Source organism: Petaurus breviceps, unplaced genomic scaffold, assembly GCF_028583685.1.
Source record: "Petaurus breviceps papuanus isolate PSGF00001 unplaced genomic scaffold, PetGlider_PUasm1.0 90895, whole genome shotgun sequence".
NCBI classification, from domain to species: Eukaryota; Metazoa; Chordata; class Mammalia; order Diprotodontia; family Petauridae; genus Petaurus; species Petaurus breviceps.
The window spans coordinates 22448966-22587079 of NW_027187372.1; the positions used below are offsets into that span (position 1 = coordinate 22448966).

General features: G+C 37.2%; 1 protein-coding gene and 1 long non-coding RNA gene across 5 annotated transcripts in view; one reads left to right on the forward strand and one right to left on the reverse strand.

The window, feature by feature from the left end:
- Positions 1-30982: 30982 nt before the first annotated feature.
- Positions 30983-90477, reverse strand: LOC138150909 (uncharacterized). Its single transcript, XR_011165679.1, has 3 exons — positions 90220-90477; positions 86548-86733; positions 30983-32397 (listed from the first exon to the last, which is right to left on the reverse strand). It is a non-coding gene; the product is annotated as an uncharacterized lncRNA (long non-coding RNA).
- A 10669-nt stretch (positions 90478-101146) lies between these two features.
- NEK7 (NIMA related kinase 7) overlaps positions 101147-138114 on the forward strand; it is a 233458-nt gene continuing 196490 nt past the window's right edge. For 2 of the 4 annotated variants that reach the window (XM_069074497.1, XM_069074496.1), the window contains exon 1: positions 101150-101465. The gene's annotated coding sequence lies outside the window, so the exon portion shown is untranslated. Of the gene's footprint in view, positions 101466-138114 lie in introns of all 4 variants that reach the window. The other 2 variants (XM_069074499.1, XM_069074498.1) reach the window with 2 other exon arrangements.

Below are 138114 nucleotides of genomic sequence, written 5' to 3' on the forward strand. Positions count from 1 at the left end.
CTTCTTCTTCTTCTTCTTCTTCTTCTTCTTCTTCTTCTTCTTCTTCTACTTCTCCTCCTCCTCTTCTCCTTCTTCTTCTCCTTCTCTATCTCTGTCTCCTCCTCCTCCTCCTCTTCTTTGTAGTCATCATCGTCATTGTCTCTTCATCTCCTCCTCCTCTTCTTCCTCCTCCTTCTCCTTTTCTTCCCTTTCCTCTTCCTCTGCCATTTAAAAAACAGTAATATTATAATCAGAAGTCTAAAGTGTTAGAAGTAGCCTCCAAACAACTCTACAACTACTTTAGGAACAAAAAACAGAATGAAGCACAGTCCTTTGGAAGACATCATTCATCTTCAATCTTTATAATGTGACTTTTTTGTGATTTGTGTGTAACTGATGTTAATTATACATCAAGTTTAGAAGAATACTTTTTTTTGTTGAACGATGTAAATGTCAGTCTCATTAGCTATGATTATTACCTGTCACTAAGGAGAAGCTTTCAAGGAATACTAATCTTTCTTCCTCTTTCTGCAGATGCATACAAATGTGCCAGAGATGACTTCAGTTCATTTCCACCTCAGTTCATGTGACCTTCTCTCTCTTTACAAGAATGGAAATATACTTAGATACCTTTATAGATTTTTAGAAGTTCTACCTCCACTAGTGCAACAACTGACATTTGTAAAGCACTTAATGGTCTGCAAAATGCTTTACATGCATTATTTGACTGGAAGCTAATAATGATCCTATCAGTTGGGTATTTCTGGTATAATTATCCCAATTATACAGATGAGAAAATGGGGTATCAGAAAAGTCAAATGACTTAACTGTGGTCAGGAATACTTGGACCAGATATTTTCTCCAAAATCACGCTAAATATATGGGGCAAATGGGGGCTAGATCTTTGATTTCATTGGTATAGGGAACTCCTAGTGCAGGGGAAAGTCTTCCTGCCAATGCAGGTTTGACCTTCCCTACAACTGATTGTCTTAGAGAATTATCTAGAGTACTTAGGGTTAAATGACTTACCCAGGGTTACACAGTCAATATGTGTCAAAGGCAGAATTTGAATTCAGGCCATCCTGACTCCAGGGCTGACTCTCTGTTCACTATGCTACAATCCCTCTCAAATGTATGGGACAAATTAAAATAAATGTAAAAAAAAATCATGAGATATTTCCAAAAAGGTTGAAATTCACAAACTTTTATAATTGCTTCAGAATCAGAAATAGTAGTGCTCACTGGAAGATTTACTGGGAAAAAAAGGATATGTTCTTATGTTAGAGTTTGGCTACTTACAGATAGGTACACTGAAAGAAATAATGACTAAGGAATCCAGAGAAACATGAGAAGACTTATATGAATTTATTCAGAGTGAAGTAAGTAGAACTAGGAGAAAAGAGACATAATGATTACAATAATGTAAAAACAATGATGAAACAAAATTTTAAAAACTGAATAAATTCAGTGATGAGTATCAAATCCAAATCATGTGACTATGGATGCTGAAAGTGACAGACGTGGGAACAAATAGTTATAATGATTGGTTTTACTTATCAATTCTTCTATTGAAAAGAAAAATTGGGAGCTGAAATAGAAGAGGGCAGAGGAAAGAATATATAGGGAAAGAAATGTGGTGTAAAAAAATGAAGACTGAAGAAAATGCAGATTACTACACACTATCTCTTTTGTGGGATGCTGGTTTTCTCTTGAGCTTTTAGCAAGAGGATGGGGAGGGGGAGAGGGAGGCAGCATAGTTGGCAATGAAAGTGCCATTAATGGATAACACTGCAATGCTGTCTTGTCTGTTAATCCTCACTCTCACTACATGACCAGTCCACTTCCTTTTCTGGTCATTCATGTCTGTGATGAAGTCCTTTATTCTATTTTTTTCTTGCTAAGTATTTCCTTATTAATTATAAACTTAAAAAAATAGACTTCTTATGAATGAATAAAGACTTCTTAAGAATGAATAAAGGACCTCTATGTTTCAGACATTTTCATGACATTATTATCCTTTTAGTCTTTTTGTTTTATACACTAGAAAGATTTTTTTAAAAAGATCAATTTATTAAACACTATTGTAGCCATACCCCAATTGCTATGGGACCAATCCCAGGTGGAAAATAGAAAAAAACAAGTTTAATCCATGGTTTTGTGTGTGTGTGTGTACATATATACATATATATTTATATACACATATGTGTGTGCATACACAAATACAGTTTCAGCCTGACCAAATCCACAGCTCCCTCTCCCTCTTTCCTTATCTTGTACCAACAGAATTAATCCTGGTTTAGCCTTAGTTTATACCTAATGGTATATTATTTTGGTTTATTATTTTTGGTTTATTATTACACAAATTCGTGAAGATTCTGAGATTTTGTCATTTTGGGAGCTACCAATGAAATAAGACTGGAAATCAAGTAAGAATCAGATTGTGGAAGATCTTACTTAAATGCCAGACTATGTCACGGCTTCTTCTTCTTCTTTTTTTTTTTTGGAGGGGAGAAGGGTGGATTGTGTTTTACTGGTGACCACTGAATTTCCTTAAATAAATTTTTATATCCAGGAGCCTGCATTTCCCAGAAAATCATGGAACAGTCTTTTTGAAATAAAGAACCAATAAAGCTGAATCAGGGTCATAGAAAAATCAACTTTGACTAAAGAAAATAAATCAGACCAAGTTTTATGGAATATTAAATACAGAGTAAACTCCTTCAGGGCTAATTCCTGAGCAGAAGGTTAGTGGGCTTCCCCTCCTGCCCCCTCCCCCTTTTTTAATATACTATACAATCCTGTATAATATCCTTTTTTTAAAGGGGAAAAAAAAAACCTGCAGTCACAAAATTCCTTTCTCCCAAACAATGCATAGAATCTTGTAACAAAGAAGGAGTTGTGTGTTGATAAATGGTTGCACCTGGATTCTAAATGAAGTTGGGGGGGGGGGGGAGGAACCCAAATAAGAATGAGAAAAAATGCCAAAATGTCATTTTACACATGAAATTAACTTAGATGTCACATTTTGTTGTTTTATAAAAGTGAAAAATGGAGAGGCAGTTTGGTTTAATAGATAAGATCATGAATTCAGTCAAGAAGACCTGAGTTCCTATCTCACCTTTGATACTGAATAGAGCTGTATGAGTCTTTGAAAATCACATAACCTCTCTGAGCATTAGGCAACTCTCAGTAGAGTCACAAACTTTGCCTTTTCTTTTTTTTTTTTTTTTTGCTTTTTGGAGAGCAATTGGGGTTAAGTAACTTGCCCAAGGTCACACAGCTAGTTTGTGTGTGTGTGTGTGTGTGTGTGTGTGTTAAGTGTCTGAGGCTGGATCCGAACTCAGGTCCTCCTGACTCCAGGGCCCAAACTCTACTCACTGCGCCACCTAGCCGCCCCCAGACTTGGCCTTCTTAATGGGTAGGGGCAGAAATGGAGGAAAGGAGAGAATGTCGGACTAAAAAGAAAAATAAATTTTAAATTAAAAAACGAGTTTACATACTGTTATAAATAAAGTATAGTCTACTTACAGAGGATTTTCCTACACCCCTAAAATTCCAAATCCTTTGATCAGAAATGGTAAGTAAGCAGATAAGATCAATGTACAAGAAGTTGTGGCAATAGAAGTTGTAGACTAACTCTGCTTAGCATAAGCCGAGGATGACTTCACAACTCTAAATTTTATTAAAATTTTTTCTTATGTGACACAAAACACTTTGGTACACATAGCTAAAAGCCAGGGATAGTGTTGTTTATTGATACTAGTTATCTAGTAACATACATAATAATAAATAACAAGACACCTTAAATTGTAATTCCAGATTTGTAACATACCTTATCATGATAATCTTACCTGGGACAGAGTACAAGTATCATTATCTCCATTTTATTTGTGTATTACTTGTTATCCATCCCCATTTTAAAGATTATGGAACTGTGGTTTAAAGAGATTTAACAATGTGCCCAAGATCATATAGCTCATCATTGTCTTGTCTAGGACTCAAATGAAAGTTTCCTAACTCCAAGCAGAGGAAGCAATCTTTCCTCTGCTATTCTACTACCTATAAATATAACATTCTCAAAATACTTTATTCAAACAAATCAGTGGTCCCATTGATTTGTCTTCCCCCCCCCAACAATGCAGAATTTATGCCTATCTTACGTGTCACTTTAAAGACTGTTTTCTTTTTATATATATAGATGGGATTTTATTTAGTCTCATTGCTTATAAAGACAAATTTTAACATTTTCTTTTTTACATTTTTGTTTAAAGTTTTGAGTTCCAAATTCTCTCTCTCCTTCCCTCCTTCCCCTCTTCCATCCTTGGGATGGTAAGCAATCAGATATAGGTTATACATGTGCTATTATGTAAAACATTTCCATATTAGTCATTTTGTATAAGAAGACTCGAATAAAAGAAAAAAAATTAAGAAAGTGAAAAAAGGTATGCTTCAGTCTATATTCAGTCAATATCAGTTCTTTCTCTGGAGGCAGATAGTATGCTTCATCATTTGTCCTTTGAAATTGTCTTGGATCATGGTATTTCTGAGAAGAGCTTCATTTCATTTCTGAGAATGACTTCATTCACAGTTCTTCATCAAACAAAATTACTGTTACTGGGTACAATATTTTCCTGGTTCTCTTCACTTCACTATGTATCAGTTCATGTAAGTTTTTCCAGATTTTTCTGAAGTCATCCTGCTTATCATTTCTTATAGTACAATAATATTCTATTACAATCATATACCACAGCTTGTTTAACCATTCCCCAATTGATGGGTATCCCTTTGATGTCCAATTCTTAGATAACACAAAAAGTGCTGCTATAAATATTTTTGTAGATATAGGTCCTTTTCCCTTTTGGGGAAAGGATGCCTTTGGGAGATAGACCTACCAGTCATAAATACTAATTTTTCACAAGATTTTGAGGTCCAAAGTTTTCTCCCTCCCTTCTTCCTCACTTACCTTCATATATCAAAAATTTGAAAGATATAACAATAAAGATAACTGTATTCAGTGATTTTGATTATTGAGTTGCCTAAAGCTCAGAGAAGTTATTATTTTCAAAAACTTAAACAGCTCTACTCAGTATCAAAGTTGAGATAGAAACTGAGGTCTTCTTGATTCTAAATCCATGATCCTATCTACCAAACCAATCTGTCCCTCCATTTTTCACTTTTATAAAATAACAAAATGTGACATTTGGGTTAATTTTATGGGTAAAATGACATTTTGGCATTTTTCTAATTTTTATTTGGATTCCCCCCCCCCCCCAACTTCAGTTAGAATCCAGAATTCAACACCTGTTTCTTTTGGCAGATCAAAACATACTATTTTAACTTTAACTTTGTCCAGTTTTTCCCTTTTGTTCTATTTATTTCTTCTCAACATGACTAATATAGAAACATGTTTTACATGATTGCACATATGTAACCTATGTCAAACTGCTTACTGTCTTAGGAGGGAGGGAAAGAAATTTGGAACTCAAATCTTATAAAAAAAGATGAATGTTAAAAATTGTATTTATATATAACTGGAAAAAATAAAATACCATTTAAAAAATCTGTGTGACCCTGACCTCACTTAACCCTGTTTGCCTCAGTTATCTCATCTGTCAAATAAGCTGGAGAAGGAAATGGCAAACTACCCCAGTATCTTCATCTGTTTCTTATCACTATGCAGTCATTTCCAGTTTCTTCCAAAAGGGGCACTGTGATAAGTGTTAGGGACACGAAGAAAAGCAATAGACAGTCACTGCTCTCAAAGAACCCAGAGTCTAGTTGGTGAGACAACAAGTAAATGACTATGAACAAGCAAGTTCCATGCAGGCTAAGTTGGAGATAATCTCAGAAAGAAGGTACGGGTGAAAGATGACAAATGGATGATATTTTCATGTTAGAAGAAAAATAAGGTCTCCAGCAAGTTATCTTTTGCTTTCCTTTGGATCTGTGGCGCTTATCACAGTGCTTGACACATAGTAGGCACCTAATTAAGGCTCGTTGACTGCCTGATTAAAGGTTGGTAAACCAGCCTTCACCACATGATCAGCTAGCCCAACTTCCTCTTTTTACTCACATATTTCCTTCATGACATCTTTTACTCCAGTTCTCATTTCATGTCCCTCATTTGTTTTATGTTGGAATCTTCCCACACCCGCCAAGCACTTTTCCATTGCTCTCTGCATGATGTTAATTTTCATTTGTTCTGAGGCTTGTATTTCATGTCTTTGATATTATAAAGATGGGCCGTGGTTTGGGGAAAAGTTTGGGGTTATTAAAAGTTTTGCAATTTCCTGAAGGCAATCTGGCTTGGTCTTTTCCTCCTGTTTAATTATAGGCCCAACTTAAGTACCATTTTAAATAGTTTTAATGATGCTTCTTGGAGGGTAGATACTTCCTGCTTGATGTTGCCTCCTGTTTCACTTTGCCATCCAAGGGCTGTCTAATTTTAGAAATTTCTTCTTTTAACTGTTTGTTGCACTCATCTGCTGCAAAGTGGTCTTTGAAGTCTTCCATATTTGTTTCAGTGTCATGAATAATTTCTTCTGTCATATTGACAGCTTCTATACATTCTTTTTCCAGTCTTCCTTGGCATACTTCTCTGCATTCTTCATCACATTCTCAATATCATCTTTGCTTAACGCACTAGGACATAATAATCTGTTGCTCACATCCTGTGCCTTTATCCTTTGCAGAAACATGTATGATCCCATTAGTATCAATATCAAATTCAATCCGTGAGACTCTTCATGGAGCTGATGGAACTCCAATCCAAGTAAACTGTCCAAGAAGTTTGTTGTCTTCAATCATCTCCCTCTTTTCCTGGCATAGTTTAACAATCAGCTCTCTGAAGGTGAAGAGATGGGGAATGTTCTCAGGACATACTTTTAAGTTTAATCTTCATTGTTAAGAAAGCAATGGAGAAAATATTAAGTCTAGACAATCAAAGAAGAATAAATCAAGTCCTGATTTACACCAAGGTGTAAATGCTCATACTGAAAATTTAGAGCTGGCTCTAACAAACCTGTGCCTCACCATTGCAACACCACCATGACCCTGATGTTGCCATTCAACATCTATGTTTCTTACTGCTATGTTGGTAGACTCCTAGGAATGGGTTTCAGATGCATAGTTACAGAAGCCTCGTTAAATACATTTGCTCATCTCTTATTGATAAATTTCTCCTTTCTACAATTTACTTCCAGCTCATTCTCTGTCTGCCCCACCCCCACCTCCCTACCAACTATGGAGCCTTTCTGTGGGTACCCTTCTTTCCCCTTACCCTTTCCTGCTACCTTTTATGTTTTGTCTTCCCCTATAAGAATGAGAGTTCTTTGAGAGTAGGGTCCATTTCACTTTCTTGTTTTTGTATTTCCTGTGCTGAGCACAGTGCCAGACATACAGTAAGCACTTAATTAATTATCCATCTATCCATCCATCCATCTATTTATCATCTATCTATCTATCTATCTATCTATCTATCTATCTATCTATCTATCTATTTACCTATCTATCTATGATCTATCTATCTATCCATCTATCTGTCCATCCGTCTGTCTGTCTGTCTATTCATCTATATCAATCTATCCATTCATCTATCTATCTTTTTTGTTTGGTTAGTAAGTCTGTGATTTCAGTAGCAGGAGCTGGCTAGTGACAAGGTCAGTATCTCCTTGAATGATTTTGCTTACGGCAGCAGCAGGATCTCTTATACGAAGCAGAGAATTGTCATTGAAAGAAGTCATTGGACAGATCATATTGAGCTGTTTAATATGGACACTGCCTAGGGCAGAGGTAAAATGTGAAATGATTAAATAAACTCATAGGAACTGTTTAATGTCCCAATGAGGCTTGAGTATTGACCTCTCAGCTTATTGTTCTAATCATTCCATAATGCGTGCTATAATTTTCTTCTACTTGTCATTGCTTTCTTCGAGTAGGAATAAATCACCTGTATTGTACTTGATTCCTGCTTGTATAATGAGTACTTTTATTTTCCTTCTTTGTAGGGAAACACTACACATGAGCCTAAAATAGAATTGTCCTCAGAGTAGCCAGTTATTAATAGCTAGCATTTATATGCCTCTTTAAAGCATGGAAAGCACTTTACATATATTATCTCATTTGATCCTCACAACAACCCTGTGCAGTAGGTATTATTATCATCCCCATTTTTTGATGAAGAAAGTGAGGCACAGAGAAGGTTAATTGACTTGCCCAGGGTCACACAGCTAATAAGTATCTGAAGCAGGTTTTGAACTTAGATCTTTCTAAGTATTCTTAGAATAGATCTAAGTATTATAATACTTATACTATATTATATATTATATATATTATATATTATATTATATATACTACATTATATTATAATACTTATAATAATCTAAGTATTATATATACGTATGTATATCTACTTAGGTTATTAGATAGATATATCTACTTAGAATTAGATCTAAGTATCCTATGCACTGTGCTACCTACCTGCCCAAAATGGTAACAAACACCTGAGAAGAAGTCAGGCTCCCCTAGAAACAAATCTAATAAATAACTATCTGACCAGCCCTAGAGTGTCAGTTATTTCTCTACTCTCTTCATGAACAATAATATCAAGACCCACATTGTTCAGTGCCATCATTAGCATGTAGAATCCTTGGTCATTGGAGAAGGATCTCACACTGAAGAATATCAACATTCCAATTCCAGTTTTTAGATGATCCAATGGCTGCTTTTACTCTATTCTTACACTATTATCCTATTTAAATGAATTTTTAAAACAATAGAATAGTTTTGGTTTCTCTATTGTTAGACTATCTTTCTAAGTTTTAAATCAAGTTTAGCCTTGAGAAGAGACAAGTTGGGTGAAGATGTGATTCTGCCTAATACCTTGAAGAGGTTTTTTGTGGAGGAGGAATTATCAGACTTAACCCACGTACCTTATTTTAGAGGGCAAAACACGGTTCAGTGCATGGGAGTTATAAGGCAGTTCCTTTCAGTTTAATATAAGAATTTTCAAATAGTCAGTGGTGCTTCCTGAATATGGAATGGGCAACCTCAGGAGGTAATAAGTTCCCTTTTACTGGAGGTATTCAAACAGAGGTCAGAGAACTGTTGGAGAAATTGTAGATGGGATTCAGGCTTTGAGCAGCAGGTTAGACAAGGTCACTTCTATGGCTCTGGGTTTATTTTCCTTTCAGGAATGTTTTCCTATATCATACAGGATGCATGATGTACCTAAAGTAATAGAATAACTTTGAAACATGGCAATTTAAAATTTTTATAGACTAAGAATTCTAAGAGGAACATTTGTACACATTATTTGGAGTATTTAATCATTAAACCATTCAATAAATATTTATAGAATGCCTACTATGTGTTCAACACTGTTACTAGGAAGCTATGGGGGATACAAAAGCATGAGACATGAACCTTGCCCCAAAAGGTGCTTGAGGGATCTTGCCATCTCTTTGGGGTACTGACATGAATTCATGAAACATGATGAAAGTTGCATTTTAGAAAGAATAACTTGGCTGGCAACAGTGTGCACAGTAAATCAGAGATGGGAGTGATTGGAGAAAGGGGAGACCAGTCAGGAGACTATAGCAATAATCTAGGTGTGAAGTGACAGGCACTCAGGGGGTGGGGGTTGCAGATATTGGCAAAGAGAAGTGAAAAGAATTAATAGACATGAGAAACACTTTAGAAAAAAGAATGGTCAGGACTTGAATACTGATTGGATATAGGAATATAAAGAGGGATAAGTCAAAGATAAAGAATGAAATGATATCATGTTCAGTTAGCAATGTCATTCAACAGATGGGATCATTGGATAGATTTGAAATGCTTGTGTTTCATCTTACTGTTTGTGTGTAGTTAAAATGACTTTCATTAGGGGAAAGAGGCATGAGTAATGGGAAGAATATGCAGGAATAACAGAATGCTGTTTATGATTTGCTGTGAATAAGTTACTTAGGGTAAAGACTGTGAAATGGACTGCTGCCTCAAGATTTTTGCTTCAGAAAAAATATCAGATACCTCTCATTGGATACTTTCATGGTTAATATATACGTTTTCCATTCAGTGTATTTGTCATGGGATAAATTTTTTTTTAAAAAAACGTGCTTTGGAAAGTATAAGGAGAAATTATGAAGAAAATTATAAAATTTTGTAAAATTATAAAATATACAGATTCATGGTGGTAATATTATCATCATATTGATTTGTGAAAAACCCAGTTGGAAACCAAAAAGAAACACTAGATCCAAAATGTCCTTTTCCCTCTGCCAGCCCCAAGAATTTTTACTCACCTGAGGTCTTATGACAATAAACAGAACTAGATCTGAAATTTGCCTTTTTTTGTATCACTAACACTTAGCATACAAACACATAGTACTTGGCACTGTGCTTAACAACAACACCAACAATACTATAAATGCTTCTTAACTATTAACTGAGTGAACTCATTCATTTGTTCATTCAATATATCTATAGAGGGTCTACTATGTTAATGATAATAATAGTTAACATTTGCACAGTACTTACTGTAAATCAAGCACTGTGCTAAGTATTTTGTGATTATTAACTCATTTGAAACTCACAACAACCTACAAGGTAGGTACTGTTATTATCCCCACTTCACAGATGAGGAAATTGAGACAAACAAAAGTTAGGTGACTTGCCCAGGGTCATGAAGTTAGTGAGTGTTTGAGGCTCCAGTCTCTCTGACTCCAGGTCAAGTGCTCTATCAGATGCACTAACAAGCTGCCCCCAAGGAGCTATGAGAAATCCAAAACTGAATAGAAAATAGATGAATATATAAAGAGGCAGTATGATCAAGGGAAAACAAGCACGGGATTTTGAAGTTAATATAAAGTCTTATGCTTGAGCCCAAACAATCAGCCTCACCAGTATGGATAGGGAGAGTGTGTCTAAAAAGGTAGTCCCTGGAAACCATCTAGATGTTTTAATGGACTGCCATCTCAATGACACAACAATGTGATAGAGTGAAAATGCCAATGTAATCATAGAGTATATGGAAAGAGGAATAATGTCTTAGACTAGGGAGGTGATACCCTTCTATATTATTTTGATCACTACGGTATGAAGTTCAGTTTAGAGCATCACATTTTAGGAGGGAGAAGGTTTAGAGGAAGACAAAAACTTTGTGCCACATAAGGTTCATTTGAAAAAAATGGGAATGTTTAGTCCTGAAGATGCTAAGATTTAGGCTAGAGTCTAGAGTCTCAAGGCCTTGAGGCTGCAGATTCCCCACCACCTGGGCTAGATGTAATGCTAGAAATGATGGTGTAATAGCAATGGAATTTGAAGATCCCCTTGTACTGGCAAGCTAACAGGTACTTAGAACTTAGTTTCAAGTTAATTATATCAAGCCTCTGTTAAGAAACAGAAGGTATGAGCCCCTGTTGCTTATGTAACAGGAAGGGGCTGAACAGGAAGGAGCCAATACCATTTATGAGGAAAAACACTAGCTGGAGAGTAAGAACTTCTCAGAGCAGGCAGCAGGGATGAGGAGGAGGGGCCCAGGCTGGAGAAAGCTTATTGTCATGGGCTGCTGAGTGTTCAGCACTAAGCATGGTCGGAGATGTGAATAAGAAATGACCAGACTATGTGGGTAGCTCAAGGAAGAACCATGAACTCCATTTAATGATTCTTTGAACAAGGCTTTTAAAGATCAAGTAGACAAAGATTCAAGTACTCTTATCAATAGCTTAGTCTGTCATATCCTGAAGTATTCTTATCATTATCTTAGTCTGTCATAGCTCATAATTGGATAAGGCCATGTTATCTATGCACCAAAAAGTCTTAGGAAAGGACAGTTAACTCCTATCTTATGCATTCACATAACAAAGGATGCTCTCAAGAACAGACTTCAAAGCCAGAAGCCAAAGCTACATCATCAAGGTCATCTATATAGGAATTGACCCCCAAGAATCAAATACTTTGGCTTTCTACAGCTTATGGTAGCAGAGCTTCTTCCAGAACTAGCCAGAACTTTGAGGAGAAAGTGATTTTGAGAAGGGCACTTATGGTGGTGGAGCTTTTTGAGAGTCAGCCAAAATTTCTTCTGAGAGCTTCAGAGAACCAGCGGAGATGCTGAGGACTTCTGAGGGCCAGCCAGAGCTGCCAGAGGAAGCATGACTGTGGTGTCGGTACTTTGTCTGTCTGTTTCGGGTCTATGCTGATTTCACAGGCAGAAAGGGATTTTGATGAGGGTGTGTGAATGTTATTGTGGCTTTGTTAAGCTTTGTCTTCCCAGGATCAGAAACTGTGAAGGACTTGAGGTAGATTAGACACTGTGAGCTTTGATATGGAGCAGGAAATGCATAGAGAGCTAGACAAGGAATTGGGAGCTGTCTGCCTTTGAACTCAGGTGGCAGTTGGGTAGATTCGGGCAAGAGCTGGGGCCATGGAAGAGGAACCGTGGAAGCTAAAAGCCTGCCTTGAGTCAAGATGAAAAGATCTCTCCTTGGGTATTTAATGCTGACAGATGATATTGTAACTTACTTGTGACCTAGGGGTGGATGGCCTTTGTACTTTCCACTACCCATTAAGAGGGTACTAGTAGTGACTGATGATATTGTAACTTGATTGCATCCCATGGGTGGAGGACTTTGACCTTTGTACTTTGTGTTAATTAAGGAAGTTTTAATGGTGATTGAATTAAGGATTTACTAGATGAAGGACTTACTAAATGAATGTTATCTTTTAAAACTATGTGACCACTTTGGTGAAAACTATGTGGCCATTTTAGTGATAAATTGTGAAGTTATAACATGAATGCTGTACTTTGTTTTCTGTGAATGTTTTGCTTTAATTTGTTACTGAATAAGTAGAGAGTTCATTGTACCATGTAATCAGAACCTTGCAGCTGTTCACAGCAGCAGTCCTATGGAAAGCTGCTTGCACTTGGCTTTACAGCAAGTACAGCATTCACAATGTTATAACACAGCAACCTATCACCAAAGTGGTCACATAGTTTTCACCAAAGTAGCCACATAGTTTTAAGCAAAAGATATCATTCAGTAAGAGTTTAACTTAATCATCTTGCCTCCTTAAGGGACACAAAGTTCAAAGGTCAAAGTTCGCTACCCCTAGGTCACAGTAAATCATAATCTTCTCAGTTGGCATTAGGTACCCCAAAAGAGGTCTTTTCATCTTGACTCGAGGCTGGCTCTCAGATTCCATGGTTCCTCTTCCATGGGTCCAGCTCCTGCCTGAATCTATCCAACTGTCACCTGTATTCAAAGGCAGGCAGCTCTCAGTTCCTTGTCCAGCTCCTCGTCCAGTTCCCATACCACACTGAATCTCACAGTGTCTGGTCCACCTCAAGTCCTTCTCAGTTCTTGTTTCTGGGAAGAGAAAGCTTGACAGAGCCACAATGATATTTATGCACATTGCCAGCACCATCATCAATTCACTATCTGCCTGTGAAATCAACTCAGACCCACCAACAAGGTCTGAGAACTCAACACAAATCATCAACATGGACCCACAAACAAGGTCCAAGAGGTCAGCACAAATCATCAGTAAAGTCCCAGGACCTCCAACACCCTCTTCCAGAACTTTGGTAAACATACAACCAGAAAATCCTTTTTCAGGGCTTCCATTAAGAAATGCTTTCCCAGGGCTTTTGTACAAAGTATCACAAACAAACATCAACACAGACAGAAAAGACAAACAGAGTGCCGGGATACCACAAGCTTTCTCCTTCTCTACTGTAAGAGCTCCCTTCTCAGTTCTGCTCTCTCCAGCCTGGGCCTCTCCTTGTATGTAGTCATTAGCTCCTCCCATTCCTGTTGCATCAGCAATAGGAGTTCACAAGTTCTAGGGTTCACAAATTGTGGGGTTCACAAGTTATGATTCTTAATAAAGACTTGATACAATCACGGGCAAGAACTGAAACAAGGTGTCAACTAAATAGCTGAAACAAAGTGTTAACTACTTCTTTGCTTGCCATTACAGTTAGGGGGATGAGGAAAGACTTCTATGGTCAATCAACTAAGTTTTAAGAGAAACTAAAAATTCTAAAAGGCAGAAGTGAGAAGGGAGTGCCCAAAAGCATGAAGGATAGAGAAACAGAGATGGGAAAGGTAAATCTTTAATTTGCTGAAGACAAATAGGGCTCTGCCACAAAGCATTGATATACTAGGTAGGGGAAATGCATGACCTCCCCAGGAACGTGGGTCCCCTGATTCCTTCTTGCAATGATTACTGTCCCCTAGCTTCACCTCAAGGTCGTCCAGAGATGTGAGGCACAATCACCCACCATGCACTCTCTTTAGAACAGGCCTCATAGATTGTACCTCATGGTGGAACTGTTCTTTGTTCTGCCATACCTGCCCTCTTCCCTTCCTTCTCCCCCATCTTTTTTATGGCAGCAAGTTTCCATATTCTTCTACCCCTTTCCTCACAATCAAATTTACCCAAGGTGCAGTTATTGCTCTAAGGAGATTGAATACTAAATTTGGGGAATAGTAAGTAAACTATTTGACTGCCATATAGAGTATATGTGAAGGGGAGTAACGTGAAATAAGTATGGAAAGGGAGGATATAGACAGATTGTTTAAAGGTTGTGGAAAAAAGAATTTATATTTTATCCTAGAGGCAATAGGGAACCAATAAAGGGTTGTGAGGGAATGACACGCCAGACTTGTGAATCAGGAAGATTCTTTTATCAGTGCTATGAAGGGCAGAATGGATAGTGAAGGCACTGGAAGCTGAGAGTCTGCTTTGAATCTACAATAGTTATTCCAGTCTTGATTGTTGTGCTACAGCAATACTTGGGAAGGCTTTTTACTGGACATTCAGAGCTAAAGTAACTACAACTACCCCTTCTACACTGTGGAGATTAGGCATCTCTGTGATCTGGAAAATCTACATAAAAATTTTTGACCCTTCCTTCCTACTGGAGAAGTCTGAATTATTATGGTATTAAAAGATAAAATATGTTGATATTATACAATGCAATACATTTATTGTATGCATTTCTGAACTTTTTCTAGGCCACCTTCTGGTCTTCACATGTCATCTGCAGCTTCTACAACGCTCCCCCCCCCCCCCCGACAATTCCCATTTAAATTCTTATGCCCAACCCATGATATATCAAAACCGTGATGGGGAAAGTCATGATGTGGAAGAAGTAAGTGTAGCTGATTACTGCATGTTACTTAATACATAATGTTCCTTTGCCTCCAAAAAGCAAAAAAGCAAAAGAATTAAGGAGAACATATAAAAATCCCTTCTAAACTATGAGAAAAATTCAAGAGAAGTAGGAATGAGTGTTATTTTCCCTAAATGGGTATCATTGAGAATTTTAAGATTCAGTTGATTTTTAATATGGATCTATTTCCCCCATATTTTTGGCTACACTATATGCACTTACTTAAAAATAATAAGAGGGCTGTTTTCTGAATTGATCCATAATTTATAAGAACATCATTATAATTACAAATATAGTATCAGTATTCTGCATTCATCATGTATGAATGGTAGTTTAATGCCTAGGATAATTTCTTTCTTATTCCTCCACAACTGATTTATCACTTGCCTGACCCAACTTTCCTGTACTCCATTGTTATGCTCTCTACATACCACCCACTTCACAAAGGTATGTTAATAATTGAATACTGGATTCACTTTTTCATTACCCTGCTTCTGGGTTGCCATCCTCTGTAATTAATCACCATCACTAATCTTGTCATGTTACTGCCTTGTATATATACTCTCACTGGGTCACTAAACTGATAAAATAGCTTATTCTAATCACTTGCGAATGGTAGCCAGAATTAACCAGGCGCTTAGCAATATGTATAAGGTATACATAGATGCTTAATATATTTGATAATATGTTGAAAATGAAAAAAAATATCAAAGAATGTGTTGATAGAGTCAGGAAGACATGAGCTCAAATCTCCAACTGTTTGAATCTGGTCAAGCTATTTTGCATCTCTTAATCTCAGTTTTGTCACCTGTAAAATGGGGGTAATAATATCAACTACAGGATCAAGAGCTTTGAAAACTTAATAATATAAACAAGAGCTTTTTTTTAATGTTAAGTAAACAGCTTAAGAGGATTGGCTAATGGAGGGCCCAGTTCTGAGTTTGTAAGATAATCCTCTGCCTAGTGCTAGTTCACGTAGGGGACTTGGTGACCCTACTCCCATGGATATTTTGAAGTGGAGGGAGGACCTTCCATTACATGGCAGATCTCCTATATATAAATCTTGTTATGTTCTTTGCTTTTGGAATATGTAGAAATATTTTAATGGCTCTCTGATCATATATCAGGGAGTGGCTAAATGGCTCAGTGGATAGAGTACCAGGACTGGAGTTAGGAAGACTCATCTTCCTGAATTCAAATCTGACCTCAGATACGTACCAGCTGGGTGACCCTGCACAAGTCATTTTACTTCAGTTTCTTCATCTGTAAAATAAGCTAGAGAAGGAAATGGGGACACAAAGAGTTGCATACGACTGAAAAACATTTGAACAAATGATCATATACCCATGTGAGTATTCCTGACATAGATATAGATCTCAGTTCATCTACACCTTCTCATCCAGTGCAGTTTTTATTCATGTTAAATCCATAAGCTTTTTAGAGGGGATGCACCCAATATATTGAAGGCTTTCCTCTCCATATCCTTACATTTCAAATGGAACCCTTGGGCTGCCCATCTGTTCTCCTTCTATCATACCACATGACCAACCCACTTCCTTTTCTCATCTTACATTTCTTTTTCTTCAATAGTTTCCCTTAAGCTCCTTTTGTTTTTTCTTTACAGGAAGTTTTTAGCTTTTAATGAACTGATAAACAAAAAGATCTCATTTTAAAATAAAACAAATCCCCTGGTCATAAAGTGTTGACAAGTGATTGTGTTTATCAAAGTAACTTACACAGATGTTAACTGAATTTCTGTGACAAATATGCTGTTTTTCTTTCTTTTCTTATACCAAGTATATGAGAGAGTTAATGCAGAGTCCTAAAGACAATGTAGTAGTCTTTTTCCTTAAGTAGTAAATTTTCCTTAAGTCTTCCCTTTAGGATATAGAGTTTAGATACTGCTATTTCTAGCATAGGAAGTAGGCAGGGTCTTTCAGCACATGCTGAAAAACCAGAATCTTTGTTCCTTCTTGTTATCTGGCTTGCGTGTCCAAGACACCATTTTAAGAATGTTTTAAGTTTATGACTTTGGAATGCCAAAGAACTAAGATGAGCCAAACCAAGTCCAGGACTGTTGTGGCATTGATTGTGATCTAGAGCTGAAGACTGTTCATTCTGTTTTTCTGAAATGAGATTTTTAAGTGATACAGTTTATAATACAAGACAGCAAAAATGAGCACATGCACAAACCCTCCACCATGTGTTTGCCAACCATTTAGTGAACTTTTCCACTTGGAAACGAAATGCAATAGCAAATTAGTCAAGTTTCTGTAGCTCAGTTAATATTAACAATTACTCTGGTTATAAGTCACGATGGAGCACCACCAAGGCTGACCAGATACATTTAATCCTGAAATGAAGTTTGTCATACCAAATAAATGGTTATATATGATAACTGACAAGGGTACATAAGAATGGAGATCTCTAAACTGGGGGAGTAAGGAGTCTTACTCCGGTGAATTATTTTCTTTGTTTCATATGTCTCTTTTTATAATTTTGTCAGTTTGCTTGCCTGTAGGAGTATGGGCCTGTAGATCCTGACCACTGGAAGACATTGCCTACTGGGCCTCTTTTAGCCATAACATTGTCCAATCAAATATATAGTCAGATTGATGGTTCTGATTGCTGGAAATAACATGGAATAATTGACTCAGATATACACAATCTGATGTTTCTTCAAAACAAAGACCATGACAATTGTTTAGATGCATGGCAAATTCTTCCGGAAGCCCCTTACATTTCAACAGGAGTGGGTGTCTTTTCACTATTCTTGTACTAGTTTTGCTTCTTGATTTTGGCCTTGAGTCCTTACCAGGGCAGGATAAGACTCCTCAACACATATACTAGGGATTCCATATTTTCATGATAAGCTTAATGCAGTAGGTGGTACAGTGGATAGAGCACTGGGTTTGCACTTAAAAAGAACTGAGTTCCAATCTGGCCTCAGATACTAACTTAGCTGTGTGACCCTGGGCAAGTCATTTAACCTCTGTTTGCCTCAGTTTCCTCAACTGTAAAATGGGGATAATAATAGCACCTATCTCCCAGAGTTGTTGTGAGGATCAAATAAGATAATATTTATAAAGCATTTGATGCAGTGTCTGGCACAGACTAGGAGCTATATAAATGCTAGTTATATCATTCTTCTTTTTTTTTTTAAGCAATCGGGGTTAAGTAACTTGCTCAAGGTTACACGGCCAGGTGTTTCGGGGTGGGTGCTAAGTGTCTGAGCCCAGATTCGATCCCCAGGTCATTCCGACACTGGAGCCGGTGCTCTTACTCGCTGTGCTACCTGGCCGCCCCTGTCTTTATTATTCTTAATTCTCCTTCAAGCCAATGTGTTCATTGATGCTGGTATATATTAAGGAGAACTTCTCTATGTGGCATATCTTATCTTGTTTTGTTGTCTTTGTACTTCTGGACCAAACCAAAGTCAATAATGAACTCATTACAATACTGTTGAATATTCATTAGGAAGTCATCTGGTTTAAGGTCTCTATATAAAAAATTCTTTACATGCTCAATTCTCCTGACCTTCAGTCTCATATCTCCAACTGCCTATAGCATTTTTTTTTTGAATTGGGCATCTCATAGACATCTTAAGCTCAAAACAGAATTTGCTATCTTTCCCCTAACCCCTCCCATCTTCCCAACATCCCTGTGAGTGTTGAGGGTACCATAATCTTCCCAATCTTCCAACCTAGGTATTATCCTTCACTCTTCATTCTCTCCCCCACCCCCATATCCCATCTGTTGCCAAGTTTTGTCATTTCCACCTTCTCAACATTTCTGGTGTATGCCCTCTGATCACCTCATGCATAGACCATTACAATAGCCTGCCGCTTGGTCTCCTTGTCTCTTGTCTCCATTCAGCTGTCAAACAGATCTTCCTAAAGTACAGATCTGCCTATATCACCCTACTTGCTCAATGAACTTCAGTGGCTCCTCCTTACTTCCAGGATCAAATATAAAATCCTATGGTTGGCTTTTAAGGCTCTTCATAACTTGACCCCTTCCTGTTTTTCTGGTCTTCTTATACCTTACTCCCCTCCATGTACTCTAGGATCTAGTGATCTAGCCTCCAGGTTATTCCTCACAGAAGACAACTTTTGGCTCTGGGTATTTTCACTGGCTGTCCCCATAGCTGGAGTGCTCTCCCTCCTTATCTCTTGGTTTTCCTGGATTCCTTCATCTCAGTTAAACTCTCACCTTGTGCATGAAGCCTTTCCCAGTTCTTATTCATAGTGTTTTAAATTATTTTTTTGTTTTTTTTCCTGATCATATCACCTTATATGGGAATTACTAAGTGTACTTTGTAGATTCTTATTGAGTTTTCTCAGATGTCCAGCCTTCTCTTGACAAGTAGTGTGGTATAATGGATAGAGTGTTGGTAAGACCTTGATTACCTCTGATACTTAGTACTTGTATGACTTTAGGCAAGTCACTAATGTCTCTAAGACTCAAGTTCCTTATCTGCATAATGAGGGAACTGGAATTTAATGGTTTCTAAAAGGCCCTTTCTGGCTCTAAAATCCATAATTCTGAGATTCTAGCTTTACTGTCCCTTCTTTACTGATGCTAAAGTTGATCCCTAGGTAAATATGTATAAGGAGTTAGACTGGTCTATGCGCCTTTGCATTCCCTTCCAACAATAAAGCAGGGCTTTGAGCCCCGGATACTAGCCATCCTGGAAGTGGGGGGAGGGCAGTGCTGGGACCACAGGAGAAAGATTGGTCATTGTCCCCCAGGTAATTAATGACAAAAAATTTAAATGAAAAAAAACGTTTTAGAGAGGCTCCCCCAGGTAACAGGGCACAGAAGAGTCCATGATGAGCCTCAGCACTACAGCCCTGAATTCTGATTGCTTAGACCCAGACCTCAGTCTCTGCAGTGGGTGGTTCCAAGCAGGGCAGTTTCTCCTAGGTCTTCCCCTAGACACCCTTACTGACACCACTGGAAAAAGGTGACATCCCAGGTTGGAAGTGACTCAGCATGTGGGTGGCAGCTGCCAGGACCATACTCACTTTATCCGCATTGCCCACGGGCCAGTGGCACCCTGATGCTCTGGAAATAATCTCTAGCTTAGTTGTGCTCATCAGACACTTCCTTTGAGTCCTCTGGAACCTTATTGCCTCAGAAATTATGGTGTCTTAAGTTTCGCCAAGATCCGTTATAAGTCAAAAAACATCTATTTTGAAAAGATGAGTTTTTGCTTTTTAAAAATATAATGGGGGCGGCTAGGTGGCACAGTGAATAGAGCGTGGCCCCTGGAGTCAGGCAGATCTGAGTTCAAATCCCACCTCAGACACTTAACACAAAAAAACTAGCTGTGTGACCTTGGGCAAGTCACTTAACCCCAATTGCCCTCCAAAAAGCAGAAAAATATATACGTATAATGGAAGCAATTTAAAATATTCACTTTAATCCTCCATTTCCACATATTTAGCTCTATGGCTTCATCTCTTATGTAAAAGCTGAAGAACTAGGTGAAGATATTTTACTACTAGTCCTTAAAAATATGTGTACATATATATGAAAACATGACCTACATATGCACCATATATTGTATATATTATATATAGTATGTGTGTATGTATACATATATATATATAATACATATTTCAATTAGCAAAAATATGCCTTTTTACCCTTTCACTCCAAACCTACCCCCCTAATTTAAGAACTAAAGAAAAACAAACTCTGTTACAAACATGTATAGACAATTAAAACAAATTTCTACATTGGACATATCTAAAAATGTTTTGTCTTATTCTGCATGCTGAGATTTTCACTTCTCTTTCAGGGGGTGGGTAACATGTTTCATCATCAGTCTTCAGGAACTGTAGTTGGTCATTATGCTGATAAGAATTCAACACAATAGTATTCTATTGCACACACATATATAGTATAACTTGTTTTTGTATTCCTCAGTTTATGGGCACCCTTCAGATTCCTATTCTTTGCCACCTCAAAATACTTAAAATTTTTTTGTATAACCTTGGAGTTTGTTTTACCTAGGACTACTCCCTTTCTTAATCTACCTTCCCTCTAATTCCCCCTGTCCCTTTTTCCTCTTTCCCTCCTATTTCTCTGTTGGAAGAAATATATATTTCTACACCCAACTGTGTACATGTATGTGTTTGTATATACTTCCTTCCTTTAACTATTTCAGGTGAGAGTGAAGAGGAAGAATCAGCCGTTCCCCCAATGCCTTCCTCCTTATACATGTAGATGTCTATTTGTTCATCTTAATTATGTGAGATAATTTCCCCCCTAACCTTATCTTTCTTCCCTCACCCCTACACTTACCACCTTTTTACCCTCTCATTTGAGTCTTCTCTTAAGATCATCAAGATATAGAATCAATTCTAGGCCTTGTTTAATTAGATTCTCTCCATGAACACTGACCACTAGATAGCTCAGTGGATAGAGTACTGGGCCTGGAGTCAAGAAGACCTGAGTTCAAATATGGCTTCAGACACTTACTAGCTATGTGACCTAGGGCACATCACTTCACCTCTGTTTACCTTAAACCATTGGAGAAGGAAATGGCAAACCACTCTAGTATCTTTGCCAAGAAAACCACACGGATGGTATGGTTCAAGGGGTCATGAAGAGTTAGACATGTCAGACCAACAACTATGACACCTAATGATGATAGGGCTTAGAAGGGATACATATATCATCATCTCATATTAGAATGTAAGCTGTTTATCCTTGTTTCGTCAATTATCTTTATTAATTCATGTTTCTCTTCTTATATTTCTCTTAACTCCTGTGTTTGAACTTCAAAGTTCCTACACAGCTATGTTCTTTACATCAGGAATGATTGTAAGTCGGCTATTTAATTAAAGGCTCATTTCCCTCCATAGTATTAGACTCAGTTTTGCTGAGCAAGTTATTTTTGGCTATAAATCCCTATCCTTTGTCATCTGGAGTATCATATTCCAAGTTCTCCACTCTTTTGGAATGGTGGATGCTAGATTGTGTGTGTTACTAACTTTGGTACTTTAATTCTTTCTGACTACTGACAGTATTTATTCTTTGACCTGGAAGCTCTGGATTTTGGCTATGATATTCTTGGGAATGTTCATTTAGGGGCTACTTTCAGGAAGTGACCAGTGGATTCTTTCTATTTCCATGTTGCTCTCTGTTTTTAAAAGATCCGGACAGTTTTTTTTTTAAATTTTTTGAAATATGATGTCTAGGATCTTTTTTTTTCTTCTTTTGGTCATGGCATTCCAATAATTTGGTAATTCTGAATTTCCCCCATCTGTTTTCCAGGTTGTTTGTTTTTGTTTTGACATGCTTTATATTTTCTTCCAATTTTTTTCAGTCTTTTGACTTTGTTTTAATATTTTTGTTGCCTCATGTAGTCATTGTCTTATATTTAGTCCATTCAAATTTTCCAGGAGTTTGTCATTTGGACAAGGTTTTGAACCTTTTGTGCCAACTTCTTTTTTTGTCTTTTTTTTTTTGAAGGGGGGAAGGCAGGGCAATTCAGATTAAGTAACTTGCCCAATGTCACATAGCTAGTAAGTATTAAGAGTCTGAGTCCAGATCTGAACTCAGGTCCTTCTGACTTCAGGTGCTCTATTCACTGTGCCACCTAGCTGCCCCTTGCACCAACTTCTTAATTTCCTTTCCCATTCTTTCTTCCATAGTCCATACTTCTTTACCAAATTTTTCCCCAAGGAATCTTATTTCATTTATAAAACATCTTCAAGTCTTACATGAGCTCTTGCCTCGTCTCTTTTAGGAATTCTAGCTGAGTTTGCGCTCAAGTTGTGTTTTAAGGTTTTACTAATAGCTATTCTGAAGTCATTCTCTTCTGCATTTGTGTCTTGAAGCACCCTGCCACCAGAGTAGCTCATTTTGGTTGGCTTATTTTTTTGTTTGCTCATTCTTCCAGCCTACTTCCTGACTTTAGGCTTAATATTAGGGCTGGATTCAGCCATACTTCTGGAGGGAAGGTCTGGGTTAGTCCTTTGCTACTTTCTTAGGGTATTGACTGTTATGTTATTCGAGGATCTCAGGGATCAGGTAGGTATCTGCAAACTTTCCATGTTCCAAAAAGCATTTGATAGACCATCCAGGGCAAAAGTCTATTGTTACTCCACTGATTTGAGCTCTGCAAATTCCTGACCTAGGTGTCATTCAAAGTAATAATAGAACAGTGCTGGACTCAGCCCCTATCAGCTAGCTCAGAAGTTCTGCTGGTTCAGAGTGACAGAACTGGGATAGCTGGGTGACCCAATATGGCATTGGTGCTAGGGTCAGGAGGACCTGCATTCAAATCCTGGCCTCAGACACTTGACATTTAGCTGTTTGACCCTAGGCAAGTCACTTAACCCTGATTGCCTCCAAAAAAAAAACCCAAAATATAAAACAGAACAGAGTGACAGAAGTGTGGGTTTCCCTTTGCTCTGGGATTCCTGCCCTGGTTATTCCTCTGCAGGCTGGGTTAGAGGATGGAAATGAGATGCTATCTTACTCCTGGAGTCTGAGACCAAAAGCTATCATTTGCTTTTGAACTGTCTCCTCCCTTAATACATTGTGGAGGGTCTCCCTAGGAGGGAACATCACCCCCATGCTCAGGTCTCCTCCCTTGAATCGGTGACCCAGTACTGACTAGTGGGTGAGAAAGCTGTCCTTTGGCATCTTTCCCCAACACAGTACAGCGCCTTGACATGGTTCCAGGGGTGCCATATACAGGTCCGTAATATCCTCTTGCCTGGTGTACAATCTTGCCCTGGGCACTGCCCTAACCTGGTCCCTAGCGCCAGCATACCTCACTATCTGTCTCTGTATGTTGATCAAAGCTGGGCAAAGGACTTGCTTTTCTGCATTTCCCTATCACGATTTGTTCTGGTACATTTTCTAGATCTGTTTAGAGGATTTTATGGATGAGCACTGAGTTCAGCTCTGCTACTCTGCCATCTTCCAATAGTCCTTTAAATGAGTCATAGGATTCTGGCAACTCAGTGGCCGTACTTTAATGGCATCTCTACTATAACATTCCCAGTAAATTGCATCCACCCTCTGCTTCTAATGAGTGAACCTACCACTTTCTGTGGCAGTTTTTGGGAGAAATTTCACTGTTAAGAAATTTTCCCTGACATGAAGCTGGCATTTGCCTCTGTAATTTGCAAGGCTAACTTCTCTTCCAGGTGGGATGGTAAATGAAGTGTCTTCCTTTAGGATTCAGCTCAGGCACCACCTTCTGTAGGACACCTTTCCTGATCCCCCTTAACTACTGATGCCCATCCTAATTGCCTTGTATATATTATCTTTATATTTGTTCTGTGTATTCTCATGTATGGACCTGTTGTCTTCTTGAGAACAGGGATTATTTCATTCTTTTTTATTGGTATTCCCAATGCCTTACACATATTAGGTGCTTGATAAGTGTTCCATATTGTTTACAATCACTGTCAGGTGTTTCAAGGTTTGGACTAGGTGGGATCTCTAAAAGATGTCTATAAAAGAATATTTTGACCACTGAACTATATTTTTCTGTATATTCTCATTATAAAAATGAAAATGGCTTTTAGGACCTTGGCTTTTATATAGCAGAATTTGAAGGAATAATGTCTTGGGAGTGAGATTGAGAGTAGGTTCCACTTGCCAGGTGTCATGGGCTAGAGTAAATTGCAGAAGAGGAATTATTCTATGTTTGTTATAGTCAAGGAGGAGTGTAAAATCAAGAATGTCAATACCAAGCCATTAAGCAAAGAGGGAGAGTCAGGAACCCAGGTAAGGTAATCACTCTGGAATAAGAAACTTGGAGATCAGGGTGTAGTGTAAAGTAGAGAAATTAAACAGGGAGTAAGGTCAGGAACACATAGGATCTCTGAGTCATCTTGCCAAGCAAAGGTAAAAAAATGCAGGAAGTCTGACCCAAATTACTGAGAGAAAGTTAGGATATGGTATAACCAAAGCAGAGGGAGTTAGGGAGGTACCACAGGTCAAACTTGAACTGAAGAAGATAAGGCAGATAACCAACAAGGAGGAGAGTTACTGGGTACCTTAAATACTTGGCTGTACCGGGTGGTTCATCCTCCTTCCCCTGACCCTGAATTACCCCTGGAATGCCCAGCTATTTCCCAACAGGGTCTGACAGAAATATAGAGGGCTCTTCCATGAGGCTCACTTAACATAACTAATTGAGCTTGTTGAGTCAGATTGCAGTGACGGCAACAGAAACATGCTCAGTCCCTCCCTCATAACAATAATACACAGAATTTTGCCATTATGCAAATGATTCTATCTCTTACTTGACACGTGATTCAAAACTCCTTACATTATAAATGAGTTTCATTATCTATCTAATTATATATATACAATTATTCAATTGTATAATATTGAAATTCTATTTATGCTTTATAATGTGGGACATCTAGACGCCCATAAATAACTTCTGATGTGAATCTCATAGTTCTTTTTGAAGAATTTGGCTAAATTTCAGTGTTCTAGATAACATTTTCCTTTTCCTTTCCTCTAAATAAATACTATAGCCATGCTAAAGTAAATATATTAGAGTCTGGGGCAATTAGGTGGGGCAGGGAAAAGAGAGTTTGGAAGAGAGTCTGGAAGACTTGAGTTCAAATTTAGCCTCAGATACTTGTCTGACCCTGAGCAAGTCACTTAACCCCATTTGTCTTGGTTTTGTCATCTATAAAATGACTTGGAAAAGGAAATGGCAAACTACTCTAGTGTCTTTGCCAAGAAAATCCCAAATAGGTAGCCAAAGTTGGACACAATTGAAACAACTGAACAACAGCTGGAGTCTAGGCAAATCTAGGTCTTTAGTAAAAGCAGCTACTACTTATTAGCCAGTGTGGTCTACTAGAAAACACACAAAGGGAACAGAGAAGAAGGGTGGAGAGTGGAGAATGAAAGTACTCCTATAGGGGCATCATGTTAAAATCCAGAAAGTCAGAAACACAGGTGGCCAAGAAACAAAGTTTGGATGGCCTTGGCCCCTTTCCAAAATGGAAGGCTCTGGAGGGCCTCATCAATGCCAGAAGAGTTCTAGTTTGGTAGATGGATATTTCAGGGTGAGGAAGTCCTAGGTACAAAACAACAGTCTAAAATGAGAATGCAGCAAAAGCATGGTGTTGAATTCTAGAAAGTCAGAATCACAGAAGAGTGTGGAATGAATATTGACCAGCCTGAACCCCTCTCTAAAATGGAGGAACTCACCCTTGGGAGAAGGACATTGGCAAAATGTTAATGATGTTTCAGGGTGAAGAGGCTACAGGTGCTGAAGAAGGTTTGCAGTATAAGAATTAAAGGAATTGAACTCAAATCACAAACTCTGTTACTCCCTGTGTGACCTTAGACAAATTCCTTTACTTCTCTGGCCTTTGTTTTCTCTATTTTAACTTCTACCAGCCTAGTACAGATCTCATTACAACTTATCTGGACTACTCTAATATCCTTAAAAAAGATCTTCCACTCTCCCCCTCTGATTTGTCCTTCATACCACCACCATATTAATATTTCTAATGCAAAGACATGGTCATGTCAAGACAATGATTACCCTCATGTTCATTTTGGATTTTTTTCCTTGTAGTGGTTTTCTTGTGCAGTGACCTGTAAATACATTAATTCTATTTCTAGATATATATGGTTGGAAGACTCTCTAGAATGTATAAGGCACCTAGTTAATGGTCATCCCCTTTATATAATGTTCCATTGGTACCTTTATATAGTAATTTGTCAAGGAACATTTACAAATTTCTTCCCATGATAAATAGTGGGGTAATACTTGAACCCATCATTTGAAGTTATAATTCAAAGTTAAGGGTATGAAAATGATAAAAAGAAGGGATTTCCCTTTTGATGTTCTGTACTGCTTCCTATTTCAACTAATAAAACCCAAACTAGGGTTAATGCCCAGAACACTAATAGTACTTTCAGTTCAATGCACTGAGATGACCTCTTCCCCTGCCCCCCTCTCTTACCCTATGTCACACTCCCAGCCCCCAGAATGGCCTCCCTAGCAATGGCCTCCACCTAGATTTCTAGGGTCTCTGTCTCCCTGCCACCAAGTAATATTTGGCCCCTCCTCTTCTCCCTGTCCTCCTAAGACCCCATTCAACCAAGGACACAAAAACTTCTCATTCAGCTCTATGTGAGAAGTGAATTGGATTTAATTACAAGGAGGATATCTCTTAACTGGGAGTCAATTATGTCTCAGTGTGGAAGCTTCTACTCACCACTTGAGTAGTGATTTCAGAGTCCTGGGTAGATGTAGCATTAGAGGATCCTTCCCTCTCATCTTCTCTTACAGCTAGACCATCACTCACATTGCTCTTACTCCATTACCCTAATCCTGGGAATCTTTTGGGTGTCATGGACCCCTGGGTGGTCTGGTGAAGCCTGTGGACCCCTTCTCAAAATGAGGCTTTTGAATAGATACATGAGATGTTCCATAAGTCTTAGTGCGGTTTTAGGTTTTAATAACAAAGAATTTGGGGACTATAATTATCTCTTTCTCTTTTTTTTTTTTTTAAAGCAATTGGGGTTAAGTAACTTGCTCAAGGTTACATGGCCAGGTGTTTCTGGTGGGTGTGTTGTGTCTGAGCCATTCAACCCCCAGGTCATCCTGACACTGGAGCCAGTGCTCTTATTCGCTGTGCTACCTGGCCACCCCTAATTATCTCTCTCTTTATATAATCTACGACTATTGCTGTGATTCACTTGTGTCCAACTCTTTATGACCCCATATGGGTTTTTCTTGGAAAAGATACCAGAATGGTTTGCCATTTCCTTCTCCAGTGAATCAAGGCCAACAGAGGTGACTCACCCAGGGTCTCACACTAGTGAGTGTCTGAGATCAAATTTGAACTCAGGTCTTCCTGACTCCAGGCCCAACACTCTAACTGTTAGCTGAACCACCTGAGTAGCTTCCCTCTATAGCTATACATATATGAATGGTTTAAATTTTAATTAGAATTTAGTGAAAATAAAGATGTAATTTTTTTGTCACATCCAAATTCATGGGCCTCCTGATTTCTATTCATGGACCCCAGGTTAAAAACCCCAGCCCTAAATCCTAGTTTCTTTGAATTAATCACCTCCCTTTCATGGGAAACAGCTGGAGGAAGTAGGACTCAGGGAATTATGGCCTAAGGTAACAAACTGACAGTAGCCTCTAAAGGCTCCTTCCTAAAAAGGATAAAAACTAACATTTATATTGCTAATTCCTTTAGATACATGATCTCATTTGAATCTCACAATGACCTAGTGACATAGGTACTAAAGCCATTATTATCCCCATTTTGCTGATGAGGACACTATAGTTTAGAAAAGTTAAGTGGCCACAGAGTTGATAAAGATCAGAGACAATATTTGAACCTGTTTCTTCTCAACTCTGAGTCCAGTGCTTAATAAAGAGAGACTGGGGCCACTCACCAGTATATAAGGATCCTAGTTGGCTACATATTGACCTAGAAAATCACATTATGTTCTATAGTATTTTTTATTATGTTAAATATTTCCTAATTGCTTTTTAATCTGGTTCTGTCCGCTAGTGCTACAGGCCTCATTGGTTCACAAGCTGCCTCTATTCTCAATGGTGTTACCTCTCAATAGAAAATTGAATCAGAATCAGAATTCAATAGTCAGTAATATATACTTTCCCCTCATATTTTACTGATAGGGAGAATGAAAGGAAAAAGGTGGATTGTGAGAAGTGTCTGTCCTAATGCTATTTTTGTTGAGTTGACCCACACTTGTTGAAAATTGCTGTTCTGGGTTGAAATATATATTTATGTCAGCCATGCACCAGTTTGCTCAAGTAGGATTGAAACCCAACTACTCTTTGTTCATGGGAGGAAACAAGCATTTATTAAGCACCTATTATGACTGAGGCAGTATACTAGGTACTTTATAAATATTGTCTCATTTAATACAACAATCCTGTGAGGTAAGTGCTATTATGATCCCCATTTTACAGGTGAGGAAATTGAGGCAGACAGAGGTTAAATAACTTGCCCAGGATCATATAATTAATGTGTCTGAGGTCACATTTGAATTCAGGTCTTCCTGATTCCAAGTCAGTGCCTATCATGCGTCTGAATTTGTTTAGAAAGTGGCATTCCAAAGTGTGACATCCATGTCTTTTTGAAAGGTTCCTAGTTATAAGAAATCACTTTTGTAACTTTTTCAGAACTTTTTTGGGGGTGTGATATGTGGTCTTTATCTAATTCTGCTCTAAAAGCTTATTTGTTTGCAAACTGAAGATCCAGCTCCATGGATAAAAGGTAAGAATGGGTCTGTGGTCTTAGGATCAGCAGATTCTTCTGTGACAGGATGTATCTTAATTTTTGTGAAGGGTCTTTGGTGATAAATATGTCTTCAGAGTTTCTATAAAAGATAAAAAGTTCACAATATGCTAAATGATGCATAAAATAGCCAGGCTGACAGAGGTTGACTGGACTTACTTTCTGGTTACCCCTCATCTTGCTACTTATATTTGAATTCAGTTCATCCTGACTCCAAATCCTGTACTCTATCCACTGTTCCACCTAGTTTCCCCTCCCTTTTTGATTAGGGAGAAATAATAATTAAAAAGGTCTGATCATAGTACATTCCTCTGCCCAAAATTTTTGGGCATTTAGGTGGCAGGATATACTAAATACTGGGACTGGAGTTAAGACTTGAGTTCAAATATGATCTCATATATTTACTAGTTGTGTGTCCTTAGGCAAGTTAATTAACCTCTGTTTGCTCGGGTTCCCTCAACCATAAAATGGGAATAATAATAGCACCTACCTCCCAAGGTTGATGTGAAAATCAAATGAGGTAATATTTGTAAAGCATTTGGCACAGTGCCTGGCACATAGTAGGTACAATATAAATGCTATTATTAAATTAATGCACAGATCCCTACTGTCTATTAGGTAAAAGGCAAACTCTTTTCCCCTGGCATTCAAGGTCTTTCACACAACCTGATGTCACTCTACTTTTCAAAATTTATAAAATTTCCTTCCATGCATTCTATATTCTAGCCAAGCTAGATTCCTCTTTGTTCCCAAAGCTGCCCTGCACCTTCCCTCATCTGTGTCTTTCCTCAGAGTTTCCTGTTCTTGAAATGTCCCAATCTTTCTCTGTCACATCACTTAAAAGACCAACTCAAATGCCACCTTGTAGCAGGAGCCATATCTTTCACAACCTTCTCATATTAATCTAATCTTTCCTTAAAAAGATACTGAGACATTTTCCCAGCTTTGGTTGACTAAAGAGACCAAGGACTTAGTTTGTTGACAATACTTCCTTGTTGCTTGAATACAAAATAACCCTGAGAATTTGGGGAAGGAGGGAAGTGTTTTCAGAGGTTTGACTGGTAGGTCACCAGTTGTCCTCAATGTCTGTCTCTGTTGCATAGCCTGTCCTGGTAGATCTAAGTAAATCTTCTTTTGTTAACTATTGAATGATTTATGAGTTTCTCATTTTGTCCCAATGTTGAAGCCTAAACAACCAGGGATTGGACTGAGTTAGACCAAGTCTGAGTATGCCTCCTTCACGAAGCCTCTTTTTATCCCACCTTTTGTAATGACTTTCCCTCCTGGACCTCACATGGACCTTTCTCTTGCAGTTCTCTAATGCACAGATCATATAACATTGTACACTATAGCTATCTGTGCTTGTCTAAATCTTGTATCTCCCCAAGACTTACCACAATGTTCTTCATATAGTCAGCATTTAATAAATGCTTAATTCTCAAACAAATGATAGAGAGGATCATAGACAACAATTTTGATTGTAAAAAATTTATTAAAAGTTTTTACACAAAACCAATGCAGCTAAAATTAGAATCCAGAAACTGTTAAAAAAAATCTTTGCAGTAAGTTTCTCTGATAAAGATCTCATTTCCAATATGGATAGGAAACAAATTCAAATTTATGAAAATAAGAGCCATTTCCCAATTGATAAATGATAAAAAGATTGGAACAAGCAGTTTTCAGAGAAAGAAATTCAAGCTATCAATATGTGAAAAAAGTTCCAAATCACTATTATTAGAGGAATAACAATGAAAGAATTGTGAAGTTCCACCTTATACCTGTCACATTGGCAAATCTGGCAAAAAAAGAAAGTGACAAATATTGGAGGGGCCCTGGGAAAACAAATTGATGTAGCTGTGAACTGGTCCAGCTATTCTGGAAAGTAATTTGGAACTCTGCTCCAAAAAATTATTAAACTCGGTCAGCCAATAACATTTATTAAACACCTACTATGTGCCAAGCAAAGAAGCAAAAGACAGACCCTGCCCTCAAGGAGTTTACAATCTGCTGGGGGAGAAAATAAATATGCAAACAAACATATAATAATTTAAAGAGGTACTAGAATTAATAGTTATTAGAAAAAGCTTCCTTTTCCAATTGGTTTTTGGAACATTTTAGAACATTAGATTTTGACTGGAACTTGAAAGAAATTGTTTCCTTTCTCTGTAAAATGAGGGAGATGGTATTTAAGTTTCCTTTAAATTCTAAATCTATGACTGTACTTCCTTTAGTCTATGACTACCTATAATGTACTCACTGACTTCTTTAAACCTCCCCATCCCCGACCAAAAAAAGTAGTTTTAGGGACCATTTACATGTGGGAAATGTGACAACTTAATTGGTAAGTTTCAGAGCCCAAGTAAGAAGCCTAGAGTGACCTAGGTTGATCAGTGAGTACTTAAGTATGCTTAGGTTATATGTGGTGTTCAAGGAGGATTAGCACCTCTGGTGTGAGCCCCTTTCAGTGCTGCTCATTCACCTTTGGTCTCTACCTGGCACTCAAGTCTTACCTACGATCCAAGAAGCTGTAGCATGTATGGTGTTCATACCCCAGTAAACCATCTTTGCAGATGGGCTAAGCAAGGTTGAGGGTAGCCAACAGGTCTCAGAACTGTCAGTGAGTTAGTGGAATGTCTACCCCAAGCATGTGAAGATTTTCCCTGGTGGCAGAATGGGCAGATGAGAACAATTTGTTTCAACCAAAATGAAGTCTACTGAAGCTGGAGTGTGGAGTGCTTACAGTTTGGTCAGACACCAAAAACACCAAGGTTTTGTGAAGGCATCCTGGGCTTTCACCTGTCATCTTGACTTTTGTCTTGCCACTGGACTTTGATGACTCTGGAAGAGAGAGTGAGGCTGATGGCTTTGCGCAAAGCTGCTTCACTTAAATCCTGTTCAAGCTGGAGTCAAGATATCATCCTGTGATGTCTTTAGTCCTCTTTGAAACTGAAAGACAAATAATAACAAGCAACAAATGTTTTTAAGTTTAAGCATTATATTTATTGACAAAACAATCAAGTTCTTTCACAAATTATTACCCCAGTGGAGGAGGGGGCAGAACTATAGTATAAAGTTTTAGGTTCTAGCCATTGATATAATAAACATTGGAGCTCCCACCAGAAAATCTTCACATGCTTGGGGTAGACATTCCACTAACTCACTGACAGTTTTGAGACCTGTTGGCTATCCTCAACCTGGCTTAGCTCATCAGCTAAGATGGTTTACCGGAGTATGGCCACCACGCATGCTATAGTTTCTTGGATCCATAGGTGAGACTTGAGTGCCAAGTAGAAACCAAAGGAATCTGATTGAATGGGTACTCTTGACAAGATTCAATACTTTGAATTAAACTGTTTTGATGAACTTTGTAAATCACCAAATTACTGCCTCAAACTTTTTATCTTATTACTGTTATTTTTAAATTTTATTTATTTGTTTATTTATTTGTTTGTTTTTTACTGTGGGCTATTGTTTAAGAGGTAGCTAGGTGGTGTGGTGGAGAGAATGCCCTGCCTGGGGTCAGAAAGACTCATTTTCCTGACTTCAAATCTGTTCTCAGATACTATGACCCCTGGGCAAGTCACTTAATCCTGTTTGCCTCAGTTCCTCATCTGTAAAATGAGCTAGAGAAGGAAATGGCAAACCACTCCAGTATCTTTGCCAAGAAAACCCCAAATAGGGTCATGGAGAGTCGGACACAACTGAAACAACTGAAAAACAAAAAGGAAGAGATTAGACTTGATGGTCTCTAAAGAGGCACCTAGGTAGTGCGGTGGATAGAGCCCTGGGCCTGGAGTCAGGAAGATCTGAGTTCAAATCCAGCTTCAGACTCTTACTAGCTATGCGACCCTGGGGAAATCTCTTCACTTCTGTTTATCTTAATTCACTGGAGAAGGAAATGACAAACTACTCCAGTATCTTTACCTAGAAACTTACATGGACAATATTGGCATACTATGGTCTATAGTCCTGAAGAGTCAGGACTGAACACCATCAACAGCAACAATAAGTTCTCTTCCAGCTTTAAATCTATGATTCACTTCAATAAGTGACCATCGTGTGCTAAGCTAAAGTGACATCAAAACCAAAAATAGTAACTGTTCTCAAGGAATTTGTACTATCCTGAGGGACAACCACATGGACAAGTAGATGACCTATGCTAAAGGCAAAGAGAACATTAACAACTGGTGTAGAAACTGAACCAGGAACTTTTGGCCTTGGGTAAGTGACAGAAAGTGGGGGATGGAAAATGAGCAGGAAGGAGCTGGGAAAAAGACAAAGCCCAAGTGACTCCTCCCTAGTTACAACACCACACTGGGGAACTAAAGAAAGGGAATGTTTTAATTAGAAGATAATAACTGAATCTATCATTGAAGGATGAGGCAAAAGCGAAGAAAAAGTAAAGTATATTCAAAGCATGCATGGTCTCTGATTAAGAGATGGAATGTTAAATTTGGAAACTAGTTATTCATCTAGCTTAACTGGTACATTTAGTGCATGAAGGAAAGTAATGGGGAATAAAGCTGAAAAAATAAGATGGAGATAGATTGTGGAGGGCCTTAACTACCAAGCTGAAGAATTTTCATTTCATTCTAGGGGAAATTGGGAGCCATTGAATGTTTTTGGACAAGGGCATGACATGGTGAAATCTGTGTCTGAAGATTGTTTTTGAAACTGTATGGAGGGTAGGTATATTTGAATGGAGAGACTGGAAGCTGAAAAACCAATTAGGAAATTATTATAAACAGTCTAGTAAGAGGTGATAAGTGCATGAACTAAGGTGGTAACTACATGAGTGGAGAGAAAGGGACAGATATGAAAGATGCTGAAATATCATGAATGGAGGCATGGTATTTGATCATATATGGTGGGGGGAGAGTGAAAAGGGATGCGAGGAAAGGGTCTGAGGGGTGGCTAGGTGGCACAGTGAATAGAGCAACGGCCCTGGAGTCAGGAAGACCTGAGTTCAAATCCGACCTCAGATACTTTAACACAAAAACTAGCCATGTGACCTTGGGCAAGTCACTTAACCCTAATTACCCTACCTTCCCCCCTCCAAAAAGCAAAAAAATGAAAAAAGAATGACTCTGAGACCATAAAGTAATATGCCTGGGAGGATGGCTATACCCTCAAGTGAGAACATCAAGGAATAACCAAATTAACTTTTAAAAACGATACCATATTGATCTAATAGAGTTAAAGCATCTTGGAAAATACTCTACTCCCAGGGAGCTTCTTATATACCTTAAATATTATCTTATTTATTTTTATAAATGACCCTCCCTTCCCCATGAGAGAGGAAAGCACTATTATGTTAGGTTCTGTGTTAAACACTGGAGGTGTAAAGAAGGTAGAAGACAATCCTTGTCTTCAAGGAGCTTGTTGTCTAATGAGTTGGAAGCAACAGTATACTAACAAGCAATATGCAGGATAAATTGGAGATAATCAAAATCAAAAGAGGGAGACAGGAGTATTAAGGTGGAACAAGAAAGTCTTTTGGCAGCAGGTGGGATTTTAGCTGAGACTTGAAGAAAGGTTAAAAAAAAGCCAGGAGGCAGAGATAAGAAGGGAGAGAATTCCAAGCATAGAAATTAGCCAGAGTAAATGTCCAGAGTTAGAAGATGAAGTGTCTTGTGTGAGGAGCAGCAGGGAGGCAGTGTCACTGGCTCACAGAGCATGTGGGAGTAAAGTATAAAGACTGAAAAGATTAGAGGGGGCCAGATGATGAAGGACTCTAAAAACCAAACCAGAGGTAATAGAGAACCACTGGTATTTATCTAGTAGGACAGTGAGCCGTGCTTTAGGGAGATTGCTTTGAGAACTGAGTGAGGACAGACTGTAGTGAGGAAAGAGCCTTGGGGCAGGGTGACTAAATCAGCAGACTATTGCAATAGTCCAGGCTTCAACTAAAAACTGGCTGTGTTTTAGCTGATGAATGATTTCAAGAACCAAGACAACTTTGAGGAAAATTTCTCATATTTATCTAAAAAGAAATGCCAGAATTTGAGACATAGATATTTAAGCCCTTGAAAATAGCTTAACGGGGTGACCAGGTGACTGACTCAATGAATAAGAGCACTGGCTCCAGTGTCAGGATGACCTGGGGATCAAATCTGGGCTCGGATACTTAGCACCACACCCAGAAATGGCTGGCCCTGTAACCTTGAGCAAGTTACTTAACCCCAATTGCTTTAAAAAAAAAAAAAGAAAATAACTATGCTGATTTATTTTATCAACCATTATGACAGAAAGACTAAGCATCCTTCTCCCTTCCTTTTTTTTTTTTTAAGGAATATTGGTAAAGCCTTTTCTCAATATCCTAGTACAAAGCATTTGAACTAATTTGAATGAGAGACCTTATCAGTTTATCAGTTCTGAAGCAATGCCCTACTCTAGAACCATTTTACATTATTCTTATCAGAAACCTAACCAGTTTCTAACTAACCAGTGCTTTTTTCTACTGATTAGCCTAGTAAGGACCAGGAAGGACTTCTCTCTGAAATGATCAGGGTAATGATCAGACAAAGAAAAAAAGGATGTCTTTGATGACTTTAGTTGATAAAAGTATCTCTTGAATTCATTGAATTCTTGAAAGGAATGGTCAAAGAGGAAATTAATGAATGAATAGTTTTAGGAAAATGATTTTCTGGAATGTTCCAAAAGTTAAGTAACTGTTGTTTAGTTTGATGAAACTAACTGAACTGTTACCTGAGCTCTGAACCCTTACTCAGTCTTAACTAATACATTTATTATTTAAAGATATTATAAATCAAAACTCCAAAATGCAGGGAGAGAAAAGGGAGATAGAAACAGAGAGAGGGAGAGACAGAGTTAGAGAGAGACAAAGACACAGAAGCAGAACCACATGGAGACAGAGAAAGAGGGAGATTTTAATAGGCATCAGATAACTGTCCATCTTTGCACCTTTCTCTCTCTAAGAAGAAAAATGCTTAGATTAGAATAATCTAAATTTAATAAAAATTGTTTCTGGCAGGCCTGTGCCTAAAATGTAGAATTTTCTTCCATAGCTCTTAGAATCATCCTACTTCCCTGTACGAATATATCTACTCTATTTCTTTACATTTTACATTGGGTGGCTGTGACTGTATACACATATATGAATGTATACATTTTCAGGTCCCATCCTAAATGGAAAGCCTTAATATGTGTAGCTATTATTATAATTCTTGGCCTTGGCATCCCTGGCTGTATTTAATAATTCATCATCACATGCATCACTAATATTTAACATTCATATCACTCCATGCTGGTGGCACCATGATTTTCAGCAATTCAGAGTTTCAGTGCAGTTGTGGAAGTCTTTTGGAATGAGTTTTCAGACTTGGGGAAAAAATAATTGATTAATGTCAGATTCTTGCTAAATGTCAGGAAAACAAAGCAAATGCTTTCTGGCACTAAATCCAAATGACTAGCAACCCTAGAGGAATGCCTAATCAGCACAGTAAGTGGCATTGTGTTGGCACTATCTATGGTTTTTATCTTTGAGTTATTGAGAATGAATCCCTACCCTCTACTGACCATGCAAATTATATCACCCAGGTGGAAAAGTGAACATCTACAGGTACGGATGGGCAGACCTAATATATTGGTCCAGAATTTAGTGTATGTTAGAGGCTTGCATTATCTCTTCTTCCAAATAAAATCATATTAGCTTGTGGTAATTTATGATGATTTGTTTTGCTAGCAAAAGGCAAAAGAGAATTATTACTCATTACATAGAAGGTCTAAATGGCTTTCTCTTAAATTCCTCAGGTTGAAATTATCAAATTTATTTAAATGATCAAAGGATCTTTATAACAACATTATTATTTAACATCATCATTATTATTACAACCACAATAAAAAGTAAAACCAGTTGTCATTTACCAAACTTAGTTTTAGTAGACATTTTACAGAACTAGCATCTACTGTCCTTTGGAGGCAATTTAGAAAGCAATAATTCTAGTCATTTATCATATCACTAGGACATTATTCTTACAACATCTGACAATCATAATGCTTTTATTTATCCAGTAGGAGATATAAAATGATAATTAGCATCAGGTAAGAGAGGCAGTGTCTTGTAGTATTTAAGGAACTAGCCTTGGAGTCAGGAGGAACCACGTTCAAGTCTGGCCTCTGACACTGAATCGGGCGAGTGACCCTGTGCAAGTCAATTAAACATTCAGGCCTCCAGGCAATTTGAAAGCTTGAAATTGTAAAGCCAGTGCTATTCTGCATTGATAGAAGTTTTCTCACACAGAAGTCCCCTGTGACAATGAAATCATAGATCCCTGCAAAATTTTTTTTAAGTGAGATCAGATTCATTCAATCAATAGTAATAACCAATAGTCCACATATCTAGAGTGAAAATATGCAATAATCTGAAATATCTTTGAACCTAGAAGTGAAAGGGGGATAGAATAGCTCTCCTAAAGCTTATTATTACTCTAACTCACAGATAGAACACTTAGGACCAAGGAAGAAAGATATGTTTGGAATTTAAAGGTCTGGGGTGGATGTTCTCTTCCCTGCCATTCTATTCCCTCTATAAACACCTCCCAAACTGTGGTATTAGAGTCCAGATGTAGTGGTTCCATTGCCTTGAGAATGAAAAGTTTGTTATTATTATCCTTGTAGAATATTCCCATTTTTCTTCTATTTACTGCCTTCCTTCCATCAGGGATAAGTTCCCTCAGTACAGGATCACAGATTTAGAGCTGGAAGGGACTTCATCTAACCTCCTAATTTTATATATGAGGAAACTGAGGCTCAGAGTGGTTAAATCCAGAGGTTATGAGATTTGGACATTTTCAAGCAGCTTATAAATATTAAAGGCAGAATTTATACCCATCTTCCTCACTCCAACATTCTATTCATTATGCTATCTGCTTCAACTGTCTTTTCTTGTCTATTTAAATTAAATTAAATTATTCTTTTGTAGTATTCTTTTGGTGTTTACTAAATCCAGCATCTACCAATTCCTTTTTTTTTTCTTTGAAAATGTTCATGATATAAAGGTATCAGGTTTTCATATAGTCTGTAAATTTGGGGATTTTCTTATTTCTTCTTCCTGGACCATAATTTCTCTCATATTTCTCACTATGTATATATGTGTACATACATCATATATGATTAATTTCTTATTATGATACTAAGATTATATAGGAAATAGAGTTCATATCTTTAACTCATTGATTAATTTAGCAAGCACTTATTAAGTGCCTATGTGTGCCAAGACCTCTGATAGGCACTGGGGATACAAAGTTAAAAACAAAATATAGTCTCTGCCCTCAAGGAGTTTACATTCTACTGTAAATATAATAAAAAAACTTATTTTGTTATTAATTGGTCCTTTCTTTATTAGCAGAGATTTTTCTAAAGACGATATAAGAGGGGCAGCCAGGTAGCACAGCAAGTAAGAGCACCAGCTCCAGTGTTGAGAAGACCTGGAGATCGAATCCCGGGCTCGGACACTTAGCACCCACCCAGAAACACCTGGCCGTGTAACCTTGAGCAAGTTACTTAACCCCAATTGCTTAGGGGCGGCCAGGTGGCTCAGCGAGTAAGAGCACCAGCTCCAGTGTTGGGATTCGACCTGGAGATCGAGTCCTGGGCTCAGACACTCAGCACCACACCCAGAAATAACTGGCCGTGTAACCTTGAGCAAGTTACTTAACCCCGATTGCTTAAAAAAAAAAAGACGATATAAGACCAAGCAAACTTATTTTTTTTTTAATAATTCTATTTCAACATTGAAGTTTGGTTAAAGATAAATTGCAAGTCATAGCATGACCTTCCTGATGTCATGATCCACTTTGAGAAAGAAGGACAAATGACAGCAGCAATGAAAAAAAATTTAAAAGATAGAGGAATAAGGAGGTGTAGCTAAACAATAGTTCTTCTAAAAACATCTGGGGGTTTTGTTGGACAGTAAACTCATTATGAATTAGCAGTGTGATATAACAATCAAAAACTATCGAGGTGTCTATTCTGCTTTATTCTCTGCTAGTGAGGGTACATGTATGGTATTGTATCTAGTTATGAGTATGATAATTTTAGAAAGTCTATTAATAATAGATGTCTGTTGATAAGGTAGAAGATTGCCAGGTGGTTAAAGGCCTTGCAATCATATCCTTTAAGTGTTGGTCGAAGGTATTGGAGATTTTTGACCTAGAGAAAAGAAGTCTTAAGGAGGACATGAAATATTTCTGCTATTATTGGAGGGTTGCCACATAGAAGAGAGATTAGATTTGTCCTGCTTGCCTTCAGAAGGCAAAATTAGTAGTGGTGGGTGGAAATTATGAAGAATAAGTTAAGCTGGTTTAAGGAAAAACTTCCTAACAATTAAAAATATTCTAAAGTAGAATGGGCTGCCGGTGGACGCTCTGGATTATCTCCTCACTGGAGATCTTCAAGGAAAGTATGGATAGATGACCACCTGTCAGGCATATTTTGGGGGATGTTTTTGTTCAGATATGGGTTGAACTAAGTAGCCTCTAAGGTATTGTTCAGCTCTGGGGTTCATATTTTCCAAGGTGTTTCCCAAGTAAAACATGCTCAGAAATTCTCCCAGAGACACTCATGAAAGTAAAATATAGAATAGGGGGCAAAGATAGATTATATCAGTTGACTAATGCTAATTGGATCTAAGTCTATTTTTAGCTGCTTCACCTCAGTTCTTTAAAGCTATAGGCACATGTTTCAATACTTATTTTTATGGCTATAATTATGGTTAATTCATCAGTGGGATAAGGGACACCAAGGATTATAGGTTTCTATTATACATAACCATTTTAAGAACCTAAAAGAAACTAAATACCAGTTCTATGTAGCATAAATTAATGTTTGGCAAATCTTCAATGAATTTGTTATGTGTAGATCACCAGTATGGGTGATTAAGACTCTCATTCCTATTTAATACTCAGTTTCCCAAGTGGTCCCTAATGTCTAGAATCCCTTCCTTCCTTACCCCTTTCAAGCAGAATCTCTAGCTTTCCTCCAAGCACAGTTCAGACACCACTTCCTACACAAAACAGTCCCTTTGTATTTCCAGCACCTAACACGGTGCCTTATATGTACCTTATCCATGGGCTTAATGTTTGTTTAATTGAGTTGTTGAATCTAAGAAAAAAAATAAAAGATTATTACTAGGTAGTAATACACTAGAAAATTTCTTTCCCAGCCAAGAAAATAATGACTACACATTGTTGTTGCCTAATCAGTACAACAAAGCTGAAGAAATCCTCTCCCCAAATGACCAATTTGGAAATTATACCATCTACTAACTCAAGGTTCTAGTAATACAATAAGGGATATTCACAGTTATAACAGAAACCTCCAAAAACCCAACAAAATCCTTAGATATACAATTAATATTCACCTAAGCAAAACCTTGTAAAATGGCCCACAGTCCCACTTTTGGAAGAACACTTAATTTTTCATCTAATGAAGAGTAAAGGAACCTACTCTGAACATTTTGCTAAGTGGTCCCAAATTCCTAGCAATGACACTATAGGGATTTATCTAAAACCTCCAAAGAAATGGTTATTACTCAGGGCTTTGCTACCTCTAAGTAAACTTAAATACTATAGAATCAAAGTAAATAGCAAGTGTTCAGTCATGTCCAACTCTTTGTGACCACATCTGGGGTTTTCTTGCCAAAGATACTATAATGGTTTGCTACTTCCTTCTCCAACTGAGGAAACTAAGGCAAACAGGGTTAAGTAACTTGCCCAGGTTCACACAGATAGTAAGTTTCTGGGGTAAGTTTTTGAACCCAGGTCTTCCTGACTCAGGCTCAGCACTCTAGCTTTGCCAAATAGCATGTAGGATTCTGTAATGTGAGAAGGGAGACATCCTGAGAAGCCCAGAAATACTTTTAAAAGAAACACAAGACAATAAGTAACACAACAGGTAGTAAATATATGGAAACCATTACACTAAAAGAGGTTCAGAACTGAAAATGTTCAGGCCAAAAGAGTTTAGATAAATCTTTCAATAATGCATGTATAACATTCTAGTTGCAAGATTTTAAGGATATTTGTGACATGTGTCTGTTTAGGTTAGGAACCACTAGACCAATAGTGACAAGAGAGATCACAAAACTGATCCAGTATGTAATCTCTTAGATTCATAAACCTAGATATCATGCATACTAATGGAAGTGGTTTAATTCTATACCAAATATAGCATAAAATTCGCATTGCCATCTCCCCCATCATCTAATTTAGAAACCTCAGAATTGTTATTGCTTCTATCTTCTCCCTTACCATGTACATCCCATCAGTCAATACTTCTTAATATTTCTACCTCTCTAGTCCCACAACCACCACTTGTTTGGTATTCATGGGGAACTGTAGTAATCACTGAAATGGTAATAATTCTTGACACATGGAATGCTTTAATATTTTATATACATTATTTCATTTGATCTTCAAAAAAGTCCTGTAATAGAGATAGAACAAATATGATCTCCACTTTATGTATAGCATCCAGGGTCCCTCCCCACTCACATGTGAGCCCCACTAAATACAGCTCCTGTTTCCAGACATACTGTGGGTATGGGCCAGCATTCATCAAAATCATAACTCATAACCTTCCAGAAATGTATTTCTTTTACCAGATCACTAGAGGATATGTTAGTTCAAAGCAAAAGACATTTAATTAAACAGCATAGCAAGATGAGTGATAAGAAAAACTCCATTTCTACACACAAAGCATACTTTCCCATGTTACCATACCATGAATGGAGCAGAAGACAAGACAGGCAACATATGGGCCCAAGAAGCTTATATGTCTAAAACATACACATGGGGAGCACATGTGTGAATGGTTCATCCCACACCTCTGACACTTCAGAGATGCCAATGTCATTTTTTGATGTCATCATACTACTCTCTTCTCACCATAAGGGCCATCCATGTTTTCTGGTGGGTGTCTCCACTGGTTTCATGGTTAGTGAACTACTCTCTGCTTCCATCTGCTGGTCTTTTCCTTTTCTTGGCCATCTGCTGCTCTCTGCCACCATCTATTGGGGTTTGGCAGCTAAGTTTCTCCCTGATGAGAAAGAGCTAAAACCTTTCCACCACAATGAGTCAGGCAACCAAGAAAAGCCAACAGAAAGCCTCAGGCTAAGATTGAATCTATTTTATTTCACCTGATTCCTACCCACAGTCCTTAGTTCCATTCAACTCTCTGGTTTAGAATTAGAAAATTTAATTTTAACTCTTTTGAAATTGCTTATTGTTAATTTACATTTCCCAAACCCATTTTAGGGACTCCATCAAAGAAAACATAGCTATGTTGGTGGTAAGTCTTCTCTCATCTCGCATAATGTTTCCTTACTGGAGGGCCAATAAATTTAGGAACAAGAAGTAAATGTCTAGGACAATCAAACTACTGGTCAACCAACAAGCATTTATTAATCACCTACTATGTGCCCAACACTGATAACCATTGGAATTACAAAGACAAAATGCAATTGTATCTTCCCTCCAGCAACTTACATTCTATTAGAGGAACTGACTCAGACATAAAATAAGTGTATATAAAAAGCATACAAAAAAACCCAAGGTAAAATGGAGGGGGAGGGGAATGGTCCTAGTAGTGGGAGAGATCATGAAAATCTTCACAAAGGAAGGAAGCACTTTAGCAAGCCATCCTAAAAGGCAGAGGTGAGGTGGGAGGACATTCCAGACAATGGGGAAGCTAGTACAAAGGTATGGAGATGAGAGATGGAACAATAAAGTAGGTGAAGATATTAGGGCTACACACCTTAACCTTTATTCTGTGTTCCTGTTTTTATTGAGCTTACCTGTAACAAAATCTCTGGTTGTTTAGTCTTCTGTCCAGAACAAAAGTTCTTTCTCAAAGGATTGTAACCTAGATCTACGAACTTCTAAAAAAATTTTTGATAACAATATTATGATATAATTGGTTTCCTTTGTAATTCTAATCATTTTTTCATTCATTTAAAAACATTATTCTGAGGAGTCCATAGTTTTCATCAGAATTTCAAAGAGGTTCATGACACATAAAAGGCTAAGAACCACAGCTCTATATATTGATAAGGAAATTGATGTTGGCAGAGGTAATGTGACTCACCCAAGGTCATACAGCCAGTATGTAGCAAGTAAAGCCAGGATTTGAAGGCAGGCCCTCTGACTCCAAACTCAGTACATTTTCCACCATATTGCTTTCTTGAGTTTCAACTAAGGTAACTCATTGGTCATAATGATATGCACCCTTCTGTCTGATTTACTGGCACCTCTGTCATGTGAACAGAAAAGTGAGCAGACATACTACACTGTTATCCACATTTTCTAAACTGTCTCAAGTATAATTAACTTTACAATGAACTTTAAGTCTTTCTGTTATGTTTAGCAATGCCAGGAAGTAGGGATGGTTTAACATAGTGAATGTGTCAGGGAAGCAGTTATGAAAAAACAAACAAACAAACCCAAGCATAAACAGGAACCTTATAATTGAGTATATCTAACTCAGGAAATCAAATAAATTCTCTGGAAAGGTAAAAATTTAGTCTAGCTCCAGAAACCAAGGTATTCTAATCATTAGGTAGTGGATAACTAGGAAGGAAGGAGGGAACCAAAAGAAGGAAGGGAGGGAGAGAAGAAAAAGAAGGAAGGGAAGGAGGGTAAGAAAGGAGGGAGAGAAGGAAGGGAAGGAAGGAGGCAAGGAAAGGTTAAAGGGAAAGAGGTGGGAGGAAAGGAAGGAAAAGGAAAGGAAAGGAAAGAATGATACAGTTATTAAGTGCCTACAATGTACAAGATACTGTACTAAGCATTTTTCAAATATCTCATTTGATCCTCAATAACCCTGGGAGATAGGTGCTATCAGAAATGTAAGCCAACAGATGTTAAGTGATCCTCCCAACATAACACAGTAAGTTTCTGAAGCTAGATTAGAAATCAGGTATTCTTGACTCCAGGCCCAGTGAGTCATCTGACTCAGTATTAGATGTGTTGGAAGTATTATTGGATGGTATGATTGGCAATATTTTAGCAGTGTGACTCCAGAAAAGTCACTTAGCTTCTCTTAGTCTCAATTTCCTGAAAGTTAGATTCAGAACTGGTCAAATAACTTGACCCAAAGTTCTAGTCTCCATATTCTTTCCAGGCTAGACTGCATTCTACTTTGGCCACCATATTTAGAAAGGACATTGACAAGTTGGAACATGTCAAAAGGATGTGATGAAGATGGTAAGGGACACAAAACCATGGCTTAAGAGAATTAGGTGAAGGATCTAGTCACATTTAATATGGAGAAGAAAAGACATAGTGGGGACATTGTCATCCTTTTCAAGCATTTGAAAAGTTGTCATATTGAAGAAGGATGAGGTTTATCCATTTGACCCCAAGACCAGAAATCAAAATAATGATCTTGTCTTACTGGGAGGCATTTTCAGCTTAAGCTCTTCAAAAGTAGAATGGGCAGCCTCTGAAGAGTATCAGTGAAAGTATTCAAGTAGAAATGCTTATTGGGGGTGTTGTAGCATGGATTCTTTTTCAGACACAGGTTAAATTAGATAACTTTTGAAGTTTCAAGACAGAAATTCTATAATTTTATTACTTGCAATTTTTATAGACCTTAGAAGTTATCAACATTGGAATCTGTGACACCTTCTCATTGTCACATCTCAAGAGTAAGGAACAGGGATACTGGAGGGAGGAGTATAGGATTCAGTCAATGTTGAGATTGGTGAGGAAAAGGCTATATTCTTCATGGATATGAGTAGGCCAGCAAATGGTTGGTTAGTTTCTTGGTTATGCTTGGGAACAGGTGGTCGAGGTTTAGATGGATCTAGTAACTTACAAGTTACATAGGCTCCCTCCAGTGGTCCTCTGGTAAATGTTTAACAAATGTTTAACAACCAAAGAAAATGTATACATGATATGTTTTAAATTTAATCTGCATTGTTAACATTTTTGCCATCATTTTCTTAAGTCTAGACAATCAACAAAACAATAAATCATGCCCTGATTCATAGCATTTGCTAATTTCTGAGGTACAAAAGTTCACCTTGAAAATTTAACAATTGGCTTTTTCAAGCTGGTTTGAACTGACTTCAGCCCACTACTGGAGCCCTCCCATCAAATACTGTGTTTCTTGTGGATAGGCAAAGTAGATACTGGAGGGACTATAATAGCTTTAAATGGAATTGATGTCAAGACTGAATGTAGATGTCCATTTTCAGATGAGTATAGCGAGTTCAATGGTTAATTCCAGCTATTCTAAAGCATAACTTTTGACAAAAAAATGGAAAAAGGGAAATTTTACCTTAATTAAAAAAAAAAGCATATAGAGGGGCAGCCAGGTAGCACAGTGAGTAAGAGCACCGGCCCCAGAGTTGGGATGACCTGGGATCGAATCTGGGCTCAGATACTTAGCACCACATGCAGAAATAACTGGCTGTGTAACCTTGAGCAAGTTACTTAACCCCAATTGCTTAAAAAAAAAAGTATATAGAACCTGTAAACTATATAGCTAGGGCAGGTAGGTGGTACAGTGCATAGAGCACCAGGCCTAGAATCAGGAAGATTCATTTTCCTGAGTTCAAATCTAGCCTTATACACTAACTAGCTATATGACTCTGGACAAGTCACTTAACCCTGTTTGCCTTAGTTTTCTCACCTGTAAAATGAGCTGGAGAAGTCAATGGCAAACCACTCCAGTGTCTTTGCCAAGAAAACCCCAAATGGGTTGATGAAGAGTTGTACATGACTGAAAATGACTGTGCAACAATAAAATTATATATCAATGAGGTTGCTTTAAATTCCTAAATTCTAGAACATATTATTAAAGAGATGCTTATTAATAGCTAGAAAATGAAACAGTGAGAACAAAGAGTAAGCATAACTTCACTATGAACCTCTTTTGCCACAGTAACCTTGTTTCACTTTTTGAAAAGATAATTAGACTGGCATATCAGGAAAATGTAGATACAGTTTCCTTAGATTTTTAGCTAACCATTTGACAGACTCTCATAATTTTCCTGTGGGGGGGAAAAAAAGGAGAAAACACAAAAAGTAGCCATGTGATCTTGGGCAAGTCACTTAACCTCAATTGCCCTCCAAAAAGCAAAAAAAAAAAGAAAAAGAAAAAAATGGAGAAAAAGGAAGTATGTGGGAATGCAATTAGACCTATTCAGAAGTGATTGAATAGTTGAATGTGAATAGAAATAACTAATGGTTGATGTCAACTTGGATGGAGGTCTACAGAGAAGTGCCTAAGGAATCTGTGTTGGCCTTGTGATTTTTAACATTTTGATCAGTGATTTACATAAAAACATAGATGACATGATTATCAAATTTTCAGATGACCTAAAGGGGAAAGGAATAGCTAATACACTAGATAGCAAAGTAAAAAAGATACTGATAGTCTAGAACTAGTTTCAATTAGGGATAAAAATTGTACACTTGAATTAAAGATATCAACTTTATTATACAAGATGGCTAGTTTTCAGTTGAAATAAAAAAAAAAAACTTGATGTTTTAGTGGACTGACTGACAGAACATTTATAAAGGAAATGCAAATAAAAGCAAAAAGAACCTTCTCCAGAGGAGCTTATATTTTAATGAAGGAAGATAGCCCATAAAAGAAATCTAGAAAGAAGGTGGGAAAAGGTCATTGAAAAATTTTGTCACTCATACATTGAGCTAGGTTTCCAGTGAGTAGCTAATGGTATGGGTACTTCCTCCAATGGAGGTAATGAAGACAAATTTAGCAATGGGGGGGAGGGGGGTGGAGAAGGGGGAGGAGAGAAGATAAGTGTTTGTACAATTGATTTCTAAAGTACCTTTCAGCTCTAACATTCTATGACCTGTGACTCTCTATAGCATTTTCAAGCAGCAGACATTTCTTATTCCAAACTCCCAGGTGGAATCTGCTAGTCTGTAGGGTTGAGAACCATGGTTCCCACACTTTAATGTGTGTGTTGGGGGTGGGGGGGGGTATAGGGATGTGAGTAAAAACCATAACAAACTCTTCCAGCCTCCTGCTGCTGAGGTAGTGGGAAGATAGAAGTGGACAGGCAGTGTCTTTAATGTTTTCTTTTCTAAGTTGAAGTTTGGAGACCACAAGGTTGTGGTCCTCCTGGCCTGTAGGGGTTCCCAAGAATATGTCATGGCTGCATGCTCTGTGTGAGGCCATGTAAACAGTCAGTCTGCTAGATCCAAGAAAAACTTGAAAATGGGTGACACATGACAGAACCATACAATTTGCCTTTTGCCATTTTCCATGATGAAAATGCTGTGAATATATGTTGAAAGTGGCCATAAAATAGTGTCCTTACTTTGGCCTTTTAATTAAGTAGTAATAGTAGGGCTGCACTGTTTTACAAGGCAATATTCTAGTTCCTGAGTGGATAAGAGGCATAGCTGTTTGCCAAGAGCTGTAATTTATTCTGACAGCCCCCCCCCAAAAAAAGCTTGATGAGAGAAGCAGGTCAAGGAGTCTCCTAAAAATGTTTAAAGCAAAGGGATTTAAGGTTACAGAGAGAGGGGGGGAAAAAAAGGAATAGCAGGGAGGCAGTGACAAACACAAAGTCATATTCAAAACATGTCTTCGTTGTAGTCAATTTGAGGATGTAAAGAGGATTTGGAAGTTAGAAAATGAAGGTTTTTCTTAACCTTTTCTTCTCAGAGCTCAGAGAAAAGACCAAGTAGAATTATTCCAATCCTCTGTCTTTCAGACATTAAAAGGGTAAATGGTAGGTGCACCTTCTCACACACATAAAGTTCAAATGTGTTTCCATTTTTTCCTACATAAAAAATAATTTTAAAGTATGGTTCCCAGGCAGTTTTAAGAGCTGAAAGGCACTGGAAAAAAAAAGCCAGTCAGGGTAGTTGTACAAAATGTGCAAAAAATTATCTTACCTTAGGTGACTTTAAGGAATTGGATATTTGATATCAACATCTTAGATCAATAGTTTAATTTAAAATAATAAATCTTTGTATTCTGCACAGCTTCAAGATGCAAATAAATTATAGAACAAGATTATTTTGGAAGGTGCTTGTTTCCAAAAGATATCCTTGGAGAGACCAAATTTGAAGGAAACCTTACTTTAGAAGAACTGCTCCGGGCAATTAATTCCACACAACCTAACAAAGCCCAGGGGGCGTAGCTTGCCTTCTGGCATGCTATTAGAAAACATTTTCTCAGGAACTTGCTCCACTCTTATTCCATTCTTGCAAATTATTTTTCTTCAGATTGAAATATTTCTTATGTGAAACAAGTGCAAATAAACACTTTTAAATGGGTAGAAAGTGATACAGCAGAAAAGAGATCCATTGTCCCAAGGCACCTTTGGTAGTTCTGCTGAGGGAAAGGGGCCACAAAAAGAAAGTGATTGGTTGAATCAACTCACTGACCCTTCATAACTCTTGTAAAAAATGTGCATATTGGGGTGTTCCTTCTCTTTCTCCCAACAAAAAACATTTGATTACATAAGCTCTTTCCATCTTGATATACCCAAAGGCCATACGATTTTCACAAGATATGAAAATATGTTGGGATTGGCATAGTTGTTTCTTTAATGATTCCTTCAGTTACTTTGGAATATTTAATTACCAGAGGATTTGCTCAACTCTACTCTCTACTCAAGGAGAGCCCCAAGGTGTTTTATAAGATTTCTTACCTATTCCATGAGAAGCAGCCTATGTAATGGATAGGGAGCAGGCCTCCAAGCAAGGAAAACTTGGGTTCATATCCCATCTCTGACATATAACGGCTATGTGACTTCGGGAAAGTCACTTACATTTCAGTGCTCTGGAAGCTCTAGAAGACTATTACAATGACTAATAAACTCCAGAGAAATTCCCAATCTTCATTAGTTGAGGAATTTTCCTTACCTAGAAGTTCCCCATACTGATGAAAGCACAGGTTCAGTCCCTGACTTTATTCCTATAATTACTCATATAAATAGTGATAGTGAAATGGAAATAATGTTGATTCTGGAGTCAGAAGACCTGGGTTTGAATTCTGACTCAGAGCCAGAGTTTTGAATAAAGGCTTCTGACTTTGGGCAAGTTGTTCCCTATCACCCAGCTAGGCTCAGTCACTTCATCCATAAAATGAGGGGATTAGATTTAATTAATGGCCTCTAAGGTCTCTTCTAGCTTTCAGTCTATGCTCCCCTGAGCCTTCCTTCCTGACATTTTGGATGAAACCTTTCAGAGGAAAGCTTATATACTGTGGATTCCCCAACACTGATTTCATGGCCAAAATAACCAGGAAGACAATCTGGAGTATAAATAAAATTATACATATGAATGAAGTCCAAGTCCTTTTTTTTTCTACAGCTAAAATATAATAATTTCCATTGAATTTCAAGAAAAAAAATTATCTTTAGGTAATTAAAATTGCATTCCTGCTATTGTACAAATACATGTAAATAAACACTAGCATATTTGAAAGCATTAACATTTTTTAGAAGTAACATTCTTGTATGATCTGAATCATAGTAGAAGTAGTAGTGACAATTACATGACCCTTTGTTTGCAAAGCACTTTACAAATGTATCTTGGATACTGGCAAAAACCCCTATGAGGTAGGTGATGTTATTACCACCCCCATGTTAAAATTGAGGAAATTGAGTCTAAGTGACTTACCTGGGGTCTTATTGCTAACAAGTTTCTGAGTCTGGATATGAACTCAGGTCTTTCTGACTCCAAAAGTACCAGAACTCTATTCACTACATTAATACTTCCTACCTATCAGTGCTGTTCTGAAGTCTGCCTATAAAGTTTACCTGATGCACCACCATTTTGTAGAGACAGTCATTGCAGTCTAACCAGGTAAAGACATTTCTCTGAGTGACAGTTCTAGAGAACCAATGATAAACTTCTATAATGAACAAAATAAATGCTGTTTACTTACTTTTTTAGTCATACAAATAAATAGCTTCCTATTTCTCATATTCTACTCCAATAAATCTATCAAACCTACTCCTATTTTTCAATGAAATAAGGATCCATAAAAGTGAAACATTGATACTTAAATATAAAAAAAAGAAAACTAATGAGTAGAATAGGACCAATTCATGGAATTTTATCCAGTTCTCAGTAGGTGACCTGGCACTGATATTCTGGCTGATACCTGACAGTATCCAAGCATGAACGAAAACAAAAGCTATACGTAGACTTCTAAGTAAATCATGTATCTCCTAAAAAGTGACAAAAATGATTTTATAGTATTCCAGTAAGCTTAAATTATTTTTAAAAAGATTTGAGATAGTAATAATGCATTTTTTGCCTGGCAAACTAGTGAGTGACAATGTTCTGTATTTAACCACCCAGCTGCTGTTAACCCCAAGACCCTCTCCTTCTGCTATATTTGAAATTTCTTTTTTGGAGAGTCTGTTATATTTTACAATTGAGCTCTATGCAGGCATATTTATAGTGACCATTGGTGCTGTGAATATTGCATTGGCACTACAGGCCCTTAGGTAGCACAGTGGACAGAGTGATGGATATGGAGGCAGGACAATCTGAGAACAAAGATAGCCTTGATACTTACCATCTTTGTTTGCCCCAGCTTAGTCATCATAAAATTGGGATAATAATAACACCAACTTCCCAGCATTGTTTTGAGGATCAAATGATATATTTGTAAAGCCCTTAGCATGATGCCTGACATATAGTAAACACAATATGTGGTAGCTATTTGTTATTATTATTAGGCAATGAGGTGGAGCAGTAAATAGAATACTAGGCCTGAAGTCAGAAAGACCTGAGTTCTAATCTGACTTCACACACTTACTAGCTGGGTGACCCTGGACAAGTCACTTAACTCTATTTGCCTCACTTTCCTCATCTGTAAAATGAGCTGGAGAAGAAAATACCAAACCACTCCTGTATCTTTGCCAAGAAAACTCCAAAGGGGTCAAAAAGAGTTGGATATGATTGAAATGACTGGACAATACCATTATTATTGTTTTTATTATTATCATCTTACTTAAATGAAGTTCTAGTTACATTTCTAGAGGCACTGAAAGGGAAGGAGATGCCCTCTTGCTAGCAAGGCAGTCAAAGTGTAGCCTTGAAGGATTATAAAGCACAATGCATGAGGCAGTAACTGACAGGACAAAAGGGACAATTTATTTTCCTAATCAATTCCCATAGGTCACTGACTTTGGAGTGAGGAAGACCTGTACACAGTGCCTGGTACACAATGAGAGCTTAATAAATGCTTCCTGCCTAACTGTTGACCTGAGTTCAAAATCTTCCTTAGACAGGAAAGGATTTTATGACCTTAAGCAAGTTACTTCTTTGTCTCTCAGTTTCTTCATTGCAAAATAACAGTACTGGACTTGATGATCCCTATGGTTCCTTCTAGCTCTGCATCTACAATCCTATGATCTTTCAAATTATAAGATTATAATTATTGGACACGTGGCTCTTGGATGTTTTAACTTTCTAAATTCTTGTATAGGGCAGAATGTGACCAGCTTGAACTTAGGCCAGGGTTGGCCCCATGTATAGGTAGATGATCTTATATCTAGCTTCACAAAAGACTTTGATATCACAAAATCTCTTCCTTGTTTAGTTTGCAATATTAGCAGAGGGATGGAAAGGAATGATGGGATATGAGGATAGGGATGTTTTGATAAGAGAGTATAGAAGAAGTCTAGAGGTATTATATTCCTCCTGGGAGGGTAGGCTCAAGGTGTAGGAAAGGAGCAGGTCCAACTGGCAATTAGAGACATAGAAACATGTTAGAGACATGGGAGGAGGTGAAGGGTATCAATAATAAACCAACTATCTCTTCAGAATTTTGACTAAAACTAATCCTGCCCCACCCAAGTCTCCTTTTAGCCATAAGAGACCTCTTATTTCTAGCTTATAGGAGTTACTTTTTGGTCATGGTTTCAGTTTCTGACTTCATGCTCATCCATGTGTCCTTGACTTGGGGGTCAAGAAAGAGCCCTGAAATCCCCTATCCTAGTTTGGAGGCAGCTCTCAAGTTCATGTTTGACCCATAAAATCTATTTACTTTTTCTATACTAATTCAAGATAGAGGGGAATTCAATCCCTTTAACACTTCCAAGTGTTTGATATTTTTCAAATAGTTTAGCGTCCCTGTATAGAAAACATTGTATTCTCTGAAGGATCATTTTTCTCTAAATAATATATTTTATTTTGTTAGCCTAGAAATAGCAAATAAATATAAATTGTAAGCAGATTTAAGCATAGCACTATGTCACAGTATACAAATGGATTCTAATAAATTGGCAAGTATCAAGAGGAAGGCAGTTGGGTAGGTGAAGGGACCTTAGGATCATATCATCAAAGGATTAGTTGAAGGAACTGGGGAGGTCTAGTCTAGAGAAGAGAAGGTTTTGGAAGTGGGGCATGATAGGTGTCTTCAAACAGGATCGTAAGATCATAGATTTAGAGCAGAAAGAGACCATAGGGGTCATCAAGGATGACCCTTCATTTGACAGATTAAGAAACCAAAGCCTAGAGAGCTCTGTTCAGTGACTTGCTCTCAGTCACAGAGGTAAGAACTGAGATTCCTACCCAGTTATTCTAAATCTAACATTCTTTGCAAAGCATCTTGCTGAAGGACTATCATGGAAAAATATTAAAATTGTTCTGTTTGGTCTCAGAGGACAGAACCAGGAGCAAAAGTTGGAAGTTGCAAACATGCAAACTTGTTCTTGATGTAAGGAAACCAAGGGCAGCTAGATGGTGCGGTGCATAGAATTCCAGGCCTGAAGTCAGGAAGATTCATCTTCTTGAGCTCAAAACCAGCCTCAGCATTTACTAGCTGTATGACCCTGAGCAAGTCACTTAATCCCATTTGCCTCAGTTTTCTCATCTGTAAAATGAGTTGGAGAAAGACGTAGCAAACCACTCCAGTATCTTTGCCAAGAAAACCCCAAATGCAGTCATGTAGAGTCAGACACAAAATAAATGAACAATAACAAAGGAAAACCTTCCTATCAAAAGGTAGAAATAGGCTGCCTCAGAAAGTGGTGGGCACCCCCTCAATGGTGGCCTTCAAGCAAAGGCTTGATGATCTATCATCAATAATATTTTGGTGGGCATTCTTGGTCAGGTTGGAATGGATGACCTATGAAGTCCCTTCCAACTCCAAGATTCTTGAAATTCTAACTTTTTAAGACCTAGCATTCGAAAATAATGTAGTATGTACATTTGACATGCCATATATAAATGATCAATTTGTCCAATCACTAAGCACCTACTATGTGCTGGACCCTGTGCTAAGTGCTGGGAATATAAATCTAAGTAATAAAACAATCCTACTCTCAAGAATCATGTAAAAAAGGATCAATAGAGTCTTTAGGATTTGTGATGATTAAGGATGAAGAAAAGGTAAATATATCATGTTTATTGATAACCAATAGAAATCAATGTCTGTTTACCCCAAAATATTTAAGTATTGGAAGGATACAACATATTTGCCTATTGATCTTTTTTGCTTTTTGGAGGGCAATTAGGGTTAAGTGACTTGCCCAAGGTCACACAGCTAGTTTTTGGGTTAAGTGTCTGAGGCCGGATTTGAACTCAGGTTCTCCTGACTCCAGGGCTGGTGCTCTATTCACTTGCCTATTGATCTTATTTTTGTGGAGATGTATATATGAAAGCATCTGGTACTTAGTACTTTAAGGATATAGTTAACATTTTTATTTAAAGAGTGGTTTCTTAGATGAAACTGGAGGTACTGTAATAATATTGATCCTATGTTGATCACTGTATTCAAATCAACAAGCATTTATTAGGTGCCTACTTACTGGAGGGGAGACCTACCTTACCCATCACCAGCAGCAACAACTGCTGACCAATTGCTACTGGCAGGCAAGGAGACTCAGGAGCCCTAAGAGTGTCAGCAACTCTCAGACCTCTAATCCTGCTTCTAGTCCAGGCTTTACAGCCATTTTCTGGAGAAGCAGCTTTAGTGAATAAGGGGCAAGCCATTCCCACCAACTGCCAACCAACTGCCAGCCACAGGTCAGGGAAGCCATTTCAATGAAACAGCAAAGTACCCTGAGGGAGAGAAAGGAGAGCATGGTCAAACAACCACAACCACTTTGACCATTATCCTCCCACAGACCTTGAGGGAGACAGTTTTCAGGATCTTGAATCCAAGAGCCTTTGGAATAATAATGTTCCCATCTCACTCCCCACAGCCCTCATCCTGGGAAGCAACCCCTGTGGAGATGCAGCCTGGCCACAGCTCTTGCAGGTACCACAACCACATCTATTCGAAAACGGAAAAAAGAAAGTTCTTGTCACCAAAGTCCTTGGCACTGGCAGATAGTTCAACCTAAGAAACTGATATGATTTTATCAGTGGAAATAACATTTTAGAAGACGCGTTACTATCTGCTTTACCACGGCACCCTAAGGATCATGGGAATCTTTCAAACTGACTAGCAGCTTACTCTTTCTTTGTGTTGTCTCTCCCATTAGAATATCAGTTCCTTGAAAATAAGGACTATTTTATTTTTCTCCTTGTGTCCCCAGTGCTTTGCACATGGTAAGTGCTAATAAATGCATTTTTCATTCATTAATTCACTCATTCATTCATACATTCCCTTCATGTACTAGGCATTGTATCTTTTTACCATTTTAATCATTTAACTTTTCTTCATTGCAAAAGTTAGCACTGAAATATACCTGTTTTAGGAATAAACAAAAACCTCAGACAAAACCATAAAAGATAACCTCTTTCTAGAAGTTTTATGTTTGGAATGATTTATTTGGGCAGTGGAATGTGTGGCATTGTAAGGTCTGGGGAGTTGAGGTCTAGAGCTTGCAGATTAGAGATATCACAATAAACTAGCAGTTAAAAAAAAGGAACTGCTAGGGTAAATTATATTTCAGACATCAGACAAGAAGCACATATTTCTTTTAAACACAGAACAAAGAATATGAATGTGTCTACTCTCTTTATCTGAGCCATAAAGTTTACTCCTTAGAAGTTTTGCTACTAAGTCATTTTTCTAATTCTATTCCATAGTCAACTGCCTCTTCAATTTTAGGACATATTCCTCAACAAAATAAATAATTAAACTATAGATGAACTGTCAAAAGGGAACATTCATATTTTAATGCAACATTAACATTTTGGTAATTAACATGGAAGTTAATGCTTTTAACAGATGTAACAACATTAGACTTGTAAATTTTAATTAAAGTTAATGGTACACGATAGCTGTAGGGGTCAGACATCCTCTCTAGATACTGAAAACATGTCTAATGTGATTAGAAATACTAATTGTAGAAAAAAAGATGGTAAGAGCAATGACTTCACTTTTCTGTTGCTTATTAAATCAAGTTGAAAACATTTTTAAAAAGAGGAAATTGGTAGAAAGACAAATACATCCCTTGTAATCAATAAGGAGGTCATTAGAACAGAAGGGGAAAAAACATTAATTTGTACAACTCTTTCCTTCTTCAACCACCAGAGATAAGAATCCCAAGAAACAATGTGTAGTTATTTGGTTGTATTTCACATCCCATTTGGATTTAATTAGGAACTAATGTGTTAGCTTTAATTCCCTCAGAGACTATGAATTCAGGCAGTAGACTCCAAAGCAGTATTGAGATCTATGAGGTAGAAGGAATGTTCTAAGTTTTCCTTTAAAAAGAAAGACAGTGAGTTGGCTATTTGTCGAATTAATAAAGCAATATGAGTTTGATATAGTGGATAATCAGATAGGCCTGGGCCCAATACATGTTTCTAACACACATGAACTGTGTTACCATGGGCAGGTGAGCAAGTCACTTAAACTCTCAATGCTCTAGGCAGTAAAGACTATATATTACAGATAAATTGCTATTCTACATTGGTAAAGGGAGTTTCCACATAGGGAGATCCCTTCATTGATGAGATTGTAGGTCCAGAGCACCTCCCTTCAAAAGCAAGCAAACAATGAATAAGAAACCAATATATTAAAAAAAAAAAAAAGATTTCTGGAAAGATGGTTGACAAACACTTGTTAAGCATCTAGAAAGTATTATGAAATATTAAAACCTAATAGTCATAGTTTTACGTACAGCTATTGGAAGTATGTCCATTTTAATTCTACTGACCAAGTTTCCTTTCACAACTTCTCTTACAGGATTCCAACCTGGGCATATAATCCACACCAAATTTACTTAAAAATTTAAGTTGCTTCCAGCAATCAGATATTTTTTGTCCATAAATCAAATGCTCCAAAATACTATAAACTAGGTGCAGCCTTCATCAGCCCTGTTCCCCAATTCATTCACAATACATATTCTTCCCACATCAATCCAGATGGGTCAATACGAAAAACTCAAGTATGAGGAAGTTTAAAAAGTGAACTTCGGATGTTGGCATACTACCAAAGAGAAAAATTCATGGTCTCTAGATAAGAAAGAGATTTCGGAGCAGTTCTTCATAGTCAGTTTTCTGAAAATGTAAATTAATTTCCTGCTCCCAAAGCACTGAGCTGATCATCACTAAGCCTCTTCTCATTCTTTCCTCATGAGATTTCCAGAGTCAGAGCTGCAGGAACTATGGGTTGAATAGAGACCTGCAATTTATTTTAACTTCTCCTTTTTATGCTTGATTTCTGGGTCTGGTTTCCAACCTTGGTTGTAGACAGGCTAATTTGCAGGGCTAGTGAAAAGTGGTAGAGCTGAGGTTTATGGTGCATTATAAACCTAATGGAATGTTGGGAATTAAATCCTGCTTTCCAATTGGTTACTTTACCACTCTTTAAACCACTAAAGGAAGACAAGCACAGCAAACAGACCTGCATTTGTTGGCAAAGTACCATTTTACTTTTCACATTTCAACACATAAAACGATGATTATGTAATATTTTCTTTATGAATTTCAAACAGTTTTTAATAATAACAATGACCCTCAGGTCAGGCATTTTCTGGTAATTAATAACTAACCTGGTTAAGGATCCAAATCTTATAAAATATCATTAATGTGATTCTATGTTTATATAATTAAAAAAGGTTAACCACTGGAAATATATAGTTTTCTATTTTTTCCATTGGCAACTATGAGCATATAGAATTTCACCTGCTATCTATCGTTGTCATCTTAAAAAACAAAAACAAATGCATAACGTTGTCAGAAGCAGACTATCCATGTAAGCCACATAACTTAGAAAGCCTGAAAAAATAGGAAAGTGGACAAGAAATTAGGCAGTACACAAAAATTTTAATTCAAAATATGAGCCACTGCCTAGTTAGACACTGACATAGCACATTTTTAGACCATACACATCTAAATCTACCCCTACTATAAAAACAGTAACTATGAAAATGAAACCAATAAAAATTTTTCAGGTTGGTAAAAATGTTAACAGGCTGATAGATTTTTAAAAACAGCATCTTTTTTTAAAAATATAAGACTTAATTTGCCCATCTTTAAAATAGTTTTTTTTTTGTTTAATGCAAAATGTCATTTTGAAAAACAAAAAAGGCTATAGATATATTATGTACATTTGTAACTATAGTCAGAATCCATGCTCCAGTTTCTGATGATATTAATTTACTTCTGTCTTGGGGCTGAACCATCATGATTAGTGACTGAGTGACTACAAACTTGCTTATACTATATCTAGCTGATCTCCCAGTAGATCTGCCAATGGTTCACCTCTAAACCAGCCCTCTACCTAAATGGTCAGATTAACAGCTACTTTCCTCAACCCCCACCCTTCCCATATCTCTTCCTCTGGGTTCAATAATGTAATATCACTTTGGGGTGTACAAAGTGCTTTATAAATGTTAATTCATTTTATCCTAGCAACAACACCAAGAGGTAGATTTTATTATTATCATTCCCATTTTACAGACAAGCAAACTGAAGCAGACAGATAAGTGATTTACCAAGGGTCATACAACTAAGTATCTGAGATAGGATCTGAACTCAGTTGTTTTTGACTCCAGGAAGTTCAGTGCTCTGTCCACTGGGACACCTAGCTAGATATCTCTAATAGAATCAAAACTACCATTGCTTTTGGCAAAATTGTCAGTTGACTACCCTTTTGATAAAATGACCATTCCTATTACTGTCTCAATATATTAACTCAGATTAGGTATAGTTTCACTTCCATATTTGTATTATAAGTGTTTGGCATAACAAATGCTTTTTCATTCATTCATTCATTAATATACATTGGAAACCTTTAGCTTAATCTTTAGGTGAAAAAATCTGGGAAATCCTCACCCAGAAAGTCAATACAATTGTCCACTTTACAACAGAATTTTTCTCCAATTGTTCCTAAATTAATTCATGTCAAACTAATCATGGGATCTTGGTTTTAGGGTTAGAAGAAATCTTTGAAAGCATTTGTTCAGGTACTTAATTTCATAAATGAAGAAACTGAGGCCTGGTTAAGTGCCTTGCCCAAAGTCACAAAAGTGATGAAGACAGTATTCAAACATAGGTCCACTGCCTCCAAAGTCAACATTTTTTTCCCATTGTGCCATACCCTTGTAGCTGGTCACATGAACTCTCTGTGCCTCAGTTTCCTCATCTTCAAAAGAAGGGGATTCAGTAATTTAAGAATTATTTATTTGAGCATCTACAATATGGGAGGCTGTAGAATACTTGCTTAACTCTAATATTATGTCTATACATAAAGTTTTCTAAATGGTCACAGGGTAGAAAGCAATGTAGCAGCTGAAGTTGTATAGGCCACTCATGGATGAAGAAATTCCCTCTACCAATACAGGTTGGTATTTTCTCTTCAACTCATAGTCTTAAGGGTTTCCAAGAGCAGGGGCAGCTAGGTGGCTCAGTGAATAGAACTCCGGCCCTGGAGTCAGGAGGACTTGAGTTCAAATCCGGCCTCAGACACCTGACACAAAAAACTGTGTGACTTTGGGCAAGTCACTTAACCCCAATTGCTCTCCCCAAAACATGAAAAAAAAACGCAAAGAAAAAAAAAGCTTACTTATTGGGGTGGCCAGGTGGCTTAGTGAGTAACAGCACTGGCCCCAGTGTCGGGATGACCTGGGGATCGAATCCGGGATCAGATACTTAGCACCACACCCAGAAATAACTGGCCGTGTAACCTTGAGCAAGTTACTTAACCCCAATTGCTTAAAAAAAAAAAGAGTTTCTAAGAGCAGACAGGTTAAGTCACTTGTCCAAGGTCACACAGCCAGTATGCATCTTAGTGTTCTAGACTTTAAGATCAACCCTGGGGTGGGGGTGGAGAATGGGAAGGTAGGGGAGTCCTCTCACATTGTCTTGTGAGAATGTATTGAACAGATAGAGATCACACTAATTAGTGGGGTGAGTCTATGGCTAGGGTTGTGTGGGCCAAAACAGCAACGAAAAAAATCAAGCAAACATTCTTTCTGCCCTTCTTAAAATTCTGTACCCTGAAGGGGTAGATAGTAGGTTAGTCATCATCATCATCATCATTCTCTCTTTTCTTTTCAAAACCCAAGCAATGATCTGAGAACCATTCAACCATCAAGAGGCCCATTGTAACTGTAGATTCATTGATGTTTGTTGTTGGCCTAATTCAACAATTCAATTCAACACACGTTTATTAAGTATTTACTATCTGCTATATGTTGGAGTTAAAATGAAAAGTCTCTGCCCTCTAATTTTATCCAAACACCTCTTTTCAAAAGAATTATGTGCAGGGGTGGCTAGGTGGCACAGTGAGTAAAGTGCTGGCGCTGGAGTCAGGAGGATCCGAGTTCTGTTCTGGCCTCAGACACTTAACACCCATACAAAAAAACTAGCCGGGTAACCTTGGGCAAGTTACTTAACCCCAATTGCCCTCCAAAAGGCAAAACAAAAAAAAAAAGGAATCATATACAAGTTGATAAAAGTTTAGATCTATTTATCCATCTACCTATTACTACTAGTATTAGTAATAATAGCTAACATTTAAATAGCACCTACTGTGTTCTGTGGTAAACACTTTACAATTATCTCATTTTATCTTTACAACAATATTGGAAGATAAATGCTATTATCATCCCAATTTTATAGATGAGGAAACTGAAACAGAGGTTAAGTGACTTGTCCAGGGTTACACAGCTAGTAAATGTCTGAGGTCACATTTGGATTCAGGTCTTCCTGACTCTAGGTCCAATACTATATCCACTGACCTACCTAGCTGTGCTATCTATGTATGTATCTGTGTATCTATCTTTCTATCTATCCATCCATCCATCCATCCATCCATCCATTCATCCATCCATCTATCTACCTACCAACAAAACACATAAATAGCTATATCTAGATGTAGCTATCTCTATGTATAGAGATAGATGGATAGAGATATAACTCTGTGTGTGTGTGTACATGCGCATAGTAAACTCCTGTCACCCTCAGTAACTTGCCTCTGTTTCTTGGAGCACTTCTTGGGGCACTGAGAATTAAAGAGTCTCATATTGTTGACTACATTCACATAGTCAATATATGACAAAGGTACAATTTAAACACAGATCTTCCTGCTTCCACGTTTGGCTCTCCATCCACTATTGTCTCACTGCCTCTTAATGATATTAGATGACATTTATATAGCAGATTAAAGTTTGCAAAGAACTTGAGGTAAATCAGGTTCTTGGCCATCTTCATTTTATAAATTAGGAAACTGAGACCCAAATTGATAGAGATTTTCCCATGAGCAGTAGACTAGGGATCAGAACCCAATTATTCTGAATCCTACTCTAGTTCTCTTTCTCCTACACTAGGCTGCTTCCCTGGTTGGACTCCTGGCATTACTACATCAGGAATTTTAGGAGGCCAAAGGGACCTTATAAAGAACATGAAAGAAATACAAATTCTAGTGAATAAAATGGATTTTGTCAACACATATACACATTGGTCTTGATGAATTCTTTATATATACACACATATATGTACGTACACACATGTATACATACATGTATACACACATAATGTTCCCCAAAAGTCTTAATGGAGTTTTAAGCTTTAAAATGTACTAAGATTTTTGGGGTACCCTGTGTGAATGTATACTACACTACACTACACCACACCACACCACACATCCAGACCAAAAAGGATGGGCATTCCATCTATGCCTCAGTAGATTCCTGGGGAGCTTCCTGAAGTACACAAAGGTTTAATTAGTTGCCCAGGTAAGTGCCCAAGTTGGGATGTGAGTGTATCTTCCTGACTCTCTTCCTTATACCATGCTGCCTCTATAGATATGAGATCCCCAAATGTACTTCCAAAGATGTTTTTCCTCTTGTGATACATGACTGAAATTCAACTCATGACTCTAGAACTTCCTTCCTTACTAGAGCTACGTCCTTTGAATGATAATAGCTGCTACTCCTTGAAGACTCTGTTGAAATTGGCAGACCTATCTCTTACCAGGAGATTCAGAATGATGTATGTAATGAGATGGATGTAATTCCAAGCTTTGATTTCAAAACTGTAGCATTTCAGATTGTTCTGAATGACTTCTTGAAGCATTTCTCTTATCCCTGTGCAAGTTACTTTGCAACAAGGAGTGTATATTGGCTGACCTGCAGGAGGAACAAGGAAGCCACATTACTCTTCAGTGTGTCCTACTAGTCAGATTAATGAGCTGTATTACCACCTGCCTCAGGGGAGATGGTGTGATCAATGCCCCCAGACTTGATGATGCTGTCTTAATGATGAATGGCATAGTGGAAAGATTTGGGAAAAGAAACCTAGCTCTACAATAAATGAGCATGCCTGATACTAACAAGGAGGAAAATTAATATTAACATACACGAACCCTTTGGGGCAATTATAGTATATGAAAATATTAAAAATAAAATGTTAACATGCTGACTTGTTCAGCTTGTTTACTGTCTTGCCTAATGAATGATTCAGACTTTGAGCTATGGTTTCAGGCTGCCAGTCACATGTAGAAGTTCCTTGGTCAGAAAGACTATGTACTGAGGAAAATTATCTTGTAGAGTACCTGCCATTAATCAGCTGGAGAAAATTATCACAAATTTCCTGGGAATTAGACAATTTGACTCATGACTTAAATTATGATATTGCATTAAGGACTTCAAACTCAGACAGAAACAGAAGAGTAATATGTTTTATTGGAGAATTTCCATGAGGATCTTAATAATTTTCTTAATGTGGCTTTTAACAACTTCAGGGTTTGGGCCTCTTTTATATTTTTGCTGATCATGAAATTCAGACTCTGTTATTTATGCTATTTTTATTGAGAGAGAGGGCAGAGACAAAATAGGAAAAGGGACACTGGCATGCCTTCCTTTTGAAGAATTTCACAAAGTCATTGGCAAATAGCAACAAAAAAAATCTAATTTATATATATATATACAGATACATACCCCCATATATATGTGTGTGTGTGCATATATATATACATACATATACCAGCATATATTATACAAAGATAAATTAAGAGGAAAACTTGAAAATAAATAAACATGACTCCCTGAGAAGTTTAACTTGATATGTTTAAAAGCTGGTTGATGCCAACTCTAGTGACCAAACTTTACGGTAAATTTGGCATCCCAAGTTAAATATTATATTTGTACAATTAGAAAAGGAAATATCATGCTACTAAATTTTTTGAAGTTTAGTGTGCTAAACTCCTGTGCTCTAGCTAAGTCCCACAAAGTCAAGCTTGACAGAGTAGTAAAGAAATAGTCTGGCAAATAGTCTTTTGTTCACTTGCCCAAGGCGAGCAATAATTTGTGCCACTCCAATCTTAAAGAATGTTTATTTCATTAAATTAAACATATTGCCTTTCTAACTCCTAAGGGGAGGATAGGTTAGCAAAAAGTTAATGAACTGTTAAAATGTTTAGCAATTATGGTCAACTCTGAATTATCTACACTTATGGAGAATAGAATTTCAGTGAATATTTTTAAGTAGTTGATTCTTTCACATATAGCAGGTACAGAGGAAACCAGTCCTGGGACAAGTCTGATCATGACAGCAGAGGTTCATTTCCATCAGCATGTTTCAGGAAATGCTTTGGGTGTGATGAGCAAGAGAAGAAAGCTAGGCGGCAAAGTAGTGTATGATGAACAGAGAGGGACAAGTGCTTTTATATTCATATATTTATTGTATTTAGAAGGCTCACTTAGGTATTGGTGATCCAATAGGTGGCAGTCTTTCTTTTAAATTGTTAGTGAATCTATCTCTGGCCAAGTGAGGAAGACTTACACCAAAAAAAGAGATTTCCAAACATACCTCCCTGCCCCCTCAGTGGGAGGAGGGGAAGAACATGTGGCCCTTTTCAGTCATGGTGTGTATTTTAGACGTGAGCAATTTTTCTCAATCCAAGTTCACAGTGAAATTTTAACTCAGCTAATTAGGATAAATTCTGCTTACCGCAGTTCTCATACAGTTTTCATGATTATAGGGATCATAAATTTAGAGTAGGAAGGAACCTTAGGGATATCTGGTTCAATACCCTCATTTTATGGAGGAGGAAACTTTTTTCCTCTTAAGAAATAAAGGTAGGTGACCTCTGGGCAGAGAATAGTCAAAGCAGCTAAAGAGGAAACATCAATTTTCAATAATTCCTACCCTACCACTCCCCATTCTTCAAATCTCCTCCTTCCTTCCTTACCTTCCTCAAATTACCACACATGCATAATGAGACTCTAGTTCTATTTTACTGGAGAAACATTTCCAAAGGGGAGCTTTGATTTTTGTGAAATCTAATTTAATGCTATAGTGGAAAATATTTCTCTTCAATTTCATTTTAAACCCCTGAGACTGGGGCTCATCAATGGGACTCATCTAGCTTTATTATATGACAACAAGAATCTGTGCTATTAGTATTTGCTTCTATCATCATTGCTGTTCAAACCAAAAAACTCAGTGATACCACTTTAATAAGTAAAATAGCATGGATGGAAATCATGATGGTGTTTGGTTTTTTTAAAAAAAGCCTAGATTAAAATCCTTTCTCTGATACCTGTTAGTTGTATATTCATTGGCAAATTAACCTCTTTGAGCCATTGTTTTTTTATGTGTAAAATGGGGTTAATAATCCCTGTACTTACTGACTACCTCACAGGGTTATTCTGAAGCTCCAAAGAGGTATTAAGTATAATCATATGAGTTATAAAGTCTCATATAAATGCAAGTTATTATTATGTTAGTTTAGTGTGGAAGGGTGGCAATGGAATCTGAGTACTTGAGATGAGAATTGGGGATGAGAATTACAAACAAGAGGTGGATTTGGGCAATTCATTTTGCATACTTAAAAAGGAGAGATGGACTTGATCTATAGTATTCAGATATTTGGAATTGGACAATAGGGGAGAAATGATGGAAATAATATCCATAGAAAAGGAAAAAGTTGATGCTGTTAAAAAAAAGAAAAATTGGATATGGACAATCTTTACAAGTAAGAAAATTAGGGAAAGACTCATTGACAGCCAAATGAAGAAAGAGAAATGCAGAAAAATAAGAAACTTGGAGAAAAAAGAGGAAATGTGAACTGGAAATACATAGGAAATGCAAGGAGAGGTGATAATAAATGGAAGATCCATTAGAAAGTTATAAGAATTGTTAGGGCATGATGGTATGTACCTATACTTCCTGCTGCTGGGGAGGCTATTGGCCAGAGAGTTTTGAATAGGGAAGAGAGAGAGGAAGAGAGAGGGAGTGAGAGAAGAAGGAAAGAAAGAAGGTAGGGGTAAAGGAAGAAAGGAAAGAAGAGAGGAAGGAAAGAAGGAAGGTGGAAGTGAAGAAAGGGAGGGAAGGAAGAAGGGAAAAAAAGGAGGAAAAGGAGGGAAGGAGAAAGAAAATGAGGGAAGGAACAAGGAAGGAAGGAACATGGGAAGAAGGAAGGAAAGAAGCATTAAGAATTGCATTTTTTCCTCTTTCTCTATAGGTTTGTCTAGATTTACTGCTTTTTGCCCTGAATTTAGGTGAATCGTAATTAATAGTAATTTATTTAAGAATGGAAAGCCAGTAATAGAAATTATTCCTCCACCCCCTCCCCAAGGCTTCTGATATCATTCCAAAAAAACCCAAAACAAACAGTAAAATGACACTAGAGATGAAGCTTCCTTTGGGTTTTATGGAATCTTCAGAGCTGGATGTTAGGCACAAATTCAGTAGAATTCCATTTTGAGTGTATAGAAGATAGCACTGGAAGACTGATTTGTTTCTTGGGTAGGAGGGTAGCTATCACTACTGAGGCAAAGTGCTACTTTAAGTAAGGGGGAGACTCAATTTCTTTCTTATTTCCTTTACTCTTGTACTTCCTAGGAAGATTGAAAAGGTCACTAGCAACAAGCATGATGGTAGCAGGCACTAGTGAACCCCATGGGCAATGTAACTGAGTATCAATAGTCCTGAAGACCCTCTTTAATCACTATGCCCACAGTTTTAGAAGAGGGTAGCTTGAGCTTTTGCTTTCATTTCCATGAGTATCCCTCATACAAAATGCCACTCATTAAGTACCATTAATGATAACTGCAATCAAAGATAATTGACCAAAGACTAACTGAGAATTCAATATCAGTTTGGAAAGAGGTCTCCAATGGAGTGTCCCAAGAACTTGTGCTTGGCCCTATGATGTTTAATATTTTTATCACTGACTTGAATGAAAACATATATGGGATCCTTATCAAATTTGAAGATGAAATAATGCTAGGAGAGACAGTAAATATACTGTGTAATATTCAGGATTCCATAAAATCCTGATAAGCTAAAACACTAAGCTGAATTTAATAAGTTGAAATTCAACAAGGATAAATGGAAAATCTTATGCTAGGTTCGATCAACCTACTTTACAAGTGAAAAATGGGAAGTGTGGTTAGAGAGCAGGGTTTTTTTTTTTTTTTTCTGGAAATGATCACAGAATCTAAAGTACAAGGAGGTGAAAACCCCACTGGACCCAGCACTTATCAAACCACATCTGGAGTATTGTGCTGAATTCTTGGTACCACATTTTAGGGAGAACATTGATAGATTAGAGAGAATCCATAGGAAGGCAGCCAGAATGCTGAAGCATTTTGAGTTCATGTCAGCTGACCACTTGTCAAGTATGGCATAGTAGAGGTTCTTTTTATGTATAGGTTGAAATGGATAACAGGTGAGGTCTTTTCCAACTTTCAAATTCTATGATTCTGCAATTCTATATCTGGTATAAGGTCCAATTGGAAGAGGGATACCCTATGGGTATTGAGGTCTTCCAGTTGTTTCTATTTATGGATGATATGCTGATTACAACAAGTCTCAGACTAATAATAATTGTCATTTATGTCACACTTTAAAATTTATGAAATGCTCTTTCTACATGTCTTTTTCTATCTTTGTCTTCTAATCTTTCTCTGTTTTTGCCATTCTCTTTGTTTCTTTGTTTCCATATCTATCTCTTTCTCTCTGTCTCACTCTTGGTTTTTTTTTTATCTCTGTTTCTCTCTTTCTCTACCATTACTTCTAAAAATAAACCCTTTTCCCCAAGAGTTTTAATCCTTGGAAAGTTACTTTTGATTGTTCAAATTAGATTATTTCAGAAATTAAAGTGTTTCCTTCCTTGTTTCCAGTATATCCACTGGAATCTTTCTCAAGGGGGAACTGAAATAGGAGAGGAAAGCAAAGGAAAACTTAATGGAGAAAGGTGCTAAAAAAGAATGTTACTTAAATCAAGAAGTTGGTGGTGAAAAAACAGAAATCTTTGGACACATATTTAGGTGGGCAGGGAAAACAATAGATTAAACATGTAGAAACTGGTAATTTAATAATTTAATCATCAGATGAATAAGTAAAGAGAAATGTTAGAAATAAGTAATGAGAACAATTTCAGTAATTCAAGGAACTAGGTATGAGGAAGGTAAATTGGAGTAGGAGGTGGTTAGCAAGAAGCCTGTAGGAATAGACAACCCTCAAAGTAGTTTAACCAACACTAACTACAGGGACAAAACGATGACTTAAAAGAGGAATCCCCTAAAAATCAATGCAAGAGAAGTAAATAGAGAAAGAACAGAAGAAAGGAAGGAAGGAAAGAAAAAAAATATGATCCTAATAAGCATAACCTTGCCTATAAATGGATAAAACAACCCAATCAAATGAGAGGCAGAATGAATAAGAGAATAAAGCACATTTTTTTCCTGATGATTCAAACATATCTAAAAAATAAAGTCAAATACAAGAAAATAAGAGGCTAGAAAAAGATTTAATATGCATCCCATAATTAAGAAATAACAGCCAGGATAAGAACATTACCAGACAAAGCAAAAATTTTAAAATCATCTCAATAGAGATAAGCAGGGAAACTACATTAAACTTAAAGGTATCATAGACAATGGGACAATTCTAAATGTAAATATATGAAATGGTATAGAACATAAATTCTCAAAGGAAAGATTAATTGAATTACAAAAATATAGTTATACAATATTGAAGGAGAATTAAACGTTCCTCTCTCAGACCTGAATAAAACAAACAGATAGATAAAAAGGAAATTATCAAATTGAACAAAATCATAGAGAATGAGATGAAAGTTAGAGATGAAAGACATAGTATCTCTTGGATGAGAATAATAAATAATATACTTATTTCTCAGCACCACATAATACTGTTACAAAAAGGTAATATGTACTAGGGTACAGAAAAATTATTAGCAAATGTAAAAATAGAAATACTAAACATATTTTACAGGTCATAACTTATTACAATGAGTAATTATTACAAGGAATACAAACAAAAATAGAGATACAAATGGAAACTTAATCATCTCAAATAATAAGTGGATCAGAAAACAAATCATACAAACAATAACCATGTGAAAGGAAATGATGAGAAAACATCAAAATTTCAGGACATAGGTAAAATGGATCATAGTTGAAAAACATCTCTTAAAACAGATACTAACAAAATAGGAAAAAAAGAGAATTAATGTACTAAATGTGAAACTTTAAAAACCAAAAAACAATAAGTTCAAATCACAAAATATTAAAAATTAAAGGAGAAACAGACAAAATTTAAAATAAAGACTATAGAAGTGATAAGGCTAAACACTGGATATTTGAAAAGACTAACAAAATCAACAAACTTTTCACTAAACTAATGAAAAAGAAAAAAATTAACATATTTTTAAAAGAACAAGATAAAATTATGAGGATAAATGAAAAGAATTGTCAAAATATGTTCTTCAAAACTGTCTTAGAAAACTGATAATTTAAAGGAAATAGATAATTGTACAAATATGCAAACTAAAATAATTAAGGATCATAAATAACACATTTTAAAAAATAAAATTGAACAAGAAGTAAAGGAAGTAGTAAAGAAAAAAACTCTAATCCAGATAGATTTAAAGGCAAATTCTATTAAACACCCAATGAGCAATTAATACCCAAAACAGATTATTCATGAAAATAAGAAATAAAAAAATTCTACCCAACTCCCTTTTTGAGATAAATATAGCCCTAATATTTTAACCAGGAAGGATAAATCAAAGAAAGAAAATTCTAGATTAGTATCATTGATTGATCAATCAACAAGTTTTCATTAAGTGCTTATGTACTAGACAGTAAGCAAGTTGATAGGATCCAAAAATAAAGATGAAACAGTTCCTGCCCTCAAGAAACTTATAATTTCAGATAAAATCCTAACAAAAAAGACTACAGCAATATACATATATATTTAAAGTCACCATGACTAAGTTGGACAAATCAGGGATATGGGGATGGAATAATCATATTAAAAACAAAAAAGCCCAAGACATTACTATTATAGCAAGAAATTCAGAAAAATCCTTTGATGAAGTACAAACTTCATTTATGCTAAATACTTCAAAATGCAGAAGCAGAGAAAAACCATTTAAAATATGGTTCATATTTACATGTGTATATATACATGCATCTATCCATATGCTATTTATCACAAAAACTAACCTTGGAAAAACATTAGAAGTTTTCCCAATTAATATTGGGTAAAATAAAGATGACCCCTATTTTCACTATTATTTAGCAATTCTAAAATGCTAGCGATAGTAATGACAACAAAAAGAAACTAAAGACATAAATGTGGGACAAAACTATTCCAATTGCAGATAACATGATAACAGATTTTTGAGAATCAACAAAGAAATGGAGACAATTAATAGTGGTTGTAACAAGATACAAAATAAATCCACAAAAATCATCATTATTTTTACATATCAGTAATTAAATCCAAGAGGAAAAATGAAAAGAAAATATCATTTAAAATAACTGTAAAATGCATAAAATATTTGGGAGTAAGCCTACCAAGATGCACACCAGAGGCATATAATACAATTATTACAAAACATTCTTTAGTAAAATAGATAATTTTAGGAATATCCACTATTCACAGTTTGGCCTGCCAACATTATAAATATGATGGCTTTACCTATTTTAATTTACAGACAGTGCTATGTCAATCAGACTTAAAAGGGTTCTGTTAAAGAGACTGAGAGGAAAACAATGTTTTTTTTAAAGTATAAAACGTCTATAATTTTAAGGGAAATAATTAGGGGAAAGTAATAATGAAAAGGGAATAATATTTCTAGAGTTCAAATTATACTACAAAGAACTAATTATCAAAACCATTTGATACTGGTTTTAAAAAAAAGCAGATTATTGGAACATACTAGATAAACAAGATTCTGAAATCATTTAACTCAATAACCCAAGAATATAAATTCTTGTTCAGTAAACCCAAGAATATAAATTACTTGGAGAAGAACTCTCTATTTGACAAAAACTGATGGGAACACTGAATAATAGCTTGACAAGAAAAAAAATAGACTAAGATCAGCAAATTACACCATGTAGCCTAATAAATACTAAATAGACATTTGATTTAAGCTTGAAAGTCTGTTTTATTGGTATCCATACAATCTCAAAATGACTTGTGGAAGGTCCCAGAACATTAATTGGGCCTCCTATAAAGGATTAATGAAAGAACATGGATAAAAGTTGCACAAGTTGAGGAGGCATGAGTACTTTTGGAAGGTGTACCCACACTGATAGGAATATAGATAGATTCATGAAATATCATAGTCTTGTTTTTAGGTTTTTTTTTTTCAGGAGAAAGTATTTTGAGTTTTAATTCATTGGATAACTTTTCAGCTTACCCCCTTTCTTGAACATATTAGCATAGGATTAGTATTAAGTATATCATAAGATTGTGTTTGGTATAATTTGTTATAATTATTTCACAACTGCTTATTCTTATAACCTGGAAATTGTGGATTTTCCCTCCTATGTTAGTTCTAAAAATATAGACTTCCCAAGAATATTTACCCTTGGGAAACTGTCCTCATGGCTGCTCAGATGAGATTATTTCTGAAGTTTAAAATGCCCCTTCATTGTTTCCCTGTGTGTCCACTGGGATCTTTCTTAAGGATGAACTGAATAATCTTTCACCCTTGAAAGATAATTATAATGTTAGTGAATGCTGAGTTTGCCTTCCAATTCCTTAGCCACAAATGTCATCTTGCCACAGTGTTAAAAGCTGTTGCTCTGACAGTTTCAAATTATTTAGGGCTATACTGCACAGAAATTTTCTTGAATTATTAATAAATCTGCATAACTTTAGAGAAGTTGAAAATTGTAAAGGAGTAGAATCATCTGTTTTCTCCTATCCTTTCTTCAGGGAATATTGATTTTCTAAATATACTGGGGAAAAATATACCTCAAAGTGAGAGGATTCAGTTTTGGATGGTATATTTTATACAATAAGTTAAACTATATATAAAGGGTAGAGATCATGTCTTGGCCATTTTGGTATCACCTATAGTGAATAGCACAATGTCTTATAGATGCTTAATAAGCATTTATTCAATGAATGAATGAATAATCCTTAGCACTTAATACAGTTCCTAGCACATAAGAAGCTCTAAATTAATGTTTGTTAATTGAGTGAATGAGCAACTTGGATAGCACAAAATTTGACTACATGAAAATTCAGACGATCTGGAAAAACTTTCCTCCCTTTAATTTGTGTATAGTACAATGTTTACTTGACATTTGGTTACATAGTCCCTTCTGCTGTGTAAATTGACACAGGTGGACCTCTTCAGTCCTTTTCTCAAATAGGCAGCTAGCTGGTGCACGGGATAGCATGCTAGACTTGGTGTCAAAAATACCTGAGTCCAAATCTAGCCTCAGATGCTGGGTAAATCACTTAATCTCTATCTGCCTCAGTTTCCTCATCTATAAAATCAGGATAATGACAGCACCTATTTCTGAGGGTGTTATAAAGATCAAATGAAATAATATATAAGAAGGATAGGCTGAGTCAATATAATAAAAATGACAATTCTGCCTTGACTAATTTACTTATCCAGTGTCATACCAATCAAACTATCAAAAAATTATTTGATAGAACTAGGAAAATTACAACAAAATTCATCTTGAAGAACAAAAGGTCAAGAATATCAAGGGAATTAATGAAAAAAATACAAAGGAAGGTGGTCTAGCAATATCAGATCTCGAACTGTATTATAAAGCAGTGATCATCAAAACTAGCTGGTACTAGCTAAGAAATAGAGTGGATCAGGTACATAAGACACAGTAGTCCTAATATTACCATAGCAACCTAGTGTTTGATAAAACCAAAGCTTTTGATAAATCCCAGCTTTTGGGATAAGAACTCTATTTGATAAAAACTTCTGGGAAAACTGGAAAACAATAGGACATGAAGCAAGTAGAGACATATATCTCATACACAGGTCAAAATAGGTGCATGATTTAGACATAAAGGGTGACACCCTAAGCAAATTAGAAGAAGGAATAGTCTACCTGTCAGATCTATAGGGAAGGGAAGAATTCATGACCAAACAAGAGAGAGAGAGAGCATTGTGAAATGTAAAATAGATAATTTTGATTACATTAAATTAAAAATAGCTTTTGTACAAACAAAACCAATGCAACCAAGATTAGAAGGAAAGCAGGATGCTGAGAAACAATCTTTACCCCAAGTGTCTCTGATAAAGGTCTCATTTGTAAAATATGTAGAGGACTAAGTCAAATTTGTAAGAATATAAGCCATTCCCCAATTGATAAATGATCAAAGGATATGAACAGTTTTCAGATGAAAAAAACAAAGCTATCTATAGGTATATGAAGAAATGATATAAATCACTTTTGATTAGGGAAATGCAAATTAAAACAACTCTGAGGTATCACCTCACACATTTAGGATAGGCTAATAAGATAAAAAAGGAAAATGATAAATGTTAGAGAGGATGTGGGAAAATTGGAACACTAGTGCACTCCTGGTGAAGTTGTGAACTAATCCAACCATTCTGGAAAGCAATTTGGAACTATGCCTAAAAGGCAACCAAACTGTGCATACCCTTTGACCCAGCAATACTGCTACTGGGTCCATATCCCAAAGACATCATAAAGGGGAAAGGACCTACATATGCAAAAACATCTAGAGCAGCCCTTTGCATGGTGGCAGAATATTGGAAATTAAGGGGATACCCATTAATTGGGGAATGGCTGAACAAGCTGTGGTATATTAATGTAATGGAATACTATTGTGCAATTAGAAATGGCAGATTTCAGAAAAACCTGGAAAGACTGCTGCAAAATGAGATAAACAGAACCAGGAAAACTCTGTACATGGTATCAGCAACATTGTGTGATGATGAACTATAACTGACTCAGATCTTCTCAGTAAAACAATGATCCATGACAAGTACAAAGGACTCACAAAGGAAAGTGTTATCCACATCAAGATAAAGAACTGATGGACTCTGAATGTAGATCAAAGCATATTTTTTTCACTTTATTCTTTTTTGTGTTTTTCCCCTTTTTGATTGGTTTCTTCTTTCACAACTATGACTAATATGAAAATATATTTTATAGGATAGAACATTTATAGCCTATATAAAAACTTCTACTATTTTTGAAGAGGGGAGCTGATAAGAGAGTTCTAGTCATCTCACAATTGGGATAATAAGAAGTTTAAAAAAAAATAATAAAAAAGAGTAAGTTACATGGGAATATAGAGAAGAGACTATTTCTAAGTAGGATTTAGTTAAGAATTCACAGAGTAGTGGTATTTGAAGGTTAGTTAAGCTCATGAAAGCCAAAAATAGTGAGAGGATTTCCCAGGGTAAAGAACAACATAAAGGGGGTGGCCAGGTAGCACAGCGAGTAAGAGCACCGGCTCCAGCGTCGGGGTGACCTGGAGATGGATCCCAAGCTCAGACACTCAGCACCACATCCAGAAATAACTGGCCGTGTAACCTTGAGCAAGTTACTTAACTCCAATTGCTTAAAAAAAAAAAGAACATAAAGTACTTGTGGTATAGCAAAAAGGGGACTGGTTTTGGAGTCTAAAGACACCTGCTGTGTGCCTAAGAACCTACTAGAAGTAGCAAGGCAGAGTAGAGAGTTGGTCTTGATGTCAGAAAGACCTAGATTCAAGCCCTTCCTCTGATACTGATTGTGTGATCTTAGGAGAAGTCACTTAATCCCTCAGTTTTCTAGGCAACTGTCCAAAACTACAGGGTGACCCAAAAGTCTGAGTGCATAGCTAAGCTTTAATAGTTTAAATGGTTTTGACAGCTTAAGACACTAAGACTTTTGGCACATGCCATATAAATTGCAAAAGTGGTGCTGAACTCTATCTAAAGAAAGAGTTTCCTCACTTGGAAGTTTCCTATGTTAATGAAATCACAGGGATAGTCTAAATTCCTTTTATGCAGCATTTGTATAGGTTTTAATAATTTTCTAAAGACAACTAATAGATGTAAATCAGACATCATAATAAGGAGAACAAAAAAATTAATAACTGCTTTAGTAAGCAAACCCTTAATCTCTTTGACAAGTAGAGATATATGACAACCAAAAGCTACATCAACTTAGAAAATAAATCATTTCTAAAATTTATGGAGAGAAATGATGGAAGATTACAAGTTCATGCTTATACAACAGAAAGAAGCAGTAGACAGGAAACATTAATTTAAAGAAACTTTAGAAGTCCAGCTTAGTCATCAAAAGTTTGTTTAAGGTTGAAACTGGAAAGAGGACAATAAAGGAACAAAATATGGAAAAGACTTATATTTTAATAAAAGTTACTTTCACTATGAAGAAAAGTTAAACTATCACACTGAGACTCTAATATAGTCTTAGATTTTCCCCTAGAAGAAGGAAAAGTCACTAGAGAAAACAAAGCTGAGAAAAGCAGAAGAGGTTGGTGGCAACACAACTGAGAGTGTATAAAGGGATTGATTTTCAAGCTATCTGAAAGAGAGGATACCAGCGTCACAAAAAATAGACCTTATTTGCAAAAAGGTGACCTAGGTTATATAATAACCACATTTGCATCAGTGGTGTCATTGATGACTCTATGTGAAGGGAATAATTAGGTTTGGTTAACCAATACAGCTGGTTGGGACAGTAGATAAAATACTGGGCCTGGAATTAGGAAGCCTGAGGTCAAATTCAAACTCTGACACTTACTAGCAGTGTGACCCTGCACAAGTCACTTAATCTTTGTTTACTTAAGTTTCCTTATCTATAAAATAGCACCTGTCTCCTAGGGTTATAGTAAAGATCAAATGAAATAACATTTGTAAAGCACTTTGCAAACCTTAAAGCACTACATAAATGTCAGTTGTTATAACAGCCACATATTAATTTATTATTGATTGAAAGTTGTGGAAAGTACAGGAATAAAAAAAAGCAGTGGAATCACTGTTTACTGTCTTTTGATTCTAAGAAAACATTTGATTCAGTAGAAATCTCACATTAGAGATTCTCCTCCAAGGTATCTCCCATGCATAAGCCTATTAAGATTCCTTAGGTATAATAGAGATAATACTGTTTGATAATCCTCTGATTATTAATATCAAATGAAGCAGAAAACAAGGGGACTAGTTCACCAAAACTTTTTGCTATTGTCATAGAAGATGTGCAATAGAGAGTCCAAATCAAAAGGACAGATCTACTACAGGTCTTCTGGATGCTACTGTTGGCATATGGCATTGTACTGATTGCATCAAGTGCCAGAATATGGTAGTGTCTCCTAATTTTTGACTCAAAAGTCTTTGACTTGCAGGAGCTCCCCTCATAGGAAAGAACAAGTGGATGAAGAATGCCTAACACCTCACATCTCTCCTGTCCTGTCTATCCTCCACCCAGCTTTTACAATGATTTTTCCAACCTTCAAGTCTGACCATGTTACTCTTCTACCCCAAAAAACTAATCAGTGGCTGACTCTCTGTCACTTCTAGGATCAAATATAAAATGCTTCATTTAGCCTTTAAGGAGCTTTACAAGCTAGACCCACCTACCTCTCCTATTATCTATTATTCTACTTCCTGCATCTTATGATCTGGCCAAATTGGCCTTCTTATAATTCCTCACACATAACATGTCATCTCCCATCTCTCCACTTTTGCAAGGGCTGTCTTATAACCCTGTAATACATTCCCACCTCACCTCTGCCTCTTAGAATCATTTGTTTTCTTTAACACCTACAAAAAACCTTTCCTATCCCCCTACCTAAACCTACTCCTTCCCCACCAATTTACCTAGCAGTAATTTTTCTAAGGGTAACCTTGAGGGGTTAGGGTTTCCAGTGTTCCATCTCCTTATTCCCTATCTGATGTCCTTTCTGTTATCAGTTGAACTCTTTAGTTTTTACAAATGGAATTTACTGAGAAGGTAGCAAGAATAGTTAGTATAAAACAAGTCCTCCTCTTCCAGAGGGTACACTCTCTTCTTGCACACACAGTCTCTGGGCAGAATAGGCTCTAGCTTAAAATACAAGGGCAAGCAGGTACAGAAAACACATGAGACTGAGGGCTAGTTTGGGACTCCTGGTCTCCTGGCCCAGGAAGTCCTTTTCTCCCTTTGTGGAATCCTCATGATATTACCCCTTAGTTGTAGCTGTCAACTAGGCTCTGAGGATGGATGTCTTTTCAGAGTCCACAGCCAGAATTTCTTTCATTAAGTATCAAAATCTCTGACACTGCTTCTATCTTCCAGTGACTATCTTGCCACCCCTGTCTGTAGGCATTTCCTCTGTTGTGGGTCACCGCTACTTTTAGATTTCTATTACCTATTTTGGTTTCCAATGGAATTTTTGATGGTTCTAATGGATTTCCTGGTCACCTGGGCACTCCCTTTATCCCTGCTTATTTATCTAAAATAAGGAAAGATCAATCCCAAAAGGAAAAAAAAATAAGTGCCATGTGTTTATAAACACATGATACCAAGGTCCAGGGTGCAGTTTGCTGCCACTCCCTCACCTGGCACCTCACCAAAATTTTGCTTTACTCATCTCTAGGAAGGACAAGTGTAAAGAGGCCAATGTGGGAATCACTTCTCTTGTATGCAAACTCAGTTTCAGATCAACTCCTTAATCATAAATTCTCCCCGCTCCTCAGTCTACTAGAAGACTCTTGTCACTACACAGTACCAGTCCCTTAGTTATTCATGGCCAGAGGAAAGCTCATCAAACTTCCACATGTAGTTGAATTGGAGACAAGAAGAGAGTATCTGTCTATTCTCCAAGTATTGAAACCAGGGCATATTTACACCTTCTTCAAGGACTGGTCTACCATTGGCTAATTAACCATTATACTTTATTTTGTATATACTTATTTTAGGTGCATGCTAAATACCCTGACAGTAATCTCCCTGAAGACAGGGACTATTATATTTTTATTTTTGTTTTAGCATAATGCCTGGTACATTATAGACACTTTATAGGTACTTGTTTGATTGACTGTCTAACCCAGTAGTCTTCAAAGTGGCATCCTAGGGGGATTCATGCAGCATGACCCAGATTGGTGCATGATCAAGCAGTTGGAGGGGGGGAAGGTGGGTTATATGCCTTCATCATAACAGCCAATTGCACAGCTTGTCAGCACAACTATACCTATACTCCATATCCTTCTCTCATTATTACTTATTACTCCACTGCTCCACCCCTTCCTACTGCTTGACTCCTGTGGCTGGGCAAGCTCCTAACTTCTTCCCTTCTTCATCTGATAGTCCTTCAGAGTGATTATAATCTAATCACAACCCAGGCATATAGTCAGGCAAACAAAATTCCTCTCAACCTCTAATCCATACTCATGCCATACAGATTACTTTATGTCTGTACAGGTATCCCTCAGAGGTGTGGATTCTATGCTCTGATTCAGTGTATGGCAAGAGTAACACCCTCCCCCTTTTAGTTTTTGATGAGACTGTCACATGGGAGGAGCATCCATGAATAGGTTTCAATCTGTATCACAGATCTCATTACTTTATCTTTTCCCCTAAAGCCACTGGATTTCCATTTCTTTTGAAGGCATCATCATCCTCCCAGTCTATCAGATTCTAAACCTTAGCTTCTTCTCTGACTACTCACTCAGTCACCCCAAATATCCAACCAGTTGCCATAACATTTCTATCTTCACAATATCTCTTTCCTCTTCTCTATTAACACAACCATCACTCTAGTTCAAACTCTCATTAACTCTTGTCTGAACTATAGCAATAGGCTCCTAGTTGGTCTCCCTGCCTTATCTCTTTTCAGTTCAATCCATCCTTCACAAATCTGCAAAATAGGTTTTCCAAAAGTACAGATCTGAACACATCAATCTCTACTCAATAAACTTTCCTATTGTTTTTAAGGATAAATATTATTTCATCTTTATCTAATTTTAAATTTCTATTTTGTGTAAGTTTTATAATGTAAAAATATGCTTATTAGTACAGTAGTATATACATAAAATTAACAAACAAGTAATCTCTCTCTACAAACACAGGGTGGTCCCAAAAATCTTGGGCAGTTTTGCACTTTAATTGTTTAAAACTGCACTTATACTTCTGGGATACTCTTTGTGTGTGTATATACACACATATGTACATGTATATACATATATGATATATACATATGCAGAGAAAGAGAAGGAGAGAGAAAAGGAGGGAGGGAGGGAGAGAGAGACAGAGACAGAGAGAGAGAAGATATTTGTTAAACACTTTTTTCTTACTAATAGGGATGTGTGATCAAAAAAGTTTGGAGACCACTGGTCTATATTATAATATGTAACTGGATAAAAAACCCATAGAGTTCAAGCATCAGTATTTATATTTTGTACAGACATTGTAAGTAGGCATTAATCTGTGCTGAAAATTCAATAGGAGGAAAATGGGTTGAATTGATTTTGGGAAATTGCCCGATTTTTTTAGCTTCTCCCTGAAAAAAAGAGCTATCTATTTAACATTAATATTCTTCTGATGATAATGTGACTATGAGTCATTGAATATCAATCTCTGAAGAATTAAAGTTGTGGGTCACCCAGAGGGCAACAGAAAGGCACATGGAGGGAATGAATAAGCAACATATTACTAGTGAAGAAATACACAGAAAAACTGTTAAGAATGTAATCACTGAAATGTATAGGTCAGTAAAGTAATGAGAGTAAGGGATGATGCCTGGACAGCCCATGAGCTTCATTAGCATCCCTGCAATGTTAAGAGAACTTGAGGAAGGCCTCCACTATTTAGGGTGGACCAGCCATGGAAGAATTAAAAGAGAACATAGACAAAATTTGTATGGGATGGGCAGGCATAGACACGTTGCTGTTGGCATTGTTGGAAATAGTAGCAACATCAGTGAAATTTGTTAGCCCTCTTTCTCATGATATTACTGATGCATACATTTCTGTGATAACATCCTTAACATTGCTTTTTCTGTACAATTTTTAATTGCTAATAGAACATTTGGATACAGAAGTATTTGGTGAATTTTTTCATAACATGGTAAATCTGTCATTGAAACCATATTTAATGGTGTACTGGTAAATTAACAATCAGCTCTCTGAAAGAAAGAAAAGCATATGTGACACTTCTAATTTCAACTTATATTATTAACATTTTCTCTATCACTTTCTTAAGTTTAGATGTAAATGCTCATGCTGAATATTTAACAGTTGTCTCTTGTAAGCCTATATGAGCTGGGTCTACAACATACTCCTACATACAAACATTTGTCCAAAGACAAAAGTTAGGATAAAGTCTAAAGAAAGTCAGGCAAGAGGCCAAAGAGAAATATTTCCCAGTTTTATTTTTACATTCCTATTTGTAGGAAAATGTATTTTTCTGTGCTACTTTGTTTTAGACTATGCTTGTGTTTTCATAACACATTTGTGTAGAAAACAGTATGACAACCAAAGAAGTACTGATAATTGTGAATGGGAAAAATACAAATTAATGATCTGGGGAGGTGGGGTGCAATTTGTAGCCCTAAAGGTTTTTGTTGTTTTAAATGATTCCCATATACAGATAATAGACTATGGATATTAGAAAACAGATAGTGAATTATTAGCCATCTAGCTTAAAATTATTCTCAATGAAGCATCTGACCCTTCTTGAGAAATTAAAAAAAATGATAACATAAATATGTTACATATTCTGTAAGTATTTCATTGTGTAGTAAAACCTACTGCAATCTATGTCCATCAACTGAAACTTAACTTAAACATAACTTCTACATATTTGTAGTACAAGTGTAATCTGCAGAAATTTTTGCTTCCTATTCTCTGTTTTTCTCACATCAAGGACCTGGACAATTGAGAGGGTGGAACAAGACAAGGTAGATTTTGGGGGCATTTCTAAGTTAAAAGGAACTGCCCAGAAAATCATGCTAATTCCCCCTGTAACAAAGGACATTATAAAAGGAGAGTGGATGTGATTCATAGCAAGGTTTTTAGGGAGTGGGGGGATCAAGATACCTTCAGGGTAGTCAGCAGGTCAAGATGACAGCAGGACTTGCAGGGCAGGACCCTGCCTCATGGGAAAAGATGTGTAGATCAGACATTATCCAGGCTTTGCTGAGAATTGTGAACAGCTGTGATGAGTTCTGTCTAATGGTTGACTAGCATCAAACTCTATGAGACCGAAGAGATTTTGCTGCTCTTCCACCTTTCTTTCCTTTGGGAATGCTACTGGCATTCCCTTACCACTGCCACCATCCCCAAATTACCCAGTCACTAGGCATTAAGAAGATTAGTCTTATAATGGTACAAAGGGAGATTTTCAAGAAGAAGGCATGAGTTAGTAGACTATTGAAATATTCATCGAATAGAGGGAACCTCTGAGATTATCTAGGCAAGAATTAATAAAGGTCTGAATTAGAGTTATGGCAACAGGAATAGAAAAGAGGCAATTAAAAAAAAATCTCCAGTACAAAGGAATGGGTGGGGGTGAAACAAAGCTAAAGAAAGATGCGCCTATTTCAGTAGAGCTTTTTTTAGCCATTGGGGAGTAGGAGAATGAGTTTGTTTTAATTTCACATTTAATTCTGCTCAAACTGTAGCAACCTCTATACTGCTTGCTTGAATACTCTGTGATTACAAGGTGAGATAAATTGAGAGAAAAAAAATATTCATCAGGGGAAATGGGTGGGGAGGAGTGCTGAACAAAGGTAATTGAAGCTATTACTATGTTTAATATTTTAGTAATCATTCCTTAGATATTGAATTCAAGAAGTAGCTGCCATTGAGGAGAATAATTTAGTCATTAAATACTCTTTAATGGACAGAATGAATATTATAACTCATTGAAAGACTGAGAGCCTTAGCTATGTGTAAATCAGGGAGGGAATATCTCAGGAAGAGTGCCCCCAGTGAGAGTAGTTTCCTTGTAACTTTAAGGGAGGCAGCACCTAGTTGTACCATGCAGTGATAATGTTTATTCATTTATTCAACCAACATTTCAATGACTATGTTATTTTAAAATGTGGTGTGAGAAGCTGTGGGGCTATTAACATAAGACAAGATTCTTGCTTTCAAAGAGCTTATAGTACTCTATAGAAATGGAGTTAATACATATAGACAAATAACTTAAAAGCAAAATGGAACAGAAGTGCATAAGGGAAGTACAAAGTGCTTCTGAGGCTAGAGTTATTATTTCTGACTGGGAGTAAGGGTCAAAGAAGACTTTAGAGAAGGAGTGCAAGACCGTTCAATGTCTTGAAGGATGGGTAGAATCTCAGGAGTTGCTTATGGAGAATGGAGAAGGCATAGAAATATAAAGAAATGCACAATCCAAGTTACAGAAGGAGAAAACTGAAATGTAGTAATGGAATGGCAAATAATCCAGTTTGGCTGAATAATATGAATGCAGAGGAATACAATAATGGATAAGGCTGAAAAGCTAATTTGGAGACAGACTATAGAACACTTCAAAATCTAGTTTAAGGAATTTGGACTTGATTAACAAGAAAATAGGGAGCAACAAAATAGATTTTGAGTATTAAAGTAAAAATCAGATCCAGCTATTAAGAAGATTAGTCTTGTAAAGGTGCAAAGAGAGATTTGCAAGGAGGAGAAGGCATGAGTTAGTAGACTTTTGCAATATTCGTCAAACTCCAGAGTTGGAGGGAACCACAGAGGTTATCTAGGCAAGAATTAATAAAGGTCTGAAGTAGCAATAGAAAATAGGCATTTTGGGGGGACATAGATTATCTTTTATATCCTCTATTCTAAACCTTTATTTCTGTTTCAAATTTAGGCAGAAAATCTAGGTTGCAATCCACAGCAGGCCATTGAAAAATCTAAGAATGGAGCTCAGAATTAGAGACAGAAGATTGGGACTGGTTGACATTGTAAAAATGAATGAGAATGCCAAGAGAGTGAATGTAGGAAGGAAAGGGAAGGGAAAGGGAAAAGGGAAGGGCAGGGAAGCTTGAGGAGCACCTGTAACCTAAAATAAGAGGACTGGAAGTGGAAGAAGAGTGAGGGATGGAGACAGAGGAGATGTGGTATAAGAGAAAAATCAGAAGAATACAGTATTACAGAGATCCAAGAAAGAAAGAGTAGCAACTAGGAGAGGTGATCTACAGGTAAAATGTCGCACAGAAATAAAGAAGAGTGAAGATTGAAGAATGGCTATTAAATTTGGCAAATAGTCGCTGTTGATATTTGGTTTCATTTTCAGTAGAGCTATCGAAAGCCAAATTGCAACAGGTTGAAGAATAAATGAATTAGGGGTGGCCAGGTAGCACAGCGAGTAAGAGCACTGGCTCCAGTGTTGAGAAGACCTGGAGATCGAATCCCGGGCTCAGACACTTAGCACCCACCCAGAAACACCTGGCCGTGTAACCTTGAGCAAGTTACTTAACCCCGATTGCTTTAAAAAAAAAAAAAAAAAGAATAAATGAATTAGTAAATGAAGGCATCACAGAAAAATTCTACAAATAATGCTGTTATGAGCAATTTTGTATATAGGACTTACCTTCCAATATTAGAATATTGGCTATATGACCTTGACATAAGATTACATCATAAACAAATTACAGTATCAAGGAAGAAATTACCTTTCCAATCTATGGACAGGGGAAGAGCTCATGACTAAACAAGGGATAAAGAGGATCATCGAATATAAAATGAACAATTTTGATTATATAAAATTAAAAAGATTTTTTTTTGCACAAACAAATCCAAAGTAACTAAGATTAGAAGAGAAACAATGGGGGAAATTTTTATGGTACATTTCTCTGATAAAGGCATTATTTATGAGAAATATAATAGAAATGATTCACATTCATAAACATAAGTGCCATTCCTTAATTGATAAATGGGAAAAGGATAGAAATAGTTTCTAGAGGAAGAAATTCAAGCCTTCTATAACCATGTGAAAAAATGCTCCAAGTTACTATTAGAGAAATACAAATTAAAATAATTCTAAGATTCTCCCTTATACCTATAAGATTGGCAAAGTTGACCAATAAAAGAACACAACAAATGTTGGAGAAGTTATGGGATAACAGATACATTAATGCAATGCAACTTTGAATTGGCCCAGCTATTCTGGAAAGAAATTTGGAACTCTCTTCTTTTTATGGTAGCAGAGAATTAGAAACTAAAGGGGGTAATAATCAATTGAAGAATGAACAATTATGGTTACAGAAAAACCCAAAAAGCTGTTTTTTCAAAAGATGAATAAAATTTATTGTTTATATTATGCATAGTTGTAGGTTAACAATTTTTAAGAAAAATTTCTGTTGTAAGGGTACTAATTGTTCTTTAAGATAAAATTCTCCTATAATTCCATCAGGACCAGGAGTTGTTTTGTTTTATAGTGCCTTTATAGCTAGGGCTATTTCTTTTCCTGAGAGTGGTTTATTTAAGATCTCTATCTGGTTTTCTATCCGTTTGGGTATTTTATATTTTTGAAGGTATTCCTGTTTCTTTTATGCATTCAGGTTTCTTAGCATAATACTATGTATAATGTGCATAGATATGATGTGCATATTAGAGTCTGAATAGTCTTTTTTGTTTCCTTCATTGTAATTTCATCTTGCCTATTTGCTGACATTGATTTTATTGCCTTATTTTCAATCAGATCAGTTAAAGTCTTACTCATTCTATTAGTCTTTTCAAATAACTAGCTATACTTACAATTTCTATTTTATGTTTCCAGTTTGTGTATTTCTCCTCTAATTTTTAATATCATCTCCTTTGTTTTTATTTTTGGAGGGCAATTGGAGTTAAGTGACTTTCCCAAGGTCACACGGCTAGTTTTTATGTTGTGTCCAAGTCCAGATTTGAACTCAGGTCCTCCTGATTCCAGGGCCAGGGCTCTACTCATTGAGCCACCTAAACACTCTACCATCTCCTTTGTGCTTATTTTACGTTTCTTTGTTAGTTTTCTAATTTTAAAAAATGAATACAGTTTGTTAATCCTCTTTTCTTTCTTTTTGTTGATGTATGTTTGTAGTGATATATTTTTCCCAAGCAGTACATTAGCAACATCCCAGATATTTTGCATGTTGTTTCCTCTTGACCATTTTGTTTTGCATAATTATTAAATTGTTTCTATTGTTTGTTCTTTGACCCACTCATTATTTAGAATAACATTGTTAATTTTTTATTTGGTTCTGTATAGTATGCAGTCCCTGAACAAATGACTATTTTGATTATATTAAGGTCTATAAAGGATGCATTTACTATTTCTGCCCTTTCTACATTTATTTGCAATATCTCTGTGCCCTAATACATGTTTCAACTTTTGTCAAAGTTCCATGTGGTACTATGAAATGTGTGTGTGTGTATTTTGTACTCCCATTTAGAAGATGCTTTAAGTTTTTTAGCTCTAATTTCTCCAGTAATTTGATCAGTTCAATATTCCCTTCTTGTTTATCTTTTATAGACTTATTCAAAACTGAGAGATATTGAAATGTGTCACAAATGTGTTACTCTATATTCTTATACCTCATTTAATGTTTCCTTTATGAATTTCAATGTAAGGTTTATGTAGTATATAAATTTATATTGATATTAGTTTCTTATCTATGGTCCTTTTCAGCATAATATAGTTTCCTTGTTTATCCCTTTTTATGTTTTGAATGTTTGTTTTTGGTTTGTCTGATAGCATGATTACAGCTCTTGCTTTTTGAAAAACATTTACTGAGCCACAGTACATTTTGCTTCTAGTCCCTCATTTTTATTGTATTCATGTCTGTTTTCAAATTTCTTGTAAGAAATAGACATTTTTAAAAATTCAATCTGTTGCTCTTTTTTGCTTCATTGAATTGTGGGGCAAAGGAGAAGGGAATAAATATATGAGACCTACTATGTGCTATGCACTAGACTAAGATCTTTACAAATATTATCTCAGTGTGTCTTTATAACTTCCCTATAAGGTAGACGCTGTTACTAATCCTATTTTATAGTTGGAGAAACTGAGACAAATAGAGGTTAAGTGACTTTCCCAGGACCACATAGCTGTTAAGTGACTGAGGTCACATTTTAACTTAGGTCTTCCTGCATTCCAGAACTGGTACCACCAAGATGCTTTGTTTATTCCATTCTGATTTAGTTATGAGAGTTAGATTTGTGTTTTCCTCTATTTCTCTCTAATATTGGTCCCAACTTCTGGAAATTTAAGTCTCCCCTCCTTCCCCCTTCTACCATAGATACAATTTACATCTCTTCAATAATTTTAGCTTAATTTTATTTAAAGGGGTCCTCTTCCTACTAGCTCTCTTCCCCTTCCCCTCAAATTATCCCTCCCTTCAACTTTATGCCCCTTTCACTAGTTTTCAAGTTAGCTTGTTTTTTGCTTACTTTTATCTGATTATTTAATTCTTTCCCTCCTCTCCCCTTCAATTTGTTTCCTTTGTTAACTTTAAATATTTTTCTTTGCTTTTTTCAAGAAGGTATTTCTTTTACTCTCTTTATTAGTTACCTTCCTTTTTTTGTCTGTCCTATACTTTTTGTTCTTTGGTTCATGGCCTTTATACTTTTGAGGTACCTATCTTGGGTTCTCTTTTCTAAAAAATTTTCTCTTATTGTAGAGCTTGCCCCTGGTCCCTTTTCTTCTGTGCCTTTCACACTTAAAAAAAAAATTCTAATTCCTATAGATGATAAGATATTGATGCTTGGTAGGATTCTTCCTATGTCTCTGATGGGGTAGTTTATGATTGTGTAGTCGGTAAAGTACTAGTCCTGGAATCTGGAGTACCTAAGTTCAAATCTAGCCTCAGATACTATCTGTGTGACCCTGGGCAAGTCATGTGATGTATTTTCTTCTGCTTTCCCAACTGGAAAATGGGGATAGTAATGGCACCTACCTACAAAAAATTGTTGTGAGGATCAAATGAGATAATATTTGTAAAGTTCTTAGTACAGTAAATGGTACATAGTACATGCTATGTAAACGTTATTATTATTGCTGTTATTACTAACCTCTGTACTCTTCTCGGTCATTTCTCCCCATTTGCCTAAACATCTTTTCCCTGGGTCCATGCCCTTCTACTCTTCTGGGTATTGGTTGCCCCCAGCAACTCTGATGCTCTTTCTCCTGAGGCAGCATGAGTGATCTCTGGAAGCATCAAATCTCTGATAATATCCATTGTCAGGTCCCCATTTGCCTTTATGGAATATCTCCTTTCTTCCACAGGAGCCTTCATCAGTGATACTTTCTGCCACCATTGAAACAATGTTTTCCCTTTTCCCCATTTTAAAATCCCTACCTTGGCCTCCTTGCTCATTTTCCTAAAGGCACTCTTTTTCCAAAGATAAGTTATTTTCTCTTCATTGTCAACCTTTGACTTGATTAGGGTACCTCACACATTCCTCTCTGTCTTCTTCCCCTTCCCCTTTTTATGCATGCTCCCATATTATAATTTACTCCCACAAAAAATACTTATTCACCTGTATATGAGAATTTGTAAGGTTTGTTTTTTCCTCATAACTTCTATGTGACATGCTTTCATTCTTGTTTCCTCATGTATCTTTAGAAAGAAGTCTAAATTGTCACTCTGTTGTTATTTTGTCATTGTTGTTGTCCTTGGTTGCTGTATTTCTTTATCTTTCCTGAATTTCTGTTGTCAGTGGCATCTGAGGAAAAAACAATTTCTTCAGGTCAAGTTTTTTTCTAAGAATATTTTAATACATTTTATGGTTAAGCTCAGATTTATGGGATAGATCATGTTAGGCTATATCATGAGTTCCATTTCTCTTTAGGACCCAATATTCCCATCCTTCTTGTATTTTCTAGTGGGTACAGAATAATATGATATTAGTCAAATTTCTTTTTGTTTGAAGGTTTTTCTCCTTTGTTTGTTTGCAGACTTTGTTGTTTATTAATGAAATTTGGCCACTACATGTATTTCAGTTTACAGATTTGAATTTATTTTTTTCTGAAGGTGATCTATGGATTCTTTCAATTGGCACTTTGTTTTCTGTGTTCAGAAGTTCTGGGAAGCTTTCTTGTGTTATTTCTTGCATGGTGGTGTTCAGGTGTTTTGACTTGTCATGTTCTTCTGGGAGACCTATAATCCTTAAAGTGTCTTTATACATTTTGTCTTTGAGATCACCATGTTTTACTTCCGTAGAGAACAAGCTTTCTTTTAATGTGATGGCTTTTTCTGGACTGCTCTTCTTTCAGATTGCCCTTCACTTCTGTGTATTTGAATTCCCAGACACTTATCCTTTCTTTTGCCATCGTGGTCAATTATTTCTCCTGTGCAGGCACTAAATTCCAATCTTATAATTCTTATTTCTCTTTCAAACCATTCAAGAACAGTAAGCCATGGTTCCCCTCTCCTCAAAACCCACAGGGTCTTCTACCTCATCAGGCACTGAATAATTTTTTTTGTTTTGCAATATTGTTCATTAATCCACAAGCTCTTTAAGCTGATCTGGCAGCTATATTTACTTCTACTGCTAATGTCTTTGTTGTTTATTTATCTGCTCATTCTAAAGGTTTTTGAGTTTTCTTTTTCTGAGATCTTTGTGTATTTCAGTCTTATCCCTCCCCTCTTCCCCTTATTTCCTTCTATTCATTACTTTCTGACTCCCTTCCCACAGTAGTTTCTCTGTGATCTGGATCTCAAAGGGTCTACACCTCCTCCTGATGGGGTACAGGCTCTGGGAATCCCCTTGAACTCTCCTTGAATCTTCCCATTTGATGAAGCATTTACCTGAAGCCATAAGCCTTTCATTGCTGCTAGGCCCAAATCTCTGTTAATTCTTAACCTAGTTTAGCCCTCCATTGTCCAGCTACTTCCCTATAAAAATATATATATACCTATAAAAATATCTATATATTTGATCCTTTTAGGGTATTACTATAAAAATATGATCCTATAAAAATATCTATACCCAAATAGGTTACCCTTAAACTAGTCTAACCCTCCATTGTCTGCCATCTCCAGGTAGCTTTCAGCTATTTCCCACACTTAATCCCATTCCTGGAGTCTGGTCTCAATACCATCAAGATCCTCCTTAGACTCCTCCTCAAGACCCTCCCCAAACCCCCCCTCCTCTACACTACCCCTAGATCTCTCCCACAGTCCTTCTGTATATAAGATCCATCTTGCCTCCATGAAGGGACTGAGATTCAATCTAGCTCAGACTCAGTATGTGTCAGATTGTTCTGACCAACTTGTCAATACAAGCATCACAAATGCTCAGGCTCCTTAAAAGTCTACCCATTATGGCAAATCTTTAATACACTTTGTTTTACTTTGACTGAGAGAAGACTTGAGTTGAATTCATTTGGCAAGACCTGGCATGTTGGTATTTTGAGGTCATGAGCACCCCTAAACCCCAAACCTCAACTCCCACAGTGAGCAATTTATTGTTTACTAGCCTAGATCTCTGTCTCAAAGGACTTGGGGTAGGGGGTGGCAAACTGGCTTCAACTAGATGCTGAGTTGTTTCCCTAGGCTTAGCAGAGTGAGGTGGAGTTTCTGACCTCACCATCAGAAACTTCTTTCTGCAAGGTTACATTGTTCAATTAAGTGACCTTTCTTAGTCCTCCCAGACCTTCATGCAGTTGTTTATATTATGCACAATTTATTCTTCTTGGATACTCTTCCTGCTTTAGACTTCTGTGACACTGCTGTGTCTTGATATTCTTAAGTGTCTAAGAACTATTTAGGCTCCTTCCTAGATCACCATCCATCCCCTCCCTAGGTAAAGCTGTCCTTCAAACCTCTATCTTGGTTCTCTTCTCTTTATACCCTCCCTCTCTTGTTGATATCATCAACTCCTATGTGCTCAGTGATCATTTCTAGACATTTAACTCACAAATCTCTGCTTCTGGCTTAATATCTCTCTTGAACTATATTCTCATTCAGCCAGTTGCCTGCTGGATATTACTTTTTGTGATTGGGTACAGGGCTTGGGAAACAGCCTCCCCGCCTCCCCCCAACTTTCCTTGAACTTTCCTACATGACCTAGTCTCTGGCAATTGCCTGAAGTACTGACCCATCCCAGTAATCCTTTCAAGGGGCCTTTCATTGTGGTCTAAGCCCAGACCTCCAGTTCTTACCTCTAATTTACATTGTCTGGATTGCCTCAGGTCACTTCCCCCCCTTAATTCCTTCTAGACCCCTTCCTCCAGACTGAGGTCCCTGGCATTTGCCTGGGGCACGTGGTACTTCTTGATTACCTCCCAGTCACCCCAACCTGCTATCCACTTTCATCCTGTTCTTCCCATAATTTTTTTTCCTATAAAAAGTTAGTCTCCTCTGTCAAAGGGTGGATGCTCAAAACCTCACCCACCCTATGGTTTTCTAATAAACCTTATCTCTTACTGAAAGAAAGACTTGAAGGCAGGACCTGTGTTGCTTGCCCTCCAATTTCAGAGGTCCCAGCACCCTCAGACCTCAACACCTGGACATTCGATTTGCATTTCAGACTCGATATATACAAAATAAAACTCATTATATTTCTTATCTCACCCATCCTTCATCACAACTTTCCCCTTTTACTGAAAGAACATCTATCGCTCTAGGGTCCCAGGTATGAAAACTCATTCCTGGCACTCTTCCTCTCCATATCCAATCAGTTGCCAAATATTTTAGATTCTACTTTTATGACATCTCTTGCATCCAGCTTCTCTCTACTCACATGCTGACAATTCTAACTCATGTCTTCATCACCTAATCCACTATTGCACTTTCTTCTCATCTACCCAGCTTCTAGTCTTTTCCTTCTCACTCACAAATGTTTGTTGGTTGGTTGATTCATCCTTCATATATTAATATTCCTAAAATTAATTTGCATAAAATTAATTAATATTCCCCAATGCAGATCTACTAAAAAAGCTTCAATGACTCTTCATTTCTTTTAGGATAAAATACAAACTACTGGCACTTAAACCCCAACACAACTTGATTCCTACCTAACTTTCTCATTTTTAAAAAAATATCTTTTCCCTTCATGCATACTTGCTCTATTCAAATTGCTCTTCTGATTGGCCCCTGAACTCAATATGCCATCTCCCATCTTCATACTTTTGAAGAGGCAGTGCCCCATGCCTAGAACATATTCTATCCTCTCCTCTTAGAATCCCAGGCTTCCCTTAAAGCTTACCTTACGTCTTATGTAGGCTTTCATGATCTTCCTATTTACTGGTGCTCTCTCCCTCCTGAATTTGCTTTATATTTAGTTATTTGTATGCCTGTTGTGTTTCCAAGCAGAAGGTGAGCAAGAACCTTGAGAAAAGGGACTGTTCCATTTTTGCCTTTGTGTCTCTAGTGCCTTGAACAATGTGCCTCCTTAAATAGTAAATGTTTAACAAATGTTTGTTGAATTGAATTTGAACTTGAAACCTTCTGAGCTTCAAACATATAGTACCTAAGATACAATGTGTTGTCATGTTGCTAAATTCAAACTGACAGCTGTTTTGTACCTGCTCACTGCTGAAAGAAACTATTAGTGGGGTAGGGTGCAGAAGACACATTATGTAATAAGATCAAAGGAAGAAAAGTATATGTTTGAACTTGTTGAGACATGTTCCTCCTAGTTTCATACACAGTTTTAGCATCAAAGTTGAGAAATGCAAACAAATCAGATTATGGCTTGGGATAAGTTTACCAATATACATCAATTAGTTTGTAGTATATATGTGCTGGCTAAAAATAATTACTGATTTCATCTATTTAAAATCACTTGTTTCACTTTGAGCCAGATTTTTTTCCCCCTGTCTTCAATGGAGATGGAAAACAGCTGTTAGACTATGAGCTGTAGTCTCCACTTAGTGTCTGAGAGGGCAATAACTCGGAAGTGTTCAGGGGCCCAGGGCCTTTGATACAGCTGCTACCCTAGAAGGAGGGGAATGTATGTCTCAGTGTCTTCACACACATGGCAGACAGCTGAGTATGTAGCCACTCTTGTATCACAGGCAATTCTCCTTGATGATACTATTGCCCTAGGTCTTTGGATTGGCCACTTCTGCAGTTTTGGAGAGACAAGATCGTTGGCAACTACTCTTCACAGACATGAAAGACTAGGCATAATCCCAGGGAGGCCAGTTGAATGTAGGATTGAGGATCTTGCTTTCAGAAAGTATAAAGGGGAAAGAGAGTTTCCAAGAGAACTGGATAATGTGTGTGGTGGGAAGTTGGAGGGGGAAAGTTTGTCTTTCTGCCAAGATGGAGTAACTTCTATCTTTGGTCTAAATGTAAACCAGCACACATCATAAAAGCAAAGGCAAAGTGGCTCAAAGAACATCTTTGTACTCTCTAGATTATTATGGAAACCAAGTATTTTCTTCTTGAAAAAAAATGAGGAAGGGCCTCAAGGGAAAAAATTTAAAAGTAAAGGATATGCCAAGGCAGGAGGAAATTCAGGGTATTGGTAAATGGAAGAATGTGACACAGAGGTGTGAAGGTTCACTGAACACTTGGAGTTAAGTATTAAATATGAGGCTCTTCCCACAGAGGAGTAACTAGACCCTCTGGGAAGGAAGCAGGTGCTCTTATATATCAACGAATGATGATGATGATGTGGGTTCACAGGTACTACTGAGAGAGAGAGAGAGAGAGAGAGAGAGAGAGAGACAGAGAGAGAGAGAGAGACAGAGAGAGAGACAGAGAGAGAGAGAGAGACAGAGAGAGATAGAGAGACAGAGAGACAGAGAGAGAGAGAGAGAGACAGAGAGAGAGAGAGAGACAGAGAGAGAGAGAGACAGAGACAGAGAGAGAGACAGAGACAGAGACAGAGAGAGAGAGAGACAGACAGAGACAGAGAGACAGAGAGAGACAGAGAGACAGAGAAACAGAGAGAGAGACAGAGAGAGAGAGAGACAGAGAGACAGAGAGAGAGAGACAGAGAGAGAGAACATTATCCAGGAAGGGTTGGTAAGAGGAGAAGAGATAAACAGTCATGCAGTCATGGTTGGTAACTTCTGGAAAAAAAGATCCTGAGGCCACAGTTACTTATCTATAAGTAATTCATTTTGCTAGTCTGAGGCATAATTTGAACTCAGGTCTTCCTGGTTTCAAGTCTAAGCATTCTACCCACTGCACCACGCTACCAGTAGCAATAGAGATGCTAATTGTAAGGGGCAGCTAGGTGGCCCAGTGAATAGAGTGCTGGCCCTGGAGTCAGGAGGACCAGACTCAGACACTAAATAGTTACTAGCCATATGACCTTGGGCAAGTCACTTAATCCCAATTGCCCTGCATTCCCCCCTCCAAAAAGAAAAAAAAAAGAGAGATGCTAATTGTTGTTATTGTTGATGGTGGTGGTCCTTCATTTTTGAAGAGAATCAATGACATTATGGATGAAATCTGACTTGTGGGTGAATTGGATTTAAGTGAGGCTGAATTGCACAAAGCCATCAGCCTCACTCTCTTCTAGAGTCATTCAAGTGCACTGGTAAGACAAAAGTCAAGACATGGCAATGGCCCAGGATGCAGTGGATGACCTTGGTGTCTTCAATGGCTGACCATGCCCTGAGTGCTCCACAGCACCTGCTTTAGGCACCTTCATGGCCATTAGAACAAATAGTTCTCATCTGCCCATTCCACAAGTCTTCATATGCTTAGGGTAGACATCATCCTAACTCATCAATGGGTTTGAGACCTGTTGGCTACCCTCACCCTGATTTAGCCCATTTACTGAGATGGTTTTACTGGAGTGTGGCTGCTGTGCATACTACAGCTTCTTGGAGCCACAGGGGACAGCTGAGCGCCCCAAGAATACCAAAGATGGATGAGCAGCCCTGAAAAGGGCTCAGTAAGCCCTGATACCAGAGGTGAGATAAAAATTCACAGTAATTCACAGGAGATAAAATCCAATAATCAAGATAGCAATAAAAGTTATGGCTTCAGATGCCTATATATAAATGCACAAAGGATGAAGTAGCAAGCAAGATGGAATGGGAACCATGACCAGATTATGGCTCCAGAATAGTGAACCTTTTTCAATGGAACACAATAGTATAGGGCTATGGGGGTAGACTAGCATCAGATATTAAGACAATGTACTCATGTGAGAAAATCTAGCTCTCCAAGTTTTTTTCATGATGGTGTCATGTCTTCTCTTCAGAGGCAAGGCTAACAGGGAGTATCCATGTGAATCATTACGGCAACATTTGTTCCCAATGTTTTGCCTTTTCCTTGCTCAGCTTGGATCATACCCAATTCTTCTACAACAGAACACAAAGGGGCAAAGCAAGGGTAAAACTGCTTCAGTGTAGCAACAGTCACAGAAGGCAGGAAACAAACATTTATTAAATACCTACTATATGCCAGGCACTGTGCTAAGTGCTTTACAATTTTTATCTCATTCAATCCTCACAGTAACTCTGTGAAGTAGGAGATATTATCTCAATTTGACAGTTAAGGAAACTGAAGCAAACAGAGGTCACACAGCTAGTTAGTGTGAAAGTCCGGATTGAACTCAGGTCTTTCAGACTCCAAGTTCAGTGATCCATTGTGCTACCTAGTCACCTCATGGATATGGTTTGCCTGTAGGTAAATGCAAGAGAAAAATTTGGTATCAAATTTATCAAAATCTTGTGTGAGCAAATTGAGCACCTGTCTGTTACTGCTAAGAACGTGGCCATTTTCCCTGAGGGTGATATTGTTCAGAGTACTAGAAATTTTGGCACCAGAGGAAAGCTTTAGAAAATATACCTAGGAAATGCATCATGAAAGGCATCTTCAAATCAATGTTGAATTGTGAGTAAAAAAGACCATGGAACACAAAGTCTCATTATAGATAGAGACCAGAATCATAACTAAACAGTTTTTCATTTGTGGCAAATTGGAGACTAGAAGTTGGAGTGGAAGTGATATTCATCTCTGGTGTGGCCAGTGGTGAATAGGAAGCTCATTTTGAGACAGCTTTAGTTTTCTACTTTCTTGAGAATGTGGCTGCCAAGGGCACATGCATATTGCATCTACTGGGGGATTTCTGGGAAGGAGAAGACAGATGGAGGTAGATCAGGTTAAAAGTGAGGAAGGCAGGACTGCCCCTATTAGGGAGAGGGTTAGGAGAGAAAAAAGGTTGCCAATGCTTCACCACTACCAGGAGCTCTGCTGCCACCACCAGGAGCAGGTGAGCACTCTAAAGAAGGTGATATCTATACATCCAAATTACCTGCTGTGGAGCAAAGCCTTGGCTGCCCTACTGTAGTTAAAACACTGGAAGAGGCCCTGGGACACACACACACACACACACACCCAGAAACAGAGAGAGACAAAGACAGAGAGACAGAGACACGGAGGGAGAGAGAGAGAGAGAGAGAGAGAGAGAGAGAGAGAGAGAGAGAGAGTGTGTGTGTGTGTGTCTAGGACAACATCTGGAAACTGCTACTAGAGGACATAGTGGTTGAAGGGTGGGAAGGGGCAGCCTGGATGTTTCAGGTCAGGAAGGCCTGGACCACAACAGCTGGGGGATGGTAGAGAAAGCTTGTCATCTGGCAACTTGCAATTATAACTAATTATTCATGCTAAGTAAGTACTAAACTCAGTAGTTTTTATGTAGAAGGAGTATAAGCTCTGTCAGTGTCCTCTAAATTGTGATACCCTAGGGTAAAATTCTAGTTATACCAAGCCCTAGTAACCCCTTTAATGTTATATTGTTCATGGTGGTGATGAGCTTTCTAGCTGATGCTTTTTATTTTTCTTTTCATAGAGGTGAAAGTTAAGTAATTATTTCTCATCTGGCCCTAAAATATCCATATCCCATAAGATTCTGACTGATACCAATGGTCTTGGACTTTGTGAAACTCAAACTAGCACTTAACACAGCCTATAACACACAGTAGGCACTTAATAAATGTGTGTCTTGACCCTCCTCAGTCTCCTGATAGCTTAACCTTCTGCTTATGTCAGAAGATGTAGGTTAACATCCCAGCTTTGTCATTTTATCTGTGCCATCTTGGGCAAGGCATTTTGCCTTCTTGGACCTCACTTTACTCACATGTAAAAAGAGGGGTTTGAGAGATACTCTGAGGTCCCCTTTAGTTCTAAATTTCTGACTTGAACTAAGTGTTTTCACTTGACCATTGTAATGCTCTGGTATTGACTCAATCTTTTGATACAGATCTCTGCTCCCTGTCTCTAGCCACTTGATTTATTATTACATGTCTCTGCTAATCTGCCCTGACTTTTTGTGATCCGATTTGAGTTTTCTGGGGAAAGATACTGGAGTAGTTTTCCATCTCTTTCTCCAGCTTATTTTACAGATGGGGAAACTGAGGCAAACAGGGTTAAGTGACTTGTTCAGGATCACACAGCTAGTGTCTGAGGTCAGATTTGAACTCAGATCTTTCTGACTCCAGGCCCAGCACTCTATCCACTGTGCCATCTTGTGTCACCTAGCTGCCCTCTACATAACTAGCCTCTTCCCAAAAGGGCATTCTCCTGGTAGTGACTTTTCCCAGTATTTTGAAATAGGTAGGATATATTGCTCTGTTGAGATTTCTAATGTGAACATTTGCAACTAATCAAAAAATTATTATAAACATGAAACTATTTGAAAACATTCAAAGACTTGAGAATAGCAGGAAAGGATAGGAAGGTAAAAAAAATACTATGAGCAACTTCTCAGCTCCTTTATTTACTTTATTTAGCAATGTTCATATATGACCTAGTACCAGTCTCTTACCTCTACTGAGGGAAAGTATTAAGATTTTGTTCCTTTTATTTTGTCTCCTTCCCTAGCAAAGGTATGATTACTTAAAAAAAAAAAGATCTTTCTGTTTAGGCTTGAGGTTATATGGTAAATTCTTAGCATGGACAGGGAAATAGTAAGGAAGAGGGTGGGCACACACTAAAGAAACTAGGAAATATCTTTTTTTTTTCTTTTTGTAGGGGGGAAGACAGGGTAATTGGCGTTAAGCGATTTGCCCAAGGTCCCATGGATAGTTTTGTGTTAAGTGTACAAGGTCGGGGATTTGAACTCAGGTCCTCCTGTCTCCAGGGCCGGTGCTCTATTCACCTCGCCAGGTACCTGCCTGGGAAATATCTTTATGGCTGTTCTCCAAGTTCACATTTTTTTTTTCACAGAACAGGTTCCATATTTGAAATAGTTATGAATTATCAGACACATTCCAGATAGATATGGATGCAGAGAGGCAGTGGAGGAAGCAGCAGCAAGGAATGGAATCCTTGGCAGTAGAGAAAAGAGTCAGAAGAACAGACCCTTGGAATCCAGCATGAGGACTCTACAAGATAAAAAATGTCTTCCAGGATCTGTAGTGGCAGGACTTGCAAGTTGCTTTTACTATACATGAATCCTATATGGATTATCATTAACACTGATACAGTATCCCAAAGAACCTGTATTTGTTATGAGGGGAATGTTTTCTAGACTGTTCTTACTATTTCATTTTAGTAAATACTGTAGCACAGAGTAATTGTATCTGCTGGATGATTATTAATGGGAAGTACACTATGGGGGTTGATGAGTTATAGTGATAGTAGGACTGTAGGCCATAGGCTACTAATACAACCTGAGGTAGCAGCCTTCCCCACCTCTCTTTCCTTGAGGATCCAACCTGCCAGTGTGAGGGGAATATTGGGGGATACCTCAGAGGCACTGCAACATAGACATGTTTAAAAAAATCCCTAAATCACATACACCTGTTCAGATTGTTTTAGACTATTATTGTGATTGCTCCAAAATTAGTTTGCAGCATTGAACATTACCGAAATAAAATGCTAAGGAATAGTAAACATGGGAAAACCAGATCCAAAACATAGTATCTATAACTAAAAGGAAGCTTAGAGAGATCCAATCCCTTCATTTTAAAGGAAGTAAACCTTTGCTCAGAGACATTAAGTGACAGCCCAAGGTCACATGGTCAGTCAGTGTCAGAGTCAGAATTTGCTCTTCGTCCTCAGCTATGTCTCTTGGAATCCCTGGTTTCCTGCAAGTGTTCTCGGAATGAGGCCTTTCTCAGAGTCCTCAGCTGCTAGTCTTTCCCTATACTCACTATGTTACCTTGTATCTACTTACATATGTTCATGCTATTTATTCCATTAAAATATGTCAGGGACTCTCATTTTTTTCTTGGGACTCCCAGAGCCCAGAACAGTGCCTACTAGCAGTACTTAATAAATGATTGTTGATTAATTGATTAAACACAGGTCTTCTGACTCTCAATCAAGCCAGGCAAACTTATGGTGTATGTGTCATTCGTTTACCTGAACTTAAAAACGTCTTGAAAAATTTTTATTTTCAAGCAGTTTTATAACTAGTCCAAAAAATGATATTTCTTGATATATCATTTTAAAGGAAGAAGCAAAGTTATGACTACTATGTTACCATGCTTAGGTAGTGAAATGCATCCTTCTAAAAGAGCAACTACAATTAGGAAAGTATAAGACTGTGTGAAATTAAAAGATTTGATGTAAAAAATGTATTCATGCTGAATTTCCTGCTTTGTAAACTGGCTTTTGTGATTTATAAAAAATTAAATGCAAATTCATATTCCATGTATATCAGAATAACTTATTAGTATTCCTCTTAAGCATTTTCAAAGTTTGAGATTTATTTTCTAACAATGTTCATTAACCACAGTCAGAGTCAGGCTAAAATGATATCCCTCTAACTGTCTGCGGGCTATATTTTGGCTTCTTCCTCTTGACTCAGTTCAGACTAGACATTTCAATAACTTGACAAAGCTCCATTGCTGTAAGCTGCTGCCAACTTCAATGACTTGCCAATCCCAGAAGCAGCTTCTCAAATACACCTGTTGCCAGTTTCCTATGTTTGAATTAACAGAAATGGTCTTTTCCTTCTCACCATAGTACTTAGGATTCTTTTCAAAGAGTTATCTTTAATAGTACTTATTTTATCAGGGTACATGATTTTCCAATAAAATTTCTCATTCTAAAGTGTCATTTAAAGTTCTAGGAGTAGGTAAATGATCTTTTTATTAGAAAAAGATCTTGTCTAAGGTAATACAAAGAGGGTAAATGGAGGTAATAAGTGTTCTCCACAATATTTTTAAAGCTATAAGTTTGCAATGATGCCGTTCTTGTGAAGATTAAGCATATATGAGTAGTAGTATTCTAAACTTACAAAAAGGGCATCTAATGTTAGGCACAAACATTGTAATATTTGACAACTAGGAACAAATAAATTGTAAGCATTTCTGGGTTGGCTAGAGGGGGAATTGAGGTTGGAATTTGGCAGCTAGGTGGCACAGGTCATTCTAGCTATGTAGACCTAGGCAAGTCACTTAATTTCTGTTTGCCTCAGTTTTCTCATCTGTAAAATAGGAATAACAATTGCATTTACCTTCAAGAGTTGAGATATTTGTGAATACACATTTGTAAAGTGCTTAGCACAGTGCCTGTTACATACCGTGTTTCCCTGATAATAAGACCTATCCCGAAAATAAGCCCTCAACTTACTGCGTAAGAGTCCTCTAAAATAAGCCCTCCCCTGAAAATAAGCCCTATTGAGATTGCTACTGTAGTGAAGGTGATCCCCTGCGCTACACGCTACATTACGGTGAGCTCATCATCCTGTTCTTCCCCAGTGATTTGCTTGCTTGCGCCATTGAGAGCAGTGCCGCGGAGGAGAGCTGAGGCAGGACAACATAAGCCCTCCCCTGAAAATAAGCCCTCTGGTGTTTTTCTTTCCAAAAAAAATAATAAGACAGTGTCTTATTATCGGGGAAACACGGTAGTAGGTGTTATATAAATGCTCATTCCCTCCATTCTTTTCCCTTTAGTTTGAATTTTTGTGTGCACAGGTCACCCTGTCACCTTATTTTGAGCTTGTAATACACCATAACCCCCATGTCAAGTCTCCCCCTCCCTTCCCCCACAACATCCAATGTAAGAAAAGATTAGGCAAGAATTCCCAACTTAGAAGGTATAGTTGAAGTTGGAAGAAAAGCATGGGTAAACCAAGAAGTCAGTTTAGATTGTTATCTGGGTATCTATAGAATAAAGAAATCCAAAGGACTAAGATGAGCAGGAAATTTACCTCAGCTATCCAGCATTATGAATTTTAGCTTGCCTGTATTATTCACACAGTACTTGACACTTTATTTGGTCTTCCATTTCTGTGCCTTTGCATAAGCCATCTCTCATTTCTTGAATGCCCTTCCTCTTCACTTCTACTCCTTTGAATTCTCCTTTCAAAGTTCAGCTGACGTGCTATCTTACATGATGATTTTCTTTTTGTGCCCAGCTTCTCAGTGCCTCAACTAAAGTATTATTTACTTAATATATAAGTTTATTTTACTTATATGTATGTTTTTGTTTTGTAGATTGTAAGCTCTTTGAGGGCAAAAACTTTTGCTTTTGTCTTTGTCCCCAGTTCTTGGTACATAAGAGAAACTTGATAAATGCTTGTTGATTGACTTATCCTCAGCTATTTCTCTTCTATAGATATCTTTTAAAAATCTAAGGTATACCCCAAAGAGATAAAAAAGAGGGAAAAGACCCATACATATATAAATATTTATAGGTGCTCTAGAAGCACCTATAGAAGACCAAAACTGAAAACCAAGGGAGTGTCCACTCATTGGGAAAAGTCTAAACAAATTGTGGCATAAGAATGTGGCAGAATACTATTGTGCCATAAGAAATGATGAAATGCAGTTTCACAGTAAACTGGGAAGATCTCAGTGAATTGATGCAGAGTGAAGTGAGAACTAGAACAATTTACACAAAGATATTATAGAAAAAAAAATTTGAGACTCAGAAACTGAATAATAATCAACCATGTATCCAGAGGACTGAAGATGAATCCTGGTCTCCACTTCCTGCCAGAGAGGTGATGAACTTCTATCTAGGAGACATTCATTTTAAAATTTGTTTTGCTTAATTACATGTATTTGTTGTGTGAACTTTGTTTTTCGTTTTTTATTGTTCAATAGGAGGATAAGCGGTAGAGATTATAAATGTTTAGGAAAAAATCTAAGGAGAGATAGCATGGTGTAATGCAGTGTAATCTTTTCAGTGTAAGGACCATTTTTAATGTAAAAACAAAGAAACAAACAAAAACCAGACCACATTCCTTCATAATAGTAGCAGTTTATCGTAGCAGTTCTTGCTTCTCACACCTTTCATTTTCCTCTTTTTGCAAAAGCCGTGGCCTCTCTTTGGGATTATGCCTTTTAAAAACAAGATGTTCTCTCTATAGTTTATTTAGTCCCACCCACCCCTCTTCCCACTCTAATAATAAGAGTTTTGGATATTAATTGAATCAGTTCAGGGTTGTGAGGAAAGTCCTCGATAAACTTTAAAAGTAGTACAATGAATAATAAACTTAAGGGTGTCTCCAGGAATTGGTCTTTGGGAAGCTCCTAAAATTTGATAATGGGGGAATCTGGGCTGACACCAAAGAAACCAGGGTACCTAGCATGAGCATTGCAGCTGAGTGTACCTGTTTCCAAAGCATACTCCACGCAGGAATCTTTAGTCTAGGTCACTTTCTTTAGTTTACCCTGCACTTGGAAGGCTGCTCTCTATCCCTACTTTCCCAGTAGAAATGTCAACTCAGGAGGTGCAGCCTAACCAGCCCTGTAAAAGGTCTTTTTGTAAAGCAAAGGGTGGGTCGCCAACTCCATTTTACCTCAAGTAAGCTGTGAGGCATTTAAATGAAAACGAAGAAAACTCCAAGTTCTTAAGAAGCAGCCGGTCCCTACTGCAGAGGGGAACTAACTGGTCCTTAGCAGGTTGAGGGTACTTAAGCGCACAGTATTAAGCGTCCCGTGCCTGTGTCAAGTGAAGTTAGAAAAGTTGTTGCACTCCATCCCTCGCTTGATTTTCTCGTTCCGTACGAGTAGGGAGAGACTGAGGGTGGGGTGGGGACAAGCTTGAACGAAGATGGGTGCTGTAGCTGGCCCCCAGCATCGCTCGAGCCCCCCCCCCCCCCTCCACTTGCCCCAGTGCAGTACGGGATTCTTCAGGTGAGCACACAGCTGAAGGTCCTGGGCTGGACTCGCGTACAGGGGTGAGGCGCGTGCGCGCGCGCGGGGATCCCGCGGGGCGGGCCGGGGTGGGCCGCGCGCGGGGGGAGGGGTGGGGGAGGAGGGGCCGGAGCGCCGGCCCCGCCTCTCTCCTCGGGGATGCCGGGATGTTTACACTGCTGACAGCGGCTGCAGGGGCCGGACGAGGGAGATGGGCCGCCGCTAGTCTCGACCTCGGGACGCTTCTCTCGGTGCGCCGGGCAGGTGCCTCAGCCTGCAACGTCCAGCGGGGGCCGGCGGGGAGTAAGGAGGCAGATCGGCTCCGGACCTCGCAGCCACAGCCCCCGGCCCCAGCAGGCCTTTCTCGGGCCGCACCCCGCAGAGCCGCCGCCAGCCACCGGTGTCGGGTCCCACACAGGTGGGAGGAGGGAAAGCTCTCAACTTCCTGGTAAGAGAGCGGCGAGGGAGCGAGGAGGGCCCGGGCCGGAGCGGGGAAGGGATGGAGCCGAGGCGGGGGCCGGCGCTGCCCCCTCACGCAGGGGTGGGGCGCGACCCCCACCCCCTCCGGGGGCTGCCTCTTTTTTTCTTTTGTGAGGGCCACGGGAGGAGGAGTTGAGGGCCCCGGTAACGGTCACGGACCTCCGTAACCAAGAAACTTCGCGGCCGCCACAGCCTCCAGAGGAGAAGGCGGAGGAGGCGGCGGCAGCGACGGCCGCAACAGGTCGATTGGTTTCCAGACCGAAGGAACTTGAGCGAGGTCCCGCCTCCCGCCACTCAGCCGGCCTCCTCTCATTGGCCGCGTTGCTTATGTTTCCTTCGCGGATTGGTTAGGACCAGCTGTCAGGGTTTAGCCGCAGCCAAGTGTCTTGAAAGTGAAGTTTGTTGGCCGGCGGGGGAGGGGGGAGGGGCGGAGAGGAGAGTGGAAGAAGAGAGAGAGAACTCGGGCTAAGGGGAGAGCGGGGCCGCGAGGGTTAAAGTAGGGATGGGTTCTGGACTCCAAGTGTAAGTTAGGTGTGGGAGAGGGGCAAAGGAGGGGGAGGTGGAAGGGCAAAGACAGAGCTGCGGCCCCAGCCGGAGGGATAGAGGAGGGCCGGGAGCAGGACCATAACCGGGTACACTCGGGATCTAGGGCCAGCTCAGAAATAGGGTGTACGTATCCTGGAGGAGGTGCCCCGAGGTGGGACCCTCCCTTCCACCCACTGCGGGCACCTTCTTCCTTCGTACAGTACTTTTGGAGTTTCAGATGTAGAAGCAAATGTTTTCCCGGCTATAAATATAGCAAAGCTGTATTTATTATATAGCAGTGTGTGTATATGCATCGCACATATATAGGAATTCATATATATATAGTTCTATATATGAAGAATATCCCTCTCTGTATAGGAATATACATTCCTGTGTATATGAAGAATTCTTTATATATAGGCATACTAGGGAAGATTTGTATTCCTAATATTTCTAATATGTAGGCCATATTCCTGTAGCCTATGCCAGGGTGAAAAGATTAGACATTTGTTTCTTTTTTGTAAAGCCATGTTTCCAACTGTGTTTCCAGACCCCACTGATTTCAGGACATATTGGTGATTGAAGGTCAGGAATGTACTAGAGAAATGAAAGGGTGATTGCTTATTCTGGTTCTGAGAGGACTTCTATGAAGGATTCAAATGCCCATTCATATGAAGAGGATTATATAGAGTGGCCTCCAAATCTTATTGTACTTTTAAGCTTTAATGACCCAAGAATTGAAGTTTTAAGTGTAATTTAAGTTTTAAGCCCCAAAGTCTTTATTGTAGTTTTAGATTTTAGTAATTTAGGCTTTTTTTTAGCTTAAAATGGAGTGAGTCTTTTGGGAGCACCCTGTATAAGTTATTAAAACCTTCAACTGCACTGAGACTTTTTGGGCCACTCTGTGTACACAACAAACCTGCATTCTAGAGGAGGCAGCATATTGTGATAGGTGTAGGGGGCTAGGTATCTTGCTTGAATGACTGTAGGGTAGTAAGTGTAAAGTACTGAATATGAATCATGTATGTTTTTAAAAGCCTATAAATTGATTAATAAATATGCCACTTTGTTTTGTGCTAGGCAGCATTTTCCATGTTTTGTGGGATACAGAAACTGATATCTGAATTCAAGCATCTGAACCCATTTAGTTGAAAAGCACAATTTGCCCTTGCCCTCCTTGCACATAGGAGGCACTTTAGTAGATACTTTATAAATGTATATTGAATTGATCAGACAGACGTGCAAAACATTAAATAATATGAGATGAAAGCCCTATTAGTTTAGTTCAAGCTAATAAATGACCCAAGGCATAAATATTCGTTCAGTTGAACTGAGTAAAATAATTGCTATAATCTTATTGACTTTTGACTAAGGAAATGGGAATGATCACGTGTGTTCGTAAAACTGAAGTTAATTTGTGTCTTCCAGTTTTAAAACACTGCCCCCCCCCCACTTCTGTCTCTAGTGAGCTCCACAGAATGCAGTTTCTCTTTCAGTTCTCTACATAACGTCATCCCCTATTTAATATAAATCTCATTGTATATTGGGGTACATGTGGGAAGGATGATTCAGCAACTTGTAGGGGAGAAGAAAGGAGGGACAGACCTCTAAAGAGTCGAGGAAATCCCATTCTGAAAATGTTTCCTTGCTATGGGGAAGAGGAAGTCTGTAGGACTACATCTCCCACAGATCCCTGGGGCTGTCTGGTACTGGCTCCTCCTGTCTTTTCCAGTCAGGGAGAATTTCCAGAAACCAAAACTTAAGTTGTAACCATCAGTGTAAAAGGCCTGAAACTTTCTGGTTTAGGGGGAAAAAATGGGATAGATGGCATGCTCAAAAAGGTTCCTCAGGATGACCTGATGTATAGCTGAAGACCTGATAGAACCCTAAAAACAAATTGAAAAGAGAGCATGGGACTGCCTAGGTACCAGTTATTTTGTCTGTGCTTTATATCATGGTACATTGACTTCTTATGGTTGAATTTAAAAAATTGAGGGTTTTTTTTTCTGGTCAGAAAACTAGTCTACTGTATAGTCCATACAACATGTTTATGTATGATTAAAATTATTTTTAAAAATTACAGAATGTTAAAGCACATATCCCAGTCATATTTTGTATCTTTACTTTAAGAAACTTACTTTTAAATGTGACTTACATCAATGTTTTGTTTTAAAGCAGGATATGGGTTCATGTGAAATAGTTTAAGATGATCTTGAGTAATCTTCAAATTTCATTTTTATTTGCATTTTGAAACAAAATCTGAACTACCATTTTGATTCGTTCATTTCAGTTGGTTTCTGAATCTCTTCTCTCTCCCACCATTTTTCTCCTTTACACATTTTCTAGGATGGTGAGTTTTAAGGATATTAATAAAATAACTTTTGCTCCAAGAATGAGCTAGGCATCTCTGGTACCCATGGTGGCAGGTGGCTGAGGGGGAGGAGATAGAGACAGAATTGGACTAGTTTATGAATTTGCTTGCCCTTAGTGCCTTATATACAGTATTATATAATATTTTCGAATGTATATTACAATTACATTTTAATATTTGAGCCAAACTGTAGTTACTATTTAACTGTATGATTTTCTACCCATGTTGGTGCAGTTGGCAACACTGTGTCCATCCAAAGACCAACCCTTATATGAATGATAAAACTAAGGGTCAGAGAAGTTGGTTTGCTCAAGGTAGGTAGTCATACAGCCAGAATTTGAGTTAGGTCCTTGGATGCTTGATGTGGGCACTCTTTCTCCATACCATCCTACATCTGTAGTCAGTAATTTATAACAATAGCAAAATATTACCACTAAGAGAACTTCTTGTCTTTTGCCATTATGTATTTCTGAGAAGGAGATAGACACTTGAGTAATGTGATCAGAGATCAAGATGTTTGTGGGTTAGGAGTGTTTTACTATGTTTCTGCAACAAAATAAAGTTTGTTTTGCTATTAGGCTAGTGTTGGGAACTGCCACTTTTTACTAGTATGAATCCTTCCACATTTTTTTTTGTTTTAAACAGATATTTTTATTTTCCTGGAAAATAATTTCTTCTTATTATAAAAGTGTGCTAGAAGAGATAAAAGTGATTATTTTATTTATTGTAATATAGGACAGCTCTGAATAGAAGCCATAATACTAAGATGCTATCTTTAATTTTAAAGGGGGGGAGAAATTCTGAAAAATAGGGATTGGTACAGAACCTGTGATTTTATTAATATTCTAGAGGATGAAACTTCTACCAATACAGAGCAATATATCCTCTGCAATTTAAGTTCAGTGACTTGCCTTTGGTCAGAAAGCCAGTATGAGCCCAAGACAGCATTTGAAACTAGGTATTCCAGCTTTGAAAGCCACTTTCCTATCTGCTATACCATAATGTCTTTAACTGAAAAAATAATTACACAGTATTAAAACATATAAAGTAAAAATTTTTGTACTTCTTTCTATTAAAAAATGTTTTCATTATCACTGCTTGCACCATATTCCTGCCGTTGTCTTTTTGTTGTTCGGTTTTTCAGTCTTGTTGGACTCTTTATGACCCCATGGACCATAACATGCCAGGCCCTTCTATCCTCCACTAGTTCTCTAAGTCTGTTCAAGTTTGTTGTTTCCATGGCCCTCTCTACAAAAACCATCCTCTGCCATCCCTTTTTCCTTTTGCCTTCAGTTTTTCCCAACATCAGGGTCTTTTCCATATTTAAACTTCAGCTTCAGTATTTGTCTTTCCATTAGCCTGAATAGTCTGAACTAATTTCTTTTAAGTATTGACTGATTTGATCTCTTTGCTGTCCAGGGGACTCTCAAAAGTCTTTTCCAGCCCTATGATTCCAAAGCATCTATTCTGTGGTCCTCAGCTTTCCTTATAGTCTTAACTCTCACAGCTATATACACTATTGTTGGAAAAAGCATAGTTTTGACTATAAGAACCTTATTCAGCAAGTATGCTGTCCATAGTATGCTGTCTATATTTGCCATAGTTTTCCTTCCAAGGAGCAAGCATCTTTTAATTTCATGGTGACACTCGCCATCTGCAGTGATCTTTGAGCCTAAGAATACAAACTCTGACTTCTGTTTCCATTTCTTCTCCCCTTATTTGCCAGGAAGCGATGGAACCAGTTGTTAAGACCTTAGTGTTTTTTTTTTCTTTTAGAGTACTTTTAAAAAGGAATTTTCAGTGTAATATAAATTTATGATTCTCATCCTTTCAGTTTTTGTACAAGTCAGTTTTAGGTTAAAAAAAGTAGTCTAAATTCTGATCAATTACAGCAGTCAGTTTGGAAGCAAGCTTGTCAAAATCATTCTCAAATTCCTTGCAGGCCTTTTTCCTCTTGATTGTTTTTAGCCTTTGCTATTTCAAAAATGTAGAGTGTAGCTACAGCTGCTCAAAGCTGCACAAACAACTTGTCAGCCCTCCCACTTTTATCAAAATCCAAATGTTTTTTCCTCGGTAAATCTATTTTACAAAACAGGTTGTGTTTCAGTTTGCCACATCAGATATTATTAATATTTCTTTAGTATGTTACTAAAATGAGGTTGCAAACAGTATCTGATATTTTAACATACTTTATAAATGGAACATATAACTAGAGTTAAGCCTGAATTGATTTCTTATTATTGATTCCTTTTGGTTTGACAGAGTAGATCCTTTGGAACAGATACCAAATACTATACTCTGTCAGTAAAATTTCCCCCAAAACAGTTAAGCAAAATTATCCATGATAATTGTGAGAGAGCTTGCCAATTTCTACCTTTTAGTTTACTGGTTGTTTTTAGAAAGGAAGAATTGTGTCAACTTCAGTTATTTGATACCAGCGTTGACTTGTATTTGACCCAAGTTTTTGCCTTTTAATACATGTTGAAATTTACAGATTACTTTTCTGGCTCTTCTGTATTTACGCTGACTTACATCATATTAGACTTCCTCTGTTTCCCTGAATTCTTAATACTCTTCTTTCCTTGTGGCACAATAATATTCCATTATATTCATATTCCACAATTTGTTTCATTCCTCAATCTTTGGGCACTTTTTTTGTAATAGTGTTTTGGTATTATAAGTAATGTTATGAAAGTTTTTTTTGCTTTCATTAAACTCTTTTGGTGGGTTAACCCAGTTAAGCAGAATCTCTTGGTCTAAGGGTATAATTTAGTATTTTTCTTTGCATACTAAAATTTCAAAATCAGTATTTCTACAAAAATGATTATTTGTATAATATTTTGCATTATATTCTTTTTTTTTTAAGCAATTGGGGTTAAGTAACTTGCTCAAGGTTACATGGCCATTTCTTTCTGGGTGTGGTGCTAAGTATCTGAGCCCGTATTTGATCCCCAGGTCATCCCGACAGTTGGTGCTCTTACTTGCTGAGCACCAGCTGGCCGCCCCTTGCATTATATTCTTAAAGAATATTTGCCATATTGTTTTAAGAATTAGATTTTTTGAGGACAAGTTAAATTACTATATTTTTTATTCATCTCATTTTTTTCTTTATGATGTTTGAATGAAATGAATTGGATTATGTATACTTTATCTGATTTACCCTCTTGCAGATTAAAGTTGTAGATTAGAATTAAAAATTTAATATAGAACAGGTCAACTTGTAATATCACAATTATGGTACTATTAAAACTTTGAAAACTGATTAATCTGCTTGAGGTGATTATCATTCTCAAGCAATGTGTAAGTCTTTCATCTTCAATTATTTCTGATTCAGAGAGGGAACTTTGAATGTAGAGAATGTATTTCATGAATATTAGTTGGGGAGAGTACAAATGACCAGAAAGTATCCCTTAATTTTTAAGCAGTTTGACTTTTTTTCTTCTTTGTGATGAATCAAAACTCCCTGCCACAAACTGTTTATATAATCAGATTAGACAATTTTTGCCTTAGCAGCAATATTATCTTTTGGTAAATCTTAATTTCCTATCATCTAATGGAAAGTGCTTTTCATAATGCTACTAGTTTTCATGTGACTTTTAATCAAAATAAGTTATTGGGGTTTACTCCCAAGTTTATCCTTGTAATAAAACAGCAAGTCTAAATGTCTTCTTTGATGTTTGACTTTACATAAGGTCTACAGTCTTTCTTGGGGCAGCTAGGTATAGAAGTAGATAGAGTACTGGGGCTGGAGTCAGGAGAATGAGTTCAAATTTGGCCCAGGCACTTACTGTGTGACTCTGGGAAAGTCACTTAACTTTGCTTCAGTTTTCTCATCTGTAAAATGAACTGAAGGAAATGGTAAACCATTCCAATATCTTTGCCAAGAAAACCCAAAATGGTGAAAAGTCAAAGAAAACTGGAAAAAAAAGTCTTTTTTCTTTCTTTTTTAAATAAGGACTTTATAGAGCTTTGTTCCTAAAAGTAGAAGTAAGTGTTGCCAAGTGAAGTGAGTTCAGAAGAAGGAATCAGATTAATTTCTGGTGCAACATTGTGCATGCCCTTGGCCATTTTAGACCACTTTTCCAAATCTTCCTGATTTTGGTAATTTATCAAGGTAGTCATTCAAGATCATTATTTTGTTATCTAGTTTCTGTTGTTTCCAAGCAATTTAAACATTGGTTAAAGTTGATTATAGAAAATTAGGGTGACTATCATCCTGTATGTCTAAAGCTTAGAGACAAATTTATGAAATTAAATTCATCATTCCTGGTGCCCTACCTATTTGTTCTCTGTTTTTAAATGGTTGTAGTATCTAATTTGTCTTTAGTCATCTAGTAATATTATGATTCCTTAATTTACAAATCATCTGGGAAAGAATCTTTTTTTTTTAAAAGCAGTTTAAAAACCACCTCCCCAGTCATGATGACCCCTGTCCCTCCAGTCTCAACAATTTTAAAGTTACATTGAGGTGGTGATGAATTCATTATACAACACCATGGTAGTGGCCTTTACTAAACTATGTGTTTATTCATTGTACAAAAATATCTCTCTGCACAGTTTCTAGTATTTGAGAACAATTGAAGATAAATGGTACCTATCTTTCACAAAATTTTAAAATTCCTAGGATCATAGATTTAGAGTTGGAAGGGACCTTTAAGGCTAACCTACCTCATTTTGCAGTTGAGAAAACTGAGACACAGAGGCATTAAATGACTTGCCTAGGGGTCACAGAGGCAAGTGAATATCTGAGGCAGGATTCAAATGAGGTCATCCAGACTCCAGATCCAGTGCCTCAACTACAGATGGTCTTCAGTTTCCCTAGTCTTCAGTTTCCCTAGTCTTCTCTCTCCTCCTTCATTGATAATTGCATACTTTGACCCCCTTCCCTTTTTCAGGGACCCATTTGCCTTACTGATAAACACATGCTATCAAAATAAGAAGGTACCTGGTTGGTATTAATACTCATTTGAATGGTTATACCCTAGTATGAATAAGTTTGTCTATATTCTACTTTAGTTATTTGCATTTTAAGTTTTCTATCTACTGTAATGGAAAGTGTTGGTTAATGTTAAAGAATTATTGATTTTTCAGTACCAACTGGCAGGTCTCTCCCTTTTTGGGGGCAGAGGCAGGGGAAGTACAGTAATAATTTGCTTACTTTTTTTTTTTAAGCAATTGGGGTTAAGTGACTTGCTCAAGGTTAAACGGCCAGTTATTTCTGGGTGTGGTGCTGAGTATCTGAGGCCAGATTTGATCCCCAGGTCATCCCAGTGCTGGAGCCGGTGCTCTTACTCACTGAGCCACCTGGCCACCGCCATAATTTGCTTACTTTTAAAGCCAAAGTTGAACTGGTGAGGGGGAGTCAAAATGAACATTTGTAGATCTTCTGACTTCCCTGGGAATTGGTAATGGTTGAAGGTTGGAGCAATAGACAGGAGTCGAATGGCTGGACTACTAGTCTCTGGAGATGCTGGGAAATGAAAAATCTTTGTTGTATTAAAAGCTGCCTATTCCATAATTTATATCACTCACTTTCTCAGGTAGGTTTGCATAGTCTAATTCTTGGAGGACCTTCTCAGCCCCTTCTTTTTTCACTTCCTGAACAGAGGATGGGGGAGGGGAACCTCCTAACTTTAACCCTTTCTTCCTTTCTGCTCCAGGATTCAGATACACAATTTTATGTTTTCTGATAGCATTTGAAATTATTTTAGCTAGTACTTAATATATTCATTCTCATTCTCTCTCTCTGGTACTGTGACTCTTCTTTTTCTGATATCTTGGAGAACAGCCTCCTTATCATCTAAATCATTTTTGCCTCCTGAGGTGGAGTTTGTGAAAGTCTGTCATTGGAACACAGCCTCTTCATTAACAGTTGTATCTACATCTGTTTCATATTAAATTATAGTATGTTTTAAAGTACTCTTTTTATTCTTTAAAATATTCCTATCTACCCCCCTCAACTCAGTAAATATGTAGTCTGACTGGTAATGTGCTAAATTCTGTGAGGGATTTGATGAATTTAGGGGGAAGCAACATGTTACAGTGGAAAGGGCACCTGCCATCCCCCTTTCCAGCTAAACACTATTGCCTGATGTCCTGGAACAAAATCACTAACAACAATAAATCTTTATGTACAATGATAACCTACCTGAACTTACTCCTCAGTGATTATTAGCATTAACATACTACCCCAACCCCCCATAATTCTCTATCTAGGTGATTTGGAACACCTGGCAGATGTCATTCAAACTCCATTCTTGGCTTCTACACTGATCATTCCCTCTTATCCCCTTTAACCCATCCCTACTAACATTCTACTTCAAAGTTACCTACCATTTCACTGTGCTCTTTGGAATGCTTGGTCCACAAATAGATAGCTTTCATCTTAAACCTTTTCCCTTTTTGATCTTTGCATCTTATATTTACTGAGACCTACTCACTTCTGATGGTAGTGTACTGTGCTTTGATTCAGGAAGGCCTGAGTTCAGTAGCAGCCCCAGGCACTTAATAGCTGTGTGACCATGGGCAAATCACTTACCCTCTGTCTACCTCAGTCTCCTCAACTGTAAAATGGGGATAATGGTATCTACCCCCCAGGGGGTCATGGGGATCAAATAAGATAATATTTGTAAAGTGCTTAGCACAGCACATAGTCTATAGTAAGATATTTATTAAATCATTTCCTATATCCTTTCCTCTTCCTACTTTCTTTTCTTTCTTCCTCTCTCCCTTCCTTCTTTCCTTCTTCATTTGAGTTAGTCTATTTTTTAAAGTGTTATTTTCCTCAGTCAGGCTGTTGCCTCTCATTTCATAATTTTCTTGCCTCATTCTCATTTCTCTTTCCAATTTTTCCTCCACTTCTCTTATCTGCTTCTTAAGGTCCTCTATGGCCTGTAACCAGCTTGTATTTTTCTTGGAAGCTTTTGGTGCAGGAGTTCTGACTACACTGTCTTCCTCCTGTTCCATGCTTTGATCCTTTTTGTCCCCAAAATAGGAGTCTGATGTTGGAGTCTTGTGTTTGCTTTGCTTCCTTTACCTGGTCATGTTGCCACTCAATTACTTGACTTTTGGGCTATTTGCCACAGTAGGACTCTGCCACCAGACAGGGGAGCTTCATTCCAAATGATGGGGTTTTCTCAGCTGCTGGAGGTATTAGTTGGGTGCCCTCTCTGAAGCCTCCACATGCTCTGGCAAGCTGGTCACACACCCCAGGACCTCCACCCTAGACCACAATCCACATCTAAGCAGGTGAAAGCAAGAGAAATTACCCCTCAGACTGGTTGCTTGGTCCCCCTACAGTCTGCAGGCCAGGAGCTGAAGCTGCTACATGGCAGTGGCTGCAGCTGTGGGCACCTCAGTGGCTTCTCGCCCCAGGGGAAGAGGCCAAGGCACTCCCAACTGATGGATCCCAAAGTCCACACTGCACTGACCTCTCACTTTGTCCTTAGCATCTATGTGTTGATAATTCTGGAAAGGGCCACACCTGCTGGTGATCTGGAGTCCCTCTGGGGGGTGGCTGGTCAGGCCCACCCTGGGGCTAAAACAACTGGCTCCAGCGGGGCTGGGGTCTGCTCCCAGAGCACTGTGCTGGCTGATTCCTGCCTGCCTGCTGGGCTGTCCTCAGTGGGAAGTTAGCTTCTCTGTGTCATTTTGTGGGTTCTGTTGCTCCAAAGCTTGTTCAGAGTCCCCTTTTACATGAATTGGGGGAGGTGGAAGCCAGAGCCCCCATGGAAGTCTTGTTTCTATTCTACCATCTTGACTCCGCCCCCCTCCCTTCCTTCTTTCCCTCCTGACTTTTCTATCCTTTCTAGTATTTTCATTCATGCTTCTCACTGTCACCCTACATTGGTCCTGATAAGGGTGTTGAAATACCTCCTTGATTTTTGTTGCCATTTTCAGTCTTTCCCTCTACCACCATAATCCATTAACCTCTCTTCCTCTGAGGTACACACTCCATATTTATCATGATTCTGGTAGCTGTTGTCTAATTATCTAATGAGTTCATTGCCTAGCTCACAATCATTCTCTCTTTCCCACTTCTTGCCCTCATGCTAGGACATTTTACTATACAGATACTCCTTAAAACATCATAACTTCCCTGTTCCTCAACTTGGTCATTTCCCATAACCGATATATTCCTCCACCCCACTGCAGCTATACACAAAGATAGTCATATTCCTTGTATTGCTATCATCCACAAATGTTCCTATGTTTATAAACTCTGAAATTCCTTTATTAGGTCACAGTCTATTGTCATTCTATCTCTTCCTCTGGCTTGTAACCCTGAAAACTGTTTTTCAGACTTATCATGACCACCAATCCACAGTTAGTTCTTTCCCAGGTCATCGCTTCTGCACTGGCTATACTTTCTTCCTTTCCCCATCTTAGGCCCTTAGTGAACCAATTCAGTGCTTCTTCCTTTAAATCCCTTGACCCCTTATCCCACTGAGGATCTTGCCCTGCCAAGACTCAACTATTGATCTCTTCTACCATCCATTGCCTTCACTCTTAGGTATACACTGCTGAGTGAAGCTGCAGAAAATCACAAAATTTTATTGACTTGATCCACTGCCAGTTTGTTTCATAATCTCAACCAGGCCTGCTGGAAGGCAGTTTTTTTTATCTCCCTAATTGACTCATTATTCCACTCACCACAGCTGTTCTTACAAACCTATTTATCCCTCTTCAAACTTCCCATAGCTCCCTGTCCCCTCACTTTCTCAGCTGAGAATCTTGCCTCATACTTCACTGAAAAAAATTGATGCCATTCATTGAGAGTGACCTCTTCCCTTTCCCCTGCCCCCATATCATATCTCCCATATGCCTTCTGCAACTTTCTCCATTTTTACCCCTGTTTCACCTAAAGTGGTGGCCCCTTTCCTTGCTAAGGCAAACCTCTCTAAGGTATTAGTAATCCCATTCTGTCTATAACAGATAATCCCCTCTATAATCTCTACTATGTTCCTTAACTACAATTCTCCCTGACTACTGGCTGAATCCCTACTGCCTACAAATATGCCTATTTCTCCTTCACCTCAAAAATTTTTACTTTATCCATCTGTCCTCCCTAGTTAGTCTTTCTCCCTTTTTGGGTTAACTTCCTTGAGAAGATTGTCTATAATCAATGATTCCACTTCTTTTCCTTTCATTCTCTTAACTCTCTTCTGTCTGGCTTCTGACCTCATAATTCAGCTGAAACAACTCTAAAGTTACCAATGATCTCTTAATTGCCAAATCTAGCAGCTTTTTCTCAATCCTTATCCTTATGACCCTTTTTCGACTTTTGACAGTATTGATTTTCCCTCTTCTCCTTGATAATTTTTTCTCTCTAGGTTCTTATGACACTATTGTCTTCTGATTCTTCTCCTGTCAGACCACGCCTCATTTTTTTTTATCTAGGTCTCATCTGATAACTATGGCTATCCCACAGACTCTTCTTCTTCACTACTCTTTTGATGATCCAACTTCCATGGATTCATCTATGTGGATGATTCTCATTTTCTTTTTTCCAGTTTTAACTTCTCTCCCGACCACTAGATTTTGACTGCCATTTTTTGTCTGAGGAAATTATTTATTCCTTTCCAAGCCTCATTTTGCTCATATATATTGAACTAAATGACCTCTAAGATTCTTTACATTTATAACTTTATTGTCCTTAATACCCTATTAATTTGAAAATTATTTTTGTTTTTAAGTGACAAACCCACAAATTTAGTATTATTTTTGACACCCTTGGTTAAGTCAGAATCAGTTAATTCATTTGAAAATTTTTGTGAAATAAAGAGAAAAATGTACTACTAGTATTAGCTAATATATGCCAGACACTGTGCTAAGCACTTTACATTTATCTCATTTAATTCTCGAAACAACCCTGGGAGGAGTAGCTGCTATTATTATTCCCATTTTACAGTTGAAGAAGCTGAGGCAAACAGATGAAATGATTTGCATATAGCTAGTTATTGTCAAAGTCTGGATTGAGGCCAGATTTTAATTTTGGTGTATCTGAATTCAGGCCTGGTGATCTATCCACTCAAGTACCTAGCTAGAAAAAGTTGAATTGTTGAGTTAGAAATTTGATACAAAATTATTTCCCTTATTTGATCTTAGATTGATTGTAGTAATAATAAATATTAGGAGTAAATAAAATCCACAGATAATTTTAATAAAGAAAATAAGTTCATTCTTTTATCAGAACATAGATAAATGAGGAATATTAACATATTTGAGATTATTTCCTTTTCCTTTTTGTGTATAGGTACCTAATAGGCAGTGAAATCTTTTAAAAACTGTGCAAAGAGATTGGTAGGGTCCCTGAGACTTTGCATTGTTTATTGCAACAAAAGTTGACTATAAGACTGTATCAGCAAATTTTTATGGCGTAGGTAATAATATTTAATTTTCACTTACCTGAAAATGGATTTTTTTTTTGCTTTGTATATAATCAGTATTCCAGCTATTCTAGATTAAAAAAAAAACCTACCTTCATTTGTAGATTAGATTAAGTAGTGACAGTTTTATCTCTTGAATTTTAGGACCTTTGTGTGTATTTTATTTGTATACATTCCCATATCTCTTATTGCCTTATATTATCATACGGAGAAATTTATTTATTATTTTTTATTTACTTAGGATTTTGTTTTTTCCCAGTTACATGTAAAAACAATTTTAACATTCATTTTTAAAACTTTGAGTTCCAAATTTTCTCCCTCCCTTCCCACTACCTCTTATTGAGAAGGCAAGTAATTCCAAACATGTTTACACATGTGTAGTCAAGCAAAACATTTCCATAATAGTCATTTTGAAAGAAAATATAGACCAAAAAAAAAACCCCTCAAGAAAATAAAGTAAAAAAAAATATGCTTCAATCCATATTCAGACATCAGCAGTTCTTTCTTGAGATGGATAGCATTTTTCATCATAAATCCTTCAGAGTTGTCTTGGATCATTGTATTGCTGAAAATAGGTAAGTCATTCACAGCAATTTTTTTTTAAAGGAATGGGAGTTAAGTAACTTGCTCAAGGTTACACGCACGGCCAGTTATTTCTGGGTGTGGTGCTAAGTATCTGAGCCCAGATTTGATCCCCAGGACATACCGACACTGGAGCTGGTGCTCTTACTTGCTGAGCCACCTGGCCGCCCCTAAGCAACTGGGGTTAAGTAACTTGCTCAAGGTTACACCGCCAGGTGTTTCTGGGTGGGTAATAATAAGTGTCTGAGTTCGGATTCGATCCACATGTCATCCTGACAATGGAGCCGGTGCTCTTACTCTCTGTGCCACCTACACAGCAATCATCTTACAATATTGCTGTTACTTTGTACACAGTACATTTCACTTTATAAATACATACTTTTATATATATATATATACACAAAGATATATGTATATATAATACAAACTTACATACACCTTAGATATCTATAATTATACTTAGATATCTATAATTATAGATATCTATAGTAGATATCTATAATTATACTCATATAGGGACATGTACACTCATATGCATCTATGTAAGACCATGCTATCTTTATTTATTCTCTGTTTCTCTGAAGGTGGATAATCTCTTCTTTCATAAGTATAAGTCTTTCTCTATTTTTCTAAGTTACCATCTCAACATTTCCTAAACCACAGCAATATTCCAACATTATACTGTAGTTATTTTAAATAGTCTAAAACAGTATTGATTAATATGGCTAACATATAGTGTAGTTGACAGTACATTTCACTTTGCATCAGCTTATGTAAATTTTTCAAGGTTTTTCTGAGACCATCCTGCTCAATATTTCTTATAGCTTAATAGTATTTCATTGCAACCACATACCACAATTTGATTAAGCCATTCCCCAATTAATGGGAATCCCTTAAATTTTCAATTCTTTGCCCCACAGAAAAGAGCTGCTATAAATATTTCTGTACATATAGTTCCTTTTCCTTTTTTTAAAATCTCTTTTGGGATACAGACCTACTAGTGATATTGCCAGGTCAAAGGGTATGCATGATTTTATAGCCCTTTGGGCATAGTTCTGAATTGTACAAAATGGTTGAAACAGTTCACAACTCCCAACGGTGCATTCATGTCTCATTTTTCCCTTATCCCCACCAACATTTGTCAATTACCTTTTCTGTCCTATTAGCCAGTTTAATAGGTATGCAGTTGTACTTCAGAACTGTTTTAATTTGAATTTCTCCAATCAATAGTGAGTTAGAGCATTTTTTCATGTGACTGTAGATAGCTTTGATTACTTTATCTGAAATTTGTTCTTTTTTTGATTATTTATCAATGGGGGAATAGCTCTTATTTTTTATAAATTTGACTCAGTTCTCTATATGTTTAAGAAATGAGGCCTTTATCAGAGAAACTTCAAATTTTTTTTCACAGTTACTATTGTTAACTATATTTCCCTCCATTCTATCTCCTCCCTCCCCCATTTATTCTATTCTCTCCTTTTACCCTGTTCCTCCTCAAAAGTGTTTTACTTCTGACTACCCCTCCCCCAATCCACCCTCCTTTCTATGACACCCTCCCCCCTTCTCTTATCCCCTTTCCCTCTTACTTTCCTGTAGGGTAAGATAGATTTCTATACCCATTGAGTGTGTATGTTATTCCCTACATAAGGAGGCATTTAAGTTTGATTATTTTGGATGGTGTTCTTGCAGTCAGCCCTTTCTGCTCTGGCCTATACTTTCACTAAAATGTTACCAAGTAGTTTGAAGAATAGTTTGTTATGTGGAGAGAGATATTTTAGAACATGTGCTATTTTTAGCTTACTTTTTTCTTTGTATTAAATTAAACTCTATCTTTGTGCTTTTACAGATCCTTTTTATACCCCATGTCAAGTCTAAATAATTTAGTTGCCAAATACTTCTTGAGTGTCTGCTATATATAAGGCATTGAAGGAGAACATTTAGATAAGATAAACCTTGACTTTAGTGACATTTATAGTCTAGAAGGGGAAAATGATAAATACAGAAATAGATATAGAATTATATGTGGTCTGTAGAGAAAAGAGTTATGATCAGAGTGTGCTTTGTGAAATCTCGGGAGAAAAGTTGGTTACTGACAGGCACTGAGCCTACAGAGAAAGGCAAAAACAAGGAGCTTGTATTCTGATGGGTAAGACAACCACATAATTAGGGGTACAGACACACATATAATATATAGAAAGTAATCTCAGAGAGAAGGACACTTGTAGCTGCAGAATCGGAAAAGCATTTTTGTGGAAGGAAGCAAAGCAAATCAAGTTGAAATTGGAGGAAAGATATTGCAGACCTTAGGGAAAGCCAGTACAGAGGCATGTGTGAGAACAGCAAGTAGCTAGATTATAGTGTTGAGGGAACTAAAATGGAAGCCTGGAAAGGCAGGACCAGGGCAGGTTGTGAAGAAATTTCAGGGCCTGACACAGGTCTTTATATTTGGTCCTGGAAGTAAGAGAGAGCCACTAAAGTTGATAAGTTTGGAAAAATATTTTGGTATCAGGTGGTGGAGGGCCTTGGATGCCAGTCTGAGTTAGAACTTTTAATATTATTATTAGCTAGTATTTACATAGTGCTTTAACCTATTCAAATCACTTTATAAATATTATTCCATTTGATTTTCACAACAACCATGGGAGGTAGGTGCTATTAATAGCCACGTTTTACAAATGAGGAAACTGAAGAAATAAGCTAGGTGACTTGACCAGGGTAACACAGCTAGTAAATGCTTGAAGCAGAATTTAAACTCAGATCTTACTAACTCTAGGCCAGTGTGCTGTAAATCACTGATAGGCAATAGGGAGCAACAGAAGGATTTTGAACAGAGGACCAACATGACATAATTTGAACATAAAGAATGTTTTTCTGGTAGCATTATAAAGGGTGGTTTGGAAGGGGGAAGAGACTAGAGGTTGAAGAACTTGTTAGTTGAATATAGTAGCTACCTAAAAGGGTGATAATGAAGGCTTTTACTACAGAGTTGGTAGTGAGAATAGAGGGTGTGAGAGATGTTGCAGAGATGGTATTCGTAGGGTTTAGTAATTGATTAGATATGAGAATTAAGAGAGCATGAAGAGTCAGTAACCACCAAGATTTTGAATACTGAATACTCTTTAAATGATATTATAGAGTTCAGAGGAGGAATCAAGTTCAAGAACAAGATTTTATCAGACCAGAGTAACCATCGAAAGCCTAAAGAAGAGATAGGATATAGGCAAGACCTTGATAGATGGTTATGCTTTCTTTAAGTCAGGGACTGTAATTTTGGCAAAAGGACGTTAGTGGGAAAATACAAGGGGTGTTTGATGGGTGTAAATAAATAGTAGTCTATACTACATAGTTATAAATAATAATAATAGTAATATTATATGTAATATAATGTTATAAAATATATATTATATATATAAATAATAAATAGTACTCTATAATACATGGTTATCCTAGGTAATTAGTGGCACATAAAGTTAGAAATCTACCTTTGCAAAAATCAGTATTTTTAGTTCTAGTTTAGGGTTATGCTTAATATTCTGTAAGCTAGGCTTCAGCAATATGCAAATTGAGAATTATCAGAAAAGTAGGCTAATTTTCAGAGAGAGACCACATTGCCTCTCTGGATTATGGAGAAAGAAAGGGAGCTCCAGAAAAACACCTACTTCTGCTTCTTAGACTACAGTAAAGCCTTGGACTGTGTAGATCACAACAAAATGTGTCAAGTCCTCAAAGAGTTGGGAGTATCAGATCATCTTACACATCTTACACATCTGAGGAACCTGTATGCTGGCCAAGAAGCAATAATTAGTACTGAACATGGAACAACTGATTAGTTTAAGATTTGAAAAGGTTACAACAAGGCTGTATATTGTCACCTCATTTATTTAACTTATATTCAGAGTACATCATGCAAAATCCCAGGCTGGATAAATCAAAAGCTGGATTTAAGGTTACTGGGAAAAATATCAGCAATCTCAGATATTCAGATAAGACCACTCTGATGGTAGAAAGTGAAGAATTAAGAAGCCTCTTAATGAGAGTGAAAGAGGAGAGTGTGAAAGCTGACTTGAGGCTTATCATAAAAAAAACAAAACTAAGATCTTGGCAACTGGTCTCATCACTTCTTGGCAAATAGAGGGAGAAGAAATGGAAGCAGTGTCAGATTTTATAATCTTGGGTTCAAAGATCATTGCAGATAGCGACTGCAGCCATGAAATTAAAAGACACTTGTTCCTTGGAAGAAAAGCTATGACAAATCTGAACAGTGTAATAAAAAGCAGAGACATCACCTTGCTGAATATGGTCCATACAGTCCATGTAGTCAAAACTGTGGTTTTTCCAGTAGCAGTGTGTTGCTGTGAGAGTTGGAATATAAGGAAAATTGAGCACCACAGAACAGACACTTTGGAATAACGGTGCAGGAGGACTTTTGAGAGTCCTCTGGACAGCCAGGAGATCAAATCAGTCAATACTTAAAGAAATTAATTCAGACTTTTGGAAGGTCAGATACTGAAACTGAAGCTTAAATACTTTGGCCACATAAGAAGAAGATGGGACTTATCGGAAAAGATGCTAATGTTGGGAAAAATTGAAGGCAGAAGGAAAAGGGGATGATGATAGAGTGTCATGGAAACAACAAACATGAACTTGGACAAACTTGGACAGCTAGTAGAGGATAGAAGAGCCTGGCATGCTATGGACCATAGGTTCCCAGAGTGGGTGATACCCAGAGGGGTGCTGGGATGATCCACGGGAGTGGTAGTAGTTTGAAATGATGCAAATAAAAAAAAAAAAACAAACAACTGTTAAAAGGTAAAAGAAAGTAGATTTCCAGGGGGGCACAGTAATTTTTTTTCTTTTGAGAAGGTGACCATAGGCCAAAAAAGTTTGGGAACCTCTGCAAGGATGGACCATGGGTTCATAAAGAGTTGGACATAACTGAATGACTGAACAACAATGAAGAATTTGTACCATGTTCTATAAAGAGTGGCCTAGGAAATTTTTGAAGAGAGGATTGACAAAAAAAGAGTGTTCAGGAAGATTTATCAGAATTGTGGAATTCTCTTAAATAATGGCTATTTTAGTGTTTGTCTACTAAACGATATGGTAACATGACCATATCTTAATTATATTAATTCTTTTTTTTTTTTTGGCTTTTTGGAGGGCAATTGGGGTTAAGTGACTTTCCCAAAGTCACAGGACTAGTAAGTGTGTTAAGTGTCGGAGGCTGGATTTGAACTCAGGTTCTCCTGAGTCCAGGACTGGTTCTCCATTCACTGCACCACCTAGCCGCCCCAATTCTATTTTCCAAGTAGAATGTAATGCCCTTGAGGACAGGGTTTTTTTTTTTTTTAACTTCAGTGCCTCAGAAACAGTAGGCATTGAGTGAATATTTATTGAATTTTTTACTGTGATCATTAATTAAATACATGAAAAATAGCCCCTCAAATGAGACCTTATTCATGATTGGATGATATTTTTGAACTGTTTATTTCATTACCATTGAATAATTATTGATTTTCCATGCTGCCATATAATATGCTGGATATTTTGGGCAGTTTTCACAGGTTAAGATGCTGTAAATCTGTGTGTGTGAATTATTTCCATAAGCATCTGATTTGTGAGTCCATTTATTCATTAGTTATTGTCTTTCTTTGAAATAGACCTAAAAGTAATTTATAGTCCTGAACTTTTCCTTCATGTGTTATTGAAATATATTATGTCAGTGTATTTGGCTAAAATATGAATTTTATATGTTTTTTGTCTTGGTGGAAAATACAGAAGTATTTTTCATTTTAAATAGCCAGCCTTTATATTTTCCTTTATTTTCTACATTATCTTAAATCTTAAACTGGTTTTCCTTTTAACATAAGGTTTCTTAAATTAGATTTAGTTCCTGATTAAAACAATTATTTGCTTGCCATTTGAAAGAAATACAAATCACCCTTTTCATCACTAGAAATTAAATGAGTAAGTGAATGTGTAAAATATACACAAAACTTAAAGATGAATCCTTACTAGCTCTGGGAAAGTGCCCTTAGAAAAGCTGGCTTAGAAGTTGATAGAAAGGTAAATTTGCATTGAAAACCATGTCCTAATTGTTAGCTTTGCTAAGTGCAAACAACCTAAGTAATATTGACATAAAAGGCATTGTGGTCAAATATATTGCACTTCATCAGATATACCTTTCCCTTCCTCATCTGCAGCCTCCACTGCAGCTTGACTAATGTTATGGTTCAGCATAATTTTGGCTAGTGACTTTTTTCTGTTTCCTCCCATGGTTAATGAAAACGGACATTTCTCTTCTTCCTTTTCTTAAGCCCTCAATTTGATGGCTCCCAAGGATCATAAGAGTAGAGCTGGCAGGGTTCTCAGGGACCATTTGGTCAGTGTCATCATTTTATATATGAGGAGATGAAGCCAAGGGAAGTTGTGTCTTGCCCAAGGTCACAGAGTTAATAAGTCAGTGAAAGGATTTAGTTCTAGGTTCTTTGATTTCACTTATGCTTTCTGCTGTACCATACTCCCTATCCATCTTGAGCCTTCCCCCCGCCCCCTCTTTTGGTGATTTTATTCACTTGTGAAGTTTTAGCTATCACCTCCTTGATCACAGTTCCTGAAACTACATCTGTAGTGCTGAACTCTCCCTCCTACTCCAAACTTACATTGCAAATTGCCTCCTTAATGTGCATATCTTTTTCATCACAAATGGTAGGTAACTTTTCAAAGCTGTTTAATTACAAACTAACTTTTATTTAAGAATATTTAAGCTTCAGGGAGAAATAGTTCAAAACACTGAAAATGATACAGAAAAATAAGAACATGTTTTGAATTTGGCTTTTGAAAACGAAAAATATAGGGGCAGCTAGGCGGTGCAGTGAATAGAGCACCTACCCTGGAGTCAGGAGGACCTGAGTTCAAATGCAGCCTCAGACACTTAACACTTCCTAGATGTGTGACCTAGGGCAAGTCACTTTAATCTCAGTTGCCCTGCCTTCTCCCCTCCAAAAAGACAAGGAAAAAAAAAGAAAATGAAAAATATTTCTAAGTTTTCCACTAACAAAAGAGAAAAATAACATAAAATTTGTCTTATCACTTGAAAAGAGAGAAATTTCAGGACTATAAAGTGCTTTCAGGTCTGTTTCTTCAAGGAATAGAAAGTAATCAGAATATTTGGCTAAAATGTAAAGTCATACGTTAAGTTAAAGTATGTACAAAAGTGAGATCATTGTTTTTCTCCTAAATTGTGTCTTGACTTCCATAATTCTGTCAGTGTTACTATAATTCTTTCTAGTCGTCAGTGTGCTCTTAACATAGGAACTATAATTCTTTCTAGTCGTCAGTGTGCTCTTAACATAGGATTCATCCTTCTTGATTTCTCTGTAGCTATTGACCCACTCTCTTCATCTGAATACTCTCTTTTCCCTGGGTTTTGATGATACTGTTGTCATGATTTTCTTCCCACCTCTCTGACTAGCCTTTCTGAGTGTTCTTTGTAGGATCATTATCCATGCCCTGCTTCTTGTTATTGATACATTTCTTAAGGTGCTTTCCAGAACCTTCTCCATTCTGAATACTCTAATTAGCTTCCATGAATTCAACTTTTATCTCAAGGTAGCTGATTCCAAAATCTACATAGAGTTCATGAGAACTCCACTCCTACATTTCTAGATGCTTATTGGACATCAGTACTTGGATGCTTCACAAATAATTCTAGACACAGCATGTCCAAGATTCAGCATCTTCCCACTTAAATCTTCCCTCTTTTCCCTCACCTCTACTATATTGAGTGTCACTCAATGTAGAAGCCACTTAAAATTGTACTGGTTTATTTGTTGCATTTTATCAGCTTAACTGTTCTGTAGTATATTAAAGCAAAAAGGCTCTAAAATATATATGCAGAGATTAAAAAGCCAAGAAAAAAAAAAGGAAGTAACCCTAATCCCTGCAGCTGGAGGATTGGAACCATGTCAGTGGGTGCGTGTACAAGAGATTGCCAATCCTGTGTCCCAGTCCTGAGTTAACTCAGTGCAGATCTAAAGTGCATGGGTGATACTTTGTTCAGTTGTCCCCAAAATGTATATACCTTTGAGAGAATCTAATGGGCTATTTGAATAGTAGTCATCTTTGACTTCATTCCATCTCTTTCTTATCACTTGTCAGTTCTTCTTGATTCTGTTCCTTCAACATCTTTCATATCCTTACATTTTTGTTTACTCATGGCACAACCATTCAAGTTTAGGCGTTTTCCTGGACTATTAAAATAGCCTCTTAATTTGACTCCCTGAATCCAGACTTTATCCCTTCTCTATTCTGTCCTCTACTTACTTGCCAAATTGACATTCCTAAAAAGCAGATCATGAACATGTTATTTTACTCCTTATAAAATGTCAGTCGCTTATTCTTACTTCTAAGATACAATGGAAATGTTACAGTTCTGTATTTCAAGCCCTTCACAATCTGGCTTTGGTTTATCTTTCAAGATGGTTATATATTACTCCTCATGTACTCTGTGCTATAGTCAAATTGTCTTCCTGTTTTACACATTTCATTTCTTTGTTTTACACATTTCATTTCTTATATACTTGCCTTTGTACCATTTACCTTTCATGACTCTAATGCTTATTGTCCTCACTTCTATCTTTTAAAACCCTTAGCTTTTTTCAAGGCTTAGTTCACAGCTGTTTTCTTTAAGAAACCTTTACTGATTCTCCCTGTTATTAGTTACCCTTCCTCTTCTCCACCCTCATCACTATATATGTGCATATATCTTTATATATGTATACCTATCTATATCTATATCTGTATATTTCACATTTACTGACCTGTGAACATAATTGTATTCCTCCTTATAAGCTCATTAAGGGTGTTATCTCACTTTTGCATTTATGTTTCTATTACCTTGCTTACAAGTAGGCCCTTAAATGCTTATTGATTGACTGAACATTAACTTCTTTGCCCTTGTTCAAATATAGTTTATGCTACCTCTTCAATCATTGGAATTATCTCCTCTCTTAATACACACATCTATACCCACACATATGATGTATGTATATGCACATATACATACATATATACACACATACATATATATATATATATATATCTAGAATATCAATTTAGGGCTAGTTTTCATTTTAAATTTACTTTTTGTACAAACTTAGTATTTGATAAAGGTCTCATTTCAAAGACATATAAGGATTCACATTTCACAATTCACATTTATAAGTTTAAGAGCCATTTCACAAATGATATATTCTCTAACACTATGAATGGGCAGTTTCTCAAGAAAAGAACCAAGTCTATAGCCATATGAAAAAATGTTTCAAATTGCTAATATTTAGAGAAATTCCAATTAAAACAATTCTGAATTTTCATCTCATACCTGTTAGATTAAAAATATGACAAAAAAGGAAATGACAAATGTTCGAAGGACTTTTGGAAAACTGGAACATTGATGTATCTATTCATGGATATAAACATTCTGGAAAGCCATCTGGAATTATATACAAAAAAAGCCACTAACAATGCTTGCCCTTTGACCATTGCTAGGACTTTACTAAAAAAGGAATTAAAGAGGAAAGGGTACTAAATGTACAAAAATGTTTATAGTAGTGTTTTTTGTGGTTGCAGAAAACCTGGAACTAAACGGTTGTTTATTAGTTGTGGAATGAATGAACAACTTGTGGTACATAAATGTGATGGAATTCTATTGTGCTATAAGAAATAAGGAAATGGGTGATTTCAAAGAAACATGGAAAGATTTGTATGAACTGATGCAGGGTGAAATAAGCAGAGCCAGAAGAACAATTTATGTTATAAAAAACATATTAGAAAAATGAAAAATAAATGAAGGCTTTTGTGAACTGATAAAAAATGAAATGAGCAGAACCAGGAAAAAAAAATTTATGTGGTAACAGCAACACTGTAAAGACAAACATCTTTGAAAGCTTTTAAGAACTATGATCACACAGTGACTGTATTTGTGAAAGACCAATGATAAATCATGTCACTCCCCGTTGATAGAGAGATGGTGAAATTAGGGTTCAGAATGAGATACAAATTTTTTGAACACAGACCAGTGAGGGAATTTGTTTTGCTTGACCGCATATTTGTTATATGCAGTTTCTTTTTTTCTTTTCTTTTCCCAATGGGGCAGAAAGTAGGAGAGAGAAAATGATTTCTATTAATAAAAAAATTCTTCCACATAGCAGAAACTAGTGGTTTTTAAATATCAAAGGGAATCATTATATAATGTAAGAATTATAGCATTAATAGATTAAATTTAGAACATTACAACAAAAATGGTGTGTAAGTCAAGTCAATCAAAACTTAATAAATACTCAATATGACAAAATTATATACATAAGTATTTCAGAGTCTGAATAGGCAATACTTCAATATTCTTTAATGCTACTTTCTTGATTTCAATATTTTATTTAAATTAAACTGATCATCAGGCATTTTCTTGGTTTTAGCTGTCATTCTTTGTCTTTAATTTTCTTAAAACCTGTCTTTATCTGTTAAAGGTTTGTGTAGATAAGAGCATTCCCCCTCCAGTATTGGGACTCTTGGTTTTTGTTGTCTGTAATTTTATTTGAAACTAACATGGTGACTGACTTTGGTTTGTTTTCCTCTTGGCAAACATTGATTTTTATTCCGGGTTTCTAATGGGTTTGAAATAAATAGCTTTTGTTTACTGCTTTTTGCAGTGGCATTATGGATGTTTCCTTAGCTGTGGGAATAGTTTTTGTTGTTGCTGTAGATATAATGGCAAAATGTATCCCTTACAAAGCTAGCTTTTTTGTCTTTGTCTTAAATGAATACTTTAATATCTTTTAAAATTGATACTCAGATAATTTGAAAGCAGAAATATTCTTTTGAAGATCATTTTCATGCTAGTAAAGATGTTGGAACAAAGTTGGTTGTTCACGTTACTTAAATATACTATTCACTGATACATACTTAAAAATAAATTAATGTCAGTGCATATGCTTTCTTTTGTTCTCATGTTGAGACCCATTCTAAGAGAATGTAATCTGTCTTTTTGACCATGGAGTGTCAGCCAAGAGGAATAGTCTTAGAAAGTTGTGAGTGTGGTAAATAGATACCTGTTTATAATATTCTGAGCTACAGTGTTGAATTCTAAACATTATATGATAGCTCCTAAAGGATTAGTTACAACTGGTGAGGGAATACAAAATTGAATGAAAAAACTGGTATGTAGTGCTTTTTATCAGGGATCCAAATAGTTCTTTATATATTGATCTGGGTCAAATGAAAGGGGGATACTTATTTAGTTTAATTGGTGGTTTTTGGGGGTGGGGTGGGTGGGAGGATAAGGAATAGAGTTGTTTTGTAATTTCTCTTTAAATTTCTCTCTGAAGCTCCAGCTACTAAAATGTATAAGGCACTCTGCTAGAATCTGGGGATCCAAAGACACAAATAAGAGTTCTTGCTCTTGAGTTTATGTTGTACTAGGATTGAATACAATACATACACAGCTGGGTGTATTTCCAAGAAAATTTAGGAGGGCAAAAGAATTGACTACTAGGTTGATCAACAAGATTTCTTAGAAAAAAGTTGCACCTGAATTGAGCCTTGGAAGAAGTTGTGAATTCTGAGAGGCAGAAATGATAAGGGACTGTATTTTAGACATGGCATTGGCTATGGGAAAAGTCAGGAGATATGAGGTATTGACTTCAGGGAATGACTAATAGTGCAGAAATCTCATTTATACTGTTAATTTTCTTAACAGATAGAGTAGTGGTGAACTTCTGACTGGTTTATATATGAATTGTTACAGTGTTTGAATAAGTGGAATATAAATTAATAAGGTCTCAGTGCACTGAATTAATCAGAAAACAAAGTTAAAAGAGGAGAATTGATCAAGTCAAGAGTATTACTTATTGGTCCCGGATGTAACATTATAGTATCCAGACAAATTGGTCAGGCTTTCCATTATTAATCCTTCTTTTGTTGTTTATACCTTTGCTGGAAATTCTTTCCAGGGAACAATTTGTATACAAATTTTTAGCCTGAGAAAGAATACCACTTTTCCCACACCCCCATGCCCTCACACCCCTTGTAGCTATTGAACAAATGGCTGACATTTTCTTACTTTAAATCTAGAATCCTTTCACTATATTACTTTGCCTTAATTATTGTATTTAATAACTAATGTGCTTAAATGACTAATGCATAAAACATTATATAAATGCAAGTTATTAGAAGCCCCTAGTGGATACAGAAGATAAAACACTGGGCCTGGAGTCAGGAAGACCTGAGTTCAAATTTAACTTCACATACTTTTAGTAGCTGTGTGACCTGGTCAAGTCACTCAACCTCTGTTTGCCTCAAATTTCCTCAGTTGTAAAATGGAGATAATAATAGCACCTACCTCCTAGCATTGTGAAGATCAAATGAGATAATATTTGTAAAAAGTGCTTAGCACAATGCCTGGCACATAGTAGGCATTATATAAATGCTTATTTCCCCACTCTCGCCTCCTTACCCCCATTAAGCCAATGTATACATTTATTATATTTTTAAAGTTGTCAATACATTTGGTTAGATTTAATTTGTAGACTACTATATCAGTGTTTGATTTTTGAAATCTAACAGATCTTTTAATGCTGTCCTTGCTCTCAGTAGTTATATTTTTAAAAAAATTTTTTAGATTAGCATTTTCCATATAGTGCTTTAAAAATAATATAAACTTAGAAAGCATAAGTAGTCTTTATAATTATTTTAAACTATGGATTTTGTAAACAATTACATGTTTTGGGAACTCATAGCTTAAAATAAACATTACAGTGTTTCGAACCAAATCTATGACACATAAAATTCACTGCTCTCCCTTTGAAAACCCTAAATATAATTTTATTTAGAAAAGATAGGGCTTTTAAAAAAAACTTCCTGAATACTGAATAATTCTATAAATTCTAAAATTCTAAATAATTCTAAAAATTGTCACTTTAACCAAATCAGTTTTTTTTTAAGGTACATTAAGTACAGTAACAAAACATGATGGGGGGAGGGAGACTAGACTTCTGATTGATTGGTATTGGGAACTCCCTGGGGAGTAAATTCCCCCAAAGCAGATAAGTATCTTTTCTACCTCTCAACACCTTAGAGAGTTGTCACCCAGCTGTTATTTGTCAGAGGTGGGACTTGAACCCAGGTCTTCTGCTCTAGAGGTCAGTTCAGTAAGTACTGTTACTCTTTAGAAATTCATTTCAGTCTTGGTTGCCTTATTTGTACATTTACACTATTTGAAATATACAAATTTGTAATTTACATTTATAGTATTCTTTTAAAGAAGAAATTAGGGATGCTACTTGTATTTATTTTTTTTCCTGGAAAAGTTTCTTTATAACTTTTTTATTCATTCACTCATTTGCAGTAGATTCATTCATTTATTCATTTGTTTACCAATGGAATAACCACAAAAGAGGGATGATGAGAATTTCATTGGTTTATTTGAATGTGTGGGATGGATGAATCTAGCACATGTAGTTCTAATTTAATTTTTTCTTGACTGTTAACCAGTCTCTTTAGTGGAGAGGTTTTATAATTGGAACTGTGGATTTAAAATTTTTTATGACATTATTTTTGGTATCTTTAATTCTGTTATTGACTCATAATATAATTTTTTACACTGTCACATTTTGAAATACTGTGAGGTAACCGTTTATAACAGCAGACTCTAGGGATTGGCATGTGTGCTTTTCATCCCATTGCTACCACCTGTTGTTTCTGATCTGTGTGTTTCTCACATTCTGTGGCCTACTATAGAACAGGAGGAATTCTAACTGCCTCTTTCCTACTCTCCTGTCTCTGAAGCAAGCACACATTAAAAAAAAAAATTATTACTAGTAACAAAGGAAGAACCAAGGGGACAAGGAAGAGGAAAGAGGCCTCATCTCTTGATTCCTTCCTTCTTCTCTTCTCCCCTTTTTATGTTGCCTTGAGAAAGATAGATTTTTCTCAAAGGTGTTAATGGTTGGATCTTTATACAAAAAAGTATTGAATATATATTTACGAAGAAAGATAAATTTAGGTTTCTTTAGTCCTCACTATTATTAGTTGTCTCATAATTTAAAAAAAGTTGATGCTTCTTTAAACACCTTATGACTGAAGACCTGAATGTGGGTTGGAAGCTTCATGTCCCTCTGGTTATTTGACTTGATGAAACTAAGATTACTTAGCCTGTAGAAGAGAAAATTTAGAAAAAGTATAATATCTTTCATGGAGTATTTGAATGGCTATCATATAGAAGAGAGATTAGACTTCTTTTGCTTATCCTCAGAGGGTGAGAGAATCAGAAGTATTGGGTGGAAGTTGAGAGAGGCAAATTTAGGTTTAATGGAAAGAAAAGTTTTCTAACATTAGAGCTATCCAAAAGTCTGTTGAATTGTCATGGTTGATATGGGGTTATCTTTACTGGACTGTACTGAATAACCACCTGTCATGCTGGGTATGATGTAGAAGGGATTCTTGGTCAGGTACAGTATGTTGTATAGACTCAAATCCTTTCTTACTTTTTAAGATTCACCTGTTGCCAGGTGTTTTGAAAGTTTGTGCATAAATTATATTTTAGTAAATCTTAAATTAGAACTGAGTACTGTTTTTTAGATTAAAACTGTGGATGATGTCACAGAAGATACTGTATCCATTCTGTACCCCCCTTCTGGACAGGATAAAGCTTACCTCCCTCAGGCAAACCTTTCTCTAACCTGCCTCCCTTCTATTCTAATGGAGGGTTGAGATTTAATCTGGCACACTCAGTTTCAGCAATTACCTTACTTTTAGCCTAGGGGCAATGTAGTGACACTCATTGAGGTCTTTTATTTGCTATTTTATGAAGTTGGTATTATTATTAATAATAATAATTATTATTAATCACAGTAGCTTGGAGGCCCTGGTAAGGAATATTCTGAACACTTGAATAGAAGTTTGGCCATCTTGTCCGAATTTAAAATTTATGTTATTTCTTGATAACTTATGTCTTTATATTTGATGCAAAATCAGGATACAGGAAACAGGTAAAGAAGCAAGCACACAGCCTATTATTATTGGACAGTTATGAGGAGAGGAAATTGAGGAACTGTAAATATTTCGAAAATTTCTTCAAACCTTGAAGAGGCAATTACAACTGGGAGCTTCCATCTGAATTCTCTGTTTCAAGATAATGGAAGGAGCTAGGTAGTACCCCCTCTCTTATCTGCCCAAGTTCACCTCTTTTTACAATTTTTTCTTTCAACCACCCACCTAGCCCCTCTTGCTTCCAGTATTTTCCTTTTAAGTGCTGGCTAGGGCAGTGGACTTTGTTTCTCTATTGTTGCTGCTGCTGCTGAGCTCTTGCAGTCCCTTTCCATCTCCTCAGTATGCTTTTTTGGAGACTGTTAATCTATTTAAAAATTCTCAGTCATGAAGTCTCCCTTTTGGCTCCAAGATTTTGATAGTCCAAAATCATTCTCAAGCCTGTGAGGGTAAGCTTGTCCTTTTGAGCTACAATCCAAGATGCCTATCAGTTCTCAAATGCCTATTACATATACATGTGTGTATGTATACGATATAAACACATGTACATACATGCATGCATACATGCATGTATATAATGGTATGTAGCATGTATACGTATATATTATACTATATTTACACTTTAGTTCACATCATCATTTCTTTTCTGGATTCTTGCAAGTCTCTTAATTTTTCTGCTTTAAGTGTCTCTCCTCTGCAATCCATCTTTCAAATAGCTGCCAAAGTGATTGTCATAAAGTGTATGTATAAGCATTTAGCCCTCTTATTAAGTAAATTCCAGTGATCCTTGTTACTCTAGGATTAAATATGAACCCCTCTGGCACATTTAAGATTCTTCACATTTAGGCTTTTTCCTGTCTTCTTACAGATTATTCTCTTTTGTGTACTTTCCAGTCTCATACTCACAGTGCTCCATTCTCTTGTCTTTGCGCAGACTGTCCTCTATGCCTGAATCCAATTACTTCTTACTTTTTCCTCTTAAAAGGCTTCCTTCAGGATAGCTTAAGCACCTTGTTCTGTAAGCTTTTTATTCCACCTGCCTTCCTCTTCCCTCTCTGGCTATATTAATGCCTTCTGCTTTAAGATTGCCTTTGTCTGCTCTGTATATATATGTACTGATTTTTATTTTTTTTCTATACATTAAAATTTAATCTCCTTGAGGTAAGGGGTTATTTTCCCTTTTTCTCTTTATTTCCAGGGCTTAGATCATCACCTGAAAAACAATAGGTACTTAATAAATTCTTATATGTATATAATTTTATCTTATTCTGTAGATAAACTATACTTATAATGTAGCATCTTTATCTTTGTCAAGTAGTCTGTATCACTTTTCCACCAATTAAATGTATATGTTAATTATTCCAATTTAGTGAATAATTTTTCTCTTTAAAGAACTGGCTTCTTCATTTCCTCTCAAAGCAATGGATGAAAATCCAGAGTATGACTTAGTATGGACATAGCCAGTGTAGGAACTTTATTTATTTTTCCATGCTTTTATGTATTATTGTGAGGATTTCTTGTGTCTAAAAATTTTCTATTTGGGGGGTCATTGGAAAGAAGAGATAATAAAAATTTATAAAAATAAATTAAAAATAAACTTTAATAAACTTGTGTTAAAATTTTTGTTTTAAACTATATTTTTAAAAAATATTCACTGTACTGTAATATTAGGTCACTTTAAGCTTTAACAACTGGTTCCAGTTGCTAGAACTACAAGATTGAGTGATTTTAAGATCAGCAAAATCATGGGCCATGATCTGGAAAAAAAAATTGTTAAAGTATTAGATGTGGTAAATTTACAAAGTTCTGGAGAGAATTGCTTTGAAAGGAAATTATTGATTAAAGAGGATTTTAATGAAGAGAATTGGCAAAGTACTGTTGATTGAACTAGTCGAATATTCACACTTCAATTTAAATACATACTTTCAGTTCAAAATAAACATCTGTTTGAAAAGAGATTGTATATGTGTATACCTATACATGTACTTATATACATAAAACAGGATCTTTTCATGTTTTTGGAATAAGCAGAAGTTTGGTATTACAAGGACAGAAATAATTCCTGCTTAAAAGGAGATTTCAGTCTTGGTGCATGTGTGTGTGTGTGTGTGTGTGTAGAATACATTATAAATACAAAATACATTCAAAGTAAATATAAACTTATTCCTAAATGGTTAAGTTACTTCTGTCAGTATGTTGACCCCATTCCAGTGATTCTAAACATCTGCTATTATTGTAAAGACATTTCCCATCCCCTAACCAACTGTTCCCTTATTCTCATTCCTCCATGTCCAACTCACTAAATATCCTATTCCAGATCAGCCTGTTCCTTCTGCAGTGCCCTCTGAATTGCTGGTTCCATAGTCAACAAATTTACTTTCATCTTATATCTTGTCCTCTTCTACTTCCTTTCCCATCTGGTTCTCACTGATAACCTGGCTCTCTGATGACACCACACCCCTGGTGAACTTTCCAATTACTGGTTATACTTTTACTCATAACCTTTAACTCTAGTTAGGGCAGTGAAGTGAAAATACTTGTTTCCCATTTCCACTTTTATGCTCTCCATCATCAGCATCACTCAGGAACCTCTCCTTTGAGATTCATCCTGTCAAATTTCTGGTAGCTATTATTTACCTTCACGTAATGTCTCCCAGGCAGGGACTGGTGAGATGAAAGGAGGGAGCATTTGTAGACACTGATACTACTATGTGCCAGATCCCTGTGCTAAGCATTTGATAAATATTATCTCATTTGATCCTCTTCCTTGCTCTCTTTGAGTATTTCAGTTCCTGGCTAATGGTCTTTTCTTTCCACCCCGTTTCCTGCCTTCATACTAACAGACTTCCACATGCATATTGATATTCTTAAAAAACCTAACTGTAACCCTGCCTCACCTTCCTGAGTTGAAATCTGGTCTCAAGACACTTACTAGCTGTTTGATCCTAGACAAGTCACTTACTCTTCCTTTGCCTCAGGTTCCTTATCTGTAAAATGAGCTGGAGAAGAAAATGGCAAACCACTATAGAATCTTTGCCTCAAAAACTCCAAATGGGGTCATGAAGAGTCAGACATAGATGAAAATGATAACACAATCATTCATCATTCTATTTTTTCCCTCAGCCTTATGACACTTAACCTTGTTCTTTATCTTTACTCTGATCTCCATTTCCTCCACCCTTCAGTTGTTTCTCAGGCCATTACCCCTGCAGTGGCTACCCTCTCTACCATTCCATATCTTAACCCCTTGGCGAACCAATTCTTTTCCACACCATCCTCCACACTTGAGTCCCTTTCCTCCTTATCCTATCACTGATCATCCCTTCTCACCATCTGCTTTCACTTTTATTCACTTGCTGAATAAAGCTGGTGAAAATCACAAAACCATGTTGACTAGGTTAGCTATGTTATATAATCTTACTGTAGCAAAGCAGTCTTTTTTACAACTTCCTAATCAATTCACTATACACACAGCAGCTATTGTAAACCTTTTCATCCTTCCTCAAGCCTCCCAAGGAATATTTTCCCCTACTCTCTCTGAGAAACTTGAGTAATATTTCATTAAAAAAAATTGAGGCCATTTCCTGAAGTTCCCTCTCCCCCTTCCTCATCTCATATCATTTTTATGTCTTCCCTCTCTCTTTCTTCACCTATATCTCACATGAAGACGTGGCTCTTCTCCTTGTGAAAAGAAATCCCTCTACATTCAACCTTGATATCATCCTATATTCCAGCAGATTCCCACTCAGTTACCCCCTCTCAACTAGTAATCTTTAATTTCTCCTTATCTACTAACTGTTTCCCTGCTGCCTGGAAACACGCTTGTGCCTTGCCATCCTTAAAAACTGTGGCATTAACGGACTATCCCTGCTACCTGTCATCCTATATCTTTCCTTTTTTTGGCTAAATTCTTTCAGTAAAACATCTATGATCTGCTCCTTTACTTCCTCTCCTCTCACTGTCTTCTAAATTCTATGCAGTCTGGCCTCTGTTGTCATCACTTAACTGAAACTGTTCTCTCCAGAGATACCTATGATCTCAAATTCTCATATCTTTTCTCAGTCTTTAGCCTTTTTTTTTTTTAACTGCAACCATTACACTGTTGATCACCCACTTCTAGATGCTTTTGTATCTCTCGGTTTTTTGTAAAACTGCTTTCCTTTATTTTCTTTTTTTACCTTACTGACTACTGCTTCTTCGTCTCCTTTGCTGAATATTTATCTAGGTCATACCCACTAACAACGTATGTCATTCAAGGCTGTATCCTTGGTCCTCTTCTCTTTGTCCTCTTCACTGTTTCACTTGACAATCTCATTAGCTTTCATGGACTCAATTATAATTTCTCTGTAGGTTATTCTTAGATCTATTAGTCCAGCTCTAACCCCTTCTGTGACTTCCACTCTCACATCTTCAGCTGCCTGTTGAACTTTTGCAATTGGATGTCTCATAGGAATCTTAACCTTAACATTTCCAAAACTAAACTCATTATTCCAAGCCTTGCTCTCTTCTGTACTTTCCTATTATTCTCAAGGATGCCATCATCTTCCCAATCACCCAAAGTTCAGAATCTAGGTGTTATACTATACTCCTCATTCACCTCACATATTCAGTCTCTTGCTAAGTCTCATTGTTTCTATCTTCAGAACATCTCTTGTATTCATCCTGTTCTCTCCTCTGATACAGCTGTGACCCTGATACAGACCTTAATCACTTTTTGCCTAGACTATTGCAATAGCTCTCTAGTTGGTTTTCCTGCCTCAATTCTCTCCCTACTCTAGGCCAGCCTCTACACAGCTACCAAAGTGATTTTAAAGTGGATGACTATGCCAACCCTCTACTCAGTTAACTACAGTGCTCTGCATGACTTTCAGAATCAATTATAAAATCCTCTTTTTTGCTTTTAAATCCCTTCACGATCTGACCTCTTTCTGTCCTTCCTTTCTTCTTAAACTTAGCTCTTTTCCAGGTACTCTTACCAATTCAGGTAGGTCGTATCCTACACATTTCAATGATTCTAAACTTTTGTAGGTTATCAATCCAAATCTCATTCCTTATCCCTCAGTACCTAATTCATTATTCCTGTCCCCTTAACCCAAAGTTACAAGTAGGTGCTTCCCTTCCCTTCCACTCTACCCTCTGAAATGCCTGTTCCATGGGCAACAAACTCACTTTTGTATTAAAGTCTTCTCCTTTCCCAATCCTCCTAGCTTCTGGATCTCACTGACACCCCACTCCTTCCTGATTACACATCTGCCCTTGCCACCCTTTCTAGCACTGGCTGCACTTCCAGTCTTTTACTTCTACTCAGTGGTTGAGGTGGGAAGGTTGAAATATTTCCTTCTCCCTATTATGGCTTTTAGGCTCTCCTCTTCTGGAATATTCCCTGCTCCACATTGTGACTTCCGGGATCTCTTCTATACCCACCACTTGAGAACCTGTCCTCCTTTGAGGTCCATACAACCCACATCTTTCATCCAATCAAAATCTTTGTAGCTTTTGTATGTAGACCTCTAGGAAACTCCCCTTTCTTCCTCAATGAATTTAGTACCTGGCTTGTAATCTTTGTTGTCCAACTCCTGTCTTCGTACTAGAGGACTTAAAAAAAAATGTATATATATATATATATATATATATATATATATAATGTATGTATTAATATAATCTCAAACATCCCTAATCTCCTGGGTTGTTAACTAGCTTATTTCCCATGAACTACCACACCTCAGTCAAACAGAAAGATATTAATACCTACAAATGTACCACCTCCATGTTCAAGAAATCTGAAATTCCCTCATCTAATCACAAACTATTGGCTATTTGCCTCTCCCTCTGCTTTTCTATACCAAACCGTGCCCTTTGTTTACATGGTGACTGCCATTACCTTGACCCCCTCAGTTCTCTCGCAGGCCATCACTCCTTCACCCTCTTCCCCTTTCTCCATCTTGACCCATACATGATCTAGTTCACATCTGCCCTGCCATTTTTTCTTGAGTCCATAATCCCCTCATCATATTGCCATTTGCATCCTGCCAAGCATTAGCCTTGGATCACTGCCATCATTCATCACCTTTGTTCCTTTACATGTGCTTCTGACCTGAGGTAGAGAAAAATATCACACAACTGTTATGATGAGGTTCCCTACAGATTTATGTTACATGTCAACTGGCTCATCATTGTGGCAGTGCACTCTTTTTATACTTCTCTTACTGATATTCTATCCTATTGTCCACAGCGATTCTTCTAAACCTTTTTATCCTTCCTCAAACCTCCCGTGGCTACTTCTCCCTCAACTCCCTCAACTGAGAACTTTGCCTTATATTTTACTGAAAGAATTTAGTTCACTTGCCTTGAGTTGCATCTCCTCCACTCCTCATCTCATATCACTTAGGTACCTTCTGCCACGATTTTCTCCTTCACCATGACATGAAGCAGTGACTGTACTCCTTTCCAAGGCTAATCCCTCTACCTGCACAAGTGATTCCATTCCATGGCATTTCCTGCAACAGATTGCCTTCTCTATTATCCACACTTTCATTTATTGTCAATCTTTCCTTGTCAACTTGCTGTTTCTCAACTGCCTAACAACACAGCCATGTTTCCTAAAAATTCCTCCCAAACCCAAACACCTCACTTTTTCTTTGATCCATGCTAGCTATTGTCTTATATCTCTCCTGCTTTTTGTAGTTTAAACACTTTGAGCAGTTAGTCTACAAACAGGTGTTTCTACTTCCCTTCCTCTAATTCTACTTTCCACAATCTGGCTTCTGACTCTCGTCATTTAAAGTTACTAATAGTTTTTAAATCGCCAAACCTAATTGACACCTTAAACTCAAGATGATCAAAATTAAAACTCATCATCTCTTTCCTTCCCCTAAATCCTTCCCCCTTCCAAACTCTGTATTACTAAAGAGGGCACCACCGTTCTCCCAGTCCCCCAAGCTAGGTGCCACCCTTGACTACTCACTGTTTTTCACTTCTGTATCCAATCTGTTGCTAATGCCTGTTGGTTTTACCCTTGCAACATCACTTGAAAAAGCCCCCTGCTCTCTTCTAATATTGCTGTCACTATGGTGCAGACCTTCATTTCTTCATGCCTGGAATATTGTAGTAGTCTTCTGGTTGGTCTTCCAACCATAAGTATCTCTCCACTCTAGTCTATCTTCCATTCACAACCACCAAAGTGATAATCTTAAAGCATAGGTGTATGTTATTTCCCCTTTTCCCTTCAGTAAACAATAGTGACTCCCTATGACCTGCAGGATCAAATACAAAATGTTCTGTTTGATTTTCAAAGCCCTTCATAATGTCTCTCCTCCCTTTACCTTTCTAGTCTTCTTATACCTTACTCTGTCTTCCATCATCCCCCTACCCCTCCAATCTCCTATATTCTGTAATCCAGTGACACTGAACTAGAACAAGATATTTTATCTCCAGGCTTTGGATGTTTTCTCTGGCTGTCCTCCATGCTTGGAATGCTCTCCCTTCTCATCCATGTCTCCTGGCTTCCTTCAAGTCCCAGCTAAAGTCCTCTTGGTCCTAATCCCTCTTTATTCTAGCCTTTCCTCTGTCAATTATTTCCTATTTATCTTGTATGTAATTTGTTTGTACATACTTGCATGTTGTCTTCCTGTAATAAGAATGTAAATTTTGAAGATCTTCCAGGCCCCTAGGCTAATGTGCACCTGAAGCCTGGGGTGGGAGGCTTGTTT